Source organism: Mya arenaria, chromosome 3, assembly GCF_026914265.1.
Source record: "Mya arenaria isolate MELC-2E11 chromosome 3, ASM2691426v1".
NCBI classification, from domain to species: Eukaryota; Metazoa; Mollusca; class Bivalvia; order Myida; family Myidae; genus Mya; species Mya arenaria.
In genome coordinates this window covers 53,994,376-54,131,574 of record NC_069124.1, presented here as the reverse complement: position 1 = coordinate 54,131,574, position 137,199 = coordinate 53,994,376, and the positions used below count along the sequence as shown (strand labels likewise).

General features: G+C 35.5%; 2 protein-coding genes and 1 long non-coding RNA gene across 4 annotated transcripts; 2 read left to right on the top strand and 1 right to left on the bottom strand.

The window, feature by feature from the left end:
* Window positions 1–16,977: 16,977 nt before the first annotated feature.
* LOC128226348 (uncharacterized) lies at window positions 16,978–18,174 on the top strand. Its single transcript, XR_008259677.1, has 3 exons — window positions 16,978–17,110; window positions 17,494–17,591; window positions 17,923–18,174. It is a non-coding gene; the product is annotated as an uncharacterized LOC128226348 (long non-coding RNA).
* Window positions 18,175–35,170: 16,996 nt separating this feature from the next.
* On the top strand, window positions 35,171–42,707 carry LOC128226125 (uncharacterized). Its single transcript, XM_052936017.1, has 15 exons — window positions 35,171–35,342; window positions 35,936–36,081; window positions 36,383–36,523; window positions 36,721–36,894; window positions 36,975–37,080; window positions 37,667–37,947; window positions 38,271–38,429; window positions 38,655–38,695; window positions 39,063–39,157; window positions 39,702–39,888; window positions 40,109–40,186; window positions 40,529–40,546; window positions 40,674–40,742; window positions 41,136–41,269; window positions 42,648–42,707. The coding sequence occupies exons 1-15, from the start codon at window positions 35,220–35,222 to the stop codon at window positions 42,705–42,707; spliced, it is 1,812 nt and encodes a 603-aa protein (XP_052791977.1). The 5' UTR covers window positions 35,171–35,219.
* A 1,466-nt stretch (window positions 42,708–44,173) lies between these two features.
* On the bottom strand, window positions 44,174–117,317 carry LOC128227919 (extracellular matrix protein 3-like). Of its 2 annotated transcripts, XM_052938863.1 has the most exons (26): window positions 117,283–117,317; window positions 112,245–112,517; window positions 90,561–90,650; window positions 66,003–66,149; window positions 65,657–65,737; window positions 64,768–64,917; window positions 64,316–64,441; window positions 62,419–62,667; window positions 57,434–57,583; window positions 56,866–57,075; window positions 56,405–56,602; window positions 55,779–55,943; window positions 55,266–55,448; window positions 54,906–55,036; window positions 53,393–53,551; window positions 52,332–52,521; window positions 51,623–51,787; window positions 50,829–51,117; window positions 50,176–50,275; window positions 49,746–49,941; window positions 49,290–49,394; window positions 48,944–49,071; window positions 47,674–47,932; window positions 46,870–47,057; window positions 46,421–46,564; window positions 44,174–45,932 (listed from the first exon to the last, which is right to left on the bottom strand). In XM_052938863.1, exons 1-26 carry the CDS (start codon window positions 117,290–117,292, stop codon window positions 45,471–45,473), a joined length of 4,548 nt encoding a protein of 1,515 aa, XP_052794823.1. In that variant the 5' UTR covers window positions 117,293–117,317; the 3' UTR covers window positions 44,174–45,470. The 2 variants fall into 2 exon arrangements, with proteins under 2 accessions (XP_052794823.1, XP_052794822.1); XM_052938862.1 differs by having other exon boundaries at window positions 112,245–117,317.
* Between the last annotated feature and the right edge of the window lie 19,882 nt (window positions 117,318–137,199).

Below are 137,199 nucleotides of genomic sequence, written 5' to 3'. Positions count from 1 at the left end.
GAACACCAAACGACAGGAGAGTAGTTGAAATTGGATCTGATAAAAGATTTAAAGATCATAAGCTTAGTATTTGGTTGTCAAAAAATGCTTTGTCTTTAAAGAATATTCAATTGCTTAGCTGCTTTTTGCACATTTTAGAAATCGGGGCATCAAAATTCAATAAACTATCTACCTCAACACCTAAAAGTTCCACTTGCTCTTTACAAACAATGGTTCCCTGAGCGTCCAGTATTGTGGCTTACCCCTTCTCCATCAATGTATGAACATGCAGTAGAAGATTTTAAGCTAAAATCAATAATACAGTAAAATATGACGAAACAAGTGTTTCCCATGTTACTAAGGACTCCAACTCTCTGATGTGCAGAGGTTTCCAACGAGGGGTTAGAACCTTCATGGTTGACAAATTTGGGTCTCTGAGTCTCGGATAATTTCATGGGATTATGATATATATGTTACAACTCTATTAGTAAAAGGGTGCATAGTTTAGTTGGAGATCGAGGAAAGAACTGTTTTTGGGCGTCATGGAAAAATCTCTGCACGAGAACAGAGTTCTCAAACTCGCAGCTTTTGTGTGCGGGTGCTTCCAGCTGACAGGGTGGCTGTTTCTAAAGTTAGTCATGCACATGTTTTATATATTTTGGAATAAAGAATTATAATAGTTTAAATGAGCTTGTTTTGTCAAGGGTCTGTCATGTTTACATTAATTTAAATACCACATTACCAAATTATTATAAATTATCTGTTATCCTTATTATTTACCGAAATCTAACAACACCCCTGCTGTCCTGTCATGTATTCACTCATTGCAATCTTACCTTTTAGGCATAATTGTATTTCATGATTTGCTAGACACTTCCTGCAGTGTAATGACCAGTCACAAATGTTATTTATTATAGATATCTCTGTATCTTTGTTTCCACTAACATCTCGAAATAAATAGGCCAGGTAGGTAGGAATAACCTTTTTTCAATTTTTTTTAGAACCAGGATTCTGTACCAATATTTATGTGAAAACTCCACCTGTGTTAGGTATATCACTGTAGTACATAACTGTAGACTTAAAATGGTCAAATTTTAACATTTTCACTAAAAAAAGGCATATTTTTTAGGAAATTGCGAAATCATGCCACACTACTGCAAAATAAAGTGTAAGATAGGGAGAAAAAACTAAAGATTGTCGAACACTACATGCCACTGTTCTTGCACAGTAATCTGGCAGACTACCAGCTTACAAGTTATCAGGCAATCCGCTAATTGGTTAAATATACAAAAAGGAAAAAAAAATGCAAGCAAGATATAACTTAGAATTGTTACTGGGTTGGGTTTGACCGTTTCTGTCACGGACGTTTTGACTCTTCAATCACATGATGACATTCGGGAATCTTAAATAAAATGTGCACCATTTCTATTGATCATTTTCTTACATTTCACCTTTAAATTACTATTCAGAGTACATGTAAATAGTTAATTGGTTTGTTTTCTTTTTTTGTCCGTTCTTCCATGCTTCTGTTGCGCCGCGGTAGACATGCAGTAACCTGTTGTTGGTTGCAACACCCCGGTTTCCACGTGCAGGGTTCCACACTAGTCCTAATAATTGTACGTTGACGGATTTTTTTACTATTTTTGATATTGCAAATCCATCATGTACAAATTGTTTTGTTTCAAAAGTGAGTAGTGAATCCGATAGCGATTCCAGGTCATGCACCAGTCAATTTTAACCACGCCCCCCCCCCCCTCCCACCCTGGTCCGGGGAATAGCGGGGACTTTCGGTCCAGCCAAGCCTGGTTAAAATCCCTGGCCTGTGGGGACGAATGCTGGTAAAATCCCCGCAAAATGCCCCCGCACCTAGGGACCCTAGGTAAAGCCCATTTCCCGCTATTTTGGCGCGAAGATATAATAGGAGCGTAGGTAGGAAATTGACATTGTGGCCGCGGAAGGGGTGGGCTCGGGAGGTGTGTCCCCTATTGTCGAGATTTTTTTCAATTTTGAGCATTGAAAGACTCGATTTCCAGTGAGTTCAGGTTAATTTCATGTTTTTATCTAAACCTTTTTCGGTTAAAATAGTTGATAGATATAAAACTATTATCGTTTAGAAACATTTATTCTTATTTGTACAGTCTCACAATGTATGTTTAATAACAAATTAGCGCTCTTTACCTCTTTATAGTGAACCCCCGAGTGACTTTGGAACCATTGCAAGTTGAATGCCATGTGTTCAGTTTTTTTAGTGCCAAAAGATCTCTTTGGAAATTTAAACTTTTAGGCTGATTTGGAACGTCCATTTTAATGTCAGACTTTAATGTGACGAGTTTGAAATAATACATATTGCTGGCTATTTAATGACAATTCTATGCATGCAATTATCAAAAACGATACAAATAATTATTGTCTTATTGCCTCTTCTTCCACTTACCCGTCTTTAATAAACTGCCGCCTGTTTTCACGCCATTCACACGCCAATTAGCTGGATGGTCACATGTTTAATTATGACATGGTGACCTAATTATTCAATATCGTGTCAGATTGGTATTGATCTATAATTTATGCTCGTAGCTTTATTTAAAAGTACGATTAGTAAGAAAATCGGTATCAAATATTCGCGGCCCCATTGCCGTTACTAGCCAGAATATTGGGGCCGTGGCCCCTGCGGCCCCAGCTCCTACGCGCCTGTATAACCAATATTCCTGGGACTGAGGGACAACCTGGAAGGTAAAAACACATTTCCCCAGCTATCCCCCCTGACCTGCGGGGGGGCCTTGGTTTCAATTGACTGCCTGGTGCATTTAAGCGTATTGCATCTATAAAATACACAATTATTCCTAATGCTAAATATATTTTTTCCTACTTCAAGACAAAGACAAAAAATCCCAATTGAGATGAAATTGCTGTCACGAAAAGTCTGGTTTCTCATCTGACACCTTACCCCTTAGATGAGGTTTTAGAGCTGGAACAATTCATTAAAAATTAAGCATGGGAACAATTCATTCACATTCTGACCCCTGTAATGAGCAGAAAAAGCAACACACCGAAAATAATAGCATTGTGTTTCGTGTATTGAATTGTACCAACTCTATTTTTTTTATGGCTACCCTTACCAATTTAGCTGATGAATCAGACACATTGGGTTTGCAACTGCAGGTCAACATTTTTCTTATTTTTTTTTATATGCTACATAGCAGAAAGAACAAATTTATCAGTTCCGATAAACTAATAGTAACAAAATACAATAAATATGAACAAAAACATAGTTTTTTGTAAATATTTTTATTCAGTATTTTATAGCCTTTCTTTTCAGCGCATGTATGCATTTTCTCTAAAAACGACAAATTTTGTTTGATGTAATTGTTTATGCGTAAACTGGGTCAACCCAATACGGTAACTGGCCATTACCGGATCAGCACACAAAATATTGACAAAAACATTTGTGGCTTCGACTTTAAAAACCGTATTTGCCCGACTTGTAGGCTAAAAGCTTATAAAAACAACTCCTTACTTTGCTAATGAAATATGGTGTTTTTGTCTAGACTCATTTATAAGACGATGTCGATTTTTAAAGCAAATCCATCACTTGGATTTTTCCAAGTCTGTGATAATGTTCAAGCTAAACAGTCAATTATCAATAAAATTTGTTCATTTGTTTGAAGAAAATTGCCGATTTAATGTCAACTGTGAACTCTCTAATGTGAAGGTAGATTAATAATAGAACAAGGTTTGGCAGTTAATGGTTTACTTAAGGTATGACTTTTCCGTACAGCCAAAGGTTCATTCATATTTGCAGTAAACTCAAATATATCGGCCATGATTTAAAGGTTCTCAGACAAGGATTATTGATTATTATTTTTCCAAAGGTATGGTATGTACTAACCAGCCTAGACCCAATTTTGGGAATAAAATGGGATCATACGGTATCCTACTGACCTATTTAAATACAAACTATTGCCATGCACCTTTGATCTTAACACAGCTCATGCTGTGATGTCACAAACTGTATAGTTTGATCTGCAGCCGACAAACCCAACACATATTCCATTTCATTTGTTAATAAGTTAAACAAAATTTTAAAGGTTTTTGATTGAAACCTGCAAGTTAGTCTGCATGATATTAGCAAAGCCTAATCGTAAGGAAAAAGTGAGTTTTATTTTTGACATGGAAAAAAATAACACTGTGAACAATTTTTCAAAATATTTTAATTATAAACAACGTGTTTGGACTGATAAACATTTGCCAATAAGAAGATACCGAGTGTTCATCGTAGCGAAACAAAGCTGATTGTCATCTTAATCCGATGGGTGTGATCTTGTCACTTTTATTGGTGTGTCATCAACAGGCAATAAATCGGTCAGTCGAATACCGTATGTTGAATATTCCTGATTCAGACTATTATTTCTGATTTTTTATAGCCTCGCCTGTAAGACGGGCCCAAGTTACTTTAAGGTTAAAAATCGGTACCCAATATCCCCATCTTAATGTCGAGGAAATACAGTAGGTGAAATGGTAATGGTAAGGTTTATTAATTCAAATTTGGGTCTGCCCGTAAATTACAATCTTGAGACTTTATTCATACTTGAATCTAATCGTATATTACTGTCTTGAGACTCTATTCAAACCCAAGTCTTACCGTAAACAAGATTGGGCTATTATAATTTTATAGTACAAATAAATTTATTAGCTTATTATTATTCGAAGTTGACGAAGCAAACTGAATCTTTTCTGTATCTGTCTCATATTTTCCTTGACACCTTTATATTAGTTGCATATATAATCAAACATGTTTGCAATGTAAGGTGACTGTTTAAAGGATCTCTCTCACAGATTAGGTCATTTTATTTATCACTTTGTACAAACACTAAGCAGTAAATGGCAGAGAATTGTAAATCAAGCTTAAAATCCTTCTATTTTGAAAGATTTTGAGATTTTTTCATAAAGAGAGAAACTTTTGATGAAAGCTTACCATTGTTACAAGCATGCTGTCCATATTACACATGAAAACTCAAGAGGTTTTGATTACTTCTCATAGACTCCCTTTTAATATCTCTTGGAAAACAAAAAGTTAATTAGACTTGGAATTAAACCTTCCTGCTCAGGTTATTTGTTGGATACGTTTCTGGAAATTAACTAAATATTAGTTAAAAACATAGCTGACTTCAAAATTGAGGTGAAATAAAATGATGCAAAGTAATGTTTAACCCAGGTAACAATTGCATAAATTAAATAGTCATATTATCAATGGTTAATCCCTGAAGGAAAAGATCAGGTTTATTTTATAAGATGTTAACTCAAGTGTGACTGAGTGGTCAGTTGTTTTGTACATGTATTGTGCTGTCCACTGTCCTCATGCGTGATTGGTATGTGTGTACAAGAACTGGTTTTTCAACTCATTCATTTTATAAATAGATTCTCACATTTTGGCATATTTCCCGCTCTTAAGTTTTACAAATCACTTTCGAGTCCGGTCTTGAGGAGTAAGCATCTGTAAGAAATTAGAACTTTTTCACATCTATTCCATTGCCTGGTAATGTTTTAGTTTTACTTTGTATTATTGAAAATGAATTGTAATTGCATTATGAATTATCTTGTGCTTGATGTATTGGATAGTTATTAATACTTATATATAATAGTTCTAATTGTGTTATTTATTACCTTTACTGGTATTTAGGACTTGTAAGTTTATTTGTACATTTAAGATTTACTAAAATGTTTGGAGTCGTGCATACTATAAAAACAAATCTCAATTGTAACCTTCATTAAGTTATAAATGCTATCACGATGGGTCATGGGTAACAGTGATATACAGAAATTTAATGCAATAATAACCTTTATTATAAATGTTTTCCTTAGGGTGTTGTTCAAAGAAGCAGTGACCAAATTCCTGGATCCTAATTCCACAGCCGGCTGACCAGACCACGTTTTCGCACACACTGCAGGATTGGCTCTCTCACTTTGTGTTAGTCCAGACCGTCCAGACCATCCAACACATTAGCTTGACAGTTATGTGGTAGATATATTTATGTCTCCCCCTCTCTGGGGGAGACATATTGTTTTTGCCCTGTCCGTCAGTCCGGTAGTCCGTCAGTCCGTCAGTCCGTCCGTACGTCACACTTCGTTTCCGATCGATAACTGGAAAACCGCATGACCTAGGATCACCAAACTTGGTAGGGAGGTTGGTCATGAGGTGTAGAAGATCCCTATTGTTTTTGGGGTCACTAGGTCAAAGGTCAAGGTCGCGGCGACCCCCAATGTAAAAAACATTTCCGCTCAATATCTTGAGAATGGTTTGACCTAGGTTCACCAAACTTGGTAGGGAGGTTGGTCATGAGGTGTAGAAGATCCCTATTGTTTTTGGGGTCACTAGGTCAAAGGTCAAGGTCGCGGCGACCCCCAATGTAAAAAACATTTCCGCTCAATATCTTGAGAATGGTTTGACCTAGGTTCACCAAACTTGGTAGGGAGGTTGGTCATGAGGTGTAGAGGATCCCTATTGTTTTTGGGGTCACTAGGTCAAAGGTCAAGGTCGCGGCGACCCCCAATGTAAAAAACATTTCTGCTCAATATCTTGAGAATGGTTTGACCTAGGTTCACCAAACTTGGTAGGGAGGTTGGTCGTGAGGTGTAGAGGATCCCTATTGTTTTTGGGGTCACTAGGTCAAAGGTCAAGGTCGCGGCGACCCCCAATGTAAAAAACATTTCCGCTCAATATCTTGAGAATGGTTTGACCTAGGTTCACCAAACTTGGTAGGGAGGTTGGTCGTGAGGTGTAGAGGATCCCTATTGTTTTTGGGGTCACTAGGTCAAAGGTCAAGGTCGCGGCGACCCCCAATGTAAAAAACATTTCCGCTCAATATCTTGAGAATGGTTTGACCTAGGTTCACCAAACTTGGTAGGGAGGTTGGTCGTGAGGTGTAGAGGATCCCTAGTGTTTTTGGGGTCACTAGGTCAAAGGTCAAGGTCGCGGCGACCCCCAATGTAAAAAACATTTCCGCTCAATATCTTGAGAATGGTTTGACCTAGGTTCACCAAACTTGGTAGGGAGGTTGGTCGTGAGGTGTAGAGGATCCCTATTGTTTTTGGGGTCACTAGGTCAAAGGTCAAGGTCGCGGCGACCCCCAATATAAAAAACATTTCTGCTCAAAATCTTGAGAACGGTTTGACCTAGGTTCACCAAACTTGGTAGGGAGGTTGGTCATGAGGTGTAGAAGATCCCTATTGTTTTTGGGGTCACTAGGTCAAAGGTCAAGGTCGCGGCGACCCCCAATGTAAAAAACATTTCCGCTCAATATCTTGAGAATGGTTTGACCTAGGTTCACCAAACTTGGTAGGGAGGTTGATCATGAGGTTTAGAAAACTCCTATATTTTGGGGGGTCACAAGGTCAAAGGTCAACGTCGCTGTGACCTCTAATGTAAAAAAATATTTCCGTGCAATATCAGGAGAATGCTTTGATCTAGTTTATTATAATTATGCACGCTTAATTATAAACTTGAGGAACTTGAGGAAACTTTTAGATCAGCTGGTGACTGATGCATTTTGTCTGTACACTGGTAAGCATATCTTATACCCCTAACAAACAAAGCATAAGTTGAAAACTACTTGTTGAATTTTAATTAACTTCATACAATGATAGCAATGAGAGGAAGTGGTGTATAAGAACCATAACTCTATTTTAGCTAATTACATAGTAATTAAGTAATTGCCCATTGTTATATTTTCCTGTCGGGAGTAACTTGAAAACTACTGAGCGTGTTGTTTTTTTCTTAAACTTCATTCAATGGTAAAGCACAACAAGGGGGGCCTTTGTGTTGTTACAAGCATAACTTGAAAACTGCAAACAAAATTGTCCGAAAATATGCCATTTGCTAAATTTCACAACTAGATATTTTTTCAACACCAACCGGTGCATTAGTTCGTTTTTCCTAACAACAAAATGCCCCTTGAGTAGACTGGAATGGCTACGAAATTATCATGCCTGATTGCAGTATATGTATATATAGCTATGGTATAACACATTTTAACGTAATGTTTTGACTGGGTTAAAAATTGGATCATTGACTTTTAAAAGTAAAATCAACAGGTGCTGGAAAACTGGGACTCATTTAAGATGTCACCATAGACTAAGTCCCAGACATCTACCCAACCGGCACCTAAACATCTCTCAAAGTTCGCACCTGCTGCCTTGGACAAGAAAAAGAATCCAGAGCTAAGTTTCAATTTGTTCACTTTGTTCAATTCTTGTGAGTCATTTTATATTAGCTCAACTGTTTGAAGAATAAGGAGAGCTATACTACTCGCTCTTACTTCAGGGTCGGCATCACATGGCATGGTTCAAGTTTTGCATGTAAGTACCTCAAGTCATCTTAGCTAAAACATCATGTTACGCATTGAAACTTTAAATACCCGGAAGGTGTTCCTAACTGTCCAACTGTAGAAATTCTGGTTAAAGTTGTGCATGTAACCACATTAAGTCAATATCACAACAAGTACATTCTGTAATGCATTGACACTTAAAACTTTTGTTACAACCTTTGATAATTAAGTTTGATTTCTATACAATTATTTGTTTTGTAGGACTGATTTGTAATCTTAACCAGAGTAATCTTAATTCTTGACTTAGATACAAGTTGACAGGCAAGTTAATAGGATGGTATATTTGGCTTCAGACATTTTTAGCTCGACTATTCGAAGAACCCAGCATCTGCGTCGGCGTCCGGTTAAAGTTTTAGGGCAAGTTGGGATTTTCACTTATAAGTTCAATACCCTACATTCAATTCCTCACACAGTTGTTCAGGACCATCACATGATGAGGTTAGATAACTCCATATTATCTTATATACAAATTATGGCCCCTGATTGACTATGGAACTTAACTTAAAGTTTTAGGGCAAGTTGGAATATTTATTAAAAACTTCTATATCCTTTGTTTAATTTACTTAATACTTCACACAGTTGTTCAGGACCATCACACAATGAGGTTACATAACTCCATATTATCCTAAATACAAGTTATGGCCCCTGATTGACTTAGGTTAAAGTTTTAAGGCAAGTTGGGATTTTCACTTAAAACTCAAATACCATTTATTCAATTGACTTAATACTTCACACAGATGTTCAGAGCCATCACATAATGAGGTTAGATAACTCCATATTATCTTTTATACAAATTATGGCCCCAGATTGACTATGGAACTTAGGTTAAAGTTTTAGGGCAGGTTGGGATATTGTTTAATAACTTCTATACCCTTCATTCAATTGACTTAATACTTCACACAATTGTTCAGGACCATCACACAAAGAGGTTACATAACTCCATATCCTTAATACAAGTTACAGCCCCTCTTGTTTAGTTGACCACTGGTTGCTGTAAGGGAGATAAAGAGAAGAACAACTACATTTGTAATAACAATTACCTTTGTACTGGCTCATGTGAACTGAAACTTATTACAATATTTCTTAATCATATAAAACAGTCTTTTATCACATGCTTACCCTTGTTTTCCGTGTAATATACCCCTTACGAATATCTTTATCTTACACATGGGTAAGATAACATATCAGACATTTCTATTGGCTAGACTAATCACACGTGACCTAGATATCCCTCCGCATTGTTTGTAAACAAAATGGTTTAAACGACAACAAATACTAACCTCAATAATGAAGCAGAAGGACTTCCGGGAGACAAATGGCTTACGAATCATAGTGCCAGAAAGCATCTTGTTCGAAAACTTTCTGATAACAATGTTCCGCCAACCAGATAATGCAGATTACTAGTCACAGAAATATCCAGTCAGTCAACAAATACAGCCACATTAGTGACAAACAACACGAGAACATTTCAAACATCTCCTTCTTAACAGGCAATATGCGACCAATGCCATAAAATTTGCTTGCCAGTTTAATCAGCTGTCGGTTACCAAAACACAAATACGAATTCTGCAGCACAGGTTTCTCATCACACGTACGTCCCAAGACGGTAAGAACAGCTTGTTCTCTGGAAACATTCTTGATGGAACTTTTTCAACATCAACATCCATGCAGTGCAGAGTAAGGCTTCGTCGTAATCGTCTGCATGTTGTGAAAATCCATGTACACTAAGAAAACGCTTAAAAGTCGTCGTAGAAAGCGACAGCGAATAACTTTTAAATCCGTGCACACAGTAAAACTTGACAGACGATGTAGGTCACATAAACCGCATAAAAGCATGTACTCTCAGTGTGACGTCATCAAGTTGTGTACTTATTGTGTTTTAATGGTTAAAATTGTTTGTTATTCATGTTGTTGGATATTCTACTACACATGTTTATACTTGTGACTTGTTCAGCGCTTTATCAGAATTAAAACTTGATAACTGCTAGTTACTTTTGTCATTTTAATTTGGAACTATTTATATGGCACATCGTTGACATTCCACTCAGTGTACTTTGGCTATCAAACAGTGGGTTTAGAAAGTGGAACGTGGCACTAAATTGGTAATAAAAGCACCTTTTTAAGCATATGATAAAAAAGATCTGACACTCGTTGTCATTTTATACAAGATTTTTATTAAACTCGTCCATGAAAGTTGTTAGTAAGCTCGCCAGAGGCTCGCTTACGAACAAATTTCATGAACTCGTTTAATAAAATCTTGTATTAAATGACAACTCGTGTCAGATCCTATATGTAGTTTATTAGGAAAGGGTCTAGGTCAGTCAGGCCAGAAATTTGAATTCAATGCATAAGATTGCTATGCCATTATTTAATATGCGGGTATTAAGTCTTAGATACAAGTTGATACGCAAGCTAATAGGATGGTTTATTTGGCTTCAGACATGTTTTAGTCGACCACTGGCTGCTGTAAGGGATATAGAGTAACAGCTACCTTTGTAATTATAACTGCCTTTCTAATTGCTCATGTGGAATGAAACTTATGATTGTTATTTATGATTGTAGTTTATAATGTAAGGGTCTAGGTGATGCAGACCAGAAATCTGAATTCAATGCACAAGATTGCAATGCCATTATTTGAATTGTACCGAATTTTCTCGACTATAAGGCGATTCGCTTATAAGACGGCCCCCTAACTTCGCCCATGAAATCTGGTGCTTTTTGTTTCGACTCGCTTATAAGACGGGGTCAATTTTTAAGCAAATCTAAAATGCTAAAATTCTTCCTAATGTGTAAAAATGTTCAAGCTCAACGGACAATTATCGACTTTCGCGGTAACTGTTTTTGTTTTACTCAAAGAAAATGGCGTGTGAGCTCTCTATTTGGAGGTAGGTTAAAAATGAGTACATGGTTACGCGTTTAAGTTTGCAGATCGTTTCTTATCGGAATTTTAATAATTAATCAATAACAACATATGTTTGTTTTAGTTTATTTTTTATGCCCCCTTTTGAAAAAAGTGGGGTATATTGTTTTGCACATGTCGGTCGGTCGGTCGGTCTGTCTGTCTGTCGGTCGGTCGGTCGGAATACCAAATGGTTTCCGATCAATAACTTGAGAACGCTTTGACCGAGGGACCTCATACTTGGTATGTGTATTGGTCATCACCAGCAGATGAACCCTATTGATTTTGAGGTCAGTGGGTCAAAGGTCAAGGTCAGTGTGACCTTTACATGAAAAACGGTTTCCGATCAATAACTTGAGAACGCTTTGACCCAGGAACCTCATACTTGGTAGGTGTATTGGTCATGACCAGCAGATGAACCCTATTGATTTTGAGGTCAGTGGGTCAAAGGTCAAGGTCAGTGTGACCTTAACATGAAAAACGGTTTCCGATCAATAACTTGAGAACGCTTTGACCCAGGGACCTCATACTAGGTAGGCTTATTGGTCATGACCAGCAGATGAACCCTATTGATTTTGAGGTCAGTGGGTCAAAGGTCAAGGTCAGTGTGACCTTTACATGAAAAACGGTTTCCGATCAATAACTTGAGAACGCTTTGACCCAGGAACCTCATACTTGGTAGGTGTATTGGTCATGACCAGCAGATGAACCCTATTGATTTTGAGGTCAAAGGTCAAGGTCAGTGTGACCTTAACATGAAAAACGGTTTCCGATCAATAACTTGAGAACGCTTTGACCCAGGGACCTCATACTAGGTAGGCTTATTGGTCATGACCAGCAGATGAACCCTATTGATTTTGAGGTCAGTGGGTCAAAGGTCAAGGTCAGTGTGACCTTAACATGAAAAACGGTTTCCGATCAATAACTTGAGAACGCTTTGACCCAGGGACCTCATACTAGGTAGGCTTATTGGTCATGACCAGCAGATGAACCCTATTGATTTTGAGGTCAGTGGGTCAAAGGTCAAGGTCAGTGTGACCTTTACATGAAAAACGGTTTCCGATCAATAACTTGAGAACGCTTTGACCCAGGAACCTCATACTTGGTAGGTGTATTGGTCATGACCAGCAGATGAACCCTATTGATTTTGAGGTCAGTGGGTCAAAGGTCAAGGTCAGTGTGACCTTAACATGAAAAACGGTTTCCGATCAATAACTTGAGAACGCTTTGACCCAGGGACCTCATACTAGGTAGGCTTATTGGTCATGACCAGCAGATGAACCCTATTGATTTTGAGGTCAGTGGGTCAAAGGTCAAGGTCAGTGTGACTGTAAGCTGAAAAAAGGTTTTCTGATTGTCCATATTTTATTTTCTTATATAGTAGACAGTAGAAATTTATATGTCACTAAATGCATGAGTTGAAGTATCAGTTTTCAGTGAACATCTAGTTTAATTATGCCCCCCTTCGAAGCAGAGGGGTTATATAATTGCTTTGCACATGTCGGTCGGTCTGTTGGAAGACCAAAGCTTGTCCGAGTGATAACTCAACAATTCCCGGACCTATGGTCATCAAACTTGACATGAAGATTAGGTATGACCAGTAGATGACCTGCCTCATATGCATCCAATGACAAATCAGCTGTCATTTCAGTCCATGCATATTTCATTCAATTGTCCAAATATTTCTGGCAACTTGGCGCTCAGGGGGCATAATGTTTGACAAACATCTCTTGTTTTATTGAAGACACCAATGAAGTTCTTCGGCAAAATAAATGGCTTCAATAACATAACTGCGAAAAGCCGAGGCATGAATAGGTGTTTGTTTAGCAATAATGCTTTAGGCAATATTGTCCCTTGATTGGCGACGAACATAAAGGATTCATATTCGCATTGTCATTTGTTTGCTTAATCAAATTGACAGTTAGGTACCTACATCATATTAAGATTCCAATTTATTGATTTGATATATCTGTCAAACTAATTATACTGACACGCGCCATGAGAAAAAATGCAGATATAACGGTACACTGTGTGACGTCAGAGCACGCGCGGTGAAGAGATTTCGTGTTGTTGTTTACTTAATTGCCCCATACTTGTATCAGCAGACGATATACTGGATAGACGAATACACTAAGTAAAAATTTACTGATTTTGACTTGAATCTTTTTTTAATATTTTATCGACTCGCTTATAAGACGGGTCCCCTACTTTTGGGGTAAAAATCGGGACCCAATTTCCCCGTCTTATAGTCGAGAAAATACGGTAGGACTGAATTGCGATCTTAACCAGATGAGTCATGTTCCCAGCAACCCCTGATTCTCTGCAACAATTCTCAGGCCAAAGCTACTGTCCTCAGCCTGGTGTTTTAACTTGTGTTTCCGACTACAAACCCTGTTTTTCATGTTGCTGACAAATTCCAGGCTGGTTGGGCCCAAAAGGTTGGCCTGGTGTCAGCCGGTGATTAGGTTTACCTATAACGTTATGACACTACGCACAACATTGCGTAACCGACTGGTATACCAAATGGTCTGGTTATTGTCATTGACTAAAAAAAGCGGGTATTTAGTCTTAGATACAAGTTGATACGCAAGCTAATAGGATGGTTTATTTGGCTTCAGACATGTTTTAGTCGACCACTGGCTGCTGTAAGGGATATAGAGTAACAGCTACCTTTGTAATTATAACTGCCTTTCTAATTGCTCATGTGGAATGAAACTTATGATTGTTATTTATGATTTTAGTTTATAATGTAAGGGTCTAGGTGATGCAGGCCAGAAATCTGAATTCAATGCACAAGATTGCTATGCCATTATTTGAATTGTAGGACTGAACTGCGATCTTAACCAGATGAGTCATGTTCCCAGCAACCCCTGATTCTCTGCAACAATTCTCAGGCCAAAGCTACTGTCCTCAGCCTGGTGTTTTAACTTGTGTTTCCGACTACAAACCCTGTTTTTCATGTTGCTGCCAAATTCCAGACTGTTTGGGCCCAAAAGGTTGGCCTGGTGTCAGCCGGTGATTAGGTTTACCTATAACGTTATGACACTACGCACAAACATTGCGTAACCGACTGGTATACCAAATGGTCTGGTTATTGTCATTGACTAAAAAAAGCGGGTATTTAGTCTTAGATACAAGTTGATACGCAAGCTAATAGGATGGTTTATTTGGCTTCAGACATGTTTTAGTCGACCACTGGCTGCTGTAAGGGATATAGAGTAACAGCTACCTTTGTAATTATAACTACCTTTCTAAATGCTCATGTGGAATGAAACTTATGATTGTTATTTATGATTGTAGTTTATAATGTAAGGGTCTAGGTGATGCAGACCAGAAATCTGAATTCAATGCACAAGATTGCTATGCCATTATTTGAATTGTAGGAATGAATTGCGATCTTAACCAGATGAGTCATGTCCACAGCAACCCCTGATTCTCTGCAACAATTCTCAGGCCAAAGCTACTGTCCTCAGCCTGGTGTTTTAACTTGTGTTTCCGACTACAAACCCAGTTTTTCATGTTGCTGCCAAATTCCAGACTGTTTGGGCCCAACAGGTTGGCCTGGTGTCAGCCGGTGATTAGGTTTACCTATTACGTTATGACACTACACACAAACATTGCGTAACCGACTGGTATACCAAATGGTCTGGTAATTGTCATTGACTGAAAAATGCGGGTATTTAGTCTTAGATACAAGTTGATACGCAAGCTAATAGGATGGTTTTTTGGCTTCAGACATGTTTTAGTCGACCACTGGCTGCTGTAAGGGATATAGAGTAACAGCTACCTTTGTAATTATAACTACCTTTCTAATTGCTCATGTGGAATGAAACTTATGATTGTTATTTATGATTGTAGTTTATAATGTAAGGGTCTAGGTGATGCAGGCCAGAAATCTGAATTCAATGCACAAGATTGCTATGCCATTATTTGAATTGTAGGACTGAACTGCGATCTTTACCAGATGAGTCATGTTCCCAGGAACCCCTGATTCTCTTCAACAATTCTCAGGCCAAAGCTACTGTCCTCAGCCTGGTGTTTTAACTTGTGTTTCCGACTACAAACCCTGTTTTTCATGTCAATGCCAAAGCCCAGAGAATTTCAGTCCAAAGATTAAAGGCCCGGTGTCAGTCAGTGATAAGTTTACCTATAATGTTATGACATTACACACAAACAATGCGGAACCATCTGGTAGACAAAATGGTCTGATCATTGTCATTGACTGAACAATGCGGGTATTTAGTCTTAGACGGGAGTTGAGATGCAAGTTAACAGGATGGTATATTTGGCTTACGACATGTTTTAGTCAACCACTGGTTATAGAGTAACAGACACCTTTGTTATTACCACTTGTTTTATAATTGCTCATGTGGAATGACACTTATTACAATATTTCTGAATCATAATTAACAAAAAGTCGTTTAGTTTATAATATAAAGGGTCTAGCCCTTCCCTAAATTTGCCACCAACTTCCACCAAATGCCACCCAAATCCATGGCAAATGGGTGGCACTTGGTGGAAAATGGGTGGCACTTGGTGGAATATCAAGAATTCCACCAACTGCCATGAAATTTCCACCCAACTGGAGGTGGCAGTTGGTGTAAAATTAAACTCAGTTTTTTTTTCATGTGGCACTTGGTGAAAAAGTTGGACTTAGTTAATTTTTCATATGGCAGTTGGTGAAAAAATGAACTTAGTTAATTTTTTGGGTGGCATTTGGTGAAAAAAGACTTAGAAAATCTCAAGAGTTCTGTAAAATGGAACCATTACTTATCATGATGGAATAATAATAGAATTTACGACAGTTGCTGTTCATGCTGCTGTTTTAGCATACTACTATTTAAAACTAACTGGTAATGTTGCTCAGGTTATACTGATGATGATTACAATGTTGGTGGTTCTATTGATGATGATTATGATGTTGGTGGTTCTATTGATGATGATTATGATGTTGGTGGTTCTATTGATAATGATTATGATGGTGGTGGTGGTGGTGGTGGTGGTGGTAATTATGATGATTGTGGTGGTGGTGATTGTGATGATTGTGGTGGTGGTGGTGGTGGTTGATTTTGACAATTGTGTTGTTGTTGGTAGTTCATTGTGGTGTTGGTGAATATGATTGTGGTGGTATTGGTGATTATGATGATTGTGGTGGTGGTGATAGTGATCATGATGATTGTGTTGGTGGTGACAACAACAACAACAACATGTTGTTATTGATGATGATGATGATGATGATGATGATGATGATGATGATGACAACAACAACAATGTGATGGTGATTATCATGATCATGATAATGATGAGTTAAACTAAGTTTTCTGTGTACATGTGCTCTGTTGCTATTTCCCCAAAGGTACAGGGATGCATTAATGTTTGATTTAAACTCGGAATGACCTCTCTGCTGGAAAATCTCCTCAAAATATTTGAATCTTCTGACAGTTACTAGCATTAATTTTGTGGAACTTTGAATAGTGAGAAAAAAAATTGTGCAGTTTTGTTTAATAAAATGGATTGATTATAAGGTAACTGTTTTTTTTTATCATATTAACATCCAAAAAAGATCATGACTTATCATTTTATTTTATTTTTACACATGTTAGGCTCTTTGTCTTTGTTTAAAGTTTGACTAAGAGATAAGCTTTATGCATGTACTGTCAAGTATGTTTCACTTTATTCCAAAATAATTGACAAATACTCAGTCAAGCAATGTACTATAAGTTTAAAAATTATCATTCAATTTGTACAATGAAGTTGAAGATGTATAAAGAAATGTTATACACATTTTTTCCAGACAAAACCCCCCCATAAGGATGACAATGTACTTGGACAAGATTCTAAGACCTTTTTGGTAAATATTTGAATATTACAATAACTTAAATGAAGACTGACCTCATAGTTTTATCATATTTTATTAGCTTATACTTATTTAAAAGTGCTATGAAGGGTGAGATAAACAATATTAAATGCCAGTCAAGAAAAGATGTAGAAGATGTATATGATCTAAAGGGTGTGTGTGTTTTTAAGAAAAATCGTTATTGGTATTGACAAAGCCTTGGTGTAATTCATGTTGTTGGCTGCATGATTTTGAAAAAATAAAGATATTCAAGTGAATCTTGGTGTACACATGTTTCCAAAGACATTTGTAGAACAAATTGTAGAACAAATAACATTCTTCTGTGAGGCAAACCCTGTTATATTGAACAGATTTATTAAAATGATCACTTTTTTCAGAAAGAAATATGAATAGGGGACTTCTATAGCAGAAGAAGTATAGCCAAACTTGCAGAAAACAACAACCGAATGACTGCATCACTAAAGAAAAGAAACAGGTTATTGACATTTCAATATTCAAAATACCAAAACCGGTAGTTAAATTAACTTTTTACCTGTATTGTCATTGCTAATACAACAGACAAGTGCTCTTGTAAAACATATTTGCAATGATTCAATGTATGAGGCTGAATTCTATAATTAGTTATGGTATATCATTTTGTTGTTATACTTGGTATTAATCTGGCTAGGCCCAAAGCTGAAGAAACTTATTTAAGAGTATGTTTTTAATGTTGTCATTTTATTTATGCATCTAATTTTGAAATATATTTTGAATAATGATAGCTAAAATGAAACCTCCAAAATAAATAATACTAAAACTGTTTTCAGGATTTCTCCAAATGTAGAAATGCAGACAGCTCTTCACCATCAACTGTGATCCTTTGTAATTTTGTGTACATATGAAACTAAATGACTGCAAAGAAATGTTTTTTGTTGTTCTTAGGTTGTTGTATGCATACTTCATAAATCCCATGATTTTATTTCCACCAAGTGCCACGTAATTTCCACCAACTGCCACATTGGCATGGCATTTGGTGAAAAAAGATCAAAGAAACTGAACGTGGCATTTGATGGAAAATTGTTCCAATACTCCACCAATTGCCACCTTGGGGTGGCATTTGGTGAAAAAATTGCCACCAACTGCCATGTGGCATTTGGTGGAAAACGTTCCAATACTCCACCAACTGCCACGTTGAGGTGGCATTTGGTGAAAAAATTTGCCACGTGGCATTTGGTGGAAAACGTTCCAATACTCCACCAAGTGCCACGTTGGGGTGGCATTTGGTGAAAAAAATTGCCACGTGGCATTTGGTGGAAAATGTTCCAATACTCCACCAAGTGCCACGTTGGGGTGGCATTTGGTGGAAAATGGTGAAAAATTAGATCAAAGTCCCATTTTATTCTGTTTTTCATCGTTTTACACCAAGTGCCACCCGTTCCAATACTCCACCAACTGCCACCCATTTTCCACATCCAATTCGTGGCAAATTTAGGGAAGGGAGGTCAGGCAGTCGAGAAATTTGAAATCAATGCACAAGATTGCTATGTCATTACTTGTTTGGTAGGACTAATTAGGGACTTTAACCAGAGGCGTTGACTCCCAAGCAACACCTGGTCCACTGTAATGAATGTATCTTCTTTTATAAGAATTATTTGAACGTTCTATTTCTAGTGAAAGCTCATTTAGCGTTTTGTGAATTTGCATAGCTGTGTTCTACTGGCGCTTTTTCCCGCCTTGATAGACAAAACTACTCTACAGCTGCAGGGGTTGTACAGAAAAAGTAAGTAAATCATTCATAGCTTGATTAACCTATGCAGAAATAGTAAACAGAAATACTTTTCATACTAATGATGCCTTGAGGGACATTATTTTCCACAGCCTTAGTGTTGTGCCAAAATAGTACCGGTAAATCAAGAATTCATGTTGGTTCAGTTCAACAGTTCTTATTAAGTTTGAAGAGGGTTATATTGGACTAACTATCATACTGTCAGTAGGTTTGTGTTTTGGTTGGTTGGTTGGTCAGTTGGTTGTTCTGTTGATTGGTTTGTCAGGCTGTTGGCAACTTCTCCAGTATGAGCGATATCACTCTGATATTTGGTATAATATCATTCTGATTGACCCCAGTCAACTATTTGTATGCCCCCGAAGGTGAGCATATAAATCGTACGGTCTGTCCGTCCATCCGTTCTGCCATGTGTCTGGCTCAACTTCTCGTGTCTTGGCTGTAACTTTCTCTTCTACGGACAGATTTTAAAATAACTTGGCAGATTTGTTCAGCATATAAAGATTGTGTTTCCTACAAGATCTGTGTTCCTACCTTTAATGTCAAGGTCACACTTTATGTTTAAATACTAGGGAATGCTGCATATAAGGATATAGAGTATGTTGCTTTCTTGCAATGTTACATTCCTGGCATTCAACAGCTTTTGTTTGTTTAATGTGCCCTTGACCATCAGATTAACACTGAATATATTGAAGATTATACATCGACCTTGTACCAAATTAAGACTTCCTTTTGTAAATATAAGCTTAAAATATCTTAGTAATGTTTCTGAAACCTGCTTGTAGAGAACTTGACATAGTTTTCACAATGGCAGTTCTGTGTATGTACAGGCCTTGTGTAACTTGGATGGAATGTCCATCATGAGAAGACAGGTCATTGCCTGGATTTTCCAGTTATAAACAAGGTCACACACACTCAGGGGTCATTGGTCAAACTCCCCTCTTATTTTGGCTTGTCTAGGCTGTAACTTGGCATCATCACAGTTTTTATCACTTCATCAATGCTAAATTGCCAAAAGACGTCACGTTAGCTGCACATATTGACGTCTTTTCCTTAAAATGTGAATGTTGTAGTCACTTCCAGTAGGATTTGATTGTGTTTTAGCAACATTGTTTGCAAAAACACTGTAACACCATGACATCAACGGGTGACATTGAATTGCCCAGAGTGGTGAAATTCTGTGTTGGGATTGAAGAAGACACGGTCAGAAACTCTGAAACTTAGAGTCGTCTATGCTATCATCTTGCTTGGATGCCCGTCAGTGGTATTAGCTGCAAACGTGGAGAGTCAATGAGCTGATCAACAAAGACGAGCAACAGTGAGAAGCATCGCAGAATACCTTGAACTTAAACAGACTACTATACACGAATTAACAAATGAATTTTGAAAAGAAAATGTTTATTTTCTTCATGGATCAAGAGGGCATGATTCTGCAACACTGCGTTCCAGGTCTGACCATAAATGCCGAATATTACACCAGCTACTGCAGAGGGATTGCGTGCAGGCGAATCGTAAGAATGGCCGAATATGGACTATGACCGCATTATTATCCACCAGGATAATGCTCAGTCACATAGAGCAGCTTCCACGCAGCTGGAAATTAGTCTTTTTGTGTTTGAGATCTTGGAAAGTCCCACGTACAGCCCCGATCTTGTCCCAAATGACTTCCGTGTGTTTTCAGAGATAAAGCGCAGTTTCGGGGACAATATACACTCCACTACAAGTGTTGACCGACAACAGACAACACAGAGGATCGTGTTATATTTGACATTGCACGATATGCAAAAATTTAAATGGATTGGCAGACATAGGAAATGTGTACTGACGGGCAGAGACTTTGTTGAGAAAGTTGGTCAAGAGCTAGATTTTGACCATGTTGACGTGTGCCAGAGTGTACTGGATGGTTCTTTTGTACTTCCATTTATGGATAAATTGTTAAATGTAATTGTTTGATATTGATACATTTGTATGACAAAATATAAAGTATTATGCCGAATTTTCGTTTTCAGAATACTAGTACTCCATTTTATGACAATTACATTGCAATTCCGCATACTTCCCGCACACCCCTCGCACATTGAAAAACATATTTCTTAAGCCAAAGGTATAAAAAGTGCACTGGTTACATTAAGTTTAGAGCCTTTTTCTTTCATACATTAACAAAAACACTTAAATACTCTCAAAATGCCTTAAACCACGAATATTTTGTTTATTTCTATAGTTATGGTTGCTGAAGCCATGGAGGTATTTTCAAGGACAAGAGCCTGTGCAGGTCAAAATGTGGTCTTGTATGGAATTTCATACCCGTCTCCTGGCAAGGGATTTTGAGAAAGGAATACTGTCTCCAAGTAAGAAGAAATTCTAAGCATGACTTTGTCTGGTTTGAAAGGAATGCCGTCTCCAAGTAAGAAGAAATTCTAAGCATGACTTTGTCTGGTTTGAAAGGAATGCCGTCTCCAAGTAAGAAGAAATTCTAAGCATGACTTTGTCTGGTTTGAAAGGAATGCCGTCTCCAAGTAAGAAGAAATTCTAAGCATGACTTTGTCTGGTTTGAAAGGAATGCCGTCTCCAAGTAAGAAGAAATTCTAAGCATGTCTGGTTTTGATTCCTTCAAAATGTATCTGTGTATTCAATTAGATGAGCTTAACCTTGGAATTGTTACTTATTGAAATGTCCAAAAGATTACAAAAGATTATATATTTCATGAATTTCGTCCTAAAAGCTTTGAATTCATGAACTTTTCTGCATATGTATCACATTTATGACTACATAAAGAGCTGTGCATGCCTCGGATGAGTGTTTACAGGCATTTTCCATACTTTAACACAAGTACAAGAGTTTAATACTGTGTAAAACATTGCTTTTGTGTCTTGCTTGCAGATTCTGATCTGCCAATAAGCTTCAACATTTTCCTGGCGGGTAGTCCCACGTTCTAAATCCAGCAGTTGCAGCAATCTGAATCCAGGAGATGGCCAGCTCTGATTCCAATATTTCAGGAGAATGAAGATGTTAGTCAACTCTGTAGTACTTGTTTGTGTGTAGATGATTCAAAAGAGTAACATTTATATCGGTTATAATTAAGCATCATATAGACAATAGGGAAGGTGCTGTACTCTTAAATTTATGCCAAATTTAGCCTTAAAGGGGCTGTACTCCGTATTATGTAATAGCGAAGAGAAAATTGTCGAAAACTGACAAACTTGGTATTGATGTGTACAATGCATTGAAACTTACTAACTGAAGTACCACATAGTTTAAAATTATTTTATTTTCGCATTTTTCCATTAAAAGAGATTACTAGGTATGTCTACCTAGTAGAATTCATTCCTTATGCGTGATTGGCTAGTCGATGTTAATTATCATGTGATATTACCAAGTTAGGTATATAGCTTAAATATTCCAACCGATTACAGTAAGCATGCGTAGTGGATACAACACCGGACTGCAATTTTGGCAACACCGGTTCGAACCCGGGCTCCGACTTGATTTTTTTTTTATATTTATGCCCCCACAAAGTGGCGGCATATAGGGTTGCCCTTGTCCGTACGTACGTACGTACGTCCCGAAGATTGTTTCCGATCTAATTCTTGAAAACCGTTTGTCCAATCCTCACCAAACTTTAAACACATGTTTGTGACCATAATATCTTGATCAAGTTCGATAGTCATGGAAATCGCTTTAGTCATTTAGGAGTTACGGCCCTTTTTTGCCAAAAATTCCCGAAGATTGTTTCCGATCTAATTCTTGAAAACCGTTTGTCCAATCCTCACCAAACTTTAAACACATGTTTGTGACCATAATATCTTGATCAAGTTTGATAGTCATGGAAATCGCTATAGTCATTTAGGAGTTACGGCCCTTTTTTGCCAAAAATACTTCAAAAATATATGTTTCCAATCTAATTCTTGAAAAGTATGTGTCCAATCCTCACCAAACTTAACATACTTGATTGTGACCATAATATCTTGATCAAGTTCGATAGCCATGGAAATCGCTTTTGTCATTTAGGAGTTACGGCCCTTTATTTGCAAAAAAAGACTTGAAAAATACGTCCCGAAGATTGTTTCCGATCTAATTCTTGAAAACTGTTTGTCCAATCCTCACCAAACTTTTAACACATGTTTGTGACCATAATATCTTGATCAAGTTCGATAGCCATGGAAATCGCTTTAATCATTTAGGAGTTAGGGCCCTCAGATTATCCTGAATAATCATTATGGCTTATTTTCTGTGACAAAAAATCGAAGTGGGGGCATCCGTGTCCTATGGACACATTTCTAGTTTGGTATTTTTTTACAATTATGATATCAAAGAGTAAAACATTTTATTAAATAATTGTCCTGAGATTGGTTAAAGAAAAAAAACTTTTTTGGTGCCAATCTGGTGTACAGTCCCTTTAAAAACAGATACTTAAAATGAAAAAAAAATCAAAATTGGGCATCAAAATGCAATCGCTGAATTTTCTACATCATGTAGCCATCTCACATAAGAAAACATTAGCAGTTGTCAAGAATTTGACAGTTTTTGGGGATTCTTTTGTTGCGCCATCAGGCAATCAGTTTGGCATATAGTGGTGTTTAGACAGTCTATAAACACATGATCACTATTTTTATATTGTTAAACTGAACAGTTCTGTTAACCTATGTATATGGGTGAACCGGAAAAGCACAAATATGACAAGTTGAAGCATTTTCGTTTGGCTCTGTCATTTTTTATGTCATAAAATAAGCTGATTAAGTGGAAAATTGTTATTTTGCTTAGAAGAAAAATCTTAAAGATTAGACAGGCCAGTTTTGTGGTGCTGTTTTATAGACGCTATTGAAATCTACAAGGAAAACTTGACTCGGACAGATTCTTCCACTGCATAAGGAAATAATGGCTCTTCAAAGGTTTGCGGCTGATCATTTGGAATCAAATGGAAATGGTTATTTCAGCTTTTTATGAAAATACCGCATGTACTAATTATGCTTGTTTTATCCTTTAAGTATTGAATATATCATTGTCAGACTTTCAGAATGTGCTGCATATAGCCTGAAATTGAAATATAGAGTTTTTAGCTCCACTGGCCGAAGGCCATGGAGCTTATGTCGTCACAGATTTTCCGTCGTGAGTGCGTGCGTGCGTGAGTGTGTGCGTAAACTTTTACTTTAAACGACATCTCCTCTGAAACTGATAAGCGGATTTTGACAAAACTTCACAGGAATGTTCCTTTGGTGGTCCTTTACCAAAATTGCTCAAATGGTTCCGGTCCATTGCACAATATGGCCGCCAGAGCTAAAAATAGCAAAATCTTATAAACGACATCTCCTCTGAAACGGTTCGGCAGATTTTGATGAAACTTGACAGTAATGTTCCTTGGGTGGTCCTTTATTAAAATTGCTCAAATGGTTCTGGTCCATTGCACAATATGGCCGCCACAGCTAAAAATAGCAAAATCTTTAAACAACATCTCTGAAACGGATCGGCAGATTTTGATGAAACTTGACAGAATTGTTCCTTGGGTGGTCCTTAACCAAAATTGCTCAAATGGTTCCGGTCCGCTGCACAACATGGCTGCCAGGGCAAAAAAATAGAAAAACCTTTAAAGAACATCTCAGAAACCGATGATCAGATTTTGATGAAACTTAACAGAAATGTTCCTTGGATGGTCCTTTATCAAATTTGCTTCAATGGTTTCGGTCCACTGCACAAGATGGCCCCCAGAGGTAAAAATAGAAAAACCTTTAAACGTTTTCTCCTCAGAAACCGATGATCGTATTGCAATGAAACTTGACAGAAATGTTACTTGGGTAGTCCTTAACCAAAATAGCCCAAACAGTTCTGGTCTGCTGCACAACATGGGCACCAGAGCTAAGAATAGAAAAAAACGTTAAACTACATCTTCTCAGAAACCGATTATCAGATTTTGATGAAACTTTACATAAATGTTCATCGGGATGCCCTTTAACCAAAATTGCCCAAATGGTTCCGGTCTGCTGCACAACATGGCTGCGAGAGTTAAAAATAGAAAAACCTTTAAGGACTTCTCATCCGCAGTCTTCACGAAAAACATTTTAACCTACTAGCCAGTTGGACTAGCATAATGGCATATTTTACTAGTCCGAATGACAATCTAGTAGTCCCGTTCCGCTGCACAACATGGCAGCCAGAGCTAAAAATAGGAAAAACCTTTACACCACTTCTCCTCAGAAACCGATGATCAGATTTTGATGAAACTTGACAGAAATGTTCCTTGGGTGGTCATTAACCAAAATTTGTTAAATGGTTCCAGTCCACTGCACACCATGGCTGCCAGAGCTAAAAAATAAAAAAAACTTTATACGACTTGTCGTCGAAACCGATGACCTTTTTTCGATAAAACTTGACAGAAATGTTTGTTTGGTGCTCCTTTACTCAAATTGCCCAAATCATTTCGGTCCACTGCACAACATGGCAGCCAGAGCTATTAAAGTAAAAAAATTTTTTAAATAACTTCTCCTCAAAAATTGATGATTGTATTTCTATGAAACTTGACGAAAATGTTCGTTAGGTGGTCTTTGCTTGAACCTTTTGGCCAGTGGAGCACAGGCACTGATGTGCCTCTTGTTTAAGTCTGTTCTGGCAAAAATATTACTGAAATAGGCTCGAGACCACAGTTATCTGTCCCCCATTGACCAAGATCCGGATGATAATACATAATAAAGAGTGCTTGTCTTCAACAATCAATGTTTTATTTAAATTGAATGAAAGAAGAAACGGGTGCTCTGTTTTGCATAGAACGTATCAAAATTTGACTATTTTTTTCAAAAAGTGCTAGTTTTCAGTGTAAATATGGGGAAAATCATTGCCTGTGGAAATCTATGAGTTTGTTGATTGTAGCCCTATGCCGTCTTGACATGTATTTCTACTCAACTTTTTGAGACGCTGAATTGGTCAACGCTATGTTTTCTTGTGATTACTGGGGTTACTTTTGTCGGTGGTGGCTGTCGCGTCCCATTTTCACTTGTCCGGGGCATATCTCGTAAACTATTAGTTTATAAAATTTTGTCCGGGGCATATCTTAAAGCTGCTCTCTCACAGATTTACCATTTTTACAACATTTTTATTTTTTGTCTTGGAAAGGGCATTGTTTTGCGTAGATTATCTGCAAACCAATGATACAAGATTGCTGACAAAAAAATCAGATCGTAGATTTTCATATTTCCGTTTGAAATTCATGTTTTATGGCTTACATTACTAACGGTTTAAGAAAAATGCATAAAACATCAATTTTTGAACTTAAATATAAAAATCTGCAATCTATTTTTTTGTCAGCCGTCTTGTGTAAATGGTTTCCATGGATTTTCGCAAAAATTGGCTCGTTCCAAGACAAACAATAAAAAAGTTGTCAAAATGGTAAATCTGTGACAGTGCAGCTTTAAAGAATATAAGAGGTATCAACTTGAAACTTTATAGCTAGATAGATCTCATTGAGGGTAAGCGCATTGCACAAGAACCATAACTATTGCTTCCATATTTTTATAGTTATTGCTCATTGTTAATTTTCGCTGTTAATTTTTGTCCTGCTTAAGGTTGTCCGACTTGAAATTTCATATGTAGATGGATCTCGTTGAGGGCAAGTGCAGTGCACAAGAACTGTTACTCTGCTGACATATTTTTAGAGTTATTGCCCTTTGTTAATTTTTATGCTTTAAGTTATGTCCAAGGCATATTTTGTAGAATATGAGTTCTGAACTTGAAACTTCATATGTAGATAGATCTCATGGAGGGCAATTGCAGTGCACAATAACAGAAACTCTTGCATATATGTTATTGTGGAAAATATTGCGCATAATTAATATAATCATGGGTTTATCTATTTTCAGATTGGAAATGGTGTCCTTCGTGTTAACCGTCTGCAAACTGATTTCAGCATCCACTATGAAAAGTGTCCTTTTTATATGTACAATGTGTATTGTATTGATTATTATGTTGAATAAAATTGAAGTTATTTATCTCCCACCAAAAGAATGGGAGATATGGTGATGGACTATTTTGTATAATAGGCCATTCAATTATGTACTATTAGTTCGCTAAAGCTTATATTATGATAAAGTTGTACGCTTTTTTCAAAGTCATGTTTGGACAACTTAACTATCTGGATTAGGTGATGGCCTCTCTATAATGTATAAAATATATAAATTTATTCATTCCAACTAGTCCCTTCTAAGGTAAGTATTACAATAATTAGACTTCCATTGAACTACATGTAGACCATTGTAAGCTACAATCTTAAAATTTGCCTGGATAGTGAATACATTTTGTATTAACATGAATTTAATTCTTGTTAAAAAAGCTATGTTGTGTTAGTTGGAAGTAGAGACATTGTTATGAGGTGATCAGTGTGTACAGTTTAAGGCAGTATATTGATTTTATTGGATGATTAATTGTTCGTTGTGTGTCTGTAATTAACTCAATTGCTTGTGAACATTAAATAATGCCCCTGTGGTAAATACTGGCCACACCGTGAGGTTTTCTAGGCCCAGACCTTTAATAATTTGTTTTGAGCATCACTGGTCCTCTACATGTAAAGATTGTGCAAATCATGCCCCTTGGAACAAAGACGGTCCCTACCTTTTTGACCTACTTATTTTTGAAGCTAGAGCGAAGAAATTTTGACCATGTTAATAATTCTGTAAACAACGATGTGCTTGGATGACCTTGACTGTGACCTCTTGACCTACTTATTTTTGAAGCTACAGCAATAACATTTGGACCATTTGTAGAGTTTTGAAAACGATTATCAATGTTGTCCTCGGATGACCTTCACTGTAACCTTTGACCTACTTTTTATCCCCCGCCTATGAAATAGGGAGGGAGATATTGAAATGGCGTTGTCCATCCGTCCTACCTTCCGTCCGTCTGTCACCTGCGTTTTCTCAGTAACTAGCCGGTATAATTTCATGAAACTTAAAATAGATATGAACCACTATACTGAAATGATGCCCGTCCAAAAAAAAATTGATTGGTCAATTGTCCTTGGAGTTATTGCCCTTGATTTTTTGAAAAATGCACATTCACAGCCATTTCTCAGTCACTAGCTGGCAGAATTTCATGAAACTTAACATAAATATGAATTACTATACTGGGATGATGCCTGTTCATTTTTTTTTCATTGGTCAATTGTACTTGGAGTTATTGCCCTTGATTTTTTGAAAAATTCTCATTTACAGCCATTTCTCAGTAACTAGTTGGTAGAAATTCTTGAAATAAATATGAACCAACATACTGCGATGATGCCTGTTTATTTATATTTTGGATTGTGTAATTTCTATACGAGTTATTTGCCCTTGATTTATTAAAAGATCCATCTTTGCAGCCTTTTCTATGCAGCTAGCTGGTAGAATTTCATGACACTTGGAATAAATAAGAACCAACATACTGTGATGATGCCTGTCTATTTTTCTTTTTGATTGGTCAATTTTCCTTAGAGTTGTTGCCCTTGATTTATTAAAAAATCATTGTTTGCGATATTTTATAATTTGGCTCGGAAAGGGATAAACCAATGTGCTTATCTTATTCTTTCTGAGATTTTTTTTAACCTTCAAGCACAAACAAGCCATCAAGCACAACAAGCCATCGTTGGCGGGGATATCTTTTCACTGAAAATGCTTGTTTATTTTTGGAGCTTCAGCAATGAAATTTGGTCCATATGTAGAGTTTTGTAAACAAATATAAGTATTTTCCATGGATGCCCTGGACTGTGACCATTTTGACACATTTTCTTGTTTTTTAACCTACAGCAATGAAATTTTGACCATATGAACTTTTTTTAAAACAGATATCAATGTTTTCCTCGGCTGACATTCACTGTGACCTTTTGACCCACTTTCTTACATTTAAAGCTACAACAATGAACTTTGAACCTTGTGTAGAGTTGTGAAAATTAATATCAATGTTGTCCTATGATTACCTTATTTTAGAAGCTACATATATGAAATTTGGACCATGTAAAAGGTTTAAAAATAAATATCAACGTTGTCCTCTGTTGACATTGCTTGTGACCTTTTGACGTACTTTCTTGTTTTTGAAGTAACAGCAACGAATTTTTGACCATATGTACTTTTTTTAAGCAGTCATCAATGTTGTCCTGTGATGACATTGACTATGACCTTTAAGACCTACTTTGTTATAATGCCTCCCTTCGAAGAAGAGGGGTATATTGCTTTGCACATAGCGGTGGGTCTGTCGGTAGACCAAAGCTTGTCCCAGTGATAACAGTTCCTGAACTATGGTCACCAAACTTGACATGAAGGTTGGGCATGAGCAGTAGATTACCCATATTGATTATAGGTCATCAGGTCAAGGTCACAGTGACGTTAATGGTAAAAGGATTTTAAAGCTTGTCCAAGTGATAACTCAACAATGCCTAGACCTATGGTCATCAAACTTGACAATGCGGCTGGGCCAAGCCATTAGATGACCACTATTGATTTAAGGGTTAATGGTCAAGTTCACGGTGACCTTGAATGATATCAGGGTTTTCGCATAAATATTAGAGGTTGGGCCTGATCTGTAGATGACTCCTATTGATTTTTGGGGTCATCGGGCCAAAGGTCAAGGTCACAGTGACCTTGAATGTTCTAAGGTTGTCAGAGTGATGACTCGACAATGCCTGCACCCATGGCCCTCAAACTTGGCATGCAGGCTTGGCCGTACAGGAGATGACCACCATGATTTTAGGGGTCAGTCTCAGTGACGTTGAATGATGAAGGGTTGCCCGAGTGATAACTCGACAATACCTGCACCCATACCCCTCAAGCTCGACTTGGAGGTTGGGACTGATCATTAGATGACCCCTATTGATTTTAGGGGTCAAAGGTCAAGGTCACAGAGCCTTGAATGATAAAGGGTTGCCTGAGTGATAACTCGACAATACCTGCACCCATGACCCTCATACTCCACTGGAGTTTGGGCCTGATCAGTAGATGACCCATATTGATTTTGGGGGTTCATCGGGTCAAAGTCACAGTGACCTTGAAGGCAAACTTAGCAATTCCTTGAGTTATCAAACTTGACATGAATGTTGGCCCTGTCTAGTAGATGATCCCTATTGAAGGTCACAGTGACCTTTAACGCAAAAATGTTAAAGCTTCTCCCAGCGATATCTCAACAATGGCTGGACCTATGATACTTGACTTGGAGGCTGGGCCTGGCCAGTAGATGACCCCTTGATTTTAAAGGTCGTCAGGTCAAGGTAACAGTTTCATTGAATGCGAAAATGTTCTTCTTGTGATAACTAGACAATGCCTGCACCTATGACCCTCAAACTTGACTTGGGGATTGGGCCTGACATGTAGATGACCCCTTTTTGATTGTAGGAGTCATTGGGTCAAAGGTGACCTTGAGCGCAGAGAAGCTTGTTTGTGTGATAACTTGACAAGGCCTGAACCCATGACCTTCGAACTTGAGCTTTAGGTTTTGGGTGACCAGTTAATGACTCCTATGGATTTTGAGGTCATAGAGTCAAAGTTCATAGTCATAACTCGTATTGACCATTCAAATTTTGTCATATTTACTTGTTCCCTGCTGCTAAGAGGATATTTTTTATCTGCAAATATCAGTTATCATCTAAAAATGACTAAACACTTGACCTACTATGCTCACAATTTGAATGGTCATTATCTGCCTCAAAGGCATCCGATTTCAATAACAAATCGGTTGTCATTTCGGTCCATGCATATTTCATTAAATCGTCCAAATAATCCCGACAGCATGGCGCTCAGGGGGTGGGGGTGGGGAATGATGTTTGACAAACATTTCTTGTTCTTAAAGCTGCAGCAATGACATTTGGACCATGTGTACAGTTTTGAAAACAAATATTAATGTTATCCTCAGATGAACTTGACTGTGATCTTTTGACCTGCTTGTTTTTGAAGCTACAGCAATGAAATTTTGAAATTCCTACTGTTTTTTAAACAAATACCAATGTTGTCCTTGGATGATTTTGACTCTGATCATTTGACCTACTTAGTTATTTTTCAAGCAGTAGTAATGAAATTTTAAAGTTTAAAAAAAAACAAATATTAATGCTGTGCTTGGATGACCTTAATATCAATATTGACATTGTCAGGTGTCCTTTTGACCTTCTTATTTTTGAAGCTACAGTTTTGAAATTGGGACCATATATACAGCTTTGAGAACAAATATAAAGCTATATTGATTACAACTGGCAAACACTTTTTCTCGGGTGAGCGATGTAGTGCTATCAAGGCCCTCTTGTTTTTTTTAAAAAAAACGTCGATTTAAACATTCCACGAGTTTGACAAATCGGCGCTTATAGTTCATTGTTGTGCATATGTTGTATATATTTTATTACAACACACATGACTTATAACTTGAATTGTCGAAGCCCAATCCGTTCAAATATCTGAGTGAAGTATTTGATATAGTAGTATCCTTATTATTCTCCCCATCTAGTGTCCTCTGGGTCCATCACACCCTTGTCCGGAGATTAACTTCAAAACTATTTGACGGGAATGAAATGAAACTTGGTATATAGATAGATAGCAATAAAAAGGTTAGTGCACAAGAACCATAGACCCCGGCTGCATATTTATGAATTTTTATCCCCTAAACTATTCTTATTTGGCGCTTGCACACCCTTGTCCGGAGATTAAATTAAAAACTACTGATGGAATTGAAATACAACTTGGTATCTGAATAGATGCTGATGAGGGAAAGTGCAATGTACAAGCATCATAATCCTATCATGAATATTAATCAAGTAGTCTCCCCTTAACCATTTTTTTCATGGTTGTTCGGACGATTAATGGAAAATACTTCAAGGATTGAAATGAAACTTCAAGTAAAGATAGATTGCTTTTAGAGAAAGTGCAATGCATGCTTTAGTTATCTCCCCTTTATCTGATGTTTACAAAAATGGGTTCTTCTCCGAGTAATATCTTCGAAAACTACCAAACGCATTGAAATGAAACTTGAAATGTCTATAGATGACAATAAGCGGAAGTGCATTATCCAAGAACAATAATCCTGCCCTGCATATTTGGTAATCTGCCCTCATCTGATAGCTTTTGAAAATCGAACTTTGTCCGAGCCAGATCTTGGATGTTTGTGAATTTCAATTGCTGATTATTAATTTCTTGAAATTGAGCTTTTAATTGCACATATTTCTCCATGTTATGATTTTTTCCTACTTTTGTCTTATAATGCTGCAACCATTTACATTCTACCAACTTTTTTTGTCTAAATGCAGCAAGTGGTAAACGTCCCCCTTTTTAAGATGTACAACATCTGTTTTTATTTGGACGATTTGACTGCAATTTTTGCATTCGGAGCTCCTCGGCCATTTTATCGAAAACAACATTGTTTTCGATAAAATGGCCGAGGAGTTCCGAATGCAATTTTTGAAGATATTGCATCCAAAATAGACTGGTATCTTCATTCTCTTTTCTCCAAAAAAGATTTTGGTAGGAAAAGTAAGGTAGGGTACCGGTCTTGTTCAAAAACGTTTCAATGACATATCTGGAAAGTTTTACTGAAATTTGGTGGTCAGAAGGGTTTAACATCGTTACTGGAAAGGTTTAATTACAGATATGCCAAGTCAAAACATTAGTTAAAATGATTAAACAAGATTGCAGATAGGAGTGGGTTTTTTTTTTCTTTTAGATGCGATGTTACTCTATAGGCATATTTGAGTACTGGTCAACAATTCCTATGTTTACATTTTTTTAAAATTCAATCAGAACGTCATTGAAACGACACTATCGACCTTTTTTGTTTACAATTTTTATTACATTTAACTGCGCGTGTGTGTTTATGAATTATTCAATTATTATTTAATTACTTTTTTTAACAAATTGGTAGAATGATTTGTACGAACTACTTTTACTAATGCACCGAGGTGTACCGCTTAAAAACTATCGTAACAATGCGGCTATCTCCGACAAACTTCTGGATAGTAAAGGTCACAGACCACTAAATAAATTTCTTATATATTCTATAGTCAATTTGCATGCAAGATAACACTGATTTCAAGTGCTTTACGACTCCCAACATCAGATATGGGGGAAAACTCCACTTGTGTACTAAAAACATTCAACAGTCTGAGATCGTATAGCCATACTTTGATTCATCATTTGAGTTGACCATGTGTCAATTAAAAGAAATAAGGCATGTGACAATAAGTAGGCACTTTTGAATTTGTGTTATTCGTTGAGCATGCAGTGTTCATGCAGTCTAAAAAGCAAATAAAACTACTCGAGAATGAAGATAATGTAGCTCAAAATGTTCTTCAATTAATATAACTGATATAGATTATAACACTGAGGTTTCATAATAGAGGTAAAGATTAGCAGCAATGTAAAGCACTATATTAGCTTATAAACCTATGTACAGTATTATTTAAAACGACACATGGAACACTTGCATTTTGGTCCTGAGCAATTACACAGATTGGATAGCTGTCGAACTGTATTAACTATAGATCTGAAACCTTCAACAAGATTTTAAGCAGACTGAGTTGTGGCAATTATTTTGAGCAACGATTAAAATTGATCATTTTTAGCTCCACTATCCAATATGAAGAGCTATACTATTCACCCTCGCGTCGGCCACCCCTTGGTTAAGGTTTTGCATGCAAGTCACTCTCAGCTGAGCAAGTACATCTATTATTGCATTAAAACTTTAGATATGTTCCCAGCTATCCAACATTCTATTAAATAATGAAGATACATGACTCCTTTTATATGTAATTCTGGTTAAGGGTTTTGACATTGGTTACTAATATCACAGCAACTAAACTTGTCAGTTTACACATTTAATTGATACATCCAACTAAATAACCCCGTTAGATAAGTTTCTTTTGTATTTAAGTACCTTTCTAAGTGCAAAAATTAGATTTTATGACATGACGACTTCAATGTTTTTATTTTTTATATATAGTTTTTAGGTTCAATATTTAGCAAGCATAATACAAACATCCATTGCAGCGTGTGTAGGTGTGATAAGGAGTTGAGCAGATTAAGAATTTAATAAAAACATTTTAATTTTTTTTTCGGCAATGTCTTTGTACCCGATCAACCTTGTCAACCATTAACCATGCATGAACACTGTACGAATCCGTAGTATTTTTCGTATATATTCGATTTTTAGCATTCCAACGGATCCTGCACTTTACCCGATATACAATGTCACCCATTAACCATGCATAAACACCGTGCGAATCCGTAGTATTTTTCAAGAACATTTGTAAAAGTTGAATCGTGTATTTTGTTTTTCTCACGGACCATGTGGCTTATTGAACATAAATTAAAAAAACCCAACTATCATCTAAACAAATGTGTGGCACCTGTAAGGTGCACCGGTATAACAGTACGTGTAGTTTCTTACGGAAACTACACGTACTGTTATATTTGTAGCGATCGGTTATCGAAAACATTAAAACCTCGAGATAATCGATAAACCGCTCGTATGCATTTGACCCATCGATTTCGTACCGACTCTCAGCATGCATAATGCCCGTACAACTCTCGACGATACAATGCATGTCTTATGTGAACTGAAAGTATTCCAAGATCAAATCACACTCATTTAGCCACAGTAACAGACGAACCCAATTGTGTACTGGTTGGGTCCGCAAGTGGGACATGCAGGTACAATACGGACCAGTCCACAGAACATTTGCCTGTGTGGAAACCGTACATGACGTGTTAGAGTCTTAGAGCCGCCGTATGGAGCTGGTTCGGGTTCATACAACGTTACTTTACAATATAAACACGCAGTTTGGAGATTGCTTATAGACCCAACGTACTTGCTGGTTTGTAAGTGACACGTATCAAACAAGAACTCCGTATGAAATAATTTTCAGTTATAACTCAACCAAATTGTTCAACCCATTGTCAGCAGGACGTGTAAATTATATTATCTATCGTTGGACATGAACAAGTTGGCAGGGGCGTACCGAGGCATACTCCAGTACGCCCAGGCGTACAAATGAATTCAGGTTCCCGCGAAATGGCAAGTAAAAAGTCCCACGTCAGGGGATATCGGTCCCGCTCCAACCCATATATCATATTGGGACCAGAATGTAGAAATACCTTTACTTTTCTTCACTGCTCTCAAGTGTACGGGCGTACATTTCAAAATGCTTCAGGTACGCACCTGGTTGGATGGCAATTTTCGATGACATATGCACTTTTGACGAGTCGTTAGATAAAATGTTTCTTTATGATATGGGAAGGACAATACATTATTCAGTAACTATGATTTTTAAACATCTATTCGATACCTTTATCAAAAAAGGTTATCCGGTAAATTGCCAAACTTACAGATAAAATATATTTAGTTTTGACATCTAAAACCATGGCGTGGTCTTACCATTGGAAATGGATGCTGTTCTTACTTTGGGTGATATATCCTGGCAGCAATGGGTCTCACTTTCGCGGGGCTATGATTTTCTGGAAGCAGAGTAAGGATGGCACCGCGGTAAGCAAATTTACCGTTCATATTTTGTTTGCTTTAATAAATGTGTCGTTCACCACCAGACGACATCATTCATCAGACACTTCCGCTTTAGCGTCTCTGAACCACAAAACCGATTACCTTAGTTCATATGAATTCTGGAGCATTCAGTATTACATATTATTTTATTTTTCATCATTTCATAAATAGCATTATTCATAGTCCCATGTCACATAACTATCATGCCTTGGAACTGTAACCAAGTCTATATATATAAGGGCAGTAGTTAGGTATAGGATCCTATACCAGCCAGTTTGAGGAGTACTAGGGCTGGTTTCAATTGACCAGGTTGCTTTAAACAGGCGGCATTTTTGATTCCTGGAACCAACGACTCAATAAATATTGGACAAACGCCCTTCATACCATGGTGTGCAACCACACACACACACACACGCACACCTACCCACAGTGTAGCAAAGCGATGAACTAAAAATTAACGATGATACTCTTGGTTAACACCACGGTAATTCTCGAACAATAGATTGACGGCAGAGGAAACAAGTTTGTCTAACCCATTATTGATTTAACGTAAACAGAAAGACGATATTTTCCCACAGATTGACGTGGACTACCGTGAGTCGTGGCGACGGACGTCCCAGAGTCCCATGTGTAACGACACCGTCATTGCCGAACAGTGGATAACCACGAATTCAGAGGGCTTCTTAGAGGAACTGGTCACGCCTACCTTCCCCAACCTTTACAGGTAGGACTGTACTAACAATTAGTGAAGGGTCAAGCGAAACTATTGAGGGAAGGAACATGTCGTGGCGGAGCAAGGATAATAAACCAGGAAATTTGGTCGGAGGGGTGGTGTGGTTAAGATGCTTGGAGCCTGTCACCGGTCGCCGGATTAGAATTGCAGATGCCAGGGCAGTTATTAAGCACGGTTGCATACCTGTATCGTACCACTTGCAAACTGCCGATTATGTCTCATATGGAAAAGCAAAACCATCAATAGATGTCGTAACAAATACTTACTAATTCTACTTCTCCTTTATTTTCAGTTTCAACCTTAATTCTGGTTTCTCTGAGGAGTTTTTGTACACGTGCACTGATTACAGCCTGCTGGAGGACTGGCAGACAGGAAGGGGCCACATCCGGTTTCCGCTCAATTCTACCAACAACAAATCATTTTACACATTTGAGTAATACTTTAAGCTAAATTGACAGTCAAGGTTTATATTGTAACAAATTTAGATTTTAAGTTATTAATTAACATAAGGGCATGCAACAGAAATTACACAGAGTATTGGTGTTGGAAAATACACCGGTTAATCTCTTTAGAGATCGTCACAAATATGTCACGAGTTTCCCAAAATATAGAACAACTGCGTTATTTCAGGTTTAACGGTTGTTGTTGGATCGACACGCTGGTAGAGGGGGCCGGCTCGAGCTGGAAGGTCCAGATGACGGTCAACACGTCCGTCCGTGCAGATACCGGTCGCATGAACGCCTCTCCGCGGATAGACTTCCCACCCCTTGTTCGTTTGAAATATGGATGTAGCCACACTATAAGGTGAATAACGTTTCTAATGCGATACAGCCTTATTTTGCCATAATATTTACAAACTTGCATTATCGTTGTTTAAAAAATAGACTTCCGGTAATGGACTCAGACGGTGACGCGGTGCGGTGCCGGTGGGCGCGGCAGACCGAGAGTAATGGCGTCTCCCGCTCGTTTCCGAGGGCAGTTCTACATGAGGTGAGGATGAACATTACCATATCAAGATAGTTAAACGTCGGTGACAGATGATTGCTTGTTGTGACTCAAAATTATATGTAAAGGCTTCAGATGCGAGTCTATCTCTTTGATTTAATTCTAGAATAAAACAGATGTTCACACATCGTCATTGACTGTTGTATTTTGAAGTCCTTTTGCTACCTTGTGTAAACACTTGTGTCTAAGGGTGGCAATGGAATATTTAACTCTGTTTTGGCTATCTTTTTAAAGGCGCACATTATAGATTGATGCATTTATGATTTTTTGATGCATTTTCATGTTTAACGCATTTGACTTAAATGATTACAGGTGTAAAACATAGAACAGTAAATGATTTAGGCACGGATAAACTATTTTAACTTTTAGTTTAGTTACGTGGCCACGAAATCCCATGTTAAAAAGCGCAAATTTTCACGAACTTATTTTTTCTGTATCTAATGCATAAGCCTCTATGTTTTGATTATTAGAGACAAATGAGTAAAACATGATTACGGTTAAAATAAAACAAAACAATAACCTATATTGTGCGCCTTTAACGGAGAAAATGGCAATTTTCTAAAATGTACAGGACAACTGCACGATCACCTATAGCGCCCACGATCAAAAGGGTTGGTATCCGGTTGCCATACAGATAGAGGACTTCAATCCCCGGGCGGCACCAGGGGCCATCAGCAGCGTACCGCTCCAGTTCCTTGTATCCATCGAGGGAGACCTCACCAACTGCACGGTGTTTGACCACGAGCGCCCCCAGTTTGTAAACTTCACTCTCCCGGATATGGCCTGTATAGGCGTGACCAACCAATCTGACTTTACCACGGATATCTACATTCAGAGTGGCGCTAAAAACCAGTATGTGTGCAATATGTACTATTATGATATAATATGTTAGAGTAATGTGTCATAACATGTATATCCTAACACTTAAAATATGAAACCCTCGGCGAGGAACCTAATGTATATAATTATTTTGTATGTTCGTTCGCCAGTTCTTTTCTCCGTCTGTTGACACTGAACATGCATTATATGGTTAATCCAACATGATTTATGTCGATTTAACCCCCTGAAATGTTGTGAGCATGTCCAAAAGTGGCGAGAGTGGTACCAATCTTGAATGTACGCTAACATTGCGGAGAGAAACACCCGTTTACATTTTACGTTCTTAAACACGGTAGAATATCTGAAGTGAAGACTGTGTCACCGCTGGGTCTGGTGAAGTCCGCTCTGCAGCAGACGGCGCTTGATGGCCACTGGCACGTGCAAGTCACATGGAACCCCGATCACGCTGACTCCGTCGACAATGTCTTCTGCTTCACCGCTGTGGACGATAACGGGTAGATGGCAATCTAAAGACGCACATTAATAAAATCTTAAAAATTGTAATATCATAAATGTGAACTAAAATGGTTTTGCACCAGATTAGAAACACATTCAACTTTACCGCGACATACAAAACTGTACGATATGCGCAAATTTTCAAGGTATCAACATTTAATGAGTTCCTGTAAACACAGTATATTGGCTGTAGGTCATCGATACATTGTTTCCCATGATTTCAGGATGTCAAGTGAACAAAGGTGTATAACTCTGCTAGCTGGAGGTATGACTTTGTTACTCTAAATGATTTTTTAAACATGCTATGTACTACTATACATAAAACATATTTAAATAATATGTGTCTCCGTCAATCAGATCGCCAGACTGATTAGAAATATTCTGACGAAAACGACTACCAAGGTTTCAATAAGTCATTAATTGGTTATATTAGTAGGTGATTCAGCGATTCATCAACACTAAGTGAGTTTTTTTTGTGAGGAACTTTCTATTTACAATAGTCCACGGCTGCCTTCGGCTGCCGATTTTATAGTTTTATAGCAAAAAACAATACCTAATACTTGCTCGACGGTAAGAAAGTTCATTGTGTTTACACTGCAAACGATTATATAAGAATGCCGTTAACCATGTAGTTCCAGCAGCGGAGGCGATTCCCGGCTCCCAATCGCCCAATAATCAAGTGGTCCCTGTCACCCAACACCAGTGGACCGTCGTTTTCAACCGACCCGTAAGTTCCTGCTTGTGTTCGTTAATGAACGCCGAGTGCAAAAGAATCCGCACTCACTCAAAATAGTTATTGCGTTTGATTATCAACGAGCAACAGCTTTGGTGTCTTAGTTTATAGGCTACATACACTCTAATTAAGGCATATCCTAATAAACACTTGTGCACTGCAGTCAATTTGAAATTATATCCAACCATAAAGTAGTAATTCAAAATCGGTCTTATATCACTAAACGATGATCGTAAAATAATCGGTCAAGACATCTCAGATCTTTTTTGTTTAAAAATGAGCGGTATAAAGAAATTACAGGCTAAATGGTAGTAAGTGTACTTAACAGTAAGTGAAGGTGAAATCAAGTGTTCACTGGTAGTTATGCGTTTTAGCTATATAGTGTGGTACAATGTTGTTTTGCTATATTTGCATGTGTTTTTAGAAACTAAAGAGCATACAGCCACATAAATCGATACATGTGGTGATTAATAATCGATTATGAAATTATGCAATCTATTATTATTTGTTATTTATTTATTCATATCATACATTGTAGGACCTTGCGCCCACGAGACCAGCTTACATGTACCTGTACCTCGCAAACGGGACTTTAGTTGAGCAGATTGACGTCGCGTCCGCTTCCGGTGTGACATACTCTCACGTGACCAACAACACTCGGCTCCAATTCCAAACCACCGCCAGGCTGTCCCCCGGGCAACAATATTACTTCCTCTTAGGACAAGGTTACACGTGCCAGTATTATTTTATTTGTGAAATTGTGCAATATTATATGTACTGAAATATTGTAAGGCGTCCTTCTGAAATCCGCAAGATGTTGAATAGATTAAGACTTTTAATACTACGCATTGCAAGGCAACTACTAGTACATCTTAATGAAGTTGATCCAATTGGAACAGAAAATGCTTATAACTAAGATAGTAACTGGTTTTCAAATGGTCTCAGGTTTGGTGCAAGGAAAAGACTACTGCGGCGCGGACTCGAAACCCGTGATGGATCCAACCTTCTGGCGATTCTCCGTGGGTTCGTACTCTACACTTCCGAGATGTATTTCATTTTACTGAAATCCATCTGGTAGACCTTTCTTAAAGTGAGCTGCAGGAAACTTAGATGAATTAAGTGTTATCAAGCGGCCAGATCCACTAAAGCATATGTCCTCCCTATATATACATATATATATATATATATATATATATATATATATATATATATATATATATATATATATATATATATATATATATATATATATATATGTGTGAGATAGAAGTGATCATGATGCCTTGTTCACAATCAATTTGAACCTCAGTCTTTGAAAAAAATCATTAAATTACAAACTTAAAGATGTTATTTTTAAAATTTCAGAACCGGAGAAAAGTCAAAGTACGTATACATGTTTCTTCCTTTTGCCTCGGGTGCAACAGTCCAATTTGGATATTATAATTATTCACTAGCATTTTTTTACAATGCAAATGCGTGAAAGTCAAACATGTATGCTTCCTTTTCACAGATGTAGGGTTTCGGTGTTTTCTCGGACTTGACAGAACTGACTGTGACGGTGTGATGGCCAGCTGCGCAGGTACGGATACCTTAAACATATTTTGAAATAAATGGTTTTAAGTTTTAACCAAGACAAATATGAACGAAGTTGAAGTGTTTTGGCCTGTGTAGTTACAGTAATTCATTTTAGCTCCACTGTGAAGTGGTACGGGTGATCTAAATCACCCCGAGTTCGTTTCAAGGTTTCTGTTGAAACCGGTAGAGGTGTCGTTTTTAGAGGCCAAGAGAACGTCCCTGGTGGGGCTCAAATCACGACATGTTTGATGAGGGTCGACCACTTAAAAAAATGAACTCCGTCAAGCCTACCCTAAATCCCCGTGAGGATTTTGCTCACATATATCATGGTAACCTGCCTAACATGGCTGATTGTATTTACGTAGTAAATATTACAATCATTTTCTAATGCTTACAGAATCCTGGCAGTTCAGCTCTCCGTGTTCCAGCAACCCGGGCCATCTTAGGTTTTCTTACCCCGGAGCTGTCAACAAATTTATTTTGTGTGACCTTCAGGGCAAGGCTTATGTCGCTCACTGTCCACCAGGGGAGGTTTGTAAGCCATATGTCTGACGGCTTATTATCAACGATATATTGCATTAGTTATAAGCTCTAATAATTGTGATCTTTTCTCAACGCAAACCGCCCGGCGATGAAAGGTAAACAATTGCTTCTAACGGCATCTTCTCCTTAATCGCCAGGCCAATTTAGATGAAAATTCACTGGGATTTTCCTTGGAAGGTGCTATTTCAAAACAAAAATATATTCCACGTTAAACTCTGGTTGTCGGTGTGTAACATTGTCTAGTAGTCCTCTACCAAGTTTGTTCAAGTTATGCCATAGGGTCAAAGCAGGCCTCGCCCCGGGGATCACAAGTTTCTTTCATACTTATATAGGGAAATCTTTAAAAACCTTTTTGTCTGAAACCGCTAGTCCCTCACCCTTAATATTTTGTAGGTAGCATCATACAGTAGTCCTCCACCAAGTTTGTTCAAAGTACGCCCCTGGAAACAAAACTGGCCCCACCCTGGGGTTCACAAATTGCCTATAGACTTACGTAGGGAAATCTTTAAACATCTTCTTGTCTGAAACTGCTAGGCCTGTGAAATTGTGTATGTAGCATCATACAGTAGTCCTTCATCAAGTTTGTCCAAATTATGCCCCTGCAGCCCAAACTAGCCATGCCCACGGGTTCACTGGTTTCCTTTAGACTTGTACAGGGAAATCTTTGAGAGTCATCTTTTCCCAACCTGCATTGGCCAGACCTTTGATATCTGTCATGCAGCATCATATGATGGCCCTCTATCAAATAAGTCCCTGGGGTCAAAGCTGGTCCAATCCCTGTTTACATACTTTCTTATTATTGAACCTACAGCAATGAAATTTGTCATTTGATGATCTTGAATGTGACTTTTTGACCTACTTTCTTATTTTTCAAACTTCAACAATGAAGGTTGGACAGTTTTGGAAACAAAATTATTATCAATGATGTGCTTGGATTACTTGACTGTGACTGTTTGACCTACTTTATTTTGAAGCTACAGCAATGAAATATTGACCCTGTATATAGTTTTAAAAACAAATATCAATGTTATGCTTAGATGACCTTGACTGTGACCTTTTGACCTACTTTCTTATTTTTGAAGCTACAGCAGTGTAATTAAGATCATGTGTGCAGTTTTGCAGACAAATATCAATGTTGTCGTTGGATTAACTACCCTTTGACCTTTTGACCTATTTTCTCATTTTTAAAGATACACCAATGAAATTTGAATCATGTGAACAGTTTTAAAAACAATTGTCATATTCGACACCATAGAATAATGATATTCATTTCTGAATGAGTATTCAATATAATACATCGTTTTCTGAATACAGGCATTTGTTAATTTTAAGAACAGCCCTCGTAATTTATTTTTTTTACTTTCAGATATTTTCAGAAATGTGTAGTTCCTGCCATGACAGCAGTTACACACCCACCAATTGTTAAACTTAATCAGAGTTATGATGGTTAAGACACTTTTAAATACAGACGTGATGTCAATATGTTGTCAATAATCTACAAAACTTTTATTCATCTGGTAAAGAGTTCATGGGTGCATTAAAAGATCTGTACCATAATAAAGTGGTTTTACATAACCTTTTAAAACAACCAAATGAAGAAGTTAATAAAAGCTGAAAACGTGTTTTACATTTACATGTAAAAGACTTTATTTGAGAGGTTTCCAAGTTTGAATCTTGAACATATGCAAAAATAAAAAATGTACCTCTTGAAATTGTTTGCATATTAGATTTTCTTGAGTAAGTGGTTTACTGGAAGCTGTATCAAATTAGGTTGCTTAATTTAACATGTACTAAACAAAGGCCATTTTCCTATTTTAGTTACTGTGACCTTGACTTCAGGGGTCCCAAATGCAATCCCATGAAGTCTTCATAAGCCCTTTATGTATACAAAGTTTGGTCACTATATTTCATACTTTACTAAAATGATTCCATACCATGGTGAGTTTGACCGTTGTGAAAACCTGGTTTAAAATATAAAAAGTGCCTGTCGAAGGCCATAAAAACAGAGTAAAAAAAGTCAATCAAGGGCCATTATCTGTATGAAGTTCTGACACCTAATAGTGTGATGGCTGCTATGTAAAGTATGAAGGCCATTAAATGAATAGTATTTTAGATCCAGTTAAAAACCCAAAGTTACCCATAAACTTTAACCAAACTTTGTAAGTCAATCAAGAGTCATAATTTGTATTTAGGATAATATGGAGTTATGTAACATTATTGTGTGAAGTATTTAGTGAGCTGAATGAAGGACATAGAAGTAATTTGCGAAAATCCAAACTTATACTAACCCTTAAACCATTACAATGTGCCCCAAAACTTGAACCTAAACTCCTTAGTCAATCAAGAGCCATAATTTGTATTTACTTAGGATAGATACTATGTACCTCATTGTGCCATTGTCCTAAACAAATGTTTGAAGTATAAAATGAATTGAAGTAAGGGTATTGGACTTACAACTGAAAATGCCAACTAAAAATTCCCTAAAACCTTAACCCAATGACGGCGCAGATGCTGGAACAAGTAAAGGAGCCTCCTTATACTTGGAATATGTACTGGATATGAATGCTTTACTTAAATCTGTACTGGATCGAGTGGTTTACTTAAGGCTGTACCTTAGACTGTGGTTTTCTTAAACATGTTGCATTTGAAGTAGTTTACTGAAATTTTAAGATTTAAAAGTGGTACTGAAAACTGTGCCTAAGGAAGTACATAATATACTTGTTTATGTAGACTTATACTGTGTACCGGGTACATCTTGTTTCTGTTTAAGTACTATACCCAAACATCTAACAGTAAAACGAATGGAGAGAAATTGTCAATGAAAGAATATCATTTACATAGAAGTAAAGAATCTTATAGGTGGACCTTCAGATTACAATAAAATGTTCTTGCTTTATGAGTTTATTTTTGGAATGCAAATGCGCATGTAATACAAATATGCATGGAATATCGCAATAGGCTGCATAAATACATGTTACCCCATATATGATCACAGGAGTATTATTTCAGGTAAAATACCAAGCAATTGAAATCATAGTTGAAATAATTACACTCTACTCCAGAAACAAACATATTAAACATCCTGAAACTCTGTTAAACACATGAAACATGTATGATTATTAACATGAGCAAATCATTATAACAAATTTCTCGCTTTTTCAAAATACAGGCAACAAGTTACAAATTTACAAATGACTAGAATAGAATGATTTTAAAAACAAGCAAAAAAACATGTCATGTTGACAACACAGCTGAGAAAGCATACTGCTAGACAAATGTTGCATATACAAATCAAAGAATTAACGGCACAAATCTTGTGCAATGTTTGCATAACCTTGCATAACTTTTTCACAATGCATGTTTACACAAAACAAGGTATCTGAAATCTGGCACATTTTTGAGGTTCAAGATCAACATGGATTCAATGTACAAATCTATATAACGTTTACCATAAGATAATAGTTTTGCATAATATCAAAAATTTCAATAAGATTTTATTCTTAAACTCATTTAAATTGCAGATATTTTTTGGAAAATCCAAACTTTGATAATTGCTCCTCTTGGACAAATTATCCATGCATCACTCATGGATAAACTGACCCGTATTAAAACGTACATGTGAAGGGTCATTTACAAACATGAAATATCATTAAACTGACCATTTAATTTAAGAATCAAAAACAGCTATAATGCAAACACATAAAAAGGAAATAAAGACTAATTATTGCACATAATTATGTTACATCAATATTTATTATTTTAAATAGATAAAATAATAAACTTCGTAACAATAAGCTGATACCATGTCTTCACGAAGAAACATATGGAATATATGACCAGTTCTTATCTCAAACTTCACTTTAATATTAAAGAAATGGGTGTTTTGGCACAAAATGGATTTCATTTCAACGAGTATTATTCCTCTGTAATATTAATATGCTTATTTTGTTGACTTGGAAAATGTCATGCAGCAAATAAAATGAATGCAGCAAGAAGGATTCTCTTAAAAAAAATATTTTTTTTTTAATATTTAGCAATGACGTTAAATAATATACATGTATGTTCCTTTAACAAAATCATGTTACATACACCAGGTACTGTTAACAATCAAACCAACACAGGATAGTTTGGATTTAGGAATTCTCAATTCCAAATAATTACTCTTCCTGTAAAACACAAAATGTCACGGTCAGACTTCAGAATGGTATGGGTGTGGTTGGTTGAAGATATGAGCATTTGATATGACTTTTGTATGTCCAGGAGAAGTTGACATCACAGTTATCGTTCCTGATGGAGTTGGCGGCGGAGACGTCTGCTTCCGTCGATGTCGTATAAATATCACAAGCACAAAAATACCGATCAGCAGTAGAGCACTTGCCCCAATCAGGGCTGAAATAAGTGGCATCTGACTTTCATTGTTTTCAGTTCTTTTGCCAGAATCGAATTGGTCTTCTACCAAAGATTTCCCATTAAAGTCAAGTATTAAAGGGGCCATATTTGTGCCCTTTACACCATTCCCAACCCCTGCAATGTCATTGAGGGATCTTTTCAAATTATGTCTGTCAAACACTGATGTTCTTGAAATAACATCTCCATTTGTGGTGGTCAGTGAAAACACTATGTGCAGGAACCACAATTTTCCACCCTCAGCCTGTAATGATAAAACGAAATAAACAATATCACTTCAAACAAGAGCACTGCAGCTACCTGATGCTAACATTGGTCTGTTCTTCTCAGACAAACAATTGGCACAACTATGCTAATATTTAGCCAGAATAATGTGACTTGCTACATGTTGGTAATTTGTAATGTTAACATGCATGCAGTTTTATGTGAATATCTTAATATATGTGACTGTGAGCTATGGCCAAAGTTTAAGCCTTTAATCCAGAAATCAGAACTATGACAAGCAGAAGAGCTACACATGACCAATAGCATTAATTTTGCAAGTACTACAATCATGCATTGAGCTATGATATTATAAAGTAACAGGCATATAACACCCTAACTTATGTAGGCATAGCTTTAATAAGTTCAGAGGAATGAAAGTTTTCTGTAATAGTTAATGCAAAATAAAGCATCATTTTAAAAACAACCGTCAGTCAATAACTGAAGCCATTAACTGCTTTGTTTACCAACCCTAAAAAGTGGCGAGGAATCAAATGAGAATCCATCTGCCCCTGGAATGTTGAAGACTTCAGAGGATTGTGCGTCATCCGACATCATAGCGGATAGAGGGAACCCTTGGAATGTGGTGTTAACTGACGAGGGGTCCGCTTTGTCCTGAATATAATAAATACACATTGATAAGGCAGAACCTGTAATGTTGAAGACTTCAGTGGACTGTTCCCTGGCCATCTTGACCCCTACAGGGTCCACGTGGAACTGTGTGTCTATTAATCTATATCCTGCATGTAAAAATACACATCTAATCAAGGTTGATAGATATAAATTGGGGGAAAGTTTTTTGCCTGCTTTGTCTAATAATGGCTTGAACTAAATATCTAAAGTTACCATTACTATTATCAGTTACCACATTTCTCTTTTTATTATTCTCCACATAATATGTCCAATAAAACATAACAAACCATTATTCTGATGACAGTGTCCAGTTGTTCTGCATTTCCCACACATCCATAGTGGCCTATATCCGGATTGTATAGTGGAATGTAACCCCCCTGCCCAGCACACACAAACACCTTCTCAATGTACAGATAGATGTTCTGATCCAATAACTGTATGGGGCTCACATCTAGTCTGCCATACACTGTATCTCCTACAAGAGATGGCTTATTTTTATTTATTTTACCTTACATAGGTCCCTTCATTGTTTATATGAAGTCGATCAATTCATATTCACTGTATTTTAATAAACTCCAGTTTTATGATGTCAGCAGTCCATAAAATATTTTATGGACTGCTGACATCATAAAACTGTTCAGTGGGGCTTTGCAATTATCACAATGGCGAAAACATTGTAACATGGCCAGCATAAAAAATGAATTCAAAGTTGTATAAACTGTTATCATGTTAGAAATATAACCCACCACTTTTTTCCATATGGCATTAAATGGACCGGCAAGTCAAGCCCTTAAGGTGAATGGATCTCAGCTAATGCCTCAGTCCATATACACCTGCAGGGGCTGACTGGCTGGTTCTTATAAGGTGACCCTCAGAGTTGTATTTCTTAACTAGAGTCCATTTTGTACATCTAGTGTGGCTGAAACACACAACCTCTTTGATGAGAGTTAAACACCTATAGCATCAATCACTAGATAATTAAGATTAGACTAGATTTGTGATTTTCAAGAATTTTGAACATATATCTTTTAAAGTCGACATAGTTTTCAAATTTATTCTTAACAGCCATGTTACAATAAATCATTAAATACCTGGAGCAATGGTCATGTCCTCTTCAGAAATGTATGGCAGTTTCTCTGAGAGCCAAACATCTCTTTTTCTAATCAACCTGAAATCTGTATTCAAGCTGAACTTGGCTGGCACAGGGTCACTGACTTGCTGCAATTTGATTGGTAAACTGAATGTCACATGGTCAGAAGGAGAGCAGCTGATTGGCTGTGTTGAAGTCTTGGTAAAGGTCAGTAGGCATGGCAACAGGGTCACCAGAAGGTCTCCACAATAGTTCTTCAGCTGAAACAGAAAAATGTTTTTGTATGACGTGAAAAAGTATGCAGTAAAAACTCCAATATTATGTAGCCAGTTTTATTATGAGTCTTAATAATTATTCCATTAACAATGTTACATTTGGAAAAAAAATGACCTCAATAGAAGGCATTATTAATCAATTATTACGTATTTGATGAGATACAGACACAACTGCGGTATCAATGCCAGACAATTGAAGACAATATATGCCCGAATTCGCTCAATATCGACCAAACTCGGCCAATACCAACAAAACTCGCCTAATATGAGTTTCCTCCGTTCTGATAGGCTACAAAACTGGCCTAATATAGGATTTGAGAAATGGGTCATTTTCATTGGCTGTCGAAACTCGCCTAATATGAGAAATATGCTGGACATTGCTTTTTCAAGGTAGCCATTTTGTTTTCCATTTACCGACTTTTAAAAAAAATTGTGCTTCGTATACCTTTATTTGGAATACTTGAACCCATTGAATGATTGAACCACTTTGTATGGTTTGATATAACAGTTGTATTTAACCCGTTGGTGGATTTTACTACTATTATGATTTTGTACGCCGAAAAATGGATGTCGAAGGTAAAACATTTGACGTTTTAGCAAACGATTTACAAAATAAGACAAAAAGACATGCTTTCCTACAATGTACAGTGCTTTATTCATAAGTATGTGCAATGTCACTATAAGGATGCATGTCAAAATCAGCAAAGTCAAGTCTAGAAAAGCAGACACCATGAATGAATAAGGGATAAATACGGCTTCAATGTGAACTAAAGGTAAGTTATAAGAATGTTTTTAACCAAAATGGTAATAGTTAATTAATAAAATACTTATTAATTAGGTGATTTCATACTGGCTCAGTTATTTGTCCTCGGTCAGCTGTATTTGCATTCGCCCTTTCGGGGCCAGGCAAATACAGCTAACCTCGGACAAATAACTAGGCCAATATGAAATCACCTAATTAATAACATTATAATATATACAACACTTTTAACACACCATAGTGGTTGAAGTGACAAGCCAGTTCTGGTATGGTCTGTCAGACTTGTCCTGACTGGGTAGAAGCTGCAGTTCAAAGGTAACACCACCATGGCTCAAAGACTGGACAGTGGAATTGAGTTGGTTTACTGCAACAATGGTTTCAAAAAGTGATGTTAATACTAGTATGTATTATATGAAGCCTGCCAATTAGTTTTCCATTGAAGAAAGGTGTCATCATAATATTTATACAAATCAACTTTTCTTTTATTAGTACATGGATATTCATATCAAAGACTGCAACAAAATGGGTTGACTGTTATGTGAAAGATATTTAATTTAAACAACCTACATACAAAAATCTTACCAGGATGTGAAGCCAGGAACTGTCCCCTGAATTTGGGCACAGTCTGGAATCTGACAACTAGTCGACCATCGTCGAGTATCCGGACACCAGAAGGGAATAACTGGGCTGTTTTTAAAATAAAATACACTGTGCTAAGTTTAAGGTGTATTGTTCATATATTTCAAATATAAGCTTTAACTTCACATGCATATAGATTTATATATTAACATGTTTGTGGTGGTGGTGATAAACAAAAGCACCACAGCCATGCCATTGCAAACTTGTAAACCCTTATCAAGGGGCTTGGCTCCAAAAACTTTGCAAGGTTCTGATGATCCCAAACAACTCTAAGGCTATCCCAATTTTTTTTACTTTTAGTGCAAAGAATTTCAAACTTAATAGTGTGAGGAACCTTATAGAGACACCCTCTCTCCCTCCCATTGTGAAGTATTCAATGATAACTTTGACCCAACTCACCTTTGAGCCCAGCTGGGTGCCTGTTTGATTGTATTGCTTGGTCCCACATTGTCCCTGTACCATACACAAACTTCAGCGTGAGGTATCTGCTCACCTCATGGGCTCGCCATGTGTCTCTCATGCCCGGAGTGAAGTACAGGTATGATACAAACAGGGGGAGTTTAACTACAACGAAGGACTGAGGACCGCCATGCATCTGTGAAGGGAAGAAGACAATTTATTATAATGAACATGTTACTACCAGGAGAAAATAGTTTATTTTCCTAAGATCCATCATGTAAAATGGTTGCATTACAAAAGAGGAAGGTTAATTTTAAACTGGCCAAAAAGGCTGCTGAAGGAGCATGAATAAAACTAATTCAGAAAGATTATTATTGGTCATTTTTCTAAGAAATTGTTCTCTTTATGGCAAGATGTAGTAGTGCCGTACCTGTGAATCAGTGTCCATCAGAGCCCCACACATGCTGACCAGCTCTGACATGTTGTAGTAGGCATCAAACGTCCACAAACACGAGGACATGTCCAGGTTTCTGGTCAAATAGAAAATGTTCCTATTTCACAAGGACATTATTAATTTTATTCATGCTTAATATTTAATTCGGTATAAACAAATAGTCACATATTTCAATATTCATAATACGCTTAAAATTACTGGTGAACCATTTACTTTTTGGAATAATATTTGTTTTACTAATTTTTAGAGTTCATTTGATAACATCAGTAAAATATATTTTCAACCTCAGAAAAAACAGAACATTGAAATGAATTTTTTTGATAAACTAGAAGTAGCCTGAGCCATGCCAATGCTCATCAGTAGTTTTTAATTGAAAAATGGCTTATAGCCTTGTTATACATGTACCTAATATCTATGAAAACATGTGTACCAAATATTGGTCGAATATCTGGAACAGATTTTGAGTTATGGCAAAGGTTAGATATATTTTGAATGCCGATGCCTGTGCTGACAACCATGTCGCCACCGACAACAAAGCCAAAGCTATAAAATTCTTAAAGCTTTTTTTTTAAAACGGACAAGCTTATAAATATTTCACTAATATTTATATGAAAAAAGTCCAGTAGTACCTATAAAGTGCCAGTGTCTTATTACTCCTGAGCATCTCGCTATATTCATACGGGAGTGAAGACCTATAAAACCCCATCAGATCATGGTGATTGACACCAAAACCCGCCCCCATCCCTCCACTTTTCAGCAGGTTTGTACACTGGTGCTTGTTCTTGTGTGAGCCATCATCATTCAGGGTCAGCTCGTAGTTGGCCATCTTGCGGGTAGAGATGACGGGTAACATTCCATCAGTATGGGGAATCTGTACTCTCACATGAACCTTGTTAGGGTGCCACTCATCATCTGGACCTGCAATTTAAGTTTGAGATATTTTGATCATTTAATTTTGCAGTCTTAATTTAAATATGGCCAGCATTTTTTAAACAAGTTTTTTTTAATGGGTTGGAAGGTCTGAAATGGTTCCTTTAAGACTGAGTTAGTGACGTGTTAACATAAACAGCATGCAACAATAATGAGATTGGAGCATTTTCAGTGTGAAAGACTCCTGTCTAAACCTGTATACCACATGCTTGCATTGAATGGTTGTGAGACTGTCAGTCCTACATGGACACACCTCCTGGCTCTTGTCAACTGTCAACATGTTGCTGGCTATTTCCTGGCCTGGCACCCTTACTTTATCAACTGAGCATGTCTTACCTGTATACCACATCCTTGCATTGAATGACTGAGCCCCTTTGACGCTGTCAATCCTAGATGTGTCACACCCCCTGGCTCTGGTCAACTGATGTCACAGGGCTGGCTACCTGTACTTCCTGGCCAGGCACCCAAACTTTATTAACTGAGCATATCTTACCTGTATACCACATCCTTGCATCGAATGGCTGAGCCCCTGTGAGGCTGTCAGTCCTAGATGGACACACCCCCTGACTGTAGTCAACTGTCACCACAGGGCTGGCTACCTCTTTGCCTGGTTCTCCTTCATTATTAACTGCTCTAGCAAAACACTCCACCTGGCTACCTGCAATAAGTATTAAAGAAATTTGATAATTCAAAGACACATTAAGTGATTATATTATTATTTAACATGCTATTTATAACTGATGCAAACAAGAACTTAATTAAAGTCAAGTGTTTGTTTATTATAGTGTCACACCTCTTAATTATAGGCCAGTCCCCTGAACTTAATAGACACTTTGATTGGTGAACATCTTGACTCCCTGTCAAATTTACTGGGCACCTGGCTGGAAGGCAATCGGTAACCTTAATTCAACTTTGGTCAGCTATCGCCCATATCAGAACAAACCATGTGTGCAGCTTTGACCTTTGGCCTTTCCCTCCATATATGGATGTCCTAACCACTTGACCACTGAGGCAATTAAGCTGTTTTAGGTTACCATCGTTCATTGTTTTTCCTCAGAGGATCAAGGGTAAACTGTTTTAGCCTGAGTAATGGCTTACATTGAAGTTTTAGCAAAATGCTGACATTCATGACAACTACACTATCAACAACACCAAGGCTATGACAATACTATGGTACCTCTGCCTGGCAAAAGTTAATGTACCTGCTTTAAAGTAGATGCTATCCAGTGTAATTTGCCTGGTGGTGGTGAAGATTGTGTCAGAGTCAAGGTCAAACAGTTCTCCTCCCGCCAGGCCCACCCTCCAACGGAACTTTGTCTGGACGTCGTCAATACCGGCCTCCCTACATACATCCTGAACTGACAGGTACTGGGGATGGTAGGGGCTGCAGGACTGAAACAAAAAAGAATGCTGGTGTCAAGTCATGAACAAAACCCCTAAGGCCTGCCCTACCCTCCAGAAGAACTTGAAATGAGTTGGTATGAGTGTCATTTATACACACATCCTGAACTGACAGGTACTTGGTGTGGTAGGGGCTGCAGATCTATAACACAGTGGTTATTTTGAGGCTGTTTCTGACATTATGTATCAGCTTTCAAAAACTGGCATGAAAGGTTAAATCTGGCCATTCAAAGATCGTTTACAGTTTTACATACTTTCCAAAACTATAATATCGTTTTATTCTTTCCCCTATATATTTTGTGTTATATGAGGTTTTCGGTTGTGTGTTAGTTATCAATCTCATAGGTGGATATCTTATTTGTCCTTACAGACGATGTGCATCCTCGGTGTATGTCTTTTCAGACAACAAGGAAAATGTTGTCAAAGTATGTTTGTATGTCAGTAGAAATTGCTGATGTGTAACCATAAAAATAGTAAATGGTGTTGTAGTTGGTGCATCAGCAGATGCACTATCAAGTAAATGAAAAGACGCCCTGCAGAGCAAATACCAACAAACATCGGATGCTTCCAGATAAGTAAGGTTCATACCTCCATAATTATGAAAATCAAAGATATCTGCCTTCCTAAAGATGCACATTTGGTCCCTGGGCACATGTGTAACAAGTTTCATTTGAATATATGTTGTTGAGCGATGGCCATTGTTAAATTTTGCAATGATACCAAGGCCATGACAATACTTCATCTTTGTTTCTTCTTAAAACATATGACCTATAAATAAGGTATTTAACATCAACAGTAGAACATTAGCAAAGTAGAATCCTCTATTCCAGAAACATCAAAATTGTGAATATATATTACTTACTGATACACACACCAGTGGGTATCCCTGTATGGGCATCCCTTTGTTACCACTGGCAACAAAGTCAAGGTCACGTAGAGAGACAACCAGAGGGGCCAGAGGAAGTTTTATATCAGCCAACTCGCTGTTCTCCTCAATATATACCACAGCCTCACTGTTGTGCTGAAAATAAGAAGAGATGATCAATGTCAAGGTCAATTATTACAGGCCGCAGTCAACAAGGTCACTCCAGGTCAACTATCAGGGTCAGTGGTGGTATTATGTCAGCTTCCATGCTGTTCTCGTCTATATATACCACAGCATCACTGTTGTGCTGGAAATAAGAAGAGATGATGAATGTCATGGTCAATTATTATAGGCTGCAGCCGACAAGGTCACTCAGGGACAACTTTCAGGCTCAGTGGTAGTTTTATGTCAGCTACCATGCTGTTATCCTCCATATCTACCACAGCCTCACTGTTCTGTTATAAATATGAAAAGAAAATGAATGTCAAGGTCAAAAGGCCTCCTGAACTGCACTATAGTGCTAAACGTTAGTAAAGATGATTAAGACGAAAGACAAAGAATAATCATCAAGAAAAAACATTTCTCCCACCTCAGATAAGTAGATCCAAAAATTTAACCATGCTAGAAATTCTTATCTTGCCCACGGGCGAAGATTAAATGCCCGTATGGGACTCCTTTTTAATGGTCACCACATTGTAATTACCTCCCTTGTTGAAGACTGTCGTCTGTAGCATCATGGAGACCTTGTCTGGTGGCAATATTTAGATCGCTAATTAATCATTTCTCGCTTCAAATATCACCAAAAAACAGTTTTCACTCACCTTTCAAGAAACAATGCTTCACTCTCCTTAGAACTATTTAAAGACCAATTTGAATATTACCATAATCTGAATCACTGCGCACATATCCATGACAACCACAAATGATCGCATATCCATACGCAATGATTTTCACTAAGCACAAAAGAGTTCCAGCAAAAAATACATTTCTACTTTATTTTGTTTAACTGAGGTGGGAGAAAAAGCATCTACCATAGCTGCTTGTATAAGATAGGTTCATCCAGACCCTCGCGCATGGTGTTTTGCGGAAACTCGGTAAACCTCGTTTCCGCAAAACACCCTACGCCCGGGTCGGAATGAACCTATCTTACACTCTCAGCCATGGAAGATACTTATAATCCACCCAGTAATCAAACAGTTATGACAAAAACAGATGCCAATTAAATCATCATGATATTGTTCTCTGAAACACCCAATCATAAAAATACTTTTTACAATTGCAATGATCTTGACTGTAATCTGCTGGTGTTTTCATATTGAATCATATTTTAACCCTTTCCATTATCACTGTTTTTCTTCTCTCACAAAAAAGGTGTATAACTTACAAACTAGACTGATGAAAAAAAACTGAATTGGATTGCATCAAAGTCACATTTTTATCACAAAAAAAACATGTTCCAAGACCAGCCTATTGTATTTTTGACCAATGTCTCTCTGTACATGTAGCTTACCCTGACTTGTGCGAGCCTGTGTGTGTCCTGGGAAATGTGCACAGTGAACATCTCCCTGTCTTCCCCACTATTGTCGAACATTATTTCCAGCTCTACCATCTGGTGGCTTACTCCGGGGCCAAAATCAATGGCTGGAATGGAAATGGCATGTTAACAATTGTTTGGACAATAGATCATTTGCCAATTGTATAATTACTTTTGCATGCAGTCAATTTATTACCATTTGTGGGCAGAATTCACCCTCTCATAGGCTCTAAAGTCCCTACCAGCCAGGTCACTACTCAGACCATGGATTACGGTACACCCAACGAACTAATAAAATTACAATTTAAAACACAGAGATTATTTTTGTATACTGACCTCTATCATAGGTATTAAAGTCCCTTCCAGCCAGGGCACTCCCACTGCGTGTTGTTACTCGAACCTCCGATGTCCCCATTGTATCCCCAAGTCTGACCACAGGGATACGGGCAATCTTCACGTCACCTTTGATGATGGGCTCATTCACTGTGTACTGACTGTGCTCAAACATGATCATTGGAGCTGAAAGATTTGTGAAGAATTATGGTTTTGAATGTCTACTTTTGTTAACTTTACAAAAACATAAAACATCAATACAAGTTGATGAATTTCCTCATGATTGTTAAAATTGGATTTGCCTCCCTTTGTCCACAACAATATGCATGATTCATGGCTTCATCAGACTAGAATCTACTTCTGAATTGTATAACCAATCTAATGCTGAAACAAAGAACATACAACATGTGGCTCCAACTCAAAACTAAATGGCTATTAAAATCAATAAGCTTTTATTCTGAGCCTTATAAATCTGTTGAATGTTGTTAAATAGAGTCCTATAGGTTTACTACTCACTATCTTCTGGGTCATCAACCACTATATGCGTGGTGACTTGTCCCCCCAGAGTGGCTCCCCCAGGCAGCAGGCTGTCTGGCATACCCAACACAAGTCTAAAACTCTCCTCGCGCTCCCAGATTGTGTCATCCACTAGCTGTATGCGACAATCTGCCTCACTCTCACCTTGGCGGAGAATGAAAAAATATGCATGATTGCAATATTTAACAAGAGCTCCTAGTGGAGAATGACAAAACTGGTCTGTTTTTATCTTCAGTCAAACAAGGACATAACTCATTTACTATTACAGCAAGAGTTACCAGCATTTCCATACAAATGTATATTGTCTTAGAAACAATTGAATATCCTGTGTTTTGAGTTATATTTTTTCTGGTAATTTTGGAAAATATAGACTTCTTTGCTTTGGGAATGGGGACAATATTAGGTCCCAAAAACCCTGCAAACGGACAAGGGCAAATCACAATGCATTCTCAAAAGTCACAAATCCTTAACAGTTGGCAAGTTTCATGAAGAATAAAACATAACCATGACAAACATAAAAAAGCATAAACTTAATAATTTCCTCATGATTGTTAGAATTGGATTTGCCTCCCTTTATCCACAATTCTGTTAGTTTTATTCTGTACCTGGAAGAAAGATGACTATGGATTCATTTGAATCCAGTTTCTCTACAAAATCCACATCTCCCTGTGCTGTGATTGGCCGAGTGTAACACCTGACTTCTGATTGGCTGCTGATGTCACCTGACCTTGTCACCTTGGCAACAACTTGACCTTCACTTTCAAGGACTCTGTACTCTGCTGCCTTGAACTCCATCTTAGGCACTGAATAGAACAGGATTTTTTTATGGCGACATTTGAAGATGCATTTGCATTTAACAAATAAATAATTAAATCTTCTGAAAAAACATAAAGATGTCACACTAAACAAAACTGTTAGCCGGATTGATAAGACTTTGGACAAACATTAGTTTTGCCAATGACAAAATGATTAAAAAGTTTTATATGAATTTCTTGAATATATGTCAACATGTCATTTCCCAGGTTCATATGAATACCAGATATAATTTTTGGATTCAAGGACTCACAATCAGAGACTGAGTCATCTATAGTGACGATAGCAGTGCTGGGCTGCCCAACACGGCCCCCTACAGGGATACGGAAGTAGAGCTCAAACGTCTTGGGTCCCTCTAGTTGTGGGCTCCCCACATCATCCAAGATGATGGCCTGCAGCGTCTTGGTCATCTGACCCGGAGAGAAATCTAGGATATGAGTCACTGGTAGGTAGTCCATTCCAACTGGGAATACAAAATCATGTTTAAAATAAAAAAGGGCAAATATAGCTAAAAAAAAAATAATCTTATGCTGATAACTATATTCTAAATTCTAAAATTCTTAATAAGAATTTTACCATAAAACATTTATTGGGGGGTGGAGAGGTGCACCAAAAACCCATTATTCCATTTTCTCAACCTTAACACACTTTAGTTCACAGCGTATAAAACAGCAAGGTCCACTTTCAGCAGGATTATTCCTCATGCTCTAGGAATACATGGTAATATGGGAGGGTTTGGACAAGTTTGTGCCAGTCATTCAAACCTAAACCCCTAGTATTTCCACACTCTTGATAACAGTGTGCAATGAAGCAAACCTCACCTTCAGCTGGGTAATTCCCCATTCTCCGGGAATGCACGGTTATACTTGAGGGTTTGGACAGATCGGTGCCAGTTTTCCACACCTTAACCTCCAGGGTGCCAGCACTCTCATCCACAGTGTAGTGGGCTTGGTCAAAGTAAAACACGGGCTCTGAAAAGATAAAATATTTGTACTGTTCATAACTTCGGCATTCTATTCATTCTTAGTTTTTTTTGTAGTGAAACAGACTGTTACATGATAGCACACTAAGATCCAGAAAAAGAAGTCTACACACACTGACATAAGCAAGGCTAGTGGATGCAAATGCTTATTTTGTTTTCTCAGTCGCCCAACTGTTGGCATAACAGTTAGGGGACTGGTGTGCCATGTATCATGAGCGGTGCTCAAGAATAATTCAGGGTTCATATAGCCAAACTGGCAAAAAATTTCAAGGAGTTTTTTTAAGGAAGCTTTCAAGGACCTTTATTCTATTTTAAAGGACTATTGTTAATTACAAACTATGAGAAAACACTTATTTTAAAGACTATAATAAATAGCAAACTTTGAAAATAACACATATTTGTGACATAGTAACTGGTCAAAAATTTAATTGTCCTTAAAGGTTTTTAATGTATTTTCTTATTCCTCTGAGAGATAATTAAGCAAAGCTCATTTCTCTTTTTCCCTCCTTCTATTACATTTTGAATGGGATAGTGAACATGTCTAGGGTATCGCTGTAATAATACTAGTTATAGGCAGATTTCTCATGTGGCAATCACCCATTGAACCAATGTCAATTGATTAAATGCAATGTGTAAACATTGCTTTGTGTTTATTTTCGTGGTTAACCAGTCTAGCAAACAAGTCAACAAAAAAAGCAAAAAGCCATTTCTTTATGAAAACTAAACAGGCAATGGAAATAGAATGAACCGGTGTCCAAGTAAATTGTACAAATGGGGACTAAAACCGTCACACACGCCAACAGATTCGTCACACACGCCAACCAATTCGAACGGCAGAGATACAAGCGAAGCATCCACTAAGATAAAAGATTTTTTTAAATATGATCCTTTTTTACTACAGACACTTAATTTCAGGCAGAACAAGAAAATTTAACGACTGTTTCCAAAAATACAAGCTCTTTCCAAGCAGTTTTCAAGGCAAAATAAAAATTCAAGCAGTTTTAAGGTGATTTTTGCACATTTAAGAAATTCTCATCCAACAGTGTTGGTACATTCCAAGTCTGTGGGAACACAGAAGATATTGCAAAAATGATAGCTTTTACATGTTGTCTTTACTGATAGTGACAACAACACCAAGGGTACCTAGACCCTGCTAAACAGATGAGCTAAAAATCCCTATTTTATTTGCTTGTCATCATGTGGTTTGCAATGGTATCCTTTTTATTTGCTATTTCCCTTAAAAAAAACTTGTATTCATCAAAATGAGCATCTTCCTCCAACAGTGTCCCAAGGAACCCTGTGGTGGTGTACAAGCCAAATATCTGTAGTATTTTACCACCTCTTTGCAGTAATATTTTTCCCAGAGTTTAAGACATTTTTATGACATACCTCACCAATTCATGCAATTACTGAATTAGACATGTTATATCTTAGTAGAACTGTTGTCACATATATTAGCAAAATGTTAGATCTTACTGAGAAACAAATATTAGCAATAATTAACCTTGTTTGACGCTAATATTTTGTAATTATTGTCTAGAAATCTTGCCAGAATGGCAATGCTAATCAAATTAAAATGTTTTGGGATTTGTCTAGTCCCTATAATAAGCAAGAGTTTTCTCCATCACATGCTTTCCACAATGGTATGTCTATCTTAATAATGAATTGTCACACTTTAAAGATAACATCAATGTTCAAAAGTTTGACCACAACATTTATGAAATGATTTATTATCATTTTGAAACAATAACAAAGTTTGGCTGTGACAGTGGCCCAAACAAGATGTTTTTCCTTCAGCAGCTTGTTGAATTATGAAATATTTGTCCAGACTGTCCTAAACATGATCATGAATAGGCAGACGACCATTGTACAATCACCAGCAACCATTCTATGATGATCAGACAGTAATTGCTAACTGGTCATATGACCAATTGCCAACCAGGTGCCAACTAAATGTTCATGGCATTTTGTGTGTTTTGTTCACTAGAGATTGTCTTTGGTCACCCCTAATCTGGTTGTCAGGTTGCTTCTTATTATAAACTTTTGAGAATGAGACTTAAAATTACAATGGAATACACTGACATTATCATACATATGTGGTTGTCAGTACATATGTGGTTTTTAATCAATAAAATACCAACCTGAACAATGGCAAGCCTCAAAAATCCCCTTGTCATACAATGAAATATTGTTTTTATGGAAATAATTGTCAGAATATTCCCATAAACTAATTAAGAGCCCATAACCATAATAAGCTTAATGTTTTATTTTACAGATTTATTTGCTCTGGGAAAACATAAAAAAACCACTGGATTGCAGATGAAAAATATGAACAAACCCTGGGAAACTCCTCAAAAGATAAGAATTCATTACCTTAATGGAATACTGTCAATTTTTCTTGTTTTTGTCTGCTTACTTGCATGGACTTGACTCAAGTTGCCAATATCACACTGGCAAGCCTTTCATTTATCAAATCTAATTAAGAGGCAATTTAATAATAAGTCATTGTTACGGACCTTGAAACACATATGCCAAGTTCACAATAGCTTTGAAACAGGGATGAGGCTAGCAAACACTTGTAAGGAGGAGCAGAGACTCAATGCAGGTTGCAATTTGTTGTTAATAAATTATCCACATGTTTGCTAAAACTCAAGGGACTTCATAGTTAAAACCTCTGAAGACTTATCCAACTTAAAACCTGTATTTCAAGCCTACAGAGTTATGCACTTTCTGAGTAACAAATGTATCTATCACTCTTACTGACAGTTTCTAGTTGATTATGTCTTGCTTTGGTGTTATGCAGGTCATTTCCCCAAAGTCCCCTGTTACTTCCGAGGCTGTCAAGAGTTTGATTCCATATGTTAAACATCACACAGTGTCTGCCAAAGATTGGAGAAAAAATATTTTTAGATAATGAATCATGATAAAATTTGGCAAAAATGGATGACAAACTATTGAAAAACGTATTTGATTTGCTAACAACCCCATGAAAGATACCTGATTATCAGTCGCTATCATGTTGATGTTTGTTATTCATCAAAGAAGGCTTTTTGCCCATTAGTCAAGAATAGCCAATTCTATTATATAATTAGATTTCGGAAACAGCCTAAACAATGATACACCAATTATCTTATAATAGACATAATGTAAAACACAGTCTTAGGCAGACACAGTTCCATTACTACAATTATAAAACAAATACATTCTTGTTATAATGATTACATAATTTCTGTTGTGAAATTGCAACCATACTTTGTTTTGTGTGTAATAAAATGTTAGTGTTATTTTCACCCCAATTCCTTACATTTCATATAATTTGCTAATTTGCATCAATCTGATATATTCAAATTAATGCTCTTTAATCTTTGGTGAATAAACAATTTGAAATGTTTCATGGAACAAAATGAACTTATTTCTGCACAAAGTAGGTTTTTAATTGCAGAGAGATTACATAAATGCTTTTGCATTTTGAAAAAAAACGTTTAAAACATGTCCCCCCTTTCCCTTTTTTCCTGAGCTTAAATTTGGCTATTGTTTAGACTTCAGAAATAGTTCAAGATGATAGCTGTGCTTACAAAACATTGCCTGTCTGTTGAAAAGTGAAACAGATAACAATTATCTTACATACTTGTGAAAATATACAACATTTGGCTACCCCGTTCTCCTCTGATAACACAAGTTGAGAATCAAGATATTTCTTATACACCCAGTGAAACAGGGTCTGTATGATCACTTAGAGAATTAAGTACAAAATCATGCTTTAAATTTCTCTTCTCATTTTCCTTTTAGGTTGTGTTATAAAATTTACAGAGTTGGCAATTTGTTTGTGTTATATCTGAAAATAATGGTTATTAATTGTTAAGCATTTTTCTGAGAAGGGTTATAATCTCTTATCTGAGTTTCATGAAATGTAGCTAATTAACAACCCAACCTTCAAAGAATATTTCTATGACAAATTACCATGCTCTTTAACAGAATGCCTATTAGCAGAAATTAGATGATGGTTATTAAGTATTGAATGTCTTATTACATGTAGAGTGGTATAATAAACATGAGACGATGAGGCAGATGGTCATTTTAGTCAAGTGATTCAATTACCTAGGCCTAAAAAAAAAAATTGTTTGGTTAGGGTTACATCCTTAAAAAAAATAGGTAGGGTAGGTAGGCTTTTTATTTTTTTTTATTTATTTTTTTTATTAGGTTTTATATAAGAATATAATTTTCATCATTGGAGAATGGTGTTAAAGCTATCTTCTGTACATTTAAGGTTTAAACTTAATATTAAAAAGCAATTAAATTTTTTTTTTTTTTTTTTTTTTTTTAGTTATTCATTTTTTTTTTCAAACTGACTATAAAAACGGTAGGGTCGGCGCCTATTCCGTAGGTAGGGTCGGGTAACCCGAACCAAATGTATTTTTTTTTTAGGCCCTATATACTTTTATTATCATAAGTTATTCATGTCTGATTGGTCTGTTACCATAATCTATTATATGTAAGACACTTCAGAACCATTTCTAAACAGGAGCACCACTCAGTTAGCACCAATGGGCATCAACTGTGTCTGCACTACAATACTTCAACCCAGTCTATACCAATACCTCAGATTTATTTCTTTGAAAAAGCTAAAAGAGGGGAAAATGGAGTTTTGAAACAGATAACCAAAGAGGACAGCATTGGTCTTATGTGGTAAGTGTCTCCATCTTACCAAAGGGCTCATGGGCTGATGCCCCGCCAGAAGCATGTTCTCAAGGTATCTTAAAAAGGACAGCAGTACTGGTTTCTATTTTTTTTTTATTCATGTCAATATTCCAACACATCACTTACCATCTGCTGGGTCAGGGAGAATTGTGATGTCTGCTTCTACTGCGGTTCCCAGTTTGCCTCCCATTGGTTCACTCAACACCACATAGAACCGCTTCTGATCTTCATATAGGAAGTCATCAAGGAGCATCACTCTGCAGAACTTCTTGTTGTCTCCCTTGCCAAACCTGACCATACTGCTGTGATCTGCTGGGCGAGTTATGTAGTCGGAAAAGGTTTCAATCTTGCCAGTAGATGCACCCCTGGCTGTGCCTGGAAAAAATACATGCATATATATTTCCAAACATGCTGATCAACACTCAGACAATATTGTTTAATGAAATGTACATTTAAACAAGCTCAAAATCCTGACCACTGAAATATTATTATTGCCTAAATGACATTTTTTTAACATCTGCAAGCTCAAACACTAAAATAAACTAGAGATTGCTTTTTCGAAAAAGCGCATGTCTCCCCCATTGTGTGGTCGTAGGTGAGAAATAATCAATGATGGATCCCAAAATCAATAGGGGCCATCAACTAGTCATGACTAACTGGCATACCAAGTATGAAGTTCCTGGGTGTAAACGTTCTTGAGTTATTGAGCAGAAACCGGTTCTTCACCTCAAGGTCAGTGACCTTGACCTTTGACCAACTGATTGCAAAATCAACTAGACATCATGACCAACCTCACTTCAAAGTTTGGTGAACCTAGATCAAAGCATTCTCCTGATATTGCACGGAAATATTTTTTTACATTAGAGGTCACAGCGACGTTGACCTTTGACCTTGTGACCCCCCAAAACATAGGAGTTTTCTAAACCTCATGATCAACCTCCCTACCAAGTTTGGTGAACCTAGGTCAAACCATTCTCAAGACATTGAGCGGAAATGTTTTTTACATTGGGGGTCGCCGCGACCTTGACCTTTGACCTAGTGACCCCAAAAACAATAGGGATCCTCTACACCTCACGACCAACCTCCCTACCAAGTTTGGTGAACCTAGGTCAAACCATTCTCAAGATATTGAGCGGAAATGTTTTTTACATTGGGGGTCGCCGCGACCTTGACCTTTGACCTAGTGACCCCAAAAACAATAGGGATCCTCTACACCTCACGACCAACCTCCCTACCAAGTTTGGTGAACCTAGGTCAAACCATTCTCAAGATATTGAGCGGAAATGTTTTTTATATTGGGGGTCGCCGCGACCTTGACCTTTGACCTAGTGACCCCAAAAACAATAGGGATCCTCTACACCTCACGACCAACCTCCCTACCAAGTTTGGTGAACCTAGGTCAAACCATTCTCAAGATATTGAGCGGAAATGTTTTTTACATTGGGGGTCGCCGCGACCTTGACCTTTGACCTAGTGACCCCAAAAACAATAGGGATCCTCTACACCTCACGACCAACCTCCCTACCAAGTTTGGTGAACCTAGGTCAAACCATTCTCAAGATATTGAGCGGAAATGTTTTTTACATTGGGGGTCGCCGCGACCTTGACCTTTGACCTAGTGACCCCAAAAACAATAGGGATCTTCTACACCTCATGACCAACCTCCCTACCAAGTTTGGTGAACCTAGGTCAAACCATTGTCAAGATATTGAGCGGAAATGTTTTTTACATTGGGGGTCGCCGCGACCTTGACCTTTGACCTAGTGACCCCAAAAACAATAGGGATCTTCTACACCTCATGACCAACCTCCCTACCAAGTTTGGTGATCCTAGGTCATGCGGTTTTCCAGTTATCGATCGGAAACGAAGTGTGACGTACGGACGGACTAACGGACTGACGGACTACCGGACTACCGGACTATCGGACTACCGGACTACCGGACTGACGGACAGGGCAAAAACAATATGTCTCCCCCAGAGAGGGGGAGACATAACTACACACTAACTTGTAAGAACTTCTTACCATCCCTTGTATTGCAGACTACAGTGAGTTCCTGTGATAGGTCACCAGTACGGACAATGGGGATGTCCACATGGCTTCCATTCTCCATCGTCTTGTAGCTCAAACCCTCAAAATAAATGGTCGCCTCTGAAAAAAAATTAATTTGATAATTAACTTTTGTGTGCTCCAGAAATACATTAAGTGACACTGCTTAAAAATAAGACCAATGCAAAAGGGTGGTCTATCGCTTATCTGATAATCTCAGTTAATAAAGAAGCATAACTGGACAAGTTCTGTACATAAATTAGGTTATGACAATACCTACAATTATTGTATCTGTGTAACAAATAACGGGGCAAAACTGATGTCAATAATATTGATTTTATTCTAGGATATTCAAAAGTATATTGTGCATAACTCATCAGTGCTTAGAAGACATTTTCTAAACAAACAAGGTTAGATGATATACTCACCATCTTCTGGGTCATGGAGGGTTACCCTGGCAACATAAGGATGTTCCAGGACAGCAGATAGGGGGTCAGTGAGCTGCAGTGTGAGGGTCTCCTCTCCCTCAAACACATTGTCATCCTTGATGGCCAGTCTCCACTGCTTCTCTGTCTGACCTGAGGTAAGAATTGAAATGTTGTAGGTAACCATGACAACATAGGGGTACTTAAGGACAGCAGATAGGGGGTCAGTGAGCTGAAGAGTGAGGGTCTCCTTTCTCTCTCAAACACATTGTCATCATTGATGGCCAGTCTTAACTGCTTCTCTGTCTGACCTGAGGTAGGAAATGAAATGTTGTAGATAACCATGGCAGCATAAGGGTGTTTAAGGACAGCAGATCGGGGGTCAGTGGGCTGAAGTGTAAGGGTCTCCACTCCCTCAAACACATTGTCATCCTTGATGGCCAGACTCAACTGCTCCTCTGTCTGACTTGAGGTAGAATATTAAATGTTGTAGGTAACCATGGCAACACAAGGATGTTCCAGAACAGCATACAGTGGGTCAGTGGGCTGCAGTGTTTGGCTCTAATCTTCCCTCAAACACATTCAAATTGTTGATGGCCTTCTGTGTCCGACCTTAAGGTGGAATATAAAATGTTGTAGGTAACCATGGCAACATTTAAGGGGTCAGACAGAAAGTCAGTGAGCTGCAGGTTAAGGGTATCTCACCATCAGACACATTGTCATCCACTGCTTCTCTGTCTTCCTTGAGGTTGATTCACAGTTGTATTGTTTAGATGGCTAACACTAAAAATATGACTGCTTAATCACTTCAAATGTTTCTTACTTGGATGTATATGAGAAATATGCACACTGTTTATTCTTGATTATGAAGTTAAAGCTTCACATGGTATACCTGGGTTAAACTGGATCTTCTGAGCAAACTGCCTTGACACATCTCTACCAAGGGAAGCAGTCTTCTCACGCACCTCAACAGCTGAAAAATAAGTAAATATTTCAATCATATCAGTATACAAGATTTTCATAATTATATAAGCCCTTCAATATTAACATAATGCAAGGTCAATTTTTAATATTCTTAACCATTGAATCAATTTAATCAGTCATAGAATTGCCAACGATGAAAAAAAGTATCAAGGTCACTGTCATGAATTCAACCGACAGATTTCATGTTTAAACATATTTTGTATTGTTCAGAGATATTTTCATTAACAGAAACATAATTAATAGCCTTAACTTACTGACAAGACTTGTTTCTCCAAGGTAACCCCTCCTTTGTAGGGTGACATTGATGTAGCCATCCGTCTCGTTACCATGGTAACTGTCAGTCTTGAAGGATAGCCATGCCCACTGTAGGTGGAAGGGTTGGTTTTCCAAGGAATGGCCCTCTGAAAATAGTTGAAACTTTGAAAATAAAAATCGAAAAACCCCTAACTATGATAAAATCCATAAATTCCTCAAAATACAGTTGCTATGGTAACACATGCAAACACTGTTCAGTTCTGTGAGTAGAAATAGAATAAATAATGCCACAAAAGAACTACAATAATTTTAAGGATTTTATGAGCAATAAAAGATAGATCCTTATGATGAACGTTAACAGTCAGAGTATTGATTTTAACTGCAAGAGAAAATGTTTTATAAGAGCAGATGTATTTCAAGTAATTTAAGTCTTAACACCTTTAAAATTGTTTACTTCAAAAAGATTAATTGAAACCGAAAATAGCAACCCCCAATTATTGGAATGACAGAAATGTATGATTTTTTTGACACGCAATTCGAAATTGAAATTCCCGAAATACCCAATATTTACTTTTGATTTTAGAGACTTTCGTCATTATTGCCTTTATTTTTGTTGGAATAAAACACCTTAAACCAGCCAAAAGTAATCAATATTCTGAGACAATCTTTGCACTAGTTCTGTGAAAATATGAAAAGAGAATAAAACAGATCGCTATCATTTCTTATCAACAACAAAGATGATTGCAACTTTCCCTTGTGCATTGTGGAAGAACATTATAAACAGCCGGTAAACTGAGTATATCTAAAATTAGCTCCCAAAAATCATTATTTTGGAACCATTTCAATGCATCTGGTTCAAAATCTGGATTTACTTCTAAAGGCATAATTTAAACATTGGATATGCAAAATAATTATCTAATAATACATAAATCCAGGTTTATACAGATAAACTAAAAAGATAAAATTATTTCTTAATGAAAAGTTATGCAATTCTACTGATATCCTTGGAATAAATGAGGAATTCCTCTGCAATTCCTATGATAGGATGTTTGCAAATAATATTAATGAGTACCAACTGCTTCTAAATGCATGTTGTATGAGATTTAACACTCTAAAATTTAAAGAAATGTGAAAATAGGCATTATTCTGTTATTATAATGAATTGCAGCTGTAGAAATTGAATTAAATGAGCATAGTTAATTTTGTGGAATTTAGCAATCAATGCACAAAATGTTACACAAGACGTCCATAATCGCTCTCATAATTGAACAGAGGGTTCTAGAATTATTTATCGACAACATGCTGGATGCTGCCCGCCTTTATGCTGCACGTAAATTTTTTATACACCCATTTTTTAAATGGCCGTAAAAAAATAATACAAAAAGTTACAAAGGACCATAACTCTTACAATATTTAGGTTGGAGTTATATAACTTAACACAAAAGAGTACATTGTTAGGGTATTTTGAATAAATTTGAAGATATTAATGGTAGATGAACGCCCAATTGTGAAATTATTTTAAAATCTGTCCAACTGATTCTGAGGAAAAGATTTTCAAAGTTTCCATATTGACATATAGTGAAAGGTATGTAGCCCTGAACCCTGGCCAACATGTTTTTATACGAATCCACATGGACTCATGGGATATAAGGTCACCTAAGGAACATTTCTATCGAATTATGTTGAAATCAAGCCAGCAGATGGAGAAAAAGATTTTCAAAGTTTGTCCTTTCGGTTGCCATGGCAACCAGAGTTTTGCATGGAACCATTTTTATTGAAAGGATCTAGAAAAGGAACACCCAAGGAATATTCCTATAAAGTTTGGTTGAAATTGACCCTGTGGTTAAGAAGGAGAATTCTCCAGACCGAAGACAGACTTATCACCCTATTGCTGAGCACTTAAATTTGCGCTTAGAACAACAACAAAAGAAACATCATGATCAATCCTGAAAAATAGATTCCTCAAAAGGCGTGCTCCCCCCCTCCTAATCATAAAATTTTACTTTATATTTCAATACAGGAGAAAAAAGTAATGAGATACTCAAAAAAGCACCATTTCTGACTAGAAATTGTTAGGGAAAACTTTCTTAGGAGAGTTGCCCCCAACCCCACTGCCAACACTTAAACCAAAAATATTCGGCTATGAGGGAGGGGCGCAAATCAAAAAGGTATGCCCACATCTGACAAGGCATGTAAATCTTTATCAATAATTTCCAGCACATTGCAGCATGTTATGCAGAGAGATAAATCTCATAAAAATCCTCATTTAATGCAGTTTACAAATGTGATAATTTGTCCATAAACGTCATCACAAATTTTACTAAAATGTGGAAAACATTCTTTTAGCTGACTGTGTGAGGTATTGAGATAAAACTCAAATACCTTAACATTTTAATGTTCTGATACAAGAAAAGAACTATGTATTGCATGCAACCAATATATTATTTTTAATTTGCATCATTGGTTTAGTCAATTCTGTTCCAGGAATGTCATAACAGGGTACAAAATATACTGAGAAAAATAGTAAGTAATTCTTGATCAGTCTTTTTCAATGTTTTCCAGAAGCGTTGCATTGCTTATCCTGTTATCCACTTAAACTAAGGATGCATGAGAATATGGGTGCACTGCGAACAGTAAAACTCAGTGCAGTAAATGATTATTTATGTGTGAATTTTAAACACTTATCCGAAAATATATCGGATGGCCGGCGGATGCAATTTGGATAAATCAGCACAGTAAGTGCATCACAATAATAAATGCACACTGTATTACAATGGTTACACTGGATCAATGAATGCACTGGAAACTTGGTTCACTTGTACAATGGGGGCACTTGGAGCAGAGAACTAGAGAAATTAATACACTAAAACAAAATTGGTACACCTGTGCAATGAGTGCACTAGCGCAATGGATGGATTACAACAATGGGTGTACAGGAACAATGGGTGCAGTCTAGAACAATGGGCGTCTTACAGCAATGGGTGTACCAGAACAATGGTAGCGCATGAACAGTTGGTACACTTCAACAATGGGTGTACCAGAACAATGGAAGCACATGAACAGTTGGTACACTACAACTATGGGTGTACCAGAACAATGGTAGCGCATGAACAGTTGGTACACTTCAACAATGGGTGTACCAGAACAATGGAAGCACATGAACAGATGGTGCTCTACAACCATGGGTGTACCAGTACAATGGTAGCACATGAACAGTTGGTACACTACAACTATGGGTGTACCAGAACAATGGTAGCACATGAACAGTTGGTGCTCTTCAACAGTGGGTGTACCAGAACAATGTGTGTCTTACAGCAATGGGTGTACCAGAACAATGTGTGTCTTACTGCAATGGATGTACCAAAAACAATGGTAGCACGTACATGAACAGTTGGTGCTTGACAACAATGGGTGCACTAGAACAATGGGTGTTTTACAGCAATGGGTGTACCTGAAGAATGGTAGCACATGAACAGGTGGTGCTCTACAACAATGGGTGCACTAGAACAATGGGTGTTTTACAGCAATGGGTGTACCCAAAGAATGGTAGCACATGAACAGGTGGTGCTCTACAACAATGGGTGCACTAGAACTATGGGTGTTCCAGAACAATGACATAACAATGGGTAGATTAGAACATCTGGTGCACTAGAACAATTGGGGCACTATAATGATTGTAACACTGGAACAGGTGGTGCTGGAATAAATGGTGTACTGGAAGAACTGGAACCCTTGAACGGTGCACCAAACATTAGGTGCACCGGAACAACTGATGCAAAAGAATAATAGCTGCACTTAAACAATTGTGGCACTGAAACAACTGGTGCACTAGAACAATTGGAACACTTAAACAACTGGTGCACTGGGGCAACAAGTGCACTAGAACAGGTTCTCCCCTAAAACAATTGGTACACTTGAGTTATTGATTCACTAGCACAATTGGTGAACTAGAACAATTGGTTCACTAGAAAAATTGGTCCACTAGAACAATTGATTCACTAGAACAATTGGTGAACTAGAACAAGTTCTCCCCTAGAACAATTTGGTTACACTGGAGTAATTGGTTCACTAGAACAATTGGTGCACTAGAACAATTGATTTACTAGAACAATTGGTCCACTAGAAAAATTGATCCACCAGAACAATTGATCCACTAGAACAATTGATCCACTAGAACAATTGGTGCACTAGAACAATTGGTGCACTAGAACAATTCAAAGGTGAACTAGAACAGTTGGTGAACTAGAACAATTGGTGTACTAGAAACAACTGGTGCACTGCAAACAATGGCAGTACTAGGTGCACTGGCACAACATGCTCACTAGAACAATGGTAGCACTGGAGCAATGGACACACTTAACAGTGATGCAATATAATGATGGCAGAGGTCTCAACATCTTCTATATTATTTGTAAAGTGGTGAGCATGTATGCCCTCCTGATGTTACAAATAAACAGAATGTAATATATTCATTCACACCCTGCCAATGTCAATGTCTAACAAAACCAAACAATATCTGCATGTGACTTATCAACTATCAAGCTTCCTGGAGCAAATATCTGATTGCAATATAAACAAACTACATGTATCTTTTAAACAGAGACAGTCTGATATTCCTCACTGATGGACCACAGTATGAGAAACTGGCACCAAACATCCTTGATGTTGGTGATTTTAATGAAACTTTTCAACACATCCACAGTTGTAAACTCTGACTTGTTAACAGACAAATTGTTCAACTGACACAAGTCTTATTTCTACAAATTACTTGTGGTTTGCTAAAAGCTTAGAAAAAAACCCACAAAATGAAACATAATTAAATTTTGTCTTGAATGTGGCATTAAATCTTTCTTTTTTTCAAAACAAATTATAACAAAGGTCAAAGGAAGACCATTAATAAATGATTATTCTATATTTAAAAAACAGTTTTTTCTTCAACATTATGTAATAACTGCAAAAAAAAAACATTTTTGAAATCAATCCAAGCAAAGGAAACCAACCGACTAGAAACTCTTAAAACTGCAGACAACAGATTTGCAACAACAAGTTTTATTTCAATCATAAAGACATTAAATACCAAATTATCCAGATTTCTGCACTTTGCCATGAAATTTCAAAAGTTGAACAGACAAGCCCAAAAGATAATAGTGTTACTAATGCATAAAACAAATATGCCTTCATAAAAATGCCAGGTACAGCTCCACACAATGGTGGAATTCTCTGAGGCTTGGAAATAGATATGGAAGAAATCTGTAAAACATACACCAAAGGTGAGAGGGCCGAGCATAAACAAAATAACAGCATATCTGAGTGATACGTAACAAACGATTGTCTGAAAATTTTAAGTAAAAAATGGGCATAAGAATAATTATTAAATCCAGAGTGATGGGCCTTGCTGTACATGTGAGTACTGTACTCTGGCAACACCTACACCAAGTTTCATTTGGATATCTGTTGTAGAGTTATGGGCCTTGCTGTGCATGTGTACAGTCTCTGGCAACACCTACACCAAGTTTCATTCGGATATCTGTTGTAGAGTTATGGGCCTTGCTGTACATGTGTACAGTCTCTGGCAACACCTACACCAAGTTTCATTCGGATATCTGTTGTAGAGTTATGGGCCTTGCTTTGCATGTGTACAGTCTCTGGCAACACCTACACCAAGTTTCATTCGGATATCTGTTGTAGAGTTATGGGCCTTGCTTTGCATGTGTACAGTCTCTGGCAACACCTACACCAAGTTTCATTCGGATATCTGTTGTAGAGTTATGGGCCTTGCTGTACATGTGTACAGTCTCTGGCAACACCTACACCAAGTTTCATCGGATATCTGTTGTAGAGTTATGGCCAATGTTAAAGTTTTTGCACGCCAACAAAAGCCTCTGAAGATAACGGTCCTTTTTTCTTTAAGTTATCCTAGCTTAAGGTAATAATAACCAGGTGTAATAATAACTTTGTGAATGTAATTTTTCTCATAAAACCTGAACACAGCATTGATCAGATAAGTTGCCATTTTATATGTAAAAAGACATCAAATGATTCATTAAAACTTTTTTTGTTATTTATGATAATAAATGTTTATACACGTATCAATATCAAAGACTCAGAATCGAAGTTAGCAGGCGGAGTAAATATAAAAACCAAAAATTATACAGTAGAAAGAGTGGCTCACTATTAGTGAGTCAAAGAGTTTTTGGACATACATGTACAGTCGAAACTCGTTATGTTCTGGACAGTTCGTCTGTACCTAGGAAAAAAGTCGAGATAACGAACATTCGACACATCCAAATTACAAAAAAATATAACCAGTTCCAACACATTTGGGTCTGATTTATGTTTAGACTGTACATTGTTATTTTTATATTCAAAGTGAAAGGGTCATCAAAAAAGTAGTATCATAACTGGTGCCAATAAACTTGTAATCTAGAGGTGAATGTGTAAGGTACTTGACAATGTGTCAGCATCACCTGAAGCAAGATTCCATTATTATGGAATATAAGCAGTTTCCTACAGCTTTCATTTAGTTCAAACTCCGCATGCAAACACTTCAAAAAGCCTTATGACTTCAGTATTGTATAACCACTTATTCATCTTCAGATCTATATCTTTGTTACTTATGTGAACCATTCTTAGACATTATTTATATCACATTTTTTTTAATTGGCAAAACTACTTAAAGGGACTAATACACCACATTGGCATCAAAAAAAGTTTTTCTCTGTAACGAATCTCAGAACAATTATTTAATAAAATGTTTTACTCTTTGATATCATAATTGTAAAAAAAATACCAAAATGTAAAAAAATAAATTTAATTGGAGACCGGGTTTGAACCGGTGTCACCAAAATTGCAGTCCAGTGTGTATCCACTGTGCTACAAAGGCTTACCCTACATGGTTGGAATATTTAAGCTATATACCTAACTTGGTAATATCACGTGATAACATCGACTAGCCAATCACGCAAAAGGAATGAATTCTACTACCAGGTAGACATACCTAGTAATATTTTTTAATGGAAAATACCAAAAAAACTGCGAAAAATAAATTGATTATAAACTATGTTGTACTTCAGTTAGTAAATTTCAATGCATTGTGCACATTGATACCAAGTTTATGTAAGTTTTCGACAATTTTCTTCTTTTTTTTTCCACTATTTTATCATAGGTAGTACAGCCCCTTTAATGTATATATCCATGTTATATAACTATCAATGAAATCAAATAAGCAAGTTAAAAACTGCAATTTAATTAAAGGATACAGATAAACATTAGGAATTTCTCTCAGTGAAAAGATATACATCAAACAAATGAGTGAGTTTATTATGGTTGATATGAATCTAATAAAACCACAATTTCAGTGTCATTTTAACAGCAGTTTCATCATAAAGAATTATACCGTGAGCTATAGGGTTGATTTTAATTGACCACAAAAAAGATATAAAAAATATGATTACAATAAAATAAAACCCAAGAATTTAAGATTGAGAATAATCAATGATGAGATCAACAAAAGAAAACAACTTCAATAACCACTGGCGTTGCCCCAATAGGCGTGCAGTTTGTTTCCAAGAAATGAAAAAAACGTAAAATGTCAAAATCTGCAATAAAGTGAATGCAGGTTATTTTTTACATATGGTAATGGACTACTCAGGTATTGAGTGGTCTCAAATAAATAATGTGCCTACACTTTTCAGAGAATTGGTCGAATGTAGTTTCGCAATAAAGTGCATCATAAAAATAGTTTTGATGACTAAGACTAATATTTTATGGCTCCATAATTGTGCCAAAATGCACCAGTTTGTATGTTACAAGAATAAAAAAATAGCCAAGGGGGAGCAGGAACCCTTTAACAATGGGCAAGAATGCCTTCAACCATATGATGTGAACTTTGAACACTTGTTTAACCCCAGTCACTTTCAATAGTCAGATTTTTCGAAAATCTTTAGTCACACTATATTTTAAAAAAAAACACTGTGCAATGATAACATTTTTTGGATAAGCCGCATCACAGTGATAATGCTGTGTGCATGTTAACGGAAGTCCTTCGCGGTAGCAGCAGATGAGCGCTGTGATAATTTTGCGTACCACCGCGATAGCTTCTGCGGAATATATCCCTTGATTATTTACTGCCATGACACAATCTTTTCCTCAAAGGCAACACCAAAAACAAGTGTTAGTGGTTTCACCATCTGTTTAAGTCATTAGGGCAATGATTTTAAGAATATTAAACAGAAATAAAATGCCCTGAGCAAATATCTATGATGGGCTTTCAAACATATTTCATTAACTAAAAACAATTTTTCTCATGTCGACTTGACAGCCATGGCAAAAAGGCAAATTTGAAAATAATAAAATAGTACTAAAACCTCTTGAAAAGTTACAAATTGCATTAACTTTTTGCTGTTTTTATTTGTATTTTATGAAAGAACACCATTATTGTCTTTTTAAAATATGCGTGTAACAAATTATTTATTATCCATTGTGATTTTTAAAGTAATATTTCTTTTCATTTTACAAACAATGTACATTACCTCCACATTTTCAACTGGCGTTAAAGCAGCAGCTTCAATATAATAAGTAGTAACATTTGAGAGAGTGTTTTCTTTGTTTTCGTCAAGTAATTAACATCTTTAAAACATCCCATTATTCAGTTAAACAAGAAGAATGAGCGTATTAGAGTTCTTTAACTAAAATGCATATAAATTACAATGCTATATATTCTCTTATGCCAGGGACTATTTATTGACCACTGTTAACTGTCCCTCAGACATGTAAGAAAACAGTTACATCACCTTCCACCCTTGTGTATTATAATCTCAATAACTTTAAAGGTTGTGGATGCGGTAACTATAATTATATACTTAATTATAACTGCCTATTTAAAAATGTTACAATTTAATGAATAATAGGAAATATTTTATTTTATAACAACATTTCCCCTTAAAAGTTAAAAATAAGTTTTAAAATGAGACTAATATATCATTCATTGCATTATATATATATATAATCCCTTTTTGAAAGTTTTAATAAAAACGGTAAATGCTTTTTCAGATTCAACCCTGATCAGTTGCCAGCTGATTGATTAGGAATACATTCAAAGGCTGTTGAGTTTGATATAAATCTTACATGGTAATTCAATCAGACCTTCCTAATGCAATGGGACAAGGACATGCAATGGGGATATAAAATCATTAGGAAAACCTCAGGGTTGAAAAGCCCTTAGATGTCTGAGCCAATTATAGTTATATATACCTACATCCCTAGCTTGGCATCAGTTTTAGCTGAGTCCTCATTTTCTTTCAACACTGTTTAATTAAACATTATTAAGAGTCATTTTTTAAAGGAATACTCTTAATAATGATTTTATAGCAGGCCTAAACTAATATATACCAATAGGAATAAAACATTTTTAATATTTCAGCATGTTTTCCGAACCTAATTAATTATGGCCAATTACCAGCTTAATAAAATACTGTAACTTTTTTAAAATCTATTGTTTTGCTTTTGTATCAAATGGGCTGAGTGCTCTATTCAGGTAATTACCCAAATGCATGGCAATCAGGCACATTCCGGGCATTTTGAAATACAGATTATGAACATAATGCATTAAGGTGATTTTTGTAAATGCAGGTGCTTGCATAATGTAATTATAGAGATCAATGCAAGTTTTCAAAACCTCTTTTGAAGTCTGTCTGAGTGATGGGATAATGCAATATTACCATAATAATGAGTTTAATTACAGAAAGTATCAGCTATAGGATGCTGGTGGGATTATAAAGGTGCAGTAACAGACAGAGAAATGTCAATAAATCTATACTGCACATGCATAAAGCATAACATTTAATGACAGCACTGAACAATTGCTGTTAACATTAATTGGTTAACCTATGAAAGTCTATATGATAAAAATCTCCCATGATTGAATTTTGTTTTTACCACTGAATATGGTACATTAAAACCTACAATTTCGGCCAATGAAAACACCTTAATCTCGTATAAGTCTTAAAAGTACTGCACTCAATCAATAATTTTTGCAGTTTTACAACTTAACAAACATGATGCCATAGGTTTGTTTTCTTCCTGCTGTAAACAGGTTACAATCTTACAATCATTTAAACATATATGGTAAAATATTTAATGACAAAGGTAAAATATTAATATTTGCCTCCCTCGTTTGCTCCGCCTTCCCTCATACCGTATTATATCATGCATATGACACACTTTTTTACCCCCAATTCTCGTCTTAAAAATTGCCTGCGTCCTTTCTATGCTATTAGAATTTTATCTGTTTTTTTTCCAAGTCCATTTCAGGTCGAAAATATTGGACCGGGGAAGAACGCGGTAGTAAGTATCTGTACTGCGTCACCGAAGAGAACAACTGACATAGGTAAAATCACGCAAGTTAACAGACGCAGAAATATATTGAATGTTTACTTTAAAATGAGAGATAAATTGAAAACAAACAGGGGTGTTTACTTTTTTACAAAAGGGACGCTACTCACAAAAAATCGATGTGCGTCAGCACTTTAACTGGATTGAGTTATAACGGCAAAGGAAAATCGGGAAAGGAGGTAAACATCAATTAATTGTTGTTCATGATTTTAATGTCTCGATAATTTACAAAACATTTTGTTGTATGTTACTGTTTTAAAAAAATAATAAAGGAATGTGCATAACGCAAAGTAGCATTATTGTCACTACCAAATCTTTTCAAATGGCTGTCATTAGAAAAACATCAATAGAACAAACTATTGCGATGGTAATACCGTATGGTTGTTTGTTCGCATTTTACCCAACGTGCCTTCCGCTGGCAAGGCTAATTACCGACACGCATTAATTATGTCGACATGCTTTAATCCGCGCAGGGACAAGCCTTATCAAAACAATCGTCAGTTTTATCAATACACAGTTTTGGGGCGATTGCAACGGTTAACTGTCATTCAGATAAGGCATGTCGGGAGTATTGCAATGGTCGCAACGGTTGACTGTCAGTCAAAAGGTGTGTCGGGACTATTACGGCATTTGTATAAGTGTTATCAAATGTATGTGAATGTTCTCAAAATGTCAAGACTTATATGATTGTTGTGTACGCTAAATTATGGAAATACGACAATAATTTATGGAAATACACAAGACAGTTATCAAAATATGCCTTATATACAATTTTTGTTTGTTTTTTACTTCAATATATGTTATAAATACTTTACCAACCTCAATTTTTTGGCTCCGATTTTAACATTTTTCCGCTGCGTCCTATCTTATATATTAAGGGTTTTTACCCGTTTTTTTTCAACTATTTTTTTGCCTGCGTCCTATCTATGCTAGCGTCCTATACATGATATAATACGGTAATTAAGATTAATAATTCTGTTGATACTTGAACAGTGTGTGTTATGATATACCACATAACAAATTACGTCATTTATGCTGCGTCAGAAGGCAGTATTTTGTGAAGTCTTAAATTAAAGATAACTTTCTTTTACTACACCATTTTAAATGAAACAAAGTGTAGGCATTGATGCTTAAAGAGCTCCGCCTTTGTTTTATTGCTGGAGTTTGATAAGGTGATTTGTTTCATCAAAAATGATATTTTGACAGTCATGCCAGCTCCGTCAGATGGCTGTAATGTGTAAAGGTTTGCCAAAGTGTTTTAAGAAGCTTTTAAAACTCTCAAGCAAACAGGTAATAAAACAATGGAGGGACTCTAAGCTGTAAGCATTGTAGACTGCTGCTATGTTTCATTTAAAACGGTGAAGAAATAGGAAGTTATATTAATTTGTTTAAAGTCTTCATTCAAGCAAAATGTTGCCTTCTGACAAATCATTTATGACGCAATTTTAATCAAGTGGTATACACCCCCTGTTAGATGTACTTAATTCTACAGCAAATCTTTAATTAGTTTATAAGAGCTGCAGAACTATTTTGATGGAGCTTATGTATTGATCTGAACTTGAACAATTAATATTTTGTATTACATTCTGTAAGTAGCGAATCCCTTTTCTATTCACAGTCTCTTTTCCAAATAAAGTCAGAATGATTAATACCTAAGCCTTATAAATGCAGATAAAATATGAAAATTATGCAAATTAAGTTTTGCTACAATGGCAATTTCATTTCTCATTTGAAGGCAGCTGCTTGCCATGACAATATGTCACATACCTGCTCGAAGGTAGAATAAAATCCCACTACTGGCGTTATCAATTTTACCACCTTCTTAGTGACAGATGCTATAAAAACCTCAGGGTTCATTTATTTTGCAGATGACTGATTGAAATGAAAACAAAAGAAAAACAATGGCAACTCATTTCTGGTGTTGCCATCAGGTAGCAGTAATGAGTTGATACAGTAGGAAAACTTGGCCAAAAAACTTCTCCAAGATTTGGATGGAGTGGTCAGATTTCCTGGAAAAACAAAACAGGCAAATTGCTTGCTAATTAGAAACCATTCGTCATATTTTGGACACCACTGGCATAGCAACAGAAAAACAAACAAAAAATTATACCCTCTTCTGCTACTTAATGATCTGCATGCATCCTACATTTTTAGCCAAACATAATGCAGGGGTGCTTGAGATTTTTAAAATGTTAACTTATTTATGGCGAATGGTTAAATATTGCTGAAGACGATTCTTCATGATTAAAAAAATTGCTTAAACTGTGCACATAGGTTAACTGTTTGCATATGCAAAGGCGCCATTTCAGTGTCAATGCTGATTAATTATGAAGTCACAATAACTTGGGGGGGGGGGGGGGGATTCACCTTTTAAAGTAAACAATAATGTGATTCAAAACGTTGTTAACTAAATTAATGAAGACTGAAGTTCTAAGCAATCAGCTCATTATGTCATGTAATTGATTAGTCAGAGCTTAATGCAATTGCCCAAACTTTGGCTTATAAAGATTTATTAATGATTCCATTTTAGAGGACAAAATAATCTCCATAACATTATACCCTGTGCCAAAACAAATGCAAATGGACTCATAAATAAAAGACTTTCCCCTGCCCGATTATTTACAGGAAACAGCATTAGGAATCCATCCATCATCGATAAAGGTTGTGGAATGGTCCAATAACTCTGTAATATCCACTGCTATTTCTGACATCCCAACGGTCTCTTGTACCTCTTTAAAATTAACTCCAGTAATTGCTCTTGATAATGGTGAAAATGATATGTGCTTATAGAGCAAAAGACAATCTGCCATGCAAAAAAGTCTCTAAGACTTAGTAAACTTGAGAAGATTATCTACTTCAATCTGGAGGAATTTAACATGCTTTATTTGCTATGTCTGCACTTTGAAAGTGAGGTCAAAACAGTGAACTAATTGCCAATGTCAACATTAAGACAAATGTACCAGCTGGTCTTGGCTGATGCAGTAGTTGCAAACATCCTGCCACAACATTTCCAAAAGCAATTTGTATTAACTCAGTGCTCCAAAGAAAGACTGAAACATTTCTCACATAAGTGGCCCTGTTCACTGAAGATGAAACACACTAAGAGGGATTACTCTCCACTCCCTCAAAGTATTGGTTCCTCACCCTGGCCTCTGGTGGGAGACAATTTGTTTCTGACAAATGGTAAAACATCCAGCAGGCAAAAGAAGGTCTGGTGCAGGCTGGAAGTCTTTCAAGCTTAAGAGGGTAAACTCTCCACCCCCTCAAAGTATTGATTCCCCACCCCCTCTGGTGGGAGACAAATTGTTTCTGACAAATGGTGAAACATCCAGCAGGCTAAAGGAGGTCTGGAACAGGCTGGAGGTCTTTTATGCTGAAGTGGTTGCCTTTGAACACTTGAAAAAGATGGGGTTCAAAGTGTATTTGTGTGGGTCATAATGTCAGAGCTTTTAAAATGATATATTTCATGTGGTCTATAAAACATATATAACAGGGTAATGAAGAGTAGAGATCTTTGAACCATCTTGGATACAGAAGTGATTATAATAGATTTATGTGGCACATTGTTTGGTTCACCAAGATTGGAGCTTTATAAAGCAAAACACAGTATATTGCATTTATATGTTATCTTCTGAATTTTCCAAATGAAAGACTTAGCTAAGTTACCCATATTGTTTGTTGTTAACTTATGTTACCAAAAAATCTAATCTGATAAAAAAATATAATTTAAATTAAACCAACTCATGAACTTTTGCCCAAACCTCAGTTTGTCTGCTAACCTAACAACTGGCTGAAGCAATGTATACAATGCTTTAAGACATGGAAAACATAAATAATTTCTTATCTGAACCTCTTCCTTTATTCCATGTCTAGCCTGCTGGGAGCAGATCTCGAGCCATCCTGGTGAACCATTTTGTGATGTATGCTTGGTTCAGTTGCCACAGATAGTGTCAAATCCTGTTTTCTTTCATCCCGCCTCCCCAGGATATGTAAATCATGTGTTCTTTTCATCACCCCAGTGTCAAAGGTGGCCAAATGTATAAAAATAAATTTGATATCAGACAATTATCTGAAATGTTTTAATCTCTTTAAAAGTTTTTAATACTTTACAGATTCAAGATAGGCAGTGGGATGATTTATAATTGATCACCCTCATACATCTGGATACACTTTGTGGATTGACAAAAGCTTTTGATGGAGTTGACAGGCCTCCCATGGTAACTCATTTAGGATACAAACATTACTACGGAAACCTGTAATGCATCACATAAATGCTGAATATCAAAATAGCTTACCTTCTATACCACCAACAAAGCTCGGGAACATAAAATTATGATGTTTGCAAGTGTTTATTTAATGGGTTAATTCCATGTTTATGGTCAAACAGTTGTTCCTAAAATTGTTTAAGATAGAGTAGGAGTGTTTATTGCAGAGTAATTACCCTTAAGACCTGGGAACAGGGCAACATATGGTCCCTAGGCAAAGAAACATTGACATTCATATTACACTTTCAATATAAAAATAACGGGAAATGTATACACAAGCAGATGCTGAGTCCTTTGATGAATTTGAAAGTGTCAATATTTACAGTTTAAAAATTAGTGTGCAGTTTATTTCAATGTGCCTCATTTGGTTATTGGCGTCAGCTCTGGGTGTATTTTACCCTGAGTAGATGGAAACTGAATTGTGAGCATAATTAACCCAGCCCAACTAATTTAAGAGTTTAAATGGAAAAAAAACTTCCTCGGAAAAAACTCCTTGAATCCATGAATACCCCAATATTGGTTAAGTTTTTTATGTAACATAATTATATTAAATGAATAAATGATTTTTTTCTAGCACTAAAGTGGAGTAAAATTTGGTCGATTATGACACAGCCAGTTTCAAGTTGAGAACTTCTCATTAACTTATTATATAGTGTTATTAGATTCTTGAGATAATCAAATATCCAGTAGGAAAATGCCTGTTCTGCAGAGGTTTTGCACCCAGTTTCATCTTATTCTTCAGAGGGGGGCGAGGGACATGATATCATGAGAAAATTGCATGTTGGAAATTGCATCATGACAGTCATAATTATACCATTATGATTTTACAAGTATCATCATAAAATTTGCCTGCATGTAAAATTCAAAATAATTCAAAATCATAAAAATTATATAAAACCATAATAAGGCATTTTATTCGGACAGAGATACATAATGAATTTTAATAATTTGCTCTAATTTGAGGAGAGTAATTAAATATAAAATAAGATTCATGTTTATAATGACATATTTGCTTTTAACATTTTGAAGAAAAAAATCAGATATTTTAGTAAGAGGTATCTTGAAATAGATAAGAGCTTCAGTGTCTATAAACAACACATGCTATAAGTTTGGCAATTTCAAGAAGGTTGCAGCAAGAAGAAGTTGGTTGATGACAAGTGGATTTACATTCTCAGAAGATGCAGTCAAAAGATAGAAACCTCATCAATCTATTTTGTATTAATACTTACAGAATATTCGGAAATTGAATGAATTCTGCCGAAACCTCTATAAACAGCTGATAAGCATATGGCTTGATCCTCAAAAAAAGGTAAGTGGTGAACAGGTAATAATGAAGCAATCATAAAATACTGATTGGTAAAATAAACATAAATTGGAAACAGGGCCTTTTAACCAGTTATGAGGAAGCCCTTTTTGTGGAATAAAACTGTTTTTTCTGGGGGTTTTAAAAATCATCCGAATACTTTTTCAAACAATTGGGACTATTTAGTTTTACAAATGGAGTTAAATATCAACAAGAGGGCCATGATGGCCCTAGATCGCTCTCCTGTTAAACGGTCGAAACTGTTGGGCAAGGGATAAATTTGACACATGGGTCAGGATTTGAAGAAAACTTTATAATAGTCTACTAAAAACAGACCTGTACACCCCTTCCAAGACTTGTCAGTAGCCTGGCAGTGTATTATTAGTTGTTTTTGACATTGGGCTGAAAATGTAGCCTCTAAATAGTTTACAAGGCTTTTCAATACCAGGGCCCTGTGACCTAGTTTTTGACCCCAAATGACCCAGAATCAAACCTGACAAAGAAATCATCAAATCAACCTTTCCAACAAATATTCTAGGATATTTGGGCTGAAAATGTGACCTCTAGAGAGTTAACAAAGTTTTTCCATATTTGGGCGCTGTGACCTAGTTTTGTACTCCAGATGACCCATATTCCAACTTGAGCTAGAAATCATCAAAACAACCTTTCTGACAAATTTCCAGGATATTTGGGCTGAAAATGTTACCTCTAGAGTGTTAACAAGGTGTTTCTATATTTGGGCTCTGTGACCTATTTTTTTACTCCAAATGACCCAAAATCAAACCTGACATAGAAATCATCAAATCAACCTTTCCAACAAATTTCCAGGATATTTGGGCTGAAAATTTTACCTCTAGAGTGTTAACAAGGTTTTTCCATATTTGTGCTCTGTGACCTAGGTTTTTCCATATTTGAGCTCTGTGACGTAGTTTTTAACCCCAGATGACCCATATTCGAATTTGAGCTAGAAATCAACTAAAAAACATTTCTGACACATTTCCAGGATATTTGGGCTGAAAATGTTACATTGGGAGTGTTAACAAGGTTTTTCCATATCTGTGCTCTGTGACCTAGTTTTTGACCCCAAACGACCCATATTCGAACATGAGCTAGAAATCAATGAAACAACCTTTCTGACAAATTTCCAGGATATTTGGACTGAAAACGTAGCCTCCAGAGTGTTAACAAGATTTTTCTATTTTTGTGTCATGTGACCTAGTTTTTCATCCCAGATGACCCATAATCGAACTGGTCGAGTATTTACTGAGACAAACATCCTGACCAAGTTTCGTGACAATTTAGGCAAAAAACTGACCACTAGAATGTTAACAAACTACCGTATTTTCTCAACTATAAGGCGATCCGCTTATAAGACGACCCCCTAACTTTCCCCATGAAATCTGGTACTTTTTGTTTCGACTCATTTTTAAGACGGGGTAAATTTTTAAGCAAATCTAAAATCCTCCAAATGTGTGAAAATGTTCAAGGTCAACAGACAATTGTCGACTTTCGCGGTAAATTTGTTGTTTTGCTTGAAGAAAATGGCGGGCAACTGTGAGCTCTCTATTTGGAGGTAGGTGAAACTGAGGTTAATAATAAGTACACGGTCACATTTACGTTTATTTTAAAGTTGCAGGACAGGACGTTACTTATCAGGATTGAAATAATTTAACCCAATTTCAATCAAAAGATTGACTGTTATGTTGTGATCAATAAACCGTAATTAACACCATGAAAATATATGGCTTCAATAACAAAACTGCGAAAAGCCGAGGCAAATATGCACGAATAGGTGTTTGTTTAGCAATAGACAATAATATTGTCCCTTGATTGGCGACGATCATAAAGGATTTATATTTGCATTGTCATTTGTCTGCATAATCAAATTGGCAGTTAGGTACCTACATCATATTAAGATTCCAATTTACTGTTTTTATATATCTGTCAAACTAATTATACAGACACGCACCATGAGAAAAAATGCAGATCAAACAGTACACTGTGTGACGTCAGAGCACGCGCGGTGAAGAGATTTTGTGTTGTTGTTTGGCATTTAATGATACAGTGAAACTGCGTTCCCTCGAACAAGCGGTCGCTCGAGAACCAGCGTTCCCTCGAGGTCGGAGCTTGGTCCCGAACTTTTTTCCTTCTATGTTCATATAAAATATACCCACGCTGCCTCGAAACCTAATTATGTCGAGCAGTCGAGCAATATCCTCGGTCCCAAGTACACAAATCGTGCACAAAACCTTATGGCTCCCTCGAGGTCATAATTTCACACTTTTTTCCAAACGCGTGTTCCAAAATAAACAAACAATTGCCAGCTGTTAAAATTGTCGCAAGTTGTAAAAATTGCAATGACAGTTGAAAGGCAATTTGATAAGGTGTGAAAAACCGTTTATCACTGTTAACGCTTGGCCGATATTAGTTGATATGGGCATTTGAGATGATAATTATGAGAAGTTAATGACGAGAAGTTAATTGTGAGAAATTTAAATGAGTAATAAAAATATGAATAAAACACTACCATATCGATCCAACATCGGAATATCTGAAAAGAATTCCTTCTTGTCACTTTGCTTTGCAAAATGGCAAATGAGAAAGAACTTACAAATTGTCGAACACCTGAGCAATCTAGTGAAGGAACCATGACTGGGGGGATAGCTAGATAAAATACACTGAAAGATATTTCATATCAAACTGGAAAATTGAAAATCGGGTCGTTCGAAACATCGGTTCCCTCGAGGTTTTGGCTCGGTCCCTGGCGACCTCGAGCGATCGCAGTTTTACTGTATATTAACACATCACTGCCATAAGACAATTTTATTGATGTGCTATGGTTTATTTTGTCCCATACTTGCATCAGCAGACAATATACCAGTTAGTCAAATACCCTATGTAAAATTTTATTGATTTTGACTTGAATCTTGTTTTAATATTTTATCGACTCGCTTATAAGACGGGCCCCCTACTTTCGGGTTAAAAATCGGGATCCAATTTGCCCCTCTTCTAGTCGAGAAAATATGGTAAGTGTGGACGGACGACAGATGACGGAAGACGGACAATCATCGTTCCTCTAATATTAGCTCACCCTCAGTCTACCGGTAAGGTGAGCTAAAAAATGGGGAATCGCAGAGAATATATAATTTGGGGAAAAAAGGGTCTGGCCCTTGGGGAAATGTTGCTGGGTATCGGCTACGGAAAACAAGAGTAAAAAGGCCCTGTGAAAATAGTACCGTTTGAGTTAATTAAATGATCTTTGATTACAAAAACATATTAATAATGATACCATCCATATCACTGTTGCAACCACCTAGCTCTGGCTGGAATTTGTTTGCATAGTTATGTTCCTTAATAACAGGAAAATACCAGACAAGTCTGTCGGCATCAGATGGCCCCTTATTGTGCTCTTGTTATTATTAAATCAATTTAAAATCAACAGCTTAATTAAGATATTAAACAATGAATTGTTCCATACTGAAATGGAGTATTAAACAACAATTTCTTGGGGTAATGATTCTTTGTTTAGCCCTGAGATATGATTTCACTTTTGTATGTAAACCAATTTATATTCCAAATACAGTGCTGTCAAACTCCTAAAAAGTAAATGCTTTAATAAAAGCTATTACAATATATCACATACCTGAGGCCATTTTATTTTCTCCTGTTTCGGGAGTTTGGAGCCAGAGTTCTTGGAAGAACATGAAATTTCCATACACATTAAATGTTTCTCAATTGTTTTAAGGCAAATTCTTGAATGAAAGTCACAATTTTCCATTATCTAAGTTCAATCCGGATTCCCTAATAGAGAGAGATGGCAGTTCTCTTACATCAGAATCAGATCATCTGGAAATATATCAGAATTTGGACTTCTAGACAAATTGGTGTATGAACTCACAAATGGAAATCGAAAGTCGAGAAAAACATTGGTGTACAAAAATGATCCAGACAGAATGAAGATAAATAATACTGACAGTTATTATTTCAGAAATCAGGAAACATCAAAGAACAAAACATCAAAGTCAGCCATCCCCAGGCCCGCTAGGAAGTAAAAGAGGCCTTATCTCATCACTCCTTATTCAAGAACAATAATCTTAATTATGAAGCAATTACAGTGTCCTAATTCACAACAATATTTCCACAGAACAGATGGAATGGGGAAGAGGACTTGGAAAAACAAACCAATGTTTGCTCAGAAAACATATCAAACTACATTGCAGGGGAAAGATGAAAAACATCCAATGCCCCTATTCCACAAAAGATTATGAACAATACTGAGTGAGTAAAAAAAACAGCACAGAGGAAACACAGAGCCTGTATGGTCATCTCTATTAGGCAAGGGTCACAACTCAAGAAACATTTCAGCCATAGTGCTGGAACTTGTTAGAATTATGCATATCATCATACAAACATAGTGTACCAAGTTACCTTTTATTGTCTTTAACAGTTTAAAGTTTGGCCTGAAAAAATGAGTTTTTGAACTTTAAGATAACCTGTCCAAAGGCCATGGCAAATTACCTTGTCTTCCGTTTTCCTCAAATATAGAGAAAAAAACCCATTAAGATATGCAATTCCTGTGGTTCAAATTGATAATCATGAAAAATATTCTTAATGTCAAGGAAAAGCGAGAAAATTAGCTTAATTGGACCAACATTTTCACACCCAGTCATCATGCAGATTTTAATCCCCCATATTTCCATAAAATCAGGCTGCAGCAGATATGCCAAATATTTTGCATCCAGATAATGAACTTAACTTTATTACTGATAAGCCAGACAGCTATTCCTGATAGGCCACCTCAGAAAGTCTCCCGCCAGGACTGGAACATGCAGACAGGGCTATACAGTTACCAGTAATTATAAATGCAGGAACCAATCTGTTGAAGATGCTGATATGGTCAGGCTCAACAGGCAGGTACTTTGTTAATATACATGTTATCTACATTTATGATAATTATTTATATTATTACAACACAGGGTTTGGCTGAAGGCTGTGTCTTCTATTGTTGAAACATTAACAGCAACATCTTAAAATGTGTCTTTCACGCAATTGGTTGTCTGCTGGTGATTTGGTTTCATATAGTCAGCTAACAACAACAAGATTTTTAGAAATCTCACATAAAAGTCTTAGAAGCTATCTTGAATCCCTGCAGAGAATTAGGTCAAAGGTTTGTCTGAAATACAATGTTGCTGGGTGTGTTTGATTGTTGTGCCTTCATGGAGGATGTACTTCCCAGATCTTGCACCCTCAAATGGAAAGTCTTCCAGAAATGGCATGATTGTATGAGATATTGATCTTTTAGAGAAGTTAAATTTCCCCTGGACTATAGTCAAAATCACCTGAAATTCTGAACAAAATCACCTGGAATGGTCCCCAGAAATGACATCTATAAGCAATATAGTGGCCTGAAACGATTATGATTTGTTTTCTAGATGGGATGAATAGCTGTCCAAATATTACAGGCAGTTGCAGCAACCAGATAATTAGTAAGAAAAAACCAATTTGTTCAAAGAAAATGACATAATGTCTTCAAATATATTTTGGAATCACTCAATCAATAGATATAACTATATATGCATGAAGGAATCTTGATGAATTTAGTGTTGTTTTGGGGTAATGAAATAGAAGCCAAAAAACTACAACAAAACCATATAGCACATCAATAAATGTCATATGGCAGTGATGTGTTTAATAATCCCAAATAATATTCATGACATGATGTTGTGCAAACAAAAAGTCCTAACATCTTCCAGAATGGCAGGTTCTACAGTTTTTCCCAGGGCGTATTTTCAAGTGCACAGGAATAACTTTTTTTCTGAATGCTGCAGAATTTCAAAGGTAATCTTGTGAGCCACACAAGAAGGGCTGAAACTTAAACCATTGGAGTGACTGCAGAATCATTTTTCTGTCTTGCCAAGCTGTCAGGCATCACCAAGGTTTTCCTTATGATAGGTCTGAATAACACAGACAAAATGTGTCACATGTCAAAATATGTAATTTTCAGCCAATGAATTGCTTTTGCAGATCTTCCTAATGTCAAGTTAGTTCCACACATGCTTCGTCTTCTGTTTTACTGGAAAAAGAGTGTTTTTTAACTATAGAAAATATTCCCAAATCCCTGCCTGCCAAGACTAGGAGTCTAGAAGATTTAATTGTTATTCCCTTTTGAAAAGTTTGTGCAAGATACATCCAATGTATATTAATTGGCTGTAGATTTTTTTCATATCTTTCAACAACACATACAATCCCTCAATGTTCTTTTTAATGGTCTATATGCATCCTGGCAATAAGCATAATGGATGTAAATATCCATACTGACTGTCAACAAAAAATTGTTATTTCCACAGAATCCAGGCCATTTTGATTCAGCCAAAGATACAACTGTAGGTATAAATCAAGTTAATGTTTCAGCTATCATAGCAATGGAGAATGTATTGGTCAGAAAAGAGAATAAATGTCTTCTTTAAGTCAAAGATCATTTGTACAAATAATTGCAAGTAAACATGGTAAATCTTCAGCCAATTTTCCACTGCAAAAAATGAGAAATAATCACACAATGACCAGATAGGTCCAGATGTATTGATACACTTTCTAGAACTGCCAATACAAGAGTGAGTAAAGGAAATTGGTTGTCATTTAGACACAAGAACCAATTAATTGAATGGACAATGTCTGTGAAAATGTGCCAACAAATAAGAGCTTTTATTTTGAAAGCATTTTTGCAAAATATTTTAAACATGTTTGATGGGTTGTTGGACCTATTGATACATTGTAGATGGACTGTTGAGTAGTTCCCTCACTCAGAGTCACCTTTTAGCAAGGAACAACAAATAGTACCCACACCATGTCTTGCATGTTCACTGTTTTACTAGTACAGTCATGGCTTAGGTGATGAAACTATTATCGAGTACAATCGATAAATCGTCGCTGACTGAATGCTATGTTGACGAAAACAATAGTGGTTGTCCAAAATCGATGTCGCTAATGTAACTTCGGTAACTACGTACTTCTTGTTATGCGGAAAGCCCCTGCGAAAAAGGTTCATGAAGTTCATGAACTATTCCAAAAGTTCATGAACTTCCAAATAAGTTCATGAACTTTGAAATATTTTTATGAAGTTCATGCACCAATTATTGAAGTTCATGAACTATTATTGTGATAATTTATTAGTTCATGAACTTTTGACATGTTAACTGAAAGTTCATGAACCACATTTGAAGTTCATGAACTTTTGAATAAGTTCATGAACTTTGAAAGATTGTTTGTCAAGTTTCTGAACGTTTCATTAAAGTTTAGCAGAACTGCAACGTAAGATTCAAGTTTGCATTTAAAAATATCTTTTCTAGTTGTTAATGCACCAGTCAGACAATTTTAACAATGCACCCCTCCCCCACCTACTCCACCCCAAGGCCGGGGTACACCAGGGATTCATAGTTTCCAATTATTGAGTCAATTGTTGTGATCATAGTGAAATTTTGTTGATGAATATTCATGAAATTCATAATATTAATTTGCTGCAAAAAGATCATGAAAGAAAAATGACAACTTATGATGAACACTTAGTTCAGGTACTTTTAGTTCATGAACTTCAAGAATAAATTGGCCATTTTTCCTTTATGAACTATTTCATGAATTATTCATGAACCTTTAGTTCATGAACTTCATGAATAAACTGGCCATTTTTCCTTCCTTAAAAAGTTCATGAACTATTTAATGAAGTTCATGAACCCTTAGTTCATGAACTTCATGAATAAATCGGCCATTTTTCCTTCATGAACTTTTCATGAACTATTTCATGAATAATTCATGAACCTTTTTCGCCGGGGAAAGAAGAGTGTGGTGAATGTAAATACTTGGGCTTAAAAACTGACAAACTCCCTAAATTACAAATTGTTTTTAATCTAATTGTTTATATATTTCAGAAAACCTCAATAATCTATCGCTATGGTGTAGTGGGTCCAGTCTTACCTGCAAATACCGGGGATCCCGGCTCGATACATTGTTTTTGAAATCTTTTTTGTACCGTATGTTATTAACAAATTTACTTTTTTTGTGAAAGTTTTATGAAATTAGGATATTTGATAAAATCTTCAATATTACCGGTTATTGGATGATAAGCTGGTTAACAAATAATTAATATGCTTTTACATGGATAAAATGCTAAGATAACTTACATGATGCGGTGTGCATCATTTTGCAATTGATATACAATTATTAAGTACACGTATGTGTTTTGTTGTTATGTTTTTTCATTACGTTATTAAAGACAGAAAAAGGTTACGTAATATAATTATTTGCTTACTGTTGCAAAAAGCATGATTATAGCATCACACATGCTGATTCCAGGTTAAACAATTTAAATGATCATGATTATACTATAAAGAATGTATTCCTAAATGATGTTATAAGCTTTCCATTATTGACCAATAGTAAATTGAAATACTTGGTCCAATTCGATTCGATTATCGATAGCAAATGGAGTCCGATTTTCAAACACTAGTCATGGCCTCTTCTGTTGACATATCTCCAATGTCACCATAAGATGAAGGTCAATATCAGTCACTAATGCAGGTTACAGTAAGATATATGTGACTGACCTTGATCTGTGACCTTGAAGAAGAAGCTGTCACTGGTGGCATTTTCCCCTGGGGTGAGGACGTACTGGATATGCCTTGCATCTAGGTCGCCTGGAAATATACCAAAGAAGGCATTGTAATTGGGAATATGTTTATATTATTATTTTTTTGAGAAATACTTATAAAATAAATCATAGTTTCACCAACGACTTGTAAAACGCACTGCAGGTTACATCTTTTCAATAAAGAATTATTGTATATTTTTTCTATTCAACATTTAAATGCATCAAATTTTGCACCTGTTTCAAATAAAAAAAACCCATCAGTTTGATCATTAGAAGCAAAACTAACAGCATGCATAACTTAAGCTCATAAAATTATCCATGGGTGTTAAACAAATGGTTTATATGTAATATATTGATACAAATGTATTTGTAAAAATAAATGAATAAATAAACCCCAAAGCTGTTTAAACCATTCATAACCAGTATTATGATATGCAGCATGCAGCTAATTACAAAGCTGCTACATCGGGATTACATTTGAATGTAAACATGATGACTGCATCTGTTGCCACATACTGATTTTTTATGTACAACAAATTTCCACACATTAGCAGAAAAAAATAATTCATTTATTCATTTACCAGGTCTCAGGATCCAAAGAGAAACAGCACAAGTATACTTGCTATCAACAAGATTGGCTTCTTATTTAGGCTTGTCTGTATTGCAGTATATTTGAAGGAGGATCATGATTGGGCAAGGAATATTACTTTCAACCTATGTAGAATTGTTGAAATTTATCATTTTTGGATTTTCAAGATATTTTACTTTTATTCACATTCTCATCTAATTTAGTTGATTGGACAAAGGTGTCTAAAGTAATTAATCAAACTAGATTAATTACTGGTAATTTCTATAAATACACGTGGATAACTCTTGAGTGACTTAAGCGATATTGCTGGTTATCAAACATGGCTGAGAAATGAGATGCCAATACACATTCTGACCAAATTTGGTGATGATTGGACAAAGGCTTCTAAAGATTATATTGATCACACAACATTCTGGAAGCCACCAACCCACCAGAAAGAAAAATCCCGCCCGCCCACGCGCCCTTATGCAGCTGGTGAAACTGTTATATGTCCTGTTCTATGAACGGGATTTAAAAAAGTTAGGCATATTGTTAAAATATCAAAACATTTTTAAAATGCACCAGCATATTTGAGCATAATGGGCTAAAAGATATGTTTGAAAGGGGCATGCATGCCTTGTAATTAAGAAAAGAAAAAATATTTGAACCATCTTATATATTATCATTTACTTTAAGTTCTAGCTATGCTAGGCTTGAATGTTTAACTGATTATTTCCATTAATACCTCCGAATAAACAGTAACCTATACGGTATACATAATTTTTGAATTGTCATTGTAACATATTTACTTTTAAAACCTTCAAAATCACCTGGCTCATATGGTGTAACAAATATGCAATAAAATTAAATATAAATGTTAAAGTAAAACTAAACGTAATTGTCCTAAGGATGTTCTCTTTGAAGTTTTATGAGATTTATCTTTCCTTTGAAATTAATAAAGGTGAAATTAATTGCTGTGTGTATAGCTTATAATAGATTAAATTATTTGACATGATCAAAGTGTTTGGCTACAAATTCATAACCTAGGTATTTTTAAATGATCCTTCATCTAAGTACCTAATACTTGTGCAAGGTATAATGATGTTTTTATCATTTATAAAGCATTTAATTATTGTGGAATTTCCAGAATTGTAAAGGTGAACAATTAGCCTGAAAATGTCGGATATCGACAGGGAAGGCACTAAGAAAATGTAACATAAATATCTTCAGCCTGTTACATCTGGAAAAACATTTATATGTCATTTTTGGGACTCATTGTTCACATTTTATGTCCTATTTTTGCTGAAAGAGACAGTTACTATATATGATTTATGAGAGAGTCCATGTGTTTTACGAATTTAATAATGTACCACAGCTGATTAAAATGCCACATCGCAATAAAAAGTTTCAACTTTAGGAACATTACATGACTACTATAAACAAATAACCAAAAATATGTCTCAAATAATACAGAATTATCTATGTGCTGTCAACATTTCACAAAAATATCATGTTGAGCAAGGGACACAACTCAGTATATATATTTTACCCATTGAATGATGTTATATGATTTCTGAAATAGTGTCTGACAGAAGCTTTTGTCGACTCCAATGAGGATGATTCATATCTAATGACTTGTTACAAAACCTTCCAACTCACTTTCGAAGACAAATTTATCTTATTTTAACTACGGTATGTTTCAAAATATGATAAGAAAGTTTTGTATATAATTATCATATTGTTATTGGAACAATTTAAGAACATTGAATGGTGATTGTCATTGTTATTATCTGTTGTTTTGTTAAAAAAGGCATATTTCAACATTTATTTATGCCAGAATTTGCTTATAAGCCTTATAATAAATGAGTATACATGATCATCATGTGCTAATTTTTTAAGTTTTATGGGAATTTTGTTCCTTAAGTTTCAAGTTTCTGCATGTCGATACAAACAATTTTCATACCTGATTACTAAGACTGGCAATCTCAATGATATAATAATATAATCTAGTCTTTTCTTTCCAAAACAACTTATATACCAGGTCACATTCAAAGATTTTAAGCGCTTACATATTTTATAACCAGAATGAAAGTGCCAGCTTTGCTTGGCAGTGAAGATAGTGAAAACAATTGTGTAGTCTTCAAGCATAAATACAGCGGAAAAAATCAAGGCAACACTTGAGGAAAGAAATGAAAATACAAAAAAACACACACAAAAACAGGTACAGTAAATATAAATTACACATTTCCCTTTCAATATTATGTCCCAAACATTTTCAAGTCTTTCAATCAAATCATTCTGGAAGCAATTCAACATCTGGAACTACTAAGAGGCAACACAAATTGTTTATTTGAAAATAACTTTTAAGTCCTTGAAATCTAAATACCCCAGATATTATGGCAAAATGTCCACCAAAAAACAAAACAGACAACTAATATATTAAGATAATAATATCACCTACAGATACTGTCACTGACATGCACAGCATATTTTGCCAGAAAACAGATAACAACAGGCTTGTTAATAAAGATAAGAACTCACAGTTTTTCAGAGATTGTAATCTTGATGTGGCATAAACTTGATTTTTATAACACATTCCATGATATGACACTTACAAAAGCTAATTCTTATATCTTATCAGAAGAATACAGTCATGGACCCAGGTACATTTGACATGTACCTAAAAGCGATAAAACAGAAGTTAGTTGTCTAATAAATTTCAAACAAATCGTTTACTAATCAAAATATGGAGTCAAATATCAATCATATGTATCTGGATGAGCTGATATTATTCCTGTGTTTACATTTTAATGAGAAAAATAATCTTAAGATAGCACATTGAAACATAAATTCAAATAATTAAAGCAATGCCCAAAGGGTTGGGATTTCTTACATTTTGCTCAGCAGCCTCTCATTTACCCATCAGTGCTGTATTACTAAGTTTCCCACATAGAAGTCATTCAAAAAGGTAAATATACATAAACTATGATCAGGCACTAAAATCTTCCACAAGTAAATATGTGACCAAGTCATACAAATTTCTGACCTAGGTTAAAGGGACTGTACACCAGATTGGCACCAAAAAAGATTTTTTCTATAACAAATCGCAGCACAATTAGTTAATAAAATGTTTTTCTCTTTGATATCATAAGGCCACTACTTTTATATAAATTGGTTTACAAAACCGGCGGGTCTAATTTTCCGAAAAGTACAAAAAAAAATAAAAAATGAATTTCACTTTTATTTTCAAAATTATTTTCCCGACCGTATTGGTTTTGGTGCGAAACGAAAGAAAAACGAATAGATAAGAGTATGAATGCAGTAGATCTCGACTGGTTTGTTGTTCCGTGGCCGTATTCGCCAATTTATAGTGATAGCATATGAGCAAGTCAGCTGTTATGGCAGCGCCGTTGGCAATGGCGGAATTGACGATAGCAGTCATTCTTTGTATGAAATAATTAATTAAAATATGAAGGAGTTGTTAAAATAACAATAGCAATAAACATTGGCAAATTTAACAGCCGACACAAACAATAACTGTCACATGATTGTTGTTTTTTCCCGCTAATTTAGGTCATGAAAATATTGTTGTTTATAGATAAAAAATAAAAGTGTCATCGAATAAGTAGACACAAATATCTGTAAATTATGTGTGAGAAAAACATTTTATGGTTATATATCAAATAACAGTGCACAAAATGTGAGTGATGAAATCGAAAGTAAAATTTCTAAGTTGACACCGGTGACCTAGTTTCACAAGTTTGGTCGGTGGTGTTTATGGATTTTAAATCACATAATGGTTTTGAAATACTTGTCATTGGGTCAACGTAAAGCTTGTGTTTATTCTAGATTACATGTTTATTCATGTTTGGGTTAAAAAACAAACAAAGAGTTGAACACATGTGTCAATGACATTTACTCATGCCGGGAGTTGTGTGCAAAACATTTAGATAAAACAACACGGAAAACTATTTTGAATAAGTCCATTTCAATTTGTAATGAACTTGATATTTCACTATAAATGAGATTTGTTGTTGTCACCAAGGAATACTCTTTAAAATGAAAAAAAAAAATAAACAAGCATTAAGTATAGATGCCCTGTGAACGCATATATACACAAAATGGCGGTGTGGGGGAGAAGATGAAAATATCCGATACATAATTATGGATTTCTCTGTCAGTTTGCTATCATTGGTACATAAAGTTAAGCCGCATGCTAGATTTATTATTTTGCTATGTGATTTTTATGTACTGATGTGGTAATTTGCTGCAAGATTTGAATTTGAAATGGATTTGGTGAACAGCCCATGGTAAGTATCCCGGTCCGAAAATATCCAGACTTAGCATGAATCGGGTTACACACAACTAGGACCCCGCATGGTAAGAGTTATTAATTAAAACTCAAATCTAGGTCTAGTTTGGTTTTTAGTTTTTCAGGAATTGTTTTCACAATATTAAAGCTCAAATGTCTTCATAAAATGTTACTTCCTTATTTACAAAATTGGTAATTATTTCACTTTATTGACATTTTCCAATATTTAAATAACTGAAACAATATTTAAAAAATGTAATGTATTGTTTTAATACAGTGCAATTTTTGTGTATTTTAATGCGTAAAATTCGCCTTCTCTTTTTTTCTATTTAATATTGGTCAGTTTTTAAGTGTTCTGCATTCACTTTTGCTTAAGCATACCCGTAAAGCTAAACAAATGTCTTGCTGAGTGATATTCAATGTATCTTTGATAAAAAGTGTAGTTTATACATGTAAACATGTATTATAGGCAATTTCATTGATGTTTTATATGCACAGAATGTAACTGTCTGTTTAATTAGAACTTTGAAACATTGAGTGTATTAAAACATTCATTAATAGCAGTTTAAAAATTTAAAATTTCATGTAAATGATATAAATGTTCAATGTTTTTAGCTGTTCTCTGATTTTCACCCTTTAAGAGTATGTTTTGGGATTTTTTTCCTTTTTTTTTTTTTCGACCATTTTTTCCAAAAATTCTTGTAAACCTAAAAATAAAAAAGGAGTGGCCTTATTGTAAGAAAAATACCAAAATGGAAAGAAAAACCGAGTCGGAGACGGGTACCAACCAAGTGTCGCCAAAATTGCAGCTCAGTGTTGTATCCACAGTGTGCTACGAAGGCTTACTCTAAATGGTTGGAATATTTAAGCTATATATGTATATATACCTAACTGGGTAATATCACGTGATAACATCGACTAGCCAATCACGTATAAGGAATGAATTCTACTAAGTAGACATACCTAGTAATCTTTTTTAATGGAAAAATACGAAAAAACTGCAAAAAATAAATCAATTGTAAACTTTGTAGTACTTTATTTAGTAAGTTTCAATGCATTGTACACATCGATACCAAGTTTATGTCAGTTTTCGACAATTTTCTTTTATTTCCTCTATTTCATCATACAGAGTACAGCCCCTTTAAAGTCTTCCTCAACCCAACCTCATCTGTCAGGAGTCCAAAAACAACTTGACCAGATTAGGTCCTTCCATCACATTGGTTATTCGAGATTCAACCATTATGGTTTTGGAAGCCTTAAAATTGTTGCAATATAAATATTATGAATTGCAAATGTCGGAATGTAGAGGACTCACTGATAAAACCTAGAAACCTTAAAAGATTCTCAAGAATTATTCTCACAAAGAAATTCCAGCTAGCACTTCAAATATTTTGACACTTCGTCTTTGTTGTAACCTTCAAATAATCTTTTGCGCATAGAATTACATAATGAATAGCATGAAGAATTCAAAGCTACAGCTGGTAAATCAGTGCCACATGTCTGTGATAGAACTCTGCGTGGATAATGGACCTTTACTTCATGACAAACAGAAGTTTGCATAATTATACTGCATACTTATGCAATAGCCATGAAAATAATTAAATTAGTAGAAATTATTTAAATTGCCGAAAAAAATGCATGAAAATTCTAAAATAAATTGAAACTAATATGTATACACAGTATAGGCTTGAGAAATATTAAATAAGTAATTTTGTACTGGTGAGGCAGTCACTTGGGAGCAAGGTCGACTCTCTAAATGTATAACTTAAATGTTCAAGAATCAGCTCATAATCTGATCAACTATTAATGAACTTTTAATTGATGAGATTCTTAAATCCTTATGGATTAAGCCTGATGATATCTACCCTTGGTTTGATTGAAAGGAAATTGGTTTATCAAAAGAATCCATTGATTTCCATGAACATTTCAATCTGTCTCGCTCCAGTCTTGTCAATTGTACTAGATGTCCTCTTGATTCTTTTAGGTGACAGGACCTTTGTCATGCATCATGTAGCAAATTAATGATACGATATTGTTTTCGAAAATCATGCATTTTTAAAGATGGTGACATATTGCAAAGTTAAGGATATTATAGAAGCACCTATGGAGTTACCGCCACCGGATGACTTAAATCAGAGCTAGCAGTCACGTTGCTTATCATGACAATTGACTTACAATCTGGGAGGAGAAAAAAACTGAAGAAGAGGTTTGGTCAGGAACCTGGAGAAGAGATCTGGAGGAGAATTGGGATGACATTTATTGGAAAAAGCCATCATGTGCTAACAAAGACTTCTAGAAGCTCTGCCTTGCATTGCACTATATTTGTTTATGTATACCGTAATACATACTAACAGGGAAGAGGAAAAATGGGAGGAGGAAAGAGTATTGGAAGAAGTGGGAGATTATAAGAACTGTAGCAAAAATATGGGACAAGTAGGCATTTTGGAAATTAAGGGCATATTGGCAGTATCTGTTGGTCTGAAAATATTACTTAAAGGGTCCTGTGAGTAACATTAATATTCATGAACATTCATTTAAATAGTTCATGACATGTTAATTGTTTATCTGACTGTTCAATTCAGACAGTTATACTGTAGTCAATTGCCCATGAACCTTTGACGAGTTAATTTTCATGAAGCAGAAATAGTATTTCTCCACAATTCATTAACACAATTTCATGAAAGTTAATCTTCACAATTGTTTTATGATTTTTGATACAAATTGAACAAACAAGAACCTTTCTGGGTAAATGTTGATCTCACAAGTGTCAAAAAAGACTGCAACCTATGGAGTCTTGATATCAGTTACCCTAAATGAGTCTATCATAACTATTTATGACAATAAAATACCTACCAACCATCACACTCATTTAGCAAAACCACAGAACACCCAATGGGAAAGGAAGTGCCAACAATTTATCATTTTGTCAGGTTCCAGATAATTGATAATTCTGTAATGTATGTGCTGTCAATGCAATATCAAAATTATCAGCTAGCACACCATGAGATGCCCCACCTTTGAAAGTTGGAGCCCATTCAAATATCTCATTGCTGAACTCTGTGCATGATCTCAGAATTGTTGGAAGTATTATAAGTACTAAATGTTAGCCCCATTCCTGAAACCACCTCCAGGGTTTCTTCACAATACATAGCCACATGATCATGAAGTACTGTTCAAAACACTTAACAGTTCTTGACAATGATACTAAGAGGCCGTTGAGTCTTGTTTAAGTGCATGCACACATACTATGAAACATATCTACAGGATGTGTCACCATTTACTATAATAGAGAAAGACATGAATAAATCTTCTTTAAACTTCTTTAATATTAGCTGTATTAAACTATTATGAACATTTAAAGCACCTGGATCTGCTCAACAGTATTTCTCAAATTACAATATAACGGTATATAAATATGTGACTCAAAAGTAATCTTAGATATAAATTACAAAAATAAAATAGTAAGACACTTAAGCTTGTTGATTTTGGAAACAAAACCAGAAATCCCCTAAAACCAGATGTTGTCTCATACGTTCCAATTGACATTTGATGATGCTGAAGATAGATAAACATTTCTCCCAAAAGAGCTAAGTTTAGGAGATATGGAGCGGACACAAAAAACATGGCTTGAACCTCTGACCTTGAGCCAGTGCGCTTGGAATGTGGGTTCTGTACATCATTTGAGTTTCATGAAATTACATCAAGGTATTCAGGAGATATGAAGCTGACACAAAAGTGTGACAGACTGAACAGATATCATCACTAAAAAAATATAAATGTCTGCTTCTGCATAATAGCATGGGAGGATAACATAATTATTTCAAAAACAAACAACATTGAAAAAAATTCAACATTGTCAGAGAGGCCTAAAAGATAAATTTGTATGTTTTGTCTGCAAGAATCATTACATTGCATGGTTGGTATTTGGACTTGGAATTTTCCGAATTTCACAATGTTTTTCCAAATCTAAAACTTGATTAAAGGGGTGCAAAATATCAGGTGCATAACTGAGATGATTTCAAGATATTTGGAAAAAATGTCTCCTAAATTCCAAGGTATTCGCACCTCAGTGTTGGCAAAGATGCACTTGTCTTTGATTGGAAGCCAACTTCATTCCAGGAGATGCAATCAATTCAATAAAAGAGATTATTCCTTTGAACAAATATGCATTCTTGAAATGCAGTATAAATATCTCGATTTTTCAATATAATCAATTTCTTGAACATGTTGGTAGGAGTTTCCTTGATTAAACAGCAAAACTTAACTTATGCCATTTGCACAGCAGGAAATATCATAAAAAGGCATTAAAATAGTTTTGGTTGATACTTCCTGGGATTTAAGAACATTACCGTTTTATTTCACATTTTGATAATTATCTTATATAAATGCCTTCTTAATTATGCCATGAGACTGATTCACATAAGCCATGCAGGAGATTAAAAAATGGAAATTAAGAATTGAAACAGCGCCAAATATTGTTTGCTGATCAGAAATGAATGAGCCGCTGGCACGTTTATTTTGGATGAAAACTGATTTGCAATTCCCTGTACTGTTGAAAAATAATTGTGTGTACACTAATCCACGCAGGAGAAATGTGGAAAGCGGAAATGAAAACGGCTGGAAATTGCTGGTCTGGAAAAAAAGGCTTGGAGACTTTCAAGGAACAGGTTGTTTTGAACTATTCAAATTACAGACTGAGAGCTCTACTAGTAGAAACAATCCTAAAACGGTTCCTTGAAATATTTGAAACTGAACATGCATAAAATTCTTTCAATAGTAAATTAAAGAAAGCATATAGTGTAGTTTTTGGGACTAATGTAGGTTTCTTGAAAAGTCTTACATGACGGTAAAATATCATGAAGGTCAAGGTCTTGAGCCAAAATGTGACATAAACTAGAAAAGAAGTTATATTTAAGCAATCTATTAAATAAAATAATTACATGAATGAATACAATCATATGACTTTGTTGACTATGGGCAATCACTCAAGGTCGTTGGGTTAAGATGACCACCATTGTTATCTTTGTAAGGTTAGGTAAACTGAGGTGATGCTCGGTCAAACTATAAAGCTACATGTAGGTATCAGCAAACAGTAAATTAGCTACATGTTTTGGTATCGGAAAACAGTAAATTAGCTACATGTTTTGGTATCGGCAAACAGTAAATTAGCTACATGTTTTGGTATCTGCAAACTGTAGATGCTACATGTAGGTACCGTATTATATCATGCATAGGACGCACTTTTTTACACCCAATTCTCGTCTTAAAAATTGCCTGCGTCCTTTCTATGCTATTAGAATTTCATCTGTTTTTTTCCAAGTCCATTTCAGGTCGAAAATATCGGACCGGGGAAGAACGCGGTAATAGTAAGTATCTGTACTGCGTCACCGAAGAGAACAACTGACATAGGTAAAATCACGCAAGTTAACACACAAAGAAAAATATTGAATGTTTACTTTAAAATGATTTATTGAGAAATAAATTGAAAAAAACATAAGTGTTTACTTTTTTATAAAAGGGACGCTACTCACAAAAACTCGATGTGAGTCAGCAATTTAACTAGATTGAGATATAACGGCAACGGAAATCGGGAAAGGAGGTAAATATCTATTAATCGTTCGATATTTTACAAAACATTTTGTTGTATGTTACTGTTTTAAAAAATTGATAAATGAATGTGCATAACGCAGAGTAGCATTATTGTCACTATCAAATCTTTTCAAATGTTCGAAGGTGTGAAAAAATCCCGCTGTCTGTCATTAAAAAAACATCAATAGAACAAACTATTGTGATGGTAATACCTTATGGTTGTTTGTTCGCACTTTACCCAATGTGCCTTCCGCTGGCAAGGCTAATTACTGACACTTAATTATGCCGACATGCTTTAATCCGCACAGCGACAAGCCTTATCAAAACAATCATCAGTTTTGACAATACACAGTTTTGTTGCGATTGCAACGGTTGCAACGGTTGACTGTCATTCAGAAGGCATGTCGAGACTATTGCAACGGTTGCAACGGTTGACTGTCAGTCGGGACTATTACGGCATTTGTATAAGTCTTATAATATGCGTAAATGTTCTCAAAATGTCAAGACATATATCATTGTTGTGTACGTACGCTAAATTACCAAAATACGACAATAATTATCGAAATACACAAGACAGTTACCAAAATATGCCTTATATACAATTTTTTGTTTGTTTTTACTTCAATATATATGTTATAAATACTTGACCAACCTCAATTTTCGGCTCCGATTTTGACATTTTTCCGCTGCGTCCTATCTTATATATTAAGGGTTTTTACCAGTTTTCTCAACTATTTTTTTGCCTGCGTCCTATCTATGCTAGCGTCCTATACATGATATAATACGGTATCTGCAAACTGTAAAACTACATGTAGGTATATATCTGCAAACTGTAAAGATACATGTAGGTATTGGCAAACTGTAAAGATACATGTAGGTATCGGCAAACTGTAAAGATACATGTAGGTATTGGCAAACTGTAAAGATACATGTAGGTATTGGCAAACTGTAAAGATACATGTAGGTATCGGCAAACTGTAAAGATACATGCAGGTATCGGCAAACTGTAAAGATACATGTAGGTATCGGCAAACGGTAAAGATACATGCAGGTATTGGCAAACTGTAAAGATACATGTAGGTATCGGCAAACTGTAAAGATACATGTAGATATTGGCAAACTGTAAAGATACATGTAGGTATTGGCAAACTGTAAAGATACATGTAGGTATCCGCAAACTGTAAAGATACATGTGGGTATTGGCAAACTGTAAAGATACATGCAGGTATTGGTGAGCAAACATGTGCACAAACTCTACTGCATGCTTAAGTTTAATGGCATGCTAAGAGCATGTTGAATCAGATTTTTTTTATGATAAAAAAGGTGTGTGAGTTGAAACTTTAGTACTAAGTACTTACTGGATTTGAGACTGAAGTAGCCACTTAAGATGTAATTAAATGTTGAGAAGTATCCATTATACATCCACACTTTCCTAACATTTTTCCATATATAGACACCAGATGAGTAACAAGGGTAAGTTTTGATGACAATTACTGATTTGTATACATTATAAGGGAGATAACCCCTTATCAGAATTTCTGATTTCATTACTATTTTTAAGTATCTATTCCTACACTTAATCATAATGGAAACATAAAGAAACTTTTGATGATTCATTTATGTATTTCAAATAAATCAGGCCCTTTGAAAAAAACACTATGAGTATATTACAGTCAAAATAAGTTGGGACGAACACTTTGATTATAAATATAATATCATCAAGAAAAATAATACGCCAATGACAACTCATCCATTTAAAGAAACATCTTGGGAAGAATTGAAAAAATTGTATTTTTTTGCATTTTTATTTATGATTATTTCCTTTGTAATATTATTATGTCCAGAGGCCCAATGTTGTCCATTGCTGAGCTCAATCAGTAAATGAAATAAAAGATTGATTATATTATCATGGTCCAACAAGGAAATTGAACTTAAAATATAGAAGGATTGAAGGTAAAACATGTATTCTGGCCTTAACCCCCTACCGTACATTAATATCAAGTGGACTATTTTCAATGAAAGTCATATTTGCCTCTAAATTATCTCAAAACTTTGCAGTTTTTCTTAATCAATGTTCTCAAGCATCTAAAAATAGGGTTTTTCAATTGTATCAGCAAAGCCACAAGCATTATTTATATCTTATCCTGTGGTTTTCTTAGATTTTCAGGAGTATAAAATAACAGCTTCTTAATTTGAAAGGCTTAAATACTAGAATTTGGACATAAAATTAGAGGGCCAAGTTGACAGCAGAAAATAAAACTTGTCTTAAATGATAATCAAACACTGTTAATTTTTGTTACAGACATAAATTACATTACAAATTAGACATTTAAACCTTCTCAATTTATGTCTAGTCTGTCATTTATAATAAGCATGATAAATTCTCTCAGACCAGAAGCTAAAAAGAAAATGATGGTTTCATATGTCCTAATTAGGACATATGAAACCATCATTTTCTTTTAAGTGCCATAAATCTCAACACAGATAGTCATAGATCACAATGATTTGTCAAGTTAAGGTAACAACAAAGTCTAATTACACTGTTGCATGCTGAAACTTTGATACTGAGGAAGGAACTTGCAAAATCTAGGAACTTGCAAAATCTCCGCACGCCAGGGGCCTTCAGGGCGCTATGTTTGCTGTGGGTCGAACTCTGTTCCACACAATTCAATGTGGTATAAAACTAGGAATATCTATAAAGTAACCTCCAAAAGATCTTACGGTGCACTAACTATGTGACCAGAAGCTATTGTTGTACAGAGACCATACTGATTTTAAATGTTGGTCAAATCGTATGAATTTATAAATTAATGTTCCATTGAACAGATATGTGACAAGTTAGCTATTCAAAAAAAATTAAGGCAAAGACTGAAAGATTGTCAAAACCACTATATTAACCTTCAAAGCACTGGTGTTCAACGACATATCAATGCCCTTTATAATGACCCTATATCAAAATGTTGCAATGATGATTTTGTGATTTGTTTTTACCGGCTCAATTGACGCCAGTTCTAAAAAAAGAAATTTAATATAACTGTACAACTGTATTTAAGTAATAGAAAGTGATTCATTTACAACAACAGTTTCAAGTTCAGTCATTCGATGTCATATCATTTACTATCTGAGTAAATGAAGAATCAGGTTTCACAATAATAACTTCAGCAGAATTGACAGGAAATGACAATTAATATGTTTAACTGATAGAATTCAAAGTTCATAAATAATGTTCTGATAGAAACAGCAATAAAATAGCTAATGAAATTATCCAGTCCCAGAAATTAATGCTGATTGCTCATATTGATATTTTTCATCATTTCACCAATATCCGCTATATCGATCAGTGTCGGTGGGTCAGATGCTTGATCCATCACTCTCTAGAAGCTTGATTAGAGTTATGACAGCTCATAGAAATGATTTTTGTTACGGATATGTCAGCCTGTCAGAGTCTGCATCACAGAACAATGGATTCCGAGGTTTTCTTACACATGGATACATTTTCAGAACTTCCAGATATGAATATGAGATCACATCTTCACCATTCAATATACTGATTATATTTTTTTGGAAAAAAATCAAACTTGGTTTTGGGCAAATTTGCACACATTTGTCATATTTTGATCTGCAGTTCATCTAAGAAACTCTGAACACTAGCTGATTCAAATTCAAAGCCACTAAATCCAATCAGATTTGATTGACACCAAACTGACATGATTTCACACTGGTGACAGATATGACCCTTCCACAGCTGTATAGGCCTTAACTTGCTGAGAGAGATTAATGGGATTTTAATTAGCCCCATCATTTGGAAGTGGCCCTGCAGAGTAGGGACCTCTGTGACTGGGTACAGAACCATCCAGGAGATGTCAACACAAGGGCTGGTAATCATTATGTTAAAGGTAATTATTGAAGTTAGGGAAATGGACAAATAAATACAATATGATATGTAAGGAAGTTATTCTGTGCCAATATAATGTTAACTTAAGAGTATTGCATGAGCTGTATGTATACTATTGTATACCATGCATGAGATGTCGGGTTTGCCGATAATATGAGTAGACAGGTACCCACAATTATTTTCAATTTTTTTTAACTCAAAATAATTGTGGGTAATGAACAAATATTAAAGTAACACTAACTTACATTACCATGGCCACTGTAAGATGATTTGTATTAAAGAGCAATTATGATATATGATCTTTATCACAGGATGGAAATTATATAAGATGAACTGTTTATGTCAATGTAAACAATTTCCAAGAAATCCTGACACAATGAGTGTACCATGATGTGCTCACCTTAATATATTTCCAATGATTATTATTGCCCATATTCCAGGTGAGCTGTCAGTAACCTGATCATACTGATAAGCCAAGCCAGATGCAGGGGTGACGGTTGACATGAAGCCAGGTTCAGGGGGCCAACAATCATCTCACACTCATTATATGATCAGCAACAAGCCACACAGTATGATACACTGGGGTTCAATTATTATTAGGTAACATGTGCAGTGCGTTCTTGAATCCAAAACATATCCAGAGGTACAGGCCAACTGCCAGGAATAACATGTTGGTGAAATAACCATTTATAACAATAACATCCAACATGTTGTTCACATAATAATGTCTTCTGTGTTGTGTACCATGATAATTCAATTATTCAATACTGCTGATAAATCATTTATTCGGGCCATCCATGATGCAAAGAAACACACCAAAGTTCTTTGATGTTACAAATATTTTTACCTACACAACCTATTAAATAATATTTTTACCTACACAACCTATTTAATAACTAACAATCAGACAAAATATGGAGAAATAAACACATGAATTCAAATGTTTCAATGGTTTGATAAAATGTGCTATTTTTAATAACCAAAATCATTCATGGCTACAGGGCCGAATTGTCCCCATGATTAGTTTCCATTCTATTAACTCCAATGAGCAGTTATCCATTACAACAGTAACATTTTGTTACATCAGAAACATATTTTTTTTCTTGGCCTCTAATCTACATTTCAGCAATAAATAATCAAGCATCAGTAGCAACAAATAAACAATCCTTCATGTCAACACGAAAGCCATTGAAATTGAATACCCATAATATGGTAAATTTAACTCCTTTGTTGCATTTCAGTGGGGTGTTTTTTTGAATGTGTCAAGCCAGGTCATCCTTAAACAATTAATGTCAGTGTAGGTATCAGAGTGATAATGGTTGGTGACACAGAATAAAGCTCAATTACAGAAATTTGTATCAGATGTTTTGATGTCTTCCTTGTTAGCGAGAAATTAAAAATCTTAAATTTGTGATTTGAGTAATACATCAAGTATTGAATCCATGTACAATTTCTTCCGTCACTTTTTTCTTTCCCTCATTTTTTTTCTCCACTCATGTGATAATAAACGGAAAGCACTTTAAATGACTTAAATCAACAATCTTTGATTTGATATTGAAACAATACCACAAATATTTATGCAATCCTCATTGTATTGTAATAATATAAACAAATGATTGATATTCCATAGAAATAACAATATAAAACACCCAAAATATAATGTTGATGCATGTATCGATAATTCCTTGATATTAACAAAAACATTTACAGATACTGTCTTTAAAAGCATTTAGTGTTCAAAATTATATTTTATCCAATGGAATGGAAGTATTTTTCACAATTGCCATACATTAGTTTTAATTTGGTAAATTAGCAGTGACAGCCATGATTGATTTGAATAAGGTTAATCGGTAGATTAACACAGTCTGGCATGGCAAGAAAACAAAATATAATTTTGAACACTAGTAGCTTGTTAAAGGGTTTATTTAAAAGTACGCATTTACCAAAATAAATTTGTTATGTGATGAATCAGTCGCCTTAAACTTATTTTTGTTAATACAGATTATCAACTAACAATCACATCATACATGCATATTTCCAGTAAAAAGAAACTGGACAATTACATAAGAAATTTACATCAAAAGTCTGTAACAAAAAGTTAATTACATCCCAGTTCTGCACACTTTAAACTGCACCAAAACACATGGTAAGTAACTGATCCTTAAAATTTTGCTAGATTGCTGAGATTTTATCCCAAAGCCTTTGTTTCATGGGTGATCAAATGTTAAATATGCCATCTAGCTTTATAAAAACTTATTGGGTTCCTGGAAAACATCTAACAACTTGAGCATACTTAACTTGTTTGATACTGAAAGCACTTGAAAAAGATTTGACATTGACAACATGCTTTAGGAGATACCTCCTGGCCTGATAACTCTGTAAACCAGAGTTATGTACATTGCTTAAGAAGACCCCTCCTGGACGGCCATCTTGACAATGAACAACTTATTAAACCAGAGTTATGTACCTTGCTTAAGAAAACGCCTCCTGAACGGCCATCTTGACAATGAACAACTTATTAAACCAGACTTATGTAACTTGCTAAAGAAGATGCCTATTGGATGGCCGTCTTGTCGATAGACATCTTAATAAACCAGAGTTATGTACCTTGCTTTTAGCTTGCTAAAGAAGATGTCTATTGGATGGCTGTCTTGTCGATAGACAACTTAATAAACCAGAGTTATGTACCTTGCTTAAGAAGATGCCTTCTGGACAGTTGTCTTGACAATGGACATCTTATTAAACCAGAGTTATGTACCTTGCTTAAGAAGATGCCTTCTGGACAGTTGTCTTGACAATGCACAACTTAGTAAACCAGAGTTATGTAGCTTGCTAAAGAAGATGCCTTATAGATGGCCATCTTGTCGATAGACATCTTAATAAACTAGAGTTATGTACCTTGGTTAAGAAGACCCCTCCTGGACAGCCATCTTGACAATGAACAACTTATTAAACCAGAGTTATGTAGCTTGCTAAAGAAAATGCCTTATGGACAGTTGTCTTGACAATGGACATCTTATTAAACAAGAGTTATGTACCTTACTTAAGAAGATGCCTTATGGACAGTTGTCTTGACAATGGAGAACTCATTAAACCAGAGTTATGTACCTTACTTGATAAGATGCCTTATGGACAGTTGTCTTGACAATGGACAACTCATTAAACCAGAGTTATGTACCTTACTTGAGAAGATGCCTCCTGGAAAGTTGTCTTGACAATGGAGAGAACTCAATAAACCAGAGTTAGGCACCTTACTTGAGAAGAGGCCTTCTGGACAGTCATCTTGACAACGGACAATTTATTAAACAATACATATGGAACTTGCTAAAGAAGAGGCATATAGCTTCTGGGTGGCTGTCTTGTCAATGGACAACTAATTAAACGAGAGTTATGTACCTTGCTAAAGAAAATGGATTACTTATAATTAAGGCATGCATATTGATGATTTGTTATGAATGTCGAAAGTGTTTGAGTATATAATCAACATGAAACCACACAGCTTTTCTTTATATTTCTATAAAATGTTGGTAAATCAATCAAAGGTAACCTTATCAGGCTGTTATCCCATCCTGGATGTGTCAGGGGGTTTCCACTGATCAAAATGACATTACTCAGATATACCCTATCTTCTGCTAGAGATAGTAAAGGGTGGCTACAGTGTTACATATCACATCTGTGAATTACAAAGTCATTCCCTTGCCATCTTTATAATGAAGAAAACAGGACAGAGGTATTTTTTTCTGACTGTTTGTAATGTTATGGCATTTCAGTCGTCATATGACTATATAACATTTATAAAAATATATCATACAAAATATATCATTTTAGTCAGCGAAAAGGATACCGTAGTCATCTTACTTTGGGAATGAATCACTGAATGCTTTATTAAGATTTTAAAAAATTGAACTAGAATGGCATATAACAAAGCCTTCATTTATGAAGCAATGAAATAATTGATAAAATTGTTTGGACATTAATAAAGCTGCATGACTCTCTCAGATTTACTGTTTCGGCAACTTTTTGTTTGTTTGTCTTGGAATGAGCCAATTTTTGCGTAAATATCTCTCTACCAGTTATATAAGACTGCTGACGAAAGATCTAATGGAAGAATTTCATATTTCCAATTGTAAATTAATGTTTTTTGGCTAAAAGCGTGATAAGGCTTTAAGGAAAATGCATAAAACATTAATTTTTGAACATAAATATTAAAACCTGCCATCTGATTTTTTGTCAGCAGTCTTGTATCACTGGTTCCATGCTTTTTCGCAAATATTGGCTCATTCCATAACAAAAAAGTTGCCAAAACATTCATTCCGTGAGTCTTTTTGTTTTTAAATATCTTGCGACTAGCAATAAAAAATAATGGTTTCAAATTATTGATCATATTATATATGCTCAATCATAAGACAGCCCCATTGTGGCTTACACCAAGCAGATTTCATCGCTTGTCGGCATAACTTCATTGTACTTGTTGGTATACCAACATCCACTTTAGAATTAGATTTTATGCAGATTTCCTTTAAATGTGTCAGAAAAAAAATCCTGCTGTAATCTTAGCCATGAAACATTAATAATGATAATAATAATAACTTAATGTCAACGAAATTACAATGTAATTAACAGGCACGACTTGCATATAAATAAGCACTTGAAGCTGCACTCTCAAAGATATATCATTTTGACAACATTTATAGTTTTTGTCTTTGAATAGGCCAATTCTTACGTAAATGTCTGGATCTCAGTTTATCATGAGTTACCTTTGAAAATTGATGTTTTTTGGCCTAAAGCTTTACTACGTAACGCTTTAAAAAATGAAATTTTCTGCAGTTTACCAAACAATTGAAATATGTTCTTTTGTGAGTTATCTTATATGACTGAAATAAAGGCATTGAATGCCAAAATCAGCTGTTTCAGGAACTTATATGACTGAAATAACAATCAGTGAGAGTGCAGCTTTAAGTGCCACTTACATACAGTTATAATTTATTCAATTTATCATGCTCTGCATAATTGTTCCGTTCTTAGATCTAAAAAACTTATGCAAAATCGGGAGCAGAACACTTGTACATACATTATTTATGAGTTTTGTCTCCTTTGAAGGTATTTCTTCAAAGGTGATGATTAAAATAATAATGACATGAGTGGATAGTGTTGATAAAGTACTATCAATTAATGAATGCAAATTAGAAATATAACTATGACCAGCAGAAGCTAAATGTATGCAGGCAAATGTGCCTTCACTTAACTCACAGTTAGCATGTATCAACTGGTGGTTTGTCAGCTCGACATATAGCCAGTATTATCAACTGACATGAATATTAATTGCATTTAAACATCTTTAACAACAATTTTTTCAACTTATTTGATAGCTTAAATCAAATGACGTATCATTTTATCAGGTATTAATTAATCATCTACAAATTTCTATTTTTATCTTATTAATTGATTTATCTCATTCAATTGACAATAACATCTGTTTCAGACAGTCTATCTTCAGGAATATTCAGCCACATGGCCTATTTGTAATAGGGACAGGTGGTAATTGCATCCACTACATTTAGCAGGTAGTAAGAGGAAGTGTGTAACATTAATCCACTGTTAATTGCAGCTTCACCGTTACAGGCAGAATATGTCAAGAACTAAGTCAAAGGAAATCTGACCCTCTTAATTTCTATAGACTTCATTGATTCAGTGCAGCTCTGATAACATGCCATTGATGAAATATGTAAGTTTTACATATATATGACTTAATAAAAACTTATGACCAGTTATAAAGTAACTCCATTTCTTGAATATCAACTGTCAATCTAATGGTATTGCAATGGTCAGAAGTTAGTAAATGTTGGACAGTGCGCAATAATTATTGACTATAATATTATGTGCCGTTTAACTTTAACCTAAGTTCCTGGGTCTATCAGGGCCCATAATTTTTTATTTAGGATGAAATGGTGTGATAGAACCTCATTGTAAGGAGGTTAATTGTAAATACTTGTGTAAAATATTAAGTCTTAGGGTAAAGAAGTCATTAGTAAAATTTCTAACTTAAATCTTAATTGCTCTAAAACTTTAACCTCACACAATGTGCCCTAAATCATTAACCTTTTTTTTAAGTCAATGACAGGAGCCATCATTTGTATTTAGGATAATATGGAGTTATGTAACCTCATTGTGTGATGGTCTTGAACAACACACAGTTATTGTGTGAAGTATTAAGTGAATTGAATTAAGAGTATTGGAGTTATAATTAAAGTGAAAATGCCAACTTGTGCTAATATGCAGACACCGACAGTGTGGCGATCAGTACTTGAGCCACCCAGTTTTTATTGACTACAAACTATCAAATAAATACTGTATCAACAAATTTGCATAATTTAATCAATTATCAAGAAACTAGTTGACAATAGAACCATTACTATCTATAATACAGACATTCATCCTCCATCAAACAAAATTTAGGAAATATTCGGTAACAGATAACCTACAATACCCCATACATAGAGCCATTAGACAGGTCACAAACCTCACAGCCTCATATTATTATATTACCTGAGGATGACAATTTACAAATGAAGATCAATTCCTCCCATTTAGAAGAAAGGACAGTGTAATGAGTTGATTGCTTTAATACAGGCTATCAGTTTGTTTTTATTGACTGTAAAATGTGCTAATCATTCTATAACAAAACAAGAAACACATGCCATGTGGTCTCTGAGCTGAGAAAAATTATCAGCCGAGGAATCCAGCTAGTATGTTCAGCAATACTTGTTCTTGCTATCAGAGAGAGAGAGAGCAAAAACTTAGACCAGACTCTGCTGAAATTCTACAGGCACAAAACTAGCTCTTAAACTCTTTGAAATATAGTTCATTGTGTGGATAATTATCAAAATCTATTCAGAGAGATTATTAAAGAAACCTGCAGATTATAATCAGCTCTATAAAGATACAATTAACATAACCAGATGCTTGGCCCTATTTTTACAGTCTGCTATCAGTTGTTTTTTTCCACACAAAAAATCACAAAAATACCTTTTATCAGAATTTGCCAAGACCTTACTTATCAATTGAGTATTTTTGACAAACGCAAACAAATCATTGTGTTAAATAAATACTTGTATCAACATTAATTAAAAACAAAAGACATTTTTAATGCATTATAATATATATTCAGTTATAGATAAATCTTTATGATGAAAGCATTGTTCAGTTCTAATAGTGAACCAATAGCACATAAAGGAATTGGGTGCAAAAAAAATTGCTTGTGTCATAACTAAATTACCTTGCATCCACGTGGTGATGGCGCCATTTCCCTGTGCAGTGTTTCTTAATAATCCATGCTGAGGGTTGAAAGTCAACGTGTATCGCAGAACATCACTCGGGCTGTCATAGTCCTGGCTTTGTAGGTTACTGTCAGTAATGCAAAACCCTAGGCCGCTGGTCAATTCAGTCAAGAAGTTAGACCCTGTGTTGACCACTACTCTAGGGGCACCACTGCTCATGGGTATAATTTCTATGTCCATTTCCTGGGGTGTACGGACAGGCATGTCAGACCCTGGTATGTAAAAATGTTGGTGTAAGCCATCAGAGACGGTAAATATTAAACTGTCTGAAAATGTTTCACTTCCATCATGCTGGTAAGATATGAGGCCCTTCTTAAGGTCACTTTGAGAGAACCTTGTCACTATTCTAGAGAGGTTGTACAGCAGATTTCCGTGTAAAGGCACTTGCGTTATGGTAAAAACCACATCTTCATCAGCAGTGTCCACATCAAAGACCCCAAGTTCCAGTGGCGTTAGTATTTTATTTGTTCCTTTTTTTAGTCTAAGAGTTGTAACCATGACAACAGGTAAATCATTGTCCTGTCCACTGATTAAAATTCGTAAAGTTTTGGCCATTTGTTTCTTACCATCACTTACTTCTAATTCAAAGGCATCAAACGTAACTTCATCTTCATTCCGGTGAACGTATCTTACTTTGTTAGAATCTAAATATTGGAACAAGAAGTTGGAAAGTTTTTCACCACTCTGATCAACATATTCTAAATGGCCATGTTTTGGTGGAACAGTAATGTTGAAAAGTAGTTCTTCCGATACTTTAATCTCAGAGTCAGTCAAAATAGCCCTAGTTAATGTTACACCTCCATTGTTTTGCAGAATAAGAGCTGTATTAAAAACATCGGGATGTATCATATTCATGCCTTTAATTTTGACATAGAAATATCTGTTAATAAGAAAGTTCAAACCATCTGTCACATCAAACTTGATCAAGTCTAATTTCAAATCTTTGCCAAAATGGATATATTCCACAAGATTGTTATCAATGTCTGTCTGTGTGAAGTTAGACCCATAAATCAGGTTCACTTTTGTATTTTGGACAGTTTTTGTCAGGACACCATACTGTGGAATCTTCTTGATTATAAATGTAAGGTAACTGACCAAAGAGTCAACATCCACAGCCTTCAGCATTTCATTTGTGATAGTCCTTTTGTCTCCCAAGCTTTCTATTTCAAGTCCATTGTTTACAGCAAGTCTCGGCGGCTCATCATCAATTGGAAATATAGTTATTGGGACAGTCCTTGTGACATTGTGAATACCGTCTGACAGAACAAACACAAACACATCAGTAGTAGTCTCAGAGCCATCATGTTCATACACAATTGTAGAAAATTCTTGGATTTTGTCAAGAGTGAAATTTTGTACTTGGACTTCACCAGTTAGGGATTGCTGTACAATTCTACCATGTTTAGGAGGAGTGACAATAAGAACATTCAACTCATCAGCAGGTTCATCTTTATCAGTCACCTCTAGTATAGCAGCATCTATTCTTATGTCCATGCCTTCAGAACCAATGAATTCCCTCACAACTACTTCAGGAACTTCATCATTTGCTGGAAGTATAGCAATAGTTATTTTCTTGTCACCACTGAGGTTTCTTCCATCTGAACATTTTATTTGGAACTGATCACTTCTTGGTTCAATACCTTTATGAACATTCTGTACATAAAATATGTCACCATTCCTGATATTATCTACATTGAATGCTGATATGGGTAATCCAGCCCTTGAACCTGGTGATTTATTTTCAAGAAATCCATTTTTAGGTTGTTCTGTTATCATACACATTATAGTACCTTCTTCTGAGTCAATATCATTAACATCAATATGTTCCCTTCGTAGTTGTACAGTTCTTCCTTCAGCAACCTCTATATCATCATGTGTTACTATTTTAGGCGGTTGATTGTCTACTGGTTGAATTTCAAACACTAATTCAATTCTTTCAAGTATGGACCCATCTTTTAGTAATACATTTGACGTACCAAGAACTAAGAGTATGATTTTGTCCTCAGCCTGATTTCTTCCAACGTCTGAGCCAGTATGAGCATATATAACTTTTCTGTTTAAAATGTCAGTTTGTGTAAAATAACTGCTTCCTTGCCCATTTAATAATAATAAACCGAACAATGGATACTTTTGAATAGAATACACAATATCTCTTGGGGTAAGGGATGTATCATATATTTTGAAATGTTCAGGATTTAAAATAATTGTACCATTTTCATTCATTTTATGATGGATAGTAAGTTTACCATTATCAGCAACAGAATTTCTTTGAAAGGGTTCTTCACTTCTTTTAACAATGTTCAAATAGAATGTCATAGGAATGAAATGTATACCATCAGATATTTCTACCATGAACAAATCTTTGGAACTTTCATCATGTTCTTGATTTCTGTACACAATTTTACCCCTTTCAATGTCAAAAGGGGAAAAGGTTTTATCTGTTTCAAGTACAGTGCCATTGTTATACAAAATACCAAACTGTGGAAGTTTACTCATGATGATAACAATATTCTGTGGGTCAGTATCCTTGACAAATAACATCTGTGGAGTTATCACAATTTCACCATTTACAACAACCTCGGATCCAGTGTTAATAACCACTGGTGGAACACTATTCACTGGCTTAATAATAATGGTGAACACTTGATTTGTCAGAATGTTTTCAGACTGGTCTTCAACACTAAAGTCAAATTGCAGAGTTCTTGTAGCGAGTCCAAGTCCTGTAGCTGGTGGTTGAAAGCAAACTTTGTTATGGTTTATGTCAGCTTGGCTAAATTGTGTCAGAATTTTTTCAGATGTATCACAATGAACAATTTTACCTGCTTCTAACGGTCCATAATCAAATGTATCATATGGCTGCCTTTTTATGGTGTACATAATTGTCCGGTCATTTGTGTCATCATCAGTAAATCTTAAATTTTTCCTTTTAACAGGTGTACATCCATTTTCAGTGACATCTAGTTCAAGCTTTGTGTTTGGATACAAATAGGGCGGTATGTCATCAATTGGCTGTATTTTAACATGGATTTCATGAACAGGGGACTTATTTGGTGGTAGACCCTTATCTATTATTTTAAACCTGATTCTGTCATCCATAAATGCTTCATTAGATTGAAATCCTGCATGCTTATAAAACATTTTTCCTTTCAAAATATCCAGCTGAGTAAAGTTGTATACTATTTGCACATAAAATCCATTATGAAAATGCCATTCATTTGTATCTGATGGTTTTTCCGGCTGCTTTTTTATGATCAATCCTCGACTTGAATAGGGAGGTTCAAGAACAAAGATGACATCACTGTCATCAGTGTCAGTGTCCGAAGCTGACAAATCTAAAGATGAAATCAATGCTATGTCATTTTTCTGGATTTCAAGACCATTGTTAACAATCAAGATAGGAGTTTGGTCATCTTTTGGATAAATTGTTACTGGAAATAAAAATGTAATCACATTTTGTCCATCAGAAAGCTGGAAGACAATATTGTCACTGAGTGAATCACTGTCATCATGATGATAAACCACTAGTCCATGTTTTAGATCCTCAGGTGTGAAATAATTTTTCTCAGCTGGGAGAGTCAAGTGACCATGCCGCAATCCATCAATGTGATATATTCTGACGCTTTCTAAGTTATCCACATGAGAGATTTCAAGCATATCTGGGCTTATAATTGGTCTTGATTGGCCTTCAATTAAGAACATACCTTTACTTTCAGTAACAACAGGTGCATTTGTACTCATTGGTTCAACAACAATCATCAACAGCAATGGGTCTGAGGCCAGGCCCTCTGGGTCTACAATGGAAATCCATATCTGAAAAATTCTCTTGATGTTTGAATCAGATTTTGTGGGCTTATAAGCAATTTTGAGATCATTAACTTCATACTGAAAGAAGTGGTTAATTGGTTCATCTTCATTATCTGTATTAATAATAATTCCTTCACCGGGGCCTAGTGGTTGAGTAATGTTAAACATAAGTTTATCCGACTGTGTCTGTCCGTCAGTAGCTGACAAAATGTCAACAGTGATTGGCGTATGGACAGTCTGGCTGACTGAATCCATTATGAAGGTGGCACTATTGCTGGGTTCCGGCGGAGTGTTGTCTGTGCCGGAGGATATTATTACTTCCATTTGAAAATATTCATCCTTGACCACTTCTCCAAGTTTTGTTAAGAGTTTCAGCTGCATAGGAATATAGTCATGTTTTGATACACTTTTATGTGCATAGTATCTATACCTTATATCGGAAGCCAAAAATTGTTTACAGTCAATGTTAAATAACGTTTTGTTCAGCAACTGTCCATATTGAGGTAGTCCAAGAGATTGTGGTAAAACACTAATGAAGCATGAATTAATGCTTTCGTCAAATGAGAACTGAAGAGCTGATGAATCTATTGGTGAGCTGACATCCGAATAGCTGTTTACTTGTACCGCAACATTTTTGGTAACAACCTCATATGGTTTTCCAATGATATTGAACTGAATGAAAAACTGAGTGATAAATGTCTCATTCTGTGAATTGTATTGAAGCAAAGTAAGAAATTCATGGACACCATATATCCTTCCATAGTGGATGTAAGTAACTTCCCCACTGATGAATTTACAGGAAAATGCAGATTTGCTTAGTTTTCCAGCACTTTCCGGCAAAATGTCTTTATTAACAATTTTCAAAGAGCACGAATCCCCGTGCTCAACATGTATATTTAAGTCCTTCAATGGATCTAACACCACAGTTCGTCCAAAGAAAACATCCACTGGCCTGTTAATTAAAATGACTTTGTTTTTTTGTAATCTGCATTCCACAAGTAACAAACTAAATATCACAAAGCATGAAATTTTGACCACAATTGTCAACTGTAATAAACCCATGATTTCCCCATTATAAATAACATCTGATTTGTATAATCATTTCAATCTAATTCTTTAACATGTTATTAATCAAAATAAACAATCACTGTCTGTTGTTAACACATATCCTACCATAAAACATCGATAATGTCGTACTGCAAAATGCAGCATCCTCTCGCCTACTTTCATCTTTAAACTGCGACCGATTAACCGCGCAATGATATCAGATGAATAATTATTAGACACGTGTTTAGCATGTTACATTCGATAATATTATAGAACGAAAAAGAAAAGCACATTTTATGAAAACAATAACTATTTTTAAAGTCAAACATTGAAACAAATAACAAAAGAGGATGAACTTAATAAAGATTTTAAGTTTTTTTTGTAGAACTCTTTTTTACCAACTGGCCAATGAGCACCGAGCGTAACCCAACCATACAGGGTGATGCAAAAATGTTAACCATACTTTAAACATGCTCGTCGATTGACAACTCTGAAATTCTCTCGACTGTTAATTTAATATTCTTTGTCTTTTAACATGTCCTGATATTGAACTGTTTTAATCATACCAGATCACATACTAGGCTCGATACACTTATCAGTGAACATGTCAAGTATGAATATCAATAACTGATAGTACACTTGAATCTTAGTACTGATCATTACTGTTTTTAGTAGTATTTTAGCGGAAATCAACTTGTTAGTGTTATGAAACCAATCAATGTCTAACAAACAAGCAATTTTAATAAAACAAACATTATTAAGAATGTTTCAGTGGAAGTAATCGAAAAGCATAGACGTCCTTTTATAGACCAAGTTGTCTTTCCCAGTGTTAAACTGGGAGTGGGATTATTTGTTATTGGCCCCCGTTTAAACGTAAATTTTGGACTCATAACTGCCAGCCATATGTAAATACAATTCTTCCAGCAAAATTAAATGCATTGTGTAATACGGATTCTAAGCATTTTAAAACGGTAGTTTCAAAAACAAAATGAACTTGTAAATGTCAACATCGCCCCAGGATTTGACGTTAGGGGGGGAGGGGGTACCTTAGGTGCGAACTATTTTGACTTGCGCCCCTCCCTCCGAACCTAAATTTATCTGGTTTAAAACATGATAGTGATAATATGGGTGAACTCCCCCAAGAAAAAAATATTACCTAAACGCGGACGATTTTCGTTTGGAGGAGGTGTGGGGGGGGGGAGGGAGGCATGTGGTGGGGGGGGGGGGGCTTTTACATGTAGATCCGCTAGAGGTTTATGTTTTGTTTTGTAGGTTGCTTGAACGTACGTTTATCTACGTGTTTCGCTTTAAGTCATAAGGTTATTAACAGGTTTGCAATAGGTCAAATACAACCAGTGATGCAGTTTACGTTAATACAAATACACAGTTCAAAATAGAATATGCGTTTAGGGTTTCTGTAAAAATTAAGGCAAATACAAGTAAGAACATATATTCTGGTACTGTATGCCTACGTTGAACATTACTCAAATGCGATAAATAATAAATGATTTTTAGATACTCATATCTTAAACAAGTATTCATGTAAATATTCATGTATGTAATGCCGGTTTTCAGCTGCATGAGGAAGGCCGAGTTATTCATTATAATTCGCGAACTTAGAAGTATGTCATGTTTTTCAAAAATTAATGATGACATATTTTTAACACATTAAAAACAATTAGTTGAGGAGTGAGAGCCACAAGACATTGTTGATTGTGCAATTCTGATAAATTTGAGTCACAAACATATTATTTTTGTATTAGGACATTTCCGGAAAAACGTAAAATGCTTTTTGATTAGAAATCTGATAAAATATTCTTTCGTTAAAAATGCTCAACTCCTGATTACAGTTTTTCATGGCATCAGGTATATGAGTCATGCTTGCTAAATATTGAACCTCAAAACTAAATTGAAGTTGATTTTATAAAACATTAAAAATTTTGGTCCCTTAATCGATTTTTGCATCGCCGCCGACTCTTAAATAAATTACTTTCTTAGAACTGGCGCCAATTAAGTGTGTAAAAACAAATCACGAAAACATCATTGCAACTTGTTTAACGATGCGCTCTTATTCCCAAAATAAAATTACCAAAATTAAAAAAGTTGTATTTATTTATCAAAAAGGATGAATAAAAGTCGAAAACAATGGTTTTTATCAAGGATACCGAGTTTAATTTGAAAGAAATGAGCATAAAACACGGTATTTCTACCTTATGAGACTATAGCAGACCGCAGTAAATCTTAAAGCATTCACCAATCATTTAATATTTTTGCACTTTCTGCTATTAAATACACGGTTACAATCTTGTTATCAGTAATGAGTATCAGAGTGCATTTCTGTTATAATATTATTAAAATAGAAATAAATAGAAGAAAATGTGTTTGTTAACATTTTTTTAACTTCAAAGGGTCGTGATTCCCATTGATATTCCGGTACTTAGGAATTTTTGGTTTGTCATGTTGTCATTAAGCTGTTGATAATGGTCCTAAATTTGAATACTGCTGAACGCATAATTGTTGAAGCAGTAGCAGCAGCCCTGTAATTTATTGGTCATGTAAAATTCAGACAGAAACCATCCTGTGCGGATGAAAGTTGGTTAAAAATGATAGGGAGCAAAGATGTTTGTAATTTTGTAAATAATAAAAGGATATAATTTAAAGCAGTTTGATATTATATTACAAATACAGATGTAACCAGTGAACCATTAATGTAAATTTTGGGGTAACCAACTCCATATAAATTGTTACTTTGGGCCTGAAAGCCTCAGTTTCAGCATGCAATAGTGTAATTAGACTTTGTAGTTACCTTAACTTGAACAATCTTCTGATCTATGACTCTCTGTGTTGAGATTTATGGCATTTAACACATAAGAAACCATTATTTTCTTTTTAGCTTCTGGTCTGGCTGGTATGAGAGAATTTATAATGCTTACTTTCAAAAGTCCAGAAAGCTACAGTATATGTTTGAGGATTCTATAATTCATTAATGAAAGAAATTCATGTTCAATTTCAAATATTTCAAGGTACAATTTTAAGATTGTTTCTACGAGACTGTTCAAAACAACCTGTTCCTTGAAAGCCTCCAGACTAATTCTTCCAGACCAGCAATTTCCAGCCATTTTCATTTCCGCTTACCATTTCTCCTGCTTGAATAGTGTACACACAATTATTTTTCAATCCAAAGTCAAATCAGAAAAGGGAATTGCAAATCAGTCCTCCAAAATAAACAGTCAGCGTTCTTTCAAATTTTCTCTTCGGCAAACAATAATTGGGACTGTTTCATTTTTCATTTGTTTAGACTCCTGCATGGCTTCATGTGAATCAGTCTTATGGTATAATTAGGAAAGCATTTATATAAGATAATTATGTAAATGTGAAATAAAACGGTAATGTTCTTATATCTCAGGTAGTATCAACCAAAATATGTTATTGCTTTTGTATGATATTTTCTGCTGCGCAATGGCATAAGTTAAGTTTCGCTGTTTAATCAAGGAAACTTCTTCAAGAAATTGATTATATTGAAAAAAAATCGTGATATTTACTGCATTTCAAGAATGCATATTTGTTCAAAGGAATTATCTCTTTAATTGAATTGATTTCATCTTCTGGAATGAAGTTGGCTTCCAATCAAAGACAAGTGCATCTTTGCCAACACTGAGGTGCGAATACCTTGGATTTTAGGAGACATTTTTACCAAATATCTTGAAATCATCTCAGTTATGCACCTGATATTTTGCACCCCTTCAATCAAGTTTAAAATTTGGAAAAACAGTAGGAAATGCGGAAAATAGTCCAAATTCATAGCACGCAATGTAATAAATGAATCTTACGAACAAAACTGACATTTTTTTCAGGTCTCTAGAAGTTGAAGTTTTGTCAATGTTGTTTGTTTTCGAAATAATTATGTCTCTTCCGATGCTATTATATAGGAGCAGACATATATATTTTTGTTTAGTGATGATATCTGTCCATCTGTCACACTTTTGTGTTAACTTCGTATCTCCTGAATACCTCCTGAAATATATGTTCACCACATCAAGATGACATGAAGAACCCTCAATTCAGGCGAACTGGCTCAAGGTTACAGTTCAAGGTCAAAGGTTTGAGTCATATCTTTTGTGTCCACTCCATATTACCCAAACCTAGCTCTTTTTGGCAGAAATGTTCTCTGGCAACATCAAATGTCATGGAACAGTATGAGACAGTATGGAGGGAATATCTGTTTTTTTGGGGGGTTATCTGGTTTTGCATGTTTCCAAAAACAACAACTGTCTTACTATTTTATTCTTGTAATTATCTAAGATTTTTTGAGTCACATACATATTATATAACATTGTAATATGAGAAATACTGTTGAGCAGATTGGTGCTTTGGATGTTCATTATAGTTTAATACAGCTTATTATAAAGAAGTTTATAGAAGATTTATACATTTCTTTCTTTATAAGTAAATGGTGACACATTCTGTAGATATGTATCATAGTATGTGTGCACTTGAACATTAGACTCAGAGGCCTCTGAGTATCATTGTCAAGACTGTTAAGTGTTTTTAACAATACTTCATGATCATGTGACTTATGATTGTCAAGAAAGCATGACACTTAGTAAATCCTGGAGGTGGTTTCAGGAATGGTTGCATAGGCTATATCTCAACAGGTCTGAATACATGAGCGGACTTTGAAGAGTTCAGCAATGAGATATTTGAATAGGCTCATACTTTCAAAGGTGGGGCATCTCCTGGTGTGCTAGCTGATAATTTTGATATTACCTAGACAGCACATACACAGTTATCAATTATCTGAAACCTGACAAAATGATAAATTGTTGGCACTTCCATTCCCATCGGGAATTCTGTGGTTTTGCTGTGTGTGATGGCTTGAAGGTATTTTATTGCCTTAAATAGTTATGATAGGCTGACTCATTTAGGTTAACTGATACAAATAATGAACAGGTATCTTTCTTGACAAGTGTGATTTCATTATATATCCAGAGATGTTTTTGTACCATATATGTGTATGAATCAAAAAACAATTATGAACATTCACGGTTTCAAATTATGTTAATGAACTTCTGCTTCAATACACTAATGAAAGGTTCATGGGCAATTGAACTACTATAATTGTCTAAATTAAACTGTCAGAGAAACAATTGCCATTTCATGAACTATTCAAATTAATGTTCATGAATATTTAATTACTCCCTTTAAGCAACATTCTAAGACCGACAGATACTTCCAGTGTAGCCCCTGTTATTCTGAAATTTGTACTTGTCCCGTTGTTGCTACAATTCTATTCTCTCATTTCATCCAATACTCTTTCCTCCTCCTAGTTTTCATCCTCCCAGTAATTATATAATTATACAAATATAGTGCAATGCATGGCAGTACTTCTTGAAGGCTGTGTAGCACATGATGGCTTTTCCCAATTCCTTTTTGAATTTCTCAAGCCTGTATAAGTGTCAATTTATTTTAGAATTTCCATGCATTTTTTGCAGCAATTTAAATAATTTCCACTAATTTAATGATTTTCATGGCTATTGCATAAGTATGCAGTATAATTATGCAAACTTCTGTTTGTAATGAAGTAAAGGGCCGTTATCCACGCAGAGTTCTGTCACATACATGTGGCACTGATTTACCAGCTGCGGCTATGCATTCTTCATGCTGTTTATTATGTAATTCTATGCGCAAAAGATTACTTGAAGGTAACAAAGACGAATTGTCAAAATGTTTAAAGTGCTGGAATTTCTTTGTGAGAACAATTCTTGAGAATTGTTTTAGGTTTCTAGGTTTTACCAGCGAATCCTCTACATTTTGACATTTGCAATTCATAATATCTATATTGAAACAAATTTTAAGGCTTTCAAATCCATAATGGTTGAATATCGAATAACCAATGTGATTGAAGGACCTGATCTGGCCAAGTTCTCGTGACTCCTGACAGATGAGGTGTGGTTGAGGAAGCGTGTAACTTGTAACCAGCTTTGCTACATATTTACTTGTGGTAGATTTTAGTGCCTCATAGTTTATACATTACCCTCTTGAATTACTACTGTGTGGCAAACTGCATAATACAGCCCTGATAGGTGAATGAGAGACTGCTGAGAAAAACATAATACAACACTGATGGGTGAATTAGAGGCAGAAACAAAACAGTATAATACAGCACTGGTGGGTGAATTAGAGGCAGAAACAAAACAGTATAATACAGCACTGATTGATGAATAAGGGCTGCTGAGCAGAGCATTATAATACAGCACTGGTGGGTGAATGAGAGGCTGCTGAGCAGAACATTATAATACAGCACTGATGGGTGAATGAGGGGCTGCTGAGCAGAACATTATAATACAGCACTGGTGGGAGAATGAGGGGCTGCTGAGCAGAACATTATAAAACAGCCCTGGTGGGTGAATGAGAGGCTGCTGAGCAAAACATTGCAATACAGCACTGATTGGTGAATGATCGAGAGGCTGCTGAGCTAAACATTATAATACAGCACTGATAGGTGAATGAGAGGCTGCTGAGCTAAACATTATAATACAGCACTGGTGGGTGAATGAGAGGCTGCTGAGCTAAACATTATAATACAGCACTGATGGGTGACTGAGCAAAATGTAAGAAATGCCAACCCTTTGGACATTGCTTTTATTATTTGAATTTATGTTTCAATATGCTATCTTCAGATCACCTTTCTCATTAAAATGTAAACACATGAATAATATCAGCACATCCAGATACATATGATTGATATTTGACTCCATATTTTGATTAGTAAACAATATTTAGACAACTAACTTCTGTTTTATCTCTTTTAGGTACATGTCAAATGTACCGGGTTCATGATTGTGTTCTTCTGATAAAGTATTTGAATTAGGTCTTGTAAATATCATATCATGGAATGTGTTATAAAATTCAAGTTTATGCCACATCAAGATTACAATCTCTTAAAAACTGTGAATTCTAATCTTTATTAACAAGCCTGTTGTTATCTGTTTTCTGGCAAAATATGCTGCACATGTAAGTGACAGTATCTGCAGTTGATATTATTATCTTAATATATTGGTTGTCTGTTTTGTTTTATGGTGGACATTTTGACTTTTTAAGTATTTCCAGATGTTTAATTGCTTCCTGCATGATGTGATTGAAAGACTTGAAATTGTTTGGGACATATATTGAAAGGGAAATGCGTAATTTATATTTACTGTATAGTTGTTTTTGTTAGTTTTTTGTTATGATTTTATCATTTCTTGTTGAAGTGATGCATTGATTTATCTATTTTTTAGCTTAAAGCTACACAATTGTTTTTACCATCTTCACCGCCAAACAAGTACCTGGTACGTTCATTCTGGTTATAAACATGACTGCAAGAACTCAAAATGTGCAACTGTGAGCTGGTAAATTGGTTGTTTGGGAAAAAAAACAAGATTTTATAATTTAGATAGACTTGGTATCGTCTGCATTGCCGTGCAGAAACTTGTAACTTAGAAACAAACAAGAGCTGTCACAGAGACAGCGCGCTCGACTACTAGTATTCCACCGCTTTTCAATGTAGGGGTTGAAAAGTTTTGGCGAAACATGCATGGATCATTGTTAGATTAGATTTCAATGCAATACATGATGTGCTGAGATATTAACATAAATGTGGTTACATGGAAAATTTTAACCAGAATTTTTAAGTCTAATAATAAAGGGCCATTATTTGCAAAATACAGTTATCTAACTTGGTTAATCAATTACGTTGGGCGGTTGAATACCATAGTATAAAGTCTCAACAAAATACATCGAGTAGTTGCTGAGATATTATCCTATGTGTGCTAACATGCAAGACCTTAACCAGAATGTCTAAGTCTCATAATAAAGGGGCAACAATTATATAATATGAAATATAGAGTTATCTTACTTGATAAAAGAAGAAGGTTAAATGGTTGGGAGCCTGTTCGTAAAGTTGCAATGCAATACATGATGTATTCGCTGAGGTATTGACTTAAAAGTGGTGACGCCAACGCCGACGCCGACGCTTGGGTGAGTAGTATAGCTCTCCATATTCTTTGAATAGTCGAGCTTAAAGTCCACATGAAACTTAGCACATAATGACCACTATATAAATCCTAATTTGAAGCAATGCTCATAAGCAAATGCTGGCATTAATTATTGTTAAAATATGCATCTTTTTAACAAAACAACCGATCGAGCGTGTGCATCGCTTTCAGTGTTCTTGTTCAATATAATAATAAAGCGTTCCTATCATATTCTGAAATATATTTAGAACAAGACAAATTAAATAAGCATCTTAGTAAAGCGTCATCATCTAACTGATCATCATCATCATCATCATCATTGGAGTCTTGTTAAAACTTGTGCCATACGCTATTTGAGATATATCATAAAACTTACTACTATTTAGTTAAATATTTGGTTCCCTTGCTCAAGTGATATTTTCTATGTATGAAGGTAATATTTACGATCAGGTAAAAACAATGACCGCACATAGATCATTTTGAATTATTTAAGATACATTTTTGTTTATGTATATAAAATAGTCATGTTAATTGCCCCTAAAGTGGAATTTTTCGATTGCACTGTGGCATTTTAATCAACTGCGGTACATAATTAGTGTACCGTATAGACTTTCTCATAAATCTTATATAGTCTCTTTCAGCAACAATAGCACCTAAAATGTGAACAATGAGTCCTAAAAAAAGTGGTAAATGTTTCTTTTTTTTCAGATGTAACAGGCTAAAGATATTAATGTAACATTTTCTTTGTGCCTTCCCTGTCGATATCTGACATTCTCAGGCGGTGTTCACCTTTACCATGCTGGAAATTCCACAAAAATTAAATGCTTTAAAAATGATAAAAACATCATTATACCTTGCACAAGTATTAAATACTTAGATGAAGGATCATTTAAAAATACCTAGGTTATGAATTTGTAGCCTAACACTTTGATCATGTCAAATGATTAAATCTATTATAAGCGATACACACACCAATTAATTTCACCTTTATTAATTTCAAAGGAAAGATAAATCTAATAAAATCTCAAAGAGAACATCCTTAGGACAATTACATTTATTTTTACTTTATCATTTATGTTCATTTTTATTGCATATCTGTTACACCATGAGCGAGGTGATTTTGAAGGTTTTAAAAGTAATATCCTTACTTATGTTGAAGCTGTAACATTATACAGCTGATGCCAAACGACTATGAAATTTGGTCTGAGATATATGTCTATCTAAAGAAAATTGATTTAGTGAATTCATGTTAGTTAATATCAAGATGGAATGATGGAAATGTAAGATATAGTTATTATATTGCAATAATATAAGATCGTTGAAATCAATTTTGTTAAATTCGAGGGCATGCCCCTTTCAAATGAACATGTTTTCGCACATACCGCTGAATTATGTACGCGTATGAAACTGGAGTAATATGAATACATACAGGTGCATTTATGTTTTGATATTTTAGCATGCCTAGTTATTATACCACCCTTCATAGAACAGGACATATTATAGTTTCACCTGCAGGGTTAAGGTGGGAAGGTGTGTTTTTTTTCTTTCTGGTAAGCGTGCAGCGCCCAGAATGTTGTCCGATCAATGACTTAAGAAGTCCTTGTTCAATCAATACCGAATTTGGTCAGAATGTGTATTGGCATAGTATCTCAGACTCCTCTGATATCCAGCCATATCACCTCAATCACTCAAGAGTTATCGCCCTTTAATTATATAAATTACCTTATTTCCGTCTTGCCCGATTAATAACTTTTGAAGCCTTTTTCCAGCCATCACCAAATTCAGTTCGAATTGCGTATAGGCATACTATGTTGGACAAGCACGTAAAACATTGATCATTATGAAACAAAAAGTCAAACATCTTGTAAATACTGCCATTTCATTCATTCAAAAGTGATTTCGACCATTCTAGTCCTTGCCAAATGATTCTCTTTCAAATATAATGCAAAACAGACAAAGCCTAAATAAGAAGCCAATCTTGTTGATAGCAAGTATACTTGTGCAATTTCTCTTTGGATCCTGAGACCTGGTAAATGAATAAATGAATTATTTTTTCTGCTAATGTGTGGAGATTTGTTGTACATAAAAAATCAGTTGGTGGCAACAGACGCAGTCATCATGTTTACATTCAAATGTAATCCCGATGTAGCAGCTTTGTAATTAGCTGCATGCTGCATATCATAATACTGGTAATGAATGGTTTGAACAGCTTTGGGGTTTATTTATTCATTTATTTTTACAAATACATTTGTATCAATATATTACATATATACCATTTGTTTAACACCCATGGATAAATGAGCGTAAGTAATGCATGTTGTTAGTTTTGTTTCTATTATGATTAAATGCTTTATATTTGGAACAGGTGCAAAATTCGATGCATTTAAATGTTAGCATGCAGTGTGATTTACAAGTCCTTCGTGAAAGTATGATTTATTTTTTTATTGTATCTTAAAAAACCCATTTTTTAAAATGAATACATATTCATAAGTTAAAGCAAAGCATAATTTATCAACATATTCCCAATTACAATTCTTTCTTTGGTACATTTCCAGGCGACCTAGATGCAAAGCAGATCCAGTATGTCCTCACCCCAGGGGAAAATGACACCAGTAACAGCTTCTTCTTTATGGTGAAAGATCAAGGTCAGTCAGCTATATCTCACTGTAACCTGAATGTTACTGATTTTAACCTTTATCTAACGGGTGACATTGGAGAAATCACTACAGGAGTGAAGACTTTCCGACATTCAAAAACAGAACTACTCAACTGTAAAGCTACACTATATCAATAGGTCCAATAACCCATCAAACATGTTAAAACTATTTCATAAGAACTGCTTTCATTTTCTTTTGCAAAGCTCTTACATGTACATGTTGGCACACTTTCACAGTCATTGTCCATTCAATAATTGATTATTGTATCTAAGTGACAACCAATTTCCTTTACTCACTCTTGTATTGGCAGTTCTAGAAAGTGTATTTATACATCTGGACATATCTGGTCATTGTGTGATTATTTATATGTTATAATATATTTATGTAGTGAAAAATTGGCTGAAGATTTACCATGTTTATTTGCAATTATTTGTACAAATGACCTTTGACTTAAAGAAGACAGTTTATTCTGTTTTCTACCCAATGCATTCTCCATTGCTATGATTATTCCAAAAAAACTTCAGGTCCTAAAAAAGACAAGCATGTGCGGGACTAATAAAGCACATTCGTAAAGGCAATTTATTGGCTGAAAATTACATATTTTGACATGTGACACATTTTTGTCTGTGTTATTCAGACCTATCATAAGGAAAACCTGGGTGATGCCTGACAGCTTGGCAAGACGGAAAAATGATTCTGCAGTCACTCCAATGGTTTAAGTTTCAGCCCTTCTTGTGTGGCTCACAAGATTACCTTTGAAATTCTGCAGCATCCAGAAAAAAGTTATTCCTGTGCACTTGAAAATACGCTCGGGGAAAAACTGTAGAACCTGCAATTCTGGAAGTCGTTAGGACTTTTTGTGTGCGCAACATCATGTCATGAATATTATTTGGCAGTTTAACACATCAGTGCCACAAGACAATTCCATTGATGTGTTATGGTTTTGGGGCTTCTATTTTAGTACCCCGAAAAAAACACTAAATTTCTCAAATTACCTGCATTACATTTGTCTTGTGTTCTGTTTTGCATTCTGCTTAAATACTTAATTACTAGTATATCTATTGATTGAGTGTTTCCAAAATATATTTGTCATCTGCTTTGAACATATTTGATTTTTCTTACTTCTTTTCATTGCTAAATCTGTATGTAATATTTCCAGAGCTATTCATCAGAACACCATTGCTAACATGTCATATTTCTGGAGACCATTGGAGGTGATTTTGTTCAGAATTTCAGGTGATTTTGACTCGAGATGATACCTCATACATTCATGTCATATTTCAGGAAGACTTTCCCAAGTTTAAGCAAGATCTGGGAGACACATCCTCCTTGGAGGCACAACAATCGAACACACTCAGCAATTTTACATTGTACATGTACTTCACTTTCAAGTGATATTTCTATAAAATCTTGTTGATGTTAGTAGTATATGAAACCAAATTTCCAACAGCCTACCAATTGAGTGAAAGACAAACGTATGTTGCTGTTAATGTTTCAACAATAGAAGGCACAGTCATAATACTTGACTCTTCAGCCAAACAAACCCTGTGTGGTAATATTATAAATAATTATCATAAATGTAGATAACATGTAAATCTACATAGTACCTGCCTGTTGAAGCCTGACCATATCAGCATCTTCAACAGAGTGTTGCATTTCACACTGGTTCCTGCATTTGTAATTACTGGTAACTGTATAGCCCTGTCTGCATGTTCCAGTCCTGGCGGGAGACTTTCTGAGGTGGCTTATCGCAAATAGTCCCTGATGGAGACACACCATTGACTTCAGGCATGTTAATCTCTTCCTGAGCCTGGCTTGGGTTTTGATCTTGGAGCACGCTGACTGGCTTATCAGTAATAAAGTTAAGTTCATTATTATGATGTAAAATGCTTGGAATAATTGCTGCAACCTGATTTTATGGACATTAGCAGATTATATCTGCATGATGGCTGGATGTTAAAATGTTAGTCGAATTAGGCAAAATTTCTCCTACATTTCATTCATATGAATATTTTTTTATGATTATCAATTCAAACCTTGAATTGCAGATCCTGGTGTGTTTCTCTATTCTTGAAGAAAAAGAAAAGTCAAGGTAATTTGCCATTGGCCTTTGGACAGATTATCTTGACATTCAAAAACCCAGGCATAACCTTTAATTGTTGAAGACAGTAACATGAAACTTGGTACACTATATTTGTATGATGATATTCATATTTCTAACAAGTTCTAGCACTAGTACTATGGCTGAAATATTTCTTGAGTTGTGCCCTTTGACATAGAAAGATGACCATACAGGCATAACTGTTCGCGGTGCTCTAGTTCTCGGGATAACTCCTGTTTGCAAATGGTCTCTGTGATTCTGTTTGATGAAGGGTTTTACTCATAAAGGTCTGAACGACAATGATAAGTGCTAGTGGTAGGTGCTAGTTTTTCCTCTACCATGTCTTTTTTCCCTACGTTTTCAAATATCTCTTTTGGAATGGGGACATTGGATGTTTTCATCTTTCCCCTGGAACTAAGTCTGATATGTTTTCTAAGCAAACATTGGTTTATGTTTTCAAATCCTGCTTCAACATTCCATATGTTCTGTGGAAGTATTGTTGTGAATTAGGATACTGCAATTGCTTCATAATTAAGATTATTGTTGAATTTAGAGTGATGAGATAAGGCATTCTTTACTTCCTAGCGGGCTTGGGGATGCCTGACTTTGATCTTTTGTGATTTGATGTTTCCTTATTTCTGAAATAATAACTGTCAATATATTTATCGTTATTCTGCCTGAAGATCAATTTTGTGCACAAATGTTTGTGTTTTACTTTAAAGTTCTAACAATCAAAGACTGCATCGTATCTTGGAAAAGTTTTTGCATTAGGTGCTCTGAATTGTGTCCCTTCGTCTGCTGATAGAGTTGGGATCTCTAATCATAGAAGTACTTGGAGTTTACCTATAAGTTTATTAATATTTGTTTTATTGTTAAGTTTCCTCAAGTTAATGTTCTTTGATAAGATTTACCTTTTGTGTTTTTTCTTTATTTAGGATTGTTGGGATAAGAGTGAGGTTTGTGCACTTAAACTGGTTTAAACCCCCAGTAAATTTACATGTTACTGACCGTTCCAAGGCGGTACCTAACAATCCTTGATAAACATACCTAGTCTTTTAATATATAATATGTATGCAATGTGCTGTTCTTCCATGTGTCTTGTTTGTGATTTTTTTTGTTTTTATGTTCTATGTCTTTGGCGTTTACCCAGTGCCATTAAACCGGGTTTATGTCTAAACTTTTTGCTACGGAGCTTGTTTCTGTAGTTTTTCGCATAAATAGTGAGATCATATACAGTCAAAACTCGTTGGCTCGATATCGCGTGGCTCGATATCCTTGTTACCTCGAAACAAGTTATTAGTGTTTTACTATAATTTAATATGTTCAAATTAAAACGCTTCTAAGTTAAAACAGCTCGGCAAATCTGACCCCAAAAGCTTTTGGAAATATTTAAACGCTTGAAAGATTAACAACTGTTCTGTATCACTAAATGTAATGTTTGTTCATTTTAAAAATGTCAACTCGGGCGAGGTAACTGAAGATCATGCTGATATCAATACGGATACAAAACAGTTTGATATTTAAGCAGATGTAGACAACCACATGATAGATAGCGAAATAACACTTGAAGAAATTGAAAGTGCTGTTAGAAATATAAAAAAATAACAAGGCAACTGGCGATGAAAAGATAATCAATGAAAACCTAAAATATTATTTTGATATTATGAAATTGTGTATCTTAAGCTATTTAATATTGTCTTTAAAACTGCAACTATACCAAAAAAATGGACAATTGGTGTTATTAATCAAGTGAATAAGAATAAGGGTGATATGTGTGATCCCGCTAATTATCGCACAATAACTGCTTTGTTGCTTTGGTAAGCTATTTACTACAGTTCTGAATAATAGATTATTAAAATTCATTGAAAAGTACGATATGTTAAGCGAATTTCAAACCGGTTTTAGACCAGCACATTCAACAGTCGATAACATGTTTGCTTTAAATATGCTTATAGAACACATGTACACATCTCGCAAAAAATGTTCTGTGCCTTTATTGACTTCAAAGTGCCTTTGATTCTGTTAATAGAAACATGCTATGGTTTAAACTACATGGACATAAGATACAAGGAAACTTTTTAAAAGTTGTAAGGAACATGTACGAACAAGGATAAAGCTGCATAAAAGTAAATGGAACTATTGGACTATTTCGGACTATGGAGTCGGACTATTTCCCTTGTTGTGTTGGAGTCAGGCAAGGAGAAAGTTTATCTCCTTTACTGTTTTCATTCTTTGTAAATGATTTGCATCAATATTTTCTAAGTAACTTGGTTGTAAATGGTATTGTTATTGATAAACATGAACATGATTACAGGTTAATTGATTTTTTAAAGTTATTTGTACTCCTTTATGCTGACGATACTGTTATATTGTCTGAATCTGCTATGGATTTACAGAATGCACTATACCTGTATGAGAACTATTGTTTACAGTGGAATTTATTCAAAAACTAAGGTTGTCATTTTCTCCAGAGGTAGAATAAATCACCATACGTTTTCCTTCTGTAATGGTGCAATAGATGTTGTTACGGAATATATATATTTTGGAGTTATTTTTGCTAAAAGTGGCTCGTTTTGTAAAACAAAGAACTATATTGCAAAACAGGCAAAAAAGGCAATGTTCTGTTTGATTAAAAAAAGTCAAAATAGTTATATTTAACTATTGATTTATAAATAGATTTGTACGACAAAATTGTTAAACCTATATTACTACACGGTTGTGAATGTTAGGGTTTTGGTAACAATTACATACTCGAAAAGGTCCAATTGAAATTTCTAAAATGTATATTAGATGTTTAAAGTAGTACGCCCACATGTATGATATATGGTGAAACGGGTGTTAAGCCTTTGCAAATAGATATAGATTCACGTATGGTCAATTACTGGTCTAACTTGATCGTTCCATCTTGTCATAAACTCCCAATCTCAGTATACAACGTCACATAGAGTAAATTCCTGTATTCTGCCAATGTTAGAGCTAATGACTTTAAATGGATTAAACATGTTAAGAATATTTTTAGTAAATGTGGTTTTATTTATGTTTGGCAAAGCCACGAATTTCCCCCAAAAAATAGTTAAAAAAGAGTGTTAAGCAGAAACTGTCTGGTACACTACTTTGAACTCTTCAAGTAAATGTGCAATTTATAGATTGTTTTAAGAACGCTTTGAATTTGAAAACTATCTTGTTAAAACACCGCCAAAATTATTGAATTGTTTTATACGATTTAGAACAAGAAACAATCATTTTCCAATTGAAGAAGATGGTTGGAGGAATGTAAATATAAATGACAAAAATTGCCATCGTTGTGGTTCTAATCGTATTGGTGATGAATTTCATTATTTGTTAGAGTGTAGTTATTTTATTATCGAAAGACGCTGTTTCATTGATAACTTTATTTTTAGAACCCCGAATATATTGTCATTTAAACGTGTTATGAAATTAAACTCAGAATGTATTCTGTTTTCAAAGTTGTGAAAATTTATGAAATGTATCATTAAAAAAGTTAACTTAAGAATATAATGTTCTCCTCTTTATGACATGATGTTAATTATTATATTATTGTTAAAGTGTTTTTTTTCAAAACCTTTTTATGTGTAACTGTATTATATGTTCATTGCAATGCTCTTTTTGCCATGCATGTATGACATGAGTTTACTGAATAAACTTGAAACTTGTATAAAATTTGATTGGATGGCTCGATATCTTGAGCTCAATATTTCTCCACGCTCGATGTCATTGTCGCGGTCCCAAGTAAGAATTTCTCAAATTTTGTTTTGTTTGCTTGGCTCGATGTCATTTTCACAGGCTCAGTTAAGAATTCATACTTTGATTTGTTTGCTTGGCTTTATTTAGCACAAGGCGCTAATCGATTAGATTTGGTTAATTGGTATCATAATTATTACCAGATTTAAACAGATTGAGCAAACATAAATGCCATCACTTTCATTTCTGTCTTTAATTGGCCCAGTACAAACATCAAAATTACGTCATTACATGTATAAATCTCAATGCATTTTGAGAAGGCCTCATTCACATAAAAATATTGCACTGAATGTTTTTCCGAATGGAAGACGGAATTCATACAAATTTCAAATGCTGATCAATCTAGAGAAGGATCTGGGACAACCTTAGCATAGTACAATCTAAGCTATGCTTAAGTCTTACTCACTGTATATTGATTGCTTGTCTATTGTTATTAACCAAACATTAATGTGTTTAGATTTTTGCGTAAATAAATAAAAACAAAACAAATGATGTTTTCATAGTAATGAATGCATCATGAGGCAAACAGTACGATGTATATACGGAAACTATGACCAATAAATACTCGTCTCTTGCAGAGTTAACGTAGCATATAACAAACGAGGTAAACAAGCTGTTCTTTAACGTATCAAAGAAAAACACATATTTAATAAGCAATCCCGATTGGCTCGATATTCTCAAGGCTCGAAGTATTTTGGCCGGTCCCTGGAATATCGAGCCAGTGGTTTTTGTCTAGTTGTCCAAATTCTAATATATTTCCAGATGATCTGATTCTGAAAGAAGAGAAATGCCATCTCTCTCTATTAAGGAATCAGGATTGAACTTAGATAATGAAAATTTGTGACTTCTAGACAAGATTTAAAACTAATGTGATTTTTTAATGTTCATGGAAATTTCATGTATTACCAAGAACTCTGGCTCCAAACTCCAGACACAAGAGAAAAATAAAGCAGCCTGAGATGTGATCTATTGCATAGCTTTTATTAAAGCATTTACTTTTTAGGAGTTTGACGGCACTGTTCTTGGAATATAAAATGGTATTAATTGCTTGTTGATCATATCTCAGCCTTAAACAATGAATCATGACACAGCATATTTTTGCCCTAAGAATTGGTTGTTTAATATTGGTATTGCTCAATGTCAGCATGGAATAATTAATATTTACTTTAAGAATGTTAAAACACTGTTGATTTTAAATGGACTGAATAAAAACAAGAGCACAACAGGGGGACCATCTGATGCCGACTTGACTATCTGTTTTCTCAGGTTACTTAGGGAAATAACTGTGCAAACATTCCACCCAGGGTGTTATGGTTTGCAGAAGAGACATGAATGGTTTCATTGTTTATATGTTTTTGTAATCAAAGATCCTTTCAATACCTCAAACAGTGCTTTTTCCCCAGAGCCTATTGACTCGTCTTTGCTATAGCCGATACCCAGCTTAAATTCCCCTAGGGATAGACCCTGTTTTCCCAAAATAGCTTCTGCAAATTCCCCATTATTATTTTTTCCTTATATAAAATGATAATCTCAAGATTCATTAAATGATATTTCTGAATGATTACTGCATTATTGCTATATTTTACTCAATTTGTGAAATTAGATTGTCCAAATTGTTTGAAATGTATAGAACACAGATGATTTTTCACAAAAGCTGAAAAAAACTTGCTTTTTTTCCCACAAAAAGGGCTAGGGTTTTTCCCCCATAAATGGTTAAAGGGACCTATTTCCAATTTGTTTACCTATCAGTATCTTATGATTGCTTCAATTATACCTGTTCGCCACTTACCTATTTTTGAGTATCTAAAGCCATATGGTTATCAGCTGTTTATTGGTGTTCGACAGAATTTTAGATATTTCCATTCCATTTTAAAACATTCTGTGGGTTTTGGTGAACGTAGATTGATGAGGTTGCTATCTTTTGACTGCAACTTCTGAGAATGTAAATCCACTTGTCATCAACCAACTTTTTCTTGCTAATGCAACCTTCTTGAAATTGCCAAACTTATAGCATGTGTTGTTTATAAACACTGAAGCTCTTATCTATTTCAAGATCAATGTCTTACTAAAACATCTGGAGGGGAGGGGGGGGGGGGGGCGGTGGGTCTTAAAAATGTTAAAACAAAAAATGCAAATAAATATAAATCTATTTTATATCTAATTATTCTCCCTTATATGAATAAGAACAATATTTCTATCAATATGTGTCTCAGAGTGTCCGAATAAAATGGCATGGCAGCCTTATTATGGTTTATTAGAATGTTCAAGATTTTGAATCATTTTGAATTTTACATGCAGGCAAATTTTATGATGACACTTGTAAAATCATATGGTATAGATATGACTGTCATGATGCAATTTCCAACATGTAATTTTCTCATGATATCGCCCCTGCCCCCTCTGAAGAAAAAGATGAGACTGAGTGCAAAACCTCTGCAAAACAGGCATTTTCCTACCGGAAATCTGATTATCTCAAAATCCAATAACACTATTTATTATGTTCCTGAGAAGTTCTCAGCTTGAAACTCAGGCTGTGTCAAAATCAACCAAATTTTTGTCCACTTCAGTGCTAGAAAAAAATCATTCATTCATTCAATACAATTATGTTAAATAAAGAACTAAAACAATATTGGGGTATTCATGGATTCGAGGAGTTTTATACGAGGAAGATTTTTTCCCCATTTAAATTCTTTGGTGGGTTGGGTTGCTCACAATTCAGTGTCCACCTACTCAGGGTAAAAACACCCAGAGCTAACGCCAATAACCAAATGCTCAATTATATTTAAACTGTAAATATTGACATTTTCAAATTCATCAAAGGACTCTGCATCTGCTTGTGTATACATTTCCCGTTATTTTTATATTGAAAGTGTAGTGAATGTCAATGTTTCTTTGCCTAGGGACCATATGTTGCCCTGACCCAAGGTCTTTAGGGTAATTACTCTGTAATAAACACTCCTACTCTATCTTAAACAATTCTAGGAACAACTGTTTGACCATAAACATGGAATAAACCCATTCAATGAACACTTGAAAACATGATAGTTTTATGTTCCTGAGCTTAGAATGTTGGTGGTAGAATGTAAGCTATTTTGAGATTCAGCATTTATGTGATGTAGAACAGCTTTTCATGGTAATGTTATTATCAAAATCGAGTTTCCATGGGGGTCCTGTCAACTATGTCAAAAGCTTTTGTCAATTCACAAAATGTATCCAGATGTATGAGCGTGATATATTATAAATCATCTCAACTGCCTATCTTGAATCTAAAAAGTACTAAAAACTTTTAAAAAGATCAAAATGTTTCAGATTATTGTCTGATATCAAATTTATTTTTATTCATTTGGCCACCTTTGACACTGGGGTGATGAAAAGAACACATGATTTACATATCCTGGGGAGGCGCGATGAAAGTAAACAGGATTTGACACTATCTGTGGCAACTGAACCAAGCATACATCTCAAAATGGTTCACTAGGATGGCTCTGCTCCCGGCAGGCTAGACCTG

Excerpts from the sequence above, each read along its gene's own strand:
- LOC128226125 (XM_052936017.1), top strand. The coding sequence starts at position 35,220 with ATGGCGTGGTCTTACCATTGGAAATGGATGCTGTTCTTACTTTGGGTG. Across the intron at positions 37,948-38,270 it reads CAGAGTGGCGCTAAAAACCA|AATATCTGAAGTGAAGACTG; the intron begins GTATGTGTGCAA and ends TAAACACGGTAG. Across the intron at positions 39,889-40,108 it reads TTACTTCCTCTTAGGACAAG|GTTTGGTGCAAGGAAAAGAC; the intron begins GTTACACGTGCC and ends AAATGGTCTCAG.
- LOC128227919 (XM_052938862.1), bottom strand. The coding sequence starts at position 117,171 with ATGGGTTTATTACAGTTGACAATTGTGGTCAAAATTTCATGCTTTGTG. Across the intron at positions 56,603-56,865 it reads AGATGACTCAGTCTCTGATT|TGCCTAAGATGGAGTTCAAG; the intron begins GTGAGTCCTTGA and ends TGTTCTATTCAG. Across the intron at positions 55,944-56,404 it reads CATAGTCATCTTTCTTCCAG|GTGAGAGTGAGGCAGATTGT; the intron begins GTACAGAATAAA and ends TTCTCCGCCAAG.